This window comes from Callospermophilus lateralis, unplaced genomic scaffold (genome assembly GCF_048772815.1).
Source record: "Callospermophilus lateralis isolate mCalLat2 unplaced genomic scaffold, mCalLat2.hap1 Scaffold_127, whole genome shotgun sequence".
Classification (NCBI taxonomy): Eukaryota; Metazoa; Chordata; class Mammalia; order Rodentia; family Sciuridae; genus Callospermophilus; species Callospermophilus lateralis.
Window position 1 is genome coordinate 1,706,341 of NW_027512450.1, and position 144,179 is coordinate 1,850,519.

Here is a 144,179-nt window from a genome sequence, read left to right on the forward strand (position 1 = left end):
CATTTTTATTTTCTCAAACATTAATCATTTCTATATTTTGGAAACCATACTTTCTATAGTTATTTTTAAATATATCACAGATTTTTGTAGACTATTGTTACTAAGTTATCCAACACCAGAACCAATTCCTCCTAACTATATTCTGAAGCCTCTTTATCTTGTTTTCATTCACTTTCCCCACTACTCTTCTCTCTAGTGAACATTATGCTGCTCTTATTCCATGACATCATTTTTTTTAGATTCCATAAATGAATGAAAACAGGCAGCATTTTTCCCATGGCTGATTTTCTTTATGTAAATACATCCTTCAGTTTTATCCATACTGATGCCAATGAAAGAATGTTATTATTTTTTATAATATTATAAAAATAATATTTTGTTGTGAATACATACTATAATTTCTTTATCCTTTCATTCATTTACGGATTCATTCATTGATATTAGATTTATCAGTCTTGAGTAGTGCTGTAATAAACATAGGTGTGGAGGTATCTCTTTGATATAATAATTGCATTACCTTTGTGTAAATACCCAGTATTGAGCTTACTGTATCGTGTGATTTTCTTTTTAAAGATAGAGAGAGGCAGAGAGAGAGAAAGAGAGCGAGGCAGAGAGAGAGAGAGAATTTTTTTATATTTATTTTTTAGGTATCAGTGGGCATAACATCTTTTTTTTTTTTTTTGTATGTGGTGCTGAGGATCGAACCCGGGCCGCATGCATGCCAGGCGAGCGCTCTATGGCTTGAGCCACATCCCCAGCCCCTAGATCGTGTGATTGCTGTTGGATATTTGAGGAAGTTACTTACTGTTTTCAATAATGGCTATAGTATTTTACATTTCCACCAATTGTGGAAATGATGTGTAGGAGCATTTGAATAATATAGATTCTTCCACTCTAAGAACATGGAATATTGTTCCAAATTTTGGTGTCCTCTTTATTTTTTTTCCTCAATATGTTATCATTTTTATTATAGAGGTCTTTTACTATGTGTTCACTGTGTTTTTGTGTGTGTATGTGTGTGTGCTGGGATTGCACTTTGATTTGCTTTACTGAAACATTTTTTATTTGGTGTATAAAAATATGTTGATTTCTAGAGCTTGTACCTTTACTGAATTGTTTTGTCAATTCTCACAGATTTAGGGTCAGACTTTAGGCTCCTCTACATATAGAACTATATCATCTGCAAACAAGGATAATGTGATTTTTTATCCTTTTCAATATAAATGCTGTTTATTTTACTTTCCTACCTAATTTTTCTTGTTTTTACTCTTAAACCACGTAAAAGTGGGCATAATTCTCTTGTTCCAGATCTTAGAGAAAACAATTGTATTAACCCATTTAAGAATAATGTCCACTGTTGGCTTTATGTATAAATCTGATATGGTTTTGTTATAGTTGATCATCACCCAATGAGCTATTTTGATTGTGCACTCAGACCTCATGGTGGTGTTATTGGAATTTCATTCAAAGTTCAACATGAAAACCCCACACTATGTCAAGTCAAGGGAGCCAATGTACCTTTTATTTATTCTCCAATTCAAGATTGACAAGTGAAGGTGTTCAGACTGGTTCATAGTTATCCTGCCACTCAGTTTATAACAAAAAAACAGATTTTATTGAGGTGATCTCTGAGTGGTGCTGCCATGCTCTATTGGCTCCTGGATATGGGTGATCTTTTTATCTGTACCCTCATGCACAATTATTTACAGGAAACATGTCTACCAATATGAGGACTGGTCATACCTAACCACTTTGGCTGGACCTGAATCTCTCTAGGGTGGTGGAATCAGGCTCCAGTTTCTTATCAGCTGCAGTTTTTTTTTTAAGTGAATAATTGAATAGAGAAAAAAATCTTGAATTCTTAGTCTATGGTATAAAGAATTGAAAAAAAAATCATTCTCTAACTGTAATAAACAACAGAGAGAAAATTTTTACTCGTCGATAACTATGTGTTTAAGGATGAAATTCAGTTGGTACACTCCTCTTAGGAATTCTTTACTTTAAACTCCCTGGGGGATTCAAAACCAATGGTAAAGAAAGGTCATATAAATAATTCTAAATATCACACTTTCTTCTATGTTTTTATGCCAGTAGATAAGAAAACATACAGCATCACTTTAAGATAATCTTAGGGTCATGGTGACACTCAACTCTAAGTTTTATAGAAAATGTCCAGATGACAAGAATATTTGGAATTCCTATTTCTAAGAAGTTGAATAGCTCAAAAATGCTAACTTTACATTATTTTACTGAGAATTCAAGACTGTGAGGTTCAGTTTGTATCACTAAATGTAACCAGCACTATTTATCAAAAGAGAAGATACACAAATAATATGTCTCTAGGTATGTGTTTCTTCATAAGGGGATGTGGCTGGATTTGCTTCATTCTTCTCTTATATAATCATTTTTAAATTCATTATGCAATTCCTGACCTGCTTATGTTCTTTCTTCTCATTCCCTTCAATTTTCCATTTATTGTGGACACTTTTTGCTGAGTTCCTATTAATGTAATTCCCGAATCCTATCTTCAACCCTCAACTATAGCTTAGACTAAATAGTTCTTGCAATTACCCATTAAAATGATCCATCCATGCTTGAAATTTCACAGTTAACTTGAAAGGCAATGATCAAACCTGTTCTGAGTCATTTGTAGTGCAGTGCAAATGAGGTATCTGCTAACAGATGTTAATGTCTAAAAGATAGGGACAAGGACAAGATGCAGGGAATGTTGTTACTGTAGGTGGCACAGCAGAGAGGAAGGAACAGGGATTGAAAAAATTTATCTACATAACCCTTTTATCAAGATCAAGACCTGTGCAGTATCGCAGGTTTTTTTTGTTACTCTATTATACCACATTTGTAGATCAAGGGTGCCCAAAATATCTTAATTATCATTATAGAAAACTGATTAAGTTAATAAATAAAGCAGATTTTGTGCGGGTGCAACCAAAGATGGATAACATGATTTTGCTTTTTTCTAAATCCAAATCAGGCGACATTAGTTTCAAGGATCAAAGGCATCATAGATCAAATCCTTGCCAACCACTTTCCATTATTTTCCAAAAGTTTTACCATTATAGATCAATTTATTCTGACACAAACATTGTATATACATTAATATTTAATTGCATGCATTTGAGCAAAAATAAACATTTTTAACATATATTATGATGTTTGGTAACAGGAAGAAATTATGTCTTTTGATGCTTGAGTGAATAAAATCAGACTGGAAGAGCAAAGTGGATTTTTTATAATCCAAATTAATCTTTATTCTAAATAAGTAACTCCATGTGATTGAGAAAATTGAGTAAAGTGACAAAATTAAAAGCTTCTACTTATTTCCATTACTATCCTAGAAATCACTATCCACTCCAAAGCTTAAGGATTCCTCAAGGGGCACTTTGTTTCATTCCAGGAAGAATCATACACACCGAGACAGCTCAGTACTGTGATTGACAGCCACATCACTCTGAGCCTTGCCAATATCTTTACTATACCCAGCTGTTTATTAGCCATTGATTTTCTATTATTAAACACATCTGTGGCATTGCTAACATTATCAATGTTGTCATTTAAAAGTGGTATGCACACGGGGTTGGGGTTATAGCTCAGCAGTACAGCACTTGCCTCACACACATGAGGCACTAGGTTTGATCCTCAACACCACATATAAATAAATAAAATAAATCAAGTAAAGACATTGTGTCCATATTTTAAAAAAATCTTTTAAAAAAAGTGGTATTCATTTTTTTATTCCTTAACTGAATTAATCTTTGGGATCATTCTTATTTATTGAAATAAATTATGAGAAATTAACTATGATTTTAATTTTCTAAAGTCAAAGAAATTGTACTCTGTATGTGTTATATCAATTTGACATAACTTTCATGGACTTTTAAATTTGTCATTTCAGATTTAGAAAAATTTCAATAGAACTCATATTAGTAACCATCGATTTAAAAAGGAATAGAAATCTTTCCTAGTTTCCACAACCCCTCTCTGTCTTCCAATTCTTCCTTCCTACCTTTCTTCCTTCCTCCCTTTCTTAAAAGTTCTTATTTGACCCAGCCACACATCCATCCCCTTGTTTCCAAATAATTAATAAGGTACATTTAGTAAGGAGAATTAAGTAAAAATAGAAACTGTAACCATGGAATATTGATTTGCTTCTACTAACTCACAGAGATAAATTCAGCTGCTTTGGCCACATCCACACAGAGATGACTTAATCCAGAGATTGACTTTTGATCCTTCTTTAGTCTGCTGATGAGTTTTGTAAAGTAGTATTCCCTATGAAAATGAAACCATAGAAAATGAGATAAAATTTGTTAATTGTGATTGTGCTTGCATCATTTTCCAAGTCACTCAAGAGCCCCTGTGTTTTCTGGTATAAGAAGGATGAGGAAATCAAGATTTTCTTTAAATTTGGGCAGAGAAAAGAATTGGGCTGAGGCTCAAAGGGGCTCAATTTCTTATACCTGGTGGTACAGTATAGGCTGTGCAATATGTAATCAATTAACAGTCTATGGCTGTTTTCCTCACATATAAAATGAAGATTAAAAAGCAATTCATTTTTTTTGTGGAGGGGGTATCCAGGATTGGATTAAAGGGCACTCCACTACTGAGCCATATCCCCAGTCCTATTTTTTGTATATTATTTAGAAACAGGGTCTCATTGAGTTGTTTAGTGCTTTGCTTTTGTTGAGGCTGGCTTTGAACTCATGATCCTCTTGCCTCAGCATCCTGAGAGGCTGGAAATACAGGCATGAGCCACCACACTGGGCTAGCAATTGAATTTTAAGTAATGTGTTACTCAAACATTGTGAGCTTAAGAAGAAATCAAAGTTAATATTCCTTTGCTGAATTTTCCCAAAATCAGTCTAGGTCTAAATGTTTCACATTAGTAAATTTTCTTTGTTCTGTATGAAGAAAATGATTGGAATGTACTATCAAATATCTAAGGACATAGTTTCCTGAACTCTAAACTTCTCAAACCTCCTTATGCTGCTGAAAAAGTGATGAAAATCTTTTGTTTAATAGAGAAATATAAATGCAATTTTGATACAAAAAAACAGGATATGACTGATTGTTGTTTCTTTTGAGAAGGAAATCTATAAATACTGACCCATCATAATTGGGGTACTTAACATCATCATTTATTGGAATTCTGACAATACTTATATATTCTGTCAAATTATAATGGTGTTTGGATAATTTGGATAACATTGAAAACAGTGTTCAAATGGAAAAAAGTAACAATTTTGTCTCTAAACTTGTTTTCTTACTTTGATATTTCTTTAGATTTTCATTTTTCACTTTTTGTTTTTACTATAGGTAAAACCATCTACATTTACTATTATAAGATATACTTGACACTGTTCTGGTGTTTTAGTGAAGTCTTATAAAATCAGCTTTATTGAAGAACTCTGCTTTCAAATACATGCAGAATCACAAACATTCTTGTATTTTATGTACATTTTTTGCTAAAAAACCTACAGATGGAAAACCACTCTGTGTCTAAAAGTATGTTTTAAGGAGAGTGAGGTGTATCTATGTTTAGTAATATGCAAATGCAATTAAATATGACACACATAATAATTTTTATTCTCCTCCATTGAGTTTGAGGCCTTGTAGAAGAAAAAATATTAAAATCACATGAGAAATACACTAAGTGAAATCATTTCTTAGCCAAATAACTAGCTGAAAGTAAGGCCGCAGTTCTATTTCTTCTTGATTTCTATTAACTATTATAACAAACAACTGATTTAATGCTTCTTGGGTGAAAAAAAAAAGGAGAGAGAGAGAGAGATTCAAAACTTAATTCACAAATTCTTGTGAATTATTCAGTCTTTAAGCAGCCATTCATCAAAAGTTTGTGATGCTGTGCTTGGTAGTGGGGAAGAGGAGATGAGTGGGGGAAATGAATGCCAGTAAAGTAAAGTAGATATTTAAGTCCTGAAAACAAATTAATTACATGCTCATGCTTGCAGCACATATCCCCCACACATATACACACATGTGTATGCGTGTTTACTATATTTTACAAGGGGAAAAATCAAGATCTTTTTTTGGATTTGATTCATTTAATTGTCAGTTATTTAAACTTCCTGCCCCTATTTCATGATACAAATAATGAAGCTTTGAGATTTTTATTTTCTTGGTCATATAGCTGTAAGAGAAAGTTTCTGACACTATAACTGATGTTTTGACAGAGTATGTAGGCAAATCAGACAATGCCAGTGTGTGGTAATTTACAGACTAAGGAAAGAGCTGAGTTTGGCCTCTGGTGCTAACACTGGAAGAGATTTAGGCAAAGGCAGCCATTCTTTATCATCTGTACTAAGAAATTTCCAAAGGCAACAGAGAACAAAGCAGGAGAAAAAAATTAACCAGTCTTCAAGACAACTAGAACAGAATATGCCTTTCAGATTTCTTAGCATTGAAGATACTGAAGCCATAGAAATTCTGTGTTATCAAGGTCTCACACATGTGAGTACATAGACTGGAAAGAGGCTTCTTTCAGTGAAATATTTTGTTTCACACTCTTTCTGTATAAGCAACTTCCAGAGTCTGGCTTCAAAATGTTTAATTGGCTAATTTTTTTTAATAGAAGACAAAGGCTAAAAAGGCAATGTCAGCTTCTCACTTTATAGGTACAAGCAAGTAGAGCTTTGCAAAAGCTGTGAGGTGGTGACTGGCAGGGAACTTGTTCACAGACCAGGGGGCCTCCTAACCTGAGTTGCAGTGTACCCCTGCAGTGAGCCAGAAACCAAGTCTTCCTTCTTCCCATGTTGTTTTGCTAAATTGTGATAATAATTAAAGAAAAATAGCCCTTACACATTGTGTAGTTCAGAAATTAAGCCAGTAAATAGTTTTAATGAGCCAATTTTATTTTTTTAAAAAATGTTTGCGACATTTTTCTCTATCTTTTATTGAAAATCTGTTTCTGAGATAAAAATACAAAAATATCATGTACACGAGGCATGTCGATTTTATATTTTCTTAAGTATGTAAAGTAGTATCTAAGATACAATAATTTTTCTCTCATAAATATATAATAAGATATACTTTTCTATTTTAAATTCTTAGTTCCTGCTTAAAAGTAAATTGATTCTCTAATATGCATTCATTTGTATGTGTAAGAATGTACACTATGCCCTTATAATGGTTAAACCATGTAATAATCCAGTCAACCATTAAAAGATTGGTTTTAAAAATAGTCTAGTAATTTATTTCATGAAACACCTTGTATTTTAACAGAAATAAATCAACAACAATATTTTAAGAAACTTAATGGTTATCATTATATATTTTCAAATTTGTTAAAAAGCAGATTATAATATATTATGAATAATATGATAAAAATTTATTTTCTCTATGCAGAAAGCACAATAAAAACCTAAAATATATTAAAACAAATATTTACTAGATATCAGGATTATGAAAGAACTGAACTTTGAATGAACGTATGTTACTTCTATATTTAGAGAAAAACATTTTAAATAGATTATTAAAATCACAAGTTAGGCCTTCTGTTCCCCAGTAATGTTAATGACATATATTATCTATAAGTTATTATGTGAGGTTTTTGGAATTAATTAATAATTACCTTTATTTCTTAAAACCAAGAAGCCTCTAAGTTTCTTATGAAGAAATTAAACTTTTAATAATTCAGTTGTGTATTAAACAAAACTATAGGAAAGAAATGAAAGTCTGGCAAGTATTTCTCCACTCTTTCTTACACTTGGCAATCTGTGTGGTCCACATCACTATATGAGTTAACATTTTTGGGGAGGGGTACCAGGAATTGAACTCTGGGGCACTTAACCATTAAGCCACATCCCCAGTTCTATTTTGTGTTTTATTTAGAAACATGGTCTCACAGAGTTGCTTAACACCTTGCTTTTGCTGATACTGACTTTGAACTCAAGATCCTCCTGCCTTAGCCTTCCAAGATGCTGGGATTACAGGCATTGTACCACCATGCCCAGTTGAGTTAACTTTTCGTTGCAAAATATTGCAAACAAATATATTGCCTGCAAGATATTTCCCGAGACTTATCTATAGTGGTCTTCTCAGGCCCTCATTAATGTACATATTTGTATCTTATACTTTCATGTGATTTGTTTTATCACGTTCTCAAAGAATTGTCTCATTACTACAAAAAAAAAGATGGAAGAAAATATGGGGCTAAGAGGAAAAATAACTTGTATCATTCCTGCTTAGGGCATCTACTCTCACCACTGCTCATTAGTGATTTTATTCTTAAAAATTATGTCCCCCAAATAGCAAATTATGTAAAATAGTTCATAACAGCTCTATATTAACATAAAAGTGTAATCCTATTACAACGTAGTACTGATTTGTCTGCTACCCATGATTGAGTTTCTAGACGCAAGAAATGACTTTTATCAGTTTCCATAGGACCACGGAGGGCTGGCCAATAAAGCTCAGAGTGAGAAATCATGTTATACAAGGCAGAGTTGAAGAAGGTGAATATATTCATTCAGAACAAGGAGAGATAAAGAGTAACATGATAGCCAAATTCCAATTTCAGAAGTTTATCATTGTAAGTTATAGAAGCACAGTGTCTCCATGGGGCAAGTGAGCAAAAAGTCATTGGAGCACATATTTTAACTGTGTAAGAAGGATTTTACATTTCACATTTCATATCTCATGCAGCTGTTAGTGTTCAAAAAGGAGTAAAATAAACTTAGTATTTACCTACTTTCTCAAAATATTGTATTTGTTACAGTTTTTGTATATAGTTATTATTATATATTTATATGTTTGTCCATCTGTAACAACCAAATCACATCAACCTTAAAAAGTAGCTGTCTAAATCCAAAATTCCACAAAAAGTAAAAGAATGGGCAAATTAAGAATGTTCTAAGAGTTATCACCAGAGAAATATTTTTAAATGAGGGTATAAAGATGAAGACAATGAGAACATAAGTGGAACATCTTCTCAAATATTGTGTAGATGAGAAATAATAAACAGGAACTTTAACAAGTTGTAGTTATTTATAAGTAGGAAATCCTAAATTTTCCTATCACATTTTATCACATAAATGTATTCAACAGTGACAACCCATGTTGATAATAAGACAATTTGTGTAGCACACTGGAGGATATTGATCTGAGGCCTCTGACTCCTGCTTCTGGGAGAGAGGTAATCAATCTCTTACCAAACATGAACCACCTTCACTTCACACCATGTTTCACAGCACACCTGTTAGAAGCCCTTGCCCTAAGTAAACAAGCTCTGACCACACAAGCCTATCTTACAAAAAGATGCTACTGTTCATCTTAAAAGTTGAGCCAAAGAGCAAAGCTCATCACACATTTGAGGAAAACTATAACGTAAAAACAGATAAAAATTAATTTTAAACCAAAAAACATTAGGAACAGCATACTCAAAAGAACAGTGAAACCACTTCTACCAATATTTAAGAAATTCAAGTGACAATGGAAAATAAAATGAACTAAAAAATGTGAAAAAATGAAATAATCATACAATAAGTTCTTATACCTAATATTTGAAGTTATCTTTAAGCAAAGAGGAGGCATTTTTTAAAAATAGAACAAAGTGTGTAAGAGATTCTTCTTTTTTAATGTTGGGGGTGGGGGAGCAAGAGAAATTATAAGCAAGAGAATATGAGAATAAGAATTCCAGGAAAAAGAAGTCAGAAAGAACAAAGTTGATAATAATTTTTGTGAATCTGATTATATGAGGTAGAGACTTAAAATTTCACTAAAAAGTATGCAGTATAAAGAATTTTTTAAAAAAACTATTCTTCATTTTAGTTATCAGAATGCAAAGTAGGACAAACCTTTCCAAAATTTCAGAGAGAAAAAATAAATGTTAAAGAAATACAAATCAGCCTAGTGGGTGGTACACACCTGTAATCCCAGCAACTTGGTAGGCTGAGGCAGGGGAATTGCAAGTATGAAGCCAGCCTGGACCCTGTCTCGAACTTTACTATAAACAAAGAAGCAAAGTGACATTAGAGTTTACAGGAACATGACAACAAGGATGCTAGGAATTCATGGAGCAATGCATTTTATGTTGCAAGAAACATGATTTTGAACCAAGAATGCTAAATGTGGCCAGATGGTAAATAAAAACACATATACCTTCCAAGTAATTTTGTGAACATGTTAGTGTCTCTTTCAAAATTAAGGAACCAAGTCAAGAAAGAATGAAACATGACATACTGAGAACAGAGAAAGTTATCCAGTAAAACTGTAAGGAAAAAAGATGGATGTACTATCCAGGACTATTTAGGAAAATAGATTTAATAACATACTAATATAAAGGAGTATTTGAAAAACACTGATGACATTATAAATATAAGTATGAAATAAAATAAATATAATTGAAACTATGAAAAATACTAAATATATAAAAAGAAAATAAATGGGGAAAGGATAATTGCTTTAAGCCATTGGAAGATATGTTTTGGTAAAGACATATTAAATTAAAAAAGACTTGCATGGAAATGCAACTCAAATCAAAGAGAGTTAAATTTAAAATTACATTACATATTTAAATATTTATAAAATTATTTCATCATGGGTTCAAGTTTGCTACCCACAAATTGTGTTTGACCACATATTACAAATTTGCATGAATTTTTTATATAACAGGTGGATTTATTTATTTTTTTATTTTTTTTTAAAGAGAGAGTGAGAGAGGGGGAGAGAGAGAGAATTTTAATATTTATTTTTCAGTTATCGGCAGACACAACATCTTTGTTTTGTATGTGGTGCTGAGGTTCGAACCCGGGCCGCACGCATGCCAGGCAAGCGCGCTACTGCTTGAGCCACATTCCCAGCCCCTAACAGGTGGATTTATATGGAGCTAAAGGTGATGCTGCCAAATATCTACTTCAATTGGCAAATACCCATTTTATGTAAAGGAAGAAGTTGTGTCACACTATAACCTATAACAGTGGCTCAGCTGTCCAATCATAAATGACTTTTATAATTTTAGGATTTTGGTAAAGTTGAGAAAATCTTAGTTTTCTCACCAGTAAAATATGCATGAAATGGTAATTTTTATAGTATCCTTCTGAGAACTTAACTTGTTTAAACAAGGGAAGTTGTTATAATAGAGTCTAATGTAATAAGTTATTACCTCATAAAGGAGTTGCAAAAATTAACTGGTTGTATTTTTAAATGACAATTTTTAAAAACTGCCTAATATAGTACTTTAAATTAGTCAACTATTAAATGTGGTAGTTGTACTATAAATAGAATACATAGACACCTGCACAATAATGAGAATAATACAACCAATCTATGTTGGTTCAAACATTTTTTTTCTGATTAAAAATTCCTCTTGAAATACTAGCAAAATAATAAGGATTCATCTCTTTCATAAATTTTACAATTGCTTCATATCACTTTCTGTGTTTGCCTGTGTGAGAGTGTGTCAATAAAGCAAATTACATATAAGTCACAAACAACTCAAACAACTTGACATAAAAATAAAATTTGACAAAATTTTTTCAATTAATGGGAGAATCAGCACAATGAAGCAGTGCTTAATTTGTCATAGTATGAACAAAAAAATCTATAGATAATATCTGTCTCATGCTAAAAACGAAGCAAAGAATCCTGGACATTGTTTTATTAATTAACTATTGGAAATATTGTTTGATCTAATTTTACAAATATTGCTTTGGAATTTATTTTGATTTGGTAAGACATCTATTATTTATCTTGAAATCCCAAATCAATAAATCATGAAGTACACAAATGCATTAGAAATTAGCACTTTGATAAATTATCAATTCCTCTGCTATGTTGCTCAATGTCAAATATGGGTTATAGTGGAGCTAGTTTTTTAAATGATAAGACTATAAAATAAAGATCTAAGTCTTAATATATATTACTTATATTTAGTGTTAAGCATACAAAACTGATTTCAAAGTTGTGTACTAAATATTCAGTTAATGTGCAATCCTATAATATATATGTATTTTTTTAAAAATATCATTTAATATCAAAAAAGCAAATCCATAAATATAAAACTAAATTTGACTGAAATAGACTATTTGGGTACTTATAAAACAAAAAACAATGAATAATGCATTTCTATAGAGCTGAATTCCTGATTTAAAACAAAAATGCAAATAAAATCAATCAAATTTTTGTAGCAAGCTGTACAAATAAAAGCAAATTTGATACTTAACCCAGAGTTCCTTTCACCCTATAGTTGATCATTATGGTGGCTATGAGCAAAGGCTTTGGTTTCAGCTGAATGAGTTTCCCCCCATTGCATTTGTTAAAAGTCCTGAATTTAGATGACCTGCATTATCATGTGGTATGGTATAGAGATACAGGGTGTCCACCAAAAACTCATGTGTTGTACAATTCAAGAAGGTTTAGAGATGAAATGATTGGGTTATGAGAGCCTAAATTTAATCAGTGAATTAATCTACTGATACGGATTAAATGGGTGTAACTATGTTGGTAGGGTGTGGCTGGAGGAGGTGAGTCACTGGAGGCATGCCTTTGGGGTATATATTTTGTCTTTGTTGAACAGAGCTCTCTCTCTGCTTCTTGGTATGATATCTTAAACCACTTTCCTCCACCATAATCTTAGTCCATGATATTCTGCCTCACCTTGAGCACCAAGGAATGGAGGAGGCTGTCTATGGATTGAGATCTTTGTAACTATAAGCCCCCAAATAAACTTTTTCTCCTCTAAATTGTTCTTGTCAGATCATTTGGTCACAGCAATAAAAAATCTGAGTAAAACTTCATGTAAATGTTTATATTTATAAAAAAAGTGTGAGTCATAGAGGTAGGATAGTTTTAACTTTCAATGCAATAATACACATCAAATATTTTATACTGTGTTTCACATATTGTAGTACCTCCTAATATATTAATTGCTGTGTTTCTATCATTTTAGGGAAGAAGAGGGGCTACAGATGAGAATTACTTTCTGAATTCCCCAAAACTCATATAAAATGGTCTTAAGTTCTTCAAACATTGTTTTTAACAGCAGAGTTTTTTGGTTGCTCTTATGGTGGTGCTTCTTGTTCTTGCTTTTGCTTGTTTTGGGGTCTTATTTTCAGTTAGCTGCTTGAAACTCTGGTCACTTAATGCATGCCTTAAAATTTAAAAAAAACAACTAAAAACTGAGAAAAAAATTTTAAAAATAAAGAAAAAACACACCAGAGAACATCTAAAAAATGTCCCCTGGTATTAAATATGTATCTTCAGTGTCAGTTACTGGAAGAGTAAATGAAAGTTCTGTGGTTTCAGAACTTTGAAATTTGGGAAGTCTTGTGATTGCATTTAAATGCAAAAATTCCACCTTTTACCATTAGAAAAAGAAAAAGAAAAAAAAAAGAAGTCCTGAGCCTATATAGTTGCCTTTCTGAAGAAGAAAATGCTAATGGCTGGGGACCACAAGGACTTAGCTATCTATTACTTCTAGTTCATAGGGTATTCACTTCTGGTTATTAAATATGTCAGATTAAAGAAGAAAAACTAAAGGAGCACTACATGTAAAGTACTCCATGCTAACATAATCCTCTAATAAACAAGTGCCAGCCTAGTGCAGTGATATTGAAGAGGAAAAGGAAGCCACACTCCTGGTACAACTCCGCTGTAAGGAAAAGAGCATCTCTACAAAAGAGGTCATGAAGGAAATCATGATAGCAGTGGGGGTGGATGGTTTGAAGGAAATATAAATTTGTTTGAGTAAGAGGTCCTCCTTGGGGTAAGATTTATGGAATAGACCAAACTGCTTTCTGGAACTTCAAAGCCATATATACTGGTAGCCAAAATATCAGAGTCATGGCAGCCTTTGCCTGAATGTGGCCCCAGGTCAATGCTCAGGAAAGGAGAGGACAACTGAGCCCAATCTCAGGCCTAGCACACATTCAGGACTCTGAATTGCCTGATGGACTTCTAGCCAGCTGCTAAATTTAATGAAATTTATCTTCTCACAGTTTTCTTTTTTATTTGTATTATTATTTTAAATAGCACTCATTAACAATTTTCAATTCTACTAGGCAAACTTGCCCCTCACCAAATTTTTAATCTACCTTTTAAATCAAATATGAATCAAATTCACTGTTTTAATATTCATCCCAGAGCATCAGCTACTGCTGCCCTGGATTTTTATTAGGTTTTTTTTTTTTTTTTTCTGTCTCCACAGCTGGGTCATAAAATACATTTCTAAGTAAACTCAGCTAACTAGGACTCATTCTCCCTTGGACTTTTAATCCCTTTTTTGTCTTTTAATCTCTTCTATATTTTATCATTGGTTTACAACCTGAAAGCTTTTCTAAAAATACTATATGTGAAAATTTCCATGTAATGACATAATCACTGAGATATTAAAAAAAAAAAAAAACTTCAGTATAGAGGCAGAAGCTTCAAGATAAATACTGAAGTCCTAAATTAGTGAAGACCCATCACATTTATTTGGAAATAAATGGCATACTTAGTTCTACTTTTGTCATAAAAAGTGTCATAAAAAAGTGTACAGCACACAAAAAAAAAAAAACAACATTTTTTTCTTTTATAAGTAACAGGAATGCCTCCAGCTATCTGAATTAATCATGCAAGTTCTTGGTTAAATTCAATGTTCCATATAGTATGCATGGAAATTATAGTTTAATGATATAATATTTCTTCCTTTTCATGTGTGTGCTACTCTGAAATTTTCAAAGTGGTCAATAAAACATTATTCTATAAATGATAAATTAGTAATAAACAAATAGTTATAAAAACAAATATTTATTTATTTTTAGTGAGCTTTGAAAGTGATACCTAACTTTTAAAGTTGTTTTCTAATATTAAAATAAAAATCATCCTGAGAATGATTGCTATATTGCAGCTGTAAAGCAAATCACACGTTCCAATCTTCATACAGAAACCTTTGATGTGAAATGATAACTTGATCATATGTGAAGATTGGGCCATTCAACAGTGTTTGATTTCAGGAACTATAAAAACAATCTATCTCTGTCAGTAGTCATAATATTTATCTGCATAGAAGAATCTATTCCAACATTTCCTGTTTTATAGAAGAAGAAACTGATGTCACGTTAATGAATTGGAAGAATTTGGATCAGAAGGCACTTGAACCAAGCCAGACATTTTTGTTTTTTATTTTGAGACAGGATCTCACTAAGTTGCAGAAGGTCTTGTAAAGTTGCCCAGGCTGCCCTCAAACCTGCTATTCTCCTATCTCAGACTCCAGGGTTACTGGTATCACACATTTACAACATGGGGCCTAGCACTCAAGGGAATGCGAAACAATTTTGCAAGTGTGGTAAAGTCATATGTATCATCATGCCTTTGATTCTGTGTGATAATCAGTATTAATGTCACCTAGTTGCAGGTCATGTGAACTACAATAACAATCTCTAAATGTTATTCAAACAAATTTTCTGCATATGATGTCAGATTAATTTTTGCTCTTAGGAAAGTATATTCTCTTTGTGGGAAATAAAAGTAGAATTGTGCACTCTTCTGTAAACTTAGCAGGCTTAAAGTGTCAGGATTACCAATATGCTAGTAATCACTTTTGTTGTACTATTTTGCCATTGCCCTTAAGAGTTCTCAAGACACTTTTGATTTGAAGCTTCTCCTTTGATTTCTGCAACAGACAGCAAAAGAGTGCTGCTGTCACAATTATTGACAGGGTGGAACATTGAGCCTTTAGGCCAAGTCAAGGAATCTAAGGCTTCATTGAAAAACTTCTAACATCAATTGATTGAAACTACTTTTTTAGCCAGACATATTTGTTCCTTTATAAACTTACACAAGAGACACGAATTAAGTACGTACTATAAACCAAGATCTATAGTATTTCTGAGATTCCAAAAGAAAGTAAAGCTGAATCAGTCTGTAGGTCACTGGTGGAAGACACAGTAGGGGAAAGATAGACAGGAACCAAGACATTCTGAACATATAGGAAGTGAGTTTCTGTAAGAGGAGCTACTGATCCAGTCTTTGAAGTAGGCAAAGAAGATATTTCTAACATCAACAACAGCATGAATCCATAGCAGAATATGGACCAGCACTATCTCTTAGAAAACTGCTATCTTACAGAGGCAGCATAAACACGAGTCCTTAGTGAGAGATGAACCTGGAGGTGTTGGGAGAGGCAGTTTACAAGAACATCTGAGATACTGCTGAGGACAAAGTCAAATTTACATTTTTACATAAAAGACAAGTGTGATTGAATTACACAGAATTGATGCTAGGTACTAAACAAGCAGCTTTGGGGTTATTAAAAATTGCAATACTATGATCTAGATGAGAAACTAATATTTTAATTAAAAATTATATCAGATAGGAGGGACATATTTTATCAATGATTCACTAATAATAGACTGGAATTAATTTGAAAAATAAGTTCTAAAAAAAATTATTCTAGAATACAATCAAGACTTATCTTGTTCTAGTTACTGGCAATTTTGCTTCTGAAACAACTGAAAACTATGGATGTTGACCAAGGTCTAGCACCTAGCAGCTAATAGGAATGAGATTAAGGAGTAGAACATACAGCTTTAGAGTAAAAGTCTACAGCACAGAAACCTTTCCACGTAGGGAGCTAAATGTGATTTTATATAAAAGGTTAACTGATGATCAGAGAAGCAAGTAGAAAGTAAAGAGGAAATGGTGTTAAGGAAACCATAAAGTGAAATAACTTGAAGAAAGATTGGGACCTCCAAATTAAATGCCTTCAAAGAGACCAGGAAACATGAGGAGCACCTTTCTCTCTTGAGAGCAAACTGAGTTGATTGGAAGCAGTACCTGAAAGCTGAAGCAGTGCTGTTGTGAGTTCTAAATGCTGAACAGATATTTGGAGTCTCAGGGGAACCAGGATTTTAATTAAGGTGAACTGTCAGTGACATCACACTGTCAAGGTGCAACACAAAATTTTTAATTCTTAGCAATTCAGACTTGTTAGTCTCCAAAATTAAACAGCCAAGTTCTAACTTTTGTTGGACAGCAGAAAAAAAACAAATGTCCTATAGATCGAGTTTGGAGGTGCTGACTAGGTAAATTTTAGAATGGAAAACAGAAATCAGACTGTCTTGATGTTCACACTACAGCTATGCCTGGGCCTGGTTTTGGAAAGAGCAGTGATATGTTTAAAATCCTGTATCCAAAAGATAATGCTGCAGTAATAGAAAAGTTTTTGTGAGAGGAGTTCTGATAGAATTCCATCTCAAATTATACAATAAATTACTGGAAATAGAGGAAGACTCTATGCTTTCATTGCAATGCTAAAGGACTGTGACAACTGTCGTGATAAGCTTTCTCTATGTGCCAGTTATTACACTTAGGAGTTTTTCATATTTTTACATGAATTAATGCATTAATGAGTTCAATGAAGACTGAACAGTTTATGCTTCCATTCTGAGGTAAAAGCGGCCAATAGGGTTTAAATAACTTGCAAAATATTGTTTGTGTAGAAGTAACAGAAAATCTAAGTCAAAGTCTAAAGTAGCATTTAAAAAATGGTTTCTGGTCTCAAATTATAGAAAGTGTTGATGGTTGAGCTTCAGGCATCATTTGTAAAAACAACAACAACAAAAAAAACAAAACAAAACAAAAAAAATCAAACTTTATTTCCATTCTTGTAATTCTAGGGTTATGTTCTTTTCTGATTGACTTTTTCCATTCAAGTTCTTCCCAAGGTGTTCTAAAAGACTATCAATTTCAGACATCCACACACCTATTTCTAGAGAAAAAAAATAAAGAGAACATTTTCTAGAAAGTCCCAGCACCTAGCTCTTTGAGTTTTGTTGGCTTGAAATGAGTCACATATACAATCCTGAAATAATCATTGTTAAAAAAATTTTTAAAAAATTATGTAGTTTAAACGTGAGCCTATTGATTCCACAGAATTCTACTTTTGCATGCATGGAAGAGTGGGTGATAGAAATAGTGCTAGTGTATGGACAGTTTAGGGACTGCTTTCTGCTTTCTCTCTCTCTCTCTCTCTCTCTCTCTCTCTCTCTCTCTCTCGTATTTTATTGTATTTTCACTGGATATGATGGCAAATGCCTGTAATCACAGCGATCCAGGAAACAGGTTGGAGGACTGCAAGTTGGAATTCAGCTGTACTTTACTGAGACACTGTCCCAAAATTTAAAATAAATAAATAAAAATAAAGGTATGTAGCTCAGTGGTAGAGCACTTGCTTAGCATGTGTGAGGTCTTAGATTTAATCTCTAGTACTACACATGCACTGAAATTACTTTATCTTTATAATAACTTTCATAAGATCACATTTCCATTTAATTAGAGTACTTCTGAATTCAAGTATATATAGTGGGCCAATTTTATTATAGTCTACTTTTTTTTTGTATTTTATTATATTTTAAAAATACGTCCCAAAGTCACTTTGTCTAATACACAGAAAATAAAATTCAGATGAGAATTTAATATTAAGGGAAGAGCTCATCACTCATGTTAGTGTTAAACTTTGTTAGCCTATAGGTGATGAAAAAAGAAAAAAACATAAATTTCTGTGTATTTAATTTATTTTACATGTATTTAAATAGCATATACTACATACACTTTTCTAGATAATATAATTCATGGTTTTTCAATTTTATGTATTTTTCTTTTCAAATGTTAGCTGAATAAGTGTCAGAATGTATATCATTCCATACATCCTATTATATGTCTAGAACATTTACAATGTTCTAATACAATGTACATAAGGCAAAAGTAAAAAAAACCAAAAAACAAAAAAATGATGCACCTCTTGATAAATCTAATCTTTCCCCAAGCATTTGAGATGCTTTTTAATTCATAGTGGTGAGGATGCAAATGGATTTAGGCAGTCTCAGAATGATAAACAGCAAAGGACGTATTTGATGAATAGAATATTCCTATACATTGGGAATATTTTAAAGAAAAATTTAATAGAAACTGTATGTTAGATTTAATACACTTAAATTGTCTATGCATTTCCAGCAAGTTTATGTACTTATTTACTAAGTACCCAAAATGCAAGTAATATAATATGCAGAATATAAAATTTTCATGCTAAAAGTGGCATTGGCAGAATATATGTTTATGCAATATGCTTTCTTGTATGTTGAAAGTGATATCTGTAGATACAATAGAATGTATGTTGACTGAAAGGATAAATTCATGCACCAACAAATTAATGACTACTTCAGTTGAAGTTGTGAATTAATATGACTGCAATCTACCATTGTCTTGCTACAGTCATCTGTGGAAGTATCAAAGACAGTGATAATAGCATTGACCTTCAATTCCTGTGTTATGAAATGCAGACCGTAGAGATACTATAATGACTTTCAGACACTGATGATATCACTCTTAACTTAATCAAATAAATAAAGCATAATTATCACAAGACATATGCAAGCAGAAGCAAGGCCTATGTGGTTCCATTGTGAAAGAAAGTGACTAGTCTTTTCTGTGTTCCAGAACCCATATACACTGTGATAGAAATTATGAAGAAGAGACAATAAAGACAACTTAATCTCACCAGGGACAAAGCATAATATTTTAAAGTATGTATGCAATGTACATGCACACACAATATGTTAACATATATGCATAAAAATTTCTAATTAGTACAACCTAATTTCATGAACCCTGTTGTGGCGGCTCACACCTAATTCTAGCAACCTGAGAGACTGGGGCAGGAGGATCACAAGTTTGAGGCCAATCTTGGGAACTTATCAAGACTCTGCATCAAAATTTTAAAAGGGAGGGGTGTTGGGGTGTATTTCAGTGATAAAGTATCCCTTGATTAAACCCCTAGAAATGCTAAAGGGAAAAACAAACAAACCAAAAAAGGGTGTTCCACAAAAATCACGAACCAAGATAAAATAAAAAAACTAAAGGTAAAAAAATAAATAAAAATAAGCTAGAAAATGACCAATTTGCCGATTAATATATAACATAATGTGTAAAGGACAGATGATTAAGAATATGATACCAATTTATATTTGTGTGTGTGTGTGTGTGTATGTGTGTGTGTGTGTGTGTGTGTGTGTGTGTGTATCTAATGCATACACAAGATGGAAATGACAATAAACATAAGGTGATGGACTACCAAAGTGCAGTCAAAACACAACTGCATATGAGAACTGATGAGAATGCTAGAAATCATACATTGGCCAAAATGTAAATTAGTATAGTCCTTTGTAGAACAACTTGACAATGGATATTGATATGTTTGAATTCAAATGCCTTTAGACTGAGCTGTGCCAATGGAATTATTTGTGTTAGAATTATTTGTGTTCAGAATTATTTGTGTTAGAGACAATAAACAGAAACTTCTAAAACGAGTACTCACTAAGTAAATATTAGTTAAAAATCAGAAGAATTTTTTTGTGCTTTTGTAGGATGTCTACTCAAGATTTGAGTGATCAAAGTAAGGTTTGAGAATGTGTGCATGTTTCTATATTTTATATAAAAGAAAGCTGAAACAGGGATAATTGGGTAATTAGACGGTACAATGAGTTATAATGAGACAAAGACAATGACGTGTTGGAGAAGTAGGATAGGCCTAACAATGGCTTTGGAAAGCCATACACATTCATTTTCTCTATTATCCCTTCTGTGTCATTTGTTATCCCCAGTGAGTGTGGCTCAGTTATTCCTGGATCCCTCAGCACATTTAATGTGACTTATCCCTAGAGTTTGTCTCTCCGTGGAATAAACTTTCTTCAAAAATCCTCATAGAAGCCAGGAGTAGAATGATGGTTCCCAAGAGCTGGGAAGAGGGGGATTGTGGAGTTCTTGGTCAAAATCTCAGGGTAAATATATTCAGGAGATGTACTGTACAACACAGTGACTGTAATTAATAACAATGTACAGGTGGATTTACATACAATGAAAACATTGTGATTTGAAAATAATTTAAGTATTGAATAATACACTCAACATAGGAAAATCACAGTTGAGCCTAAACCTGCTTTCAACATGTTAAGAACCGTTATGTTAGGTTAGAGTTGGGTGAAATCAACATGAACTTATTTTATAAGAAAGTGCTGAATATTTTATTTAATTCGTTATACCTATCTCCAAAAAAGAGCATTGGTGGTTTACCCTCATGGTCAAACGGTTGACTGTGGGAGCTGTTGCCTTCTGTTGATGCTTCTGAGATTACTAAGGGGGTGTCCTATCTACTGTGTATCACTAGCTCAGGCAAAGAGCATATTTCACAATTTGAAGTATGGTTTTTACTGACTGTAAAATGAATGTATGCACAAATTTCATATTATTTTGAAACTAAAACAAAAAGTCTTAAGTTGAATTGTCACTAAGTCAGAAACTATCTGTATTATATACCTGAAAATCACTAATGAAATTAGTACAAATTTTAAGGTTTTTTTAACCCAAAGATTGATAAGTATGTCAAGTAATGCATATAAAAAGTAACTCAATTTAGCTACTCCATAGTGTATGCAAATATTTTAAACATCACGCTGTATACAATAAGGATATAGAATTTTATTTGTTAAAGAAATGAACTAGGGCTGGGACTGTGGCTCAGCAGTACAGCTCTCACCTAGCACAGGCGGGACCCGGGTTCCATTCTCAGCACCATGTAAAAATAAAAGCATTTTGTTGTGTCCGTCTACAAAAAAGATTCTCTCTCTCTCTCTCTCTCTCTCTCTCTCTCTCTCTCTCTCTCTCTTTTCTTAAAAAAAGAAATGAACTAGAAAAAAGTACAAAAATTTTACCTCATTTTATTCATTTGTCCATATAAATTATTTTTCTCAAATATTTTTTCCTGATCACTATAGAAAACATTCCTCAATTTTATTCTGAATTGTAATCCACCCCTAAATTTATATGTCCAATACCAAACTATTCATGTGTATTTCATGACACAGCATTTCAAGAGTTTTTAAGCATAAATGAAGTCATAAGGGTGGGGCCCTAAACTGATAGATCTGGTCACCTTATATGAAGATGAAGAGATGGCAGAGCTCTCCCAGTTCACATGAGCACAAAGGAAAGACCATGTGGACAGAGTGAGAAAGTGGCCATCTGGAAGGGAAGAAGAAAAGTCTTACCAGAAAAAAAAAATTCACAGTTTGGTCTTAGACTTCTTCCCTCCAGAAATGTGAGATCATTGCTTTCTGTTGTTTAAGCCAACCCAGCCTTTAGTATTTTGTTGCTGCTATTGTTTATCATAGTCTTACTAATACCACATCCAAATTGGATCTCAAATGAATTCTAAATATGATCATTTAGATGTTAGGGAACACTTACTTAGTTCAGTTTCTCTCAATTGGGTTCCCTGATGCATTTTCTTTCTTCATTATTGTATAATACAACTCCATGTTCAATTTTTCTGTTGCTCTTAGTTTTATATGTATATGTTAAGGTTGGCTTAACTATTACTAAAAATACACTATTAAATTTGTAATGATTAGGGCAGTGTAAAGTGAACTTGAAGTGATTTGATACTCTGCCTCAAACATTTTGCACACTATCTGCAACCATTTATAAAGTAATGTTTTGTCTGTGAACTACATTCTCTCTGCACTGCAGTTAGAATGTTGTATTATTGTATTTGAATTTGAGGCATAGGAAATAAATTCCAGGCTGTTGTCAACATAGAAGACCCCTCCATTTTCAGTGCAAATCATTGATTAGTATATTATTTTCCTATTGCACACTAAATGCCTTCGCCTCAAATCCACAATCTTTTTCTACTTCCTGGGCATTTAGTAATTAATAATGTTAAGAACAACTGGTGTGCGAGTTTAGCACTGAAGAAGGTAGTCTTGCTTAGAAGCATAAATATTCCTTAAATTTAACTGAGAATTATTTTTTTTAATTTTTTATAGTTTTAGATGAACAGAATGCCTTTATTTTATTTTATTTTTTGTGGCTGATAATGATCGAACTCAGTGCTTCACACACTCTAGGCAAGCACTCTGCACTGAGCTACAGCCCCAGCCCTCTAACTGAGAATTCTTAACAACATGAAACATGTAACAACATGAAAGTTTTGTTTTTTGTGTTAGTATAGAGAAAAGCATGGGAAAGTTGACATAGCAAGCCAGGCCTCACCTATTCTTAAATTGAACAGACAGCTCTTTTTAATAATGTGCTTCAAGTAGAGAAACATGTATTCTTGCTATCATGTGACTAATAGAACTGAATGAAAAATCTCTGCTACTTATATGTATTAATGAAGTACTCTCACTCTTTTAAGTGACAAACTTTATAAATGATTTACACAAGATTTTAATATTAGATTTCAAGAAAAAAATTTCTTCAACATGTTTATTGGAAGTTCATAATAACATTAAAAACAGACACGTAAAAAGGAAGACAAGATTATATTTGTATTCCTCTTTGATATTGCATGTGGTATAGGTTTGGCAAACTTTTATTAAATTTATTACTACATATATCTATTTTGTTAAATATTTTTATTTGCTACTTATTAAAAATGTTTTAAGTTCAAATGTACCTATACAGTAGAACAATTCACACCTCTCAAACTGCAATTTCATATTTAGGATTAGGGTAATATTTAAAATTGATAGGCTTTTCTATAAAACACATGTATGGTAAAGAAATACAGGTAATGAATCTGAGGGTAAAGATCACTGTTGAGGAGAGGAAAATTTATTCTTGATAAAATGTTCATATCTACAACATTGAGCAAAGATCAGTTTTGATGACTCCTTAAGACAGGAACATAGTGATTCACAGAAGCAAACACTAATCAATAATCAAATTTCTTGTGTGTGTGTGTGTGTGTGTGTGTGTGTGTGTGTGTATGTGTGTGATTATGGTTTTGTTATGATTAGTGGTATGATTAATGCAACTATTGATGGCATGGAAATGTTGGTGCTGGTGATGGAAAATACTACTCATCACTCTTATCTACTTAGCAATATATTCCTCCTTTCCTTCTAGAAGTTTCTTGCCCTGGGAAAGGCTGCTATAACATGTTTTTCATTTGTTGATAGAATATACCAAAGCATATTAAGCAAAAGCATTTGATATTGAATATCTACAAAAAGTTGTCATTTATTTCATAATTTTTATTTATTTGTTTATTATTGATTTATTGTTTTGTGGTACAATACCCTCAGCTCTTCTATTTTGTATTTTGAGACAAAGTCTTGCTAAGAGGCAGAGATTGGTTTTGAACTTGGAATCCACCTGCCTCAGGTTCTTACTGAGCTGGGATTTGAAGTACACTCCACTGTGCCCAGGTTAGCACTCTAATCTCTAATACTTTACTTTTTTTAAAAAAGTAATGGTGAAGAGTGGATTCATTCCTTTAGACTTTATAAGACTTAGTTTATTCAAAGTTCAACTTGAGAGAAAAGGCTAAATAAATAACTGAATGGAAAGGGCCAACTGTGCTTTCCCCAAAAACAGCAACTACTCTGAATGCCTCCAAGGGATAGAGTGCACAGTAAAACTTAGGATGCACACATGCACACACACACACACAATATATATATATCCCTGCTCAGCATATACATATGTGTGTGTGTTTATGCTTAGCAGAGATTTCTAATTAAAAGCAAAATATAATTTTTTACAAGTTATGTATGATATCTTTGATTTATTTTACTCATTTAAGAATAACAATGTCGAAGAAGACATTGGGAAACTGTACTTAAAAGGTTCTTGAAGACTGATTTATGAACGTGCTTAAGTAGATAAGATAAAAATACAGAAAAATTCTCTCCAACTTCCCTTTAGTACTTAAATAATATTCTCAATTTCAAAAAAAAAGGAGTAAAGCTGCAGATAATTTGGACTGTCTTCAGTGTTTTTCAATGCCAATGAACCCTCAGTTTAATTTAGTCTTGAGACCAAGAGGTGTTCTGTAGCTATTTGACACTGCAATTAAATATGTTTTTTCACTTTTTTAAGTATTCTTTTCTAATTAAAGGCTTCCTAATGCGTGTATGCAGTTGCTGATTTGTAACCTGAAATTGCAAATCACTTAACCTCTAAAGTTCAGTAAGCCTCTAAACATTTTAGCTTAGCTATTGATATTCTAATCATGAAATTAAAGCATCCACAGTAAGCAGATGAGCTAATGTAAGTGGTGTCCATGTTTTCTTTAGTGTAGAAATCAATAATACTATCTTGACAACTTTCAGTTCAATGATCTATCTACTGGAAATGGACTTAACTTTTAAAATAGATGTCTAAAATATGTGCTATTTGAAGAACAGCTCTATGATTCCACATTTTTAAATTTATTTTAACTCATATGTGAAAATATAGCAATTATATATATTAATGATATGTTGTGTTATCCTTTGACACATGTAAAAATTGTGAAATGTTTAAATAAAATTAATGAATCTCCTCAAATATTCATTATTTATTTATGATGAAAACCTTAAAAATACTATTTTCTTGCTTTTAGATGATAAATTATTGTTATCTATAGTCCCCTAGATGCAGTACCACACCAGAGCATCTTGCTCTTCCTCTTGTTACTCAGAATATTCATCAACATTTCCCCTATTCTCCACAACTCTGACTTCCCCAGCCTTCGTGAACCACCATATCACTCTCCACCTTTATAATATCAGATGTTTAGATTCCATACAAAGGTGAGATCATGCAATACTTGTCTTTCTGTGCCTGGCTTATTTCATTTAACATAATGATCTATAGTTCCATCCATGCTGCCACAAGGGACAGGGTTTAATTTCTGGGGCAGATTATTATCCTCTTTGTAACTTTTTTTTTAATCTCCTCATCAGTTGAGCAACACTTTGGTTGTTTCCATTTCTTGGCTATTGTGAATAGTGCCACAATGAGCAGAGGAATGCAGATGGACTTCCACATTCTGATTTCATTTTCTTTAGATATATTTCTCTTAGAACCACTGGTTCAAGAAGTTGTTTTGTTATAAGATTTTTGAGGATCTTTCACACTAATTTCCCAAATGGATGTACTAATGTGCATTCTATCAAGCATTGAGCAAGAGTTCTGTTATTTCCCTATCTTCACCAGCTCTTGTTAGCCTCTAAGTCTTTTTGATACTAACCATTTGTAATACGGTGATGTGATATCTCACTGTGGTTCTGATGTATTGTTATATGATGTTTTGATGGTAACAGTTAAATTTTCTTCATTGGCATAAAATCTCATGACATCCATGAGAAATGCCAAATTCCAAAGGAAAACAGAGTGCAGCAAATTATAGAAATGGCTTTCAACTCTGTACAGGAAGAAAGCTAGAATCACACTCTCTTATTTTCCAGGTGCATATGTGCTCCAGGTCAAGGCCACGGATGCAGATGACCCGACCTATGGAAACAGTGCCAGAGTTGTTTACAGCATTCTTCAGGGACAACCTTATTTCTCTATTGATCCCAAGACAGGTAATTTTTTTATTAGAGAAAACCTAATCACCACTCCTTCAAATATTTAAACTTTAATTAATTCTTGGCATGTAAATCACCTATTCTAATACAGCAAAAAAGATTCTGTGAGCTTCATACTGAGTAAAGAAACTAGCATCTCACCTATCTGCTATAGATAGTGACATGTGTAAATCTAAACATTTTCACATATACTTACAACTTCTCTGGTTGTCTTATTTTAAATTTTCAAAAGTCTACTTTTTTAATATCTGGCTAAATAACTTTTCATTCCAGGTTTCTTAACTGAATTAAATTACATTCCATTTTTAGGCTTATCAGTGCATGGAGAAATCCTAGATTATTTTTGCTGTCTGTATAAGTGTCATAAGTGGCTGGCTAAAGCCAAGAGACACGTTTGTAATAAAGCAAAGGAGAGCATGACAGACATGAAGACCATTGATTCTGTAGTCTGTGTCTTCAAAGCCATCACACTTTAAAAAAAAAAAAAAAACAACAACAACAACAAAAAAACAACAACAACAACCTAACCTAAATTGCAGATTTAAAAGTCAAATATAATATGGATGATGTAGAAAGGGCAGGAAAATATGCACATAAAAGATCTTATATCCCTCCCACTTTTTTTGTGGTGCAGGGGATTAAACCCAAGATCTCATGCATGTTAAGCAAGTGATCTACCACTGAGGAAACCCTCACCCCTATTTTCCCTGATATATCACATGAGATCTCTGTTCTTCTAAGCAGTCTGTTTTTGAACACTAAATACATTGTTATGGAGAGTCATCCACTCTAACCAGTGAATGAAGAAGGTATTCCATGTCACATCAGAGTTAAAGCAGGAACTCCAGGTGATAGCCATTCTATCCCCTCTTATATAGTGCAATTAAATAAGTTGCAAAATAAATTGGGCACTATTATTTATGTTAGCTTAAGATAATGGGAATTGTCAACATATACTAAAATAAACTATCTTTAAAATTTGCAGATCAATTACTCTTGATGAAAAATATTAAATTTATAAATTTTAAGACACATTATATCTATCTATCTATCTATATATATATCTATATATCTATATCTATATCTATATATATATATATATATATATATATATATATATATATATATTTGTATACAATTTATTGATATAATCCAAATATATTTCCTAAAAGAGGTATGTGCTGAAATCTGGTATGCCAATGAGATATGTTATTAATAGTTAGCCATCTACTAATGTTGCCTAGAAACAAAGCATATTGTTTTTCTACTAAATTGGAAACAAATGCAGGGCATACAGAACTTACTGTCAATGCTCACTTCTTTCCCTTGTGATGAAGTCAATGGGGAAAACAGAAATTTTGAAGCTGAGAGTAAGATAGTGAATTTCTTCTTTGTCTAGACCCAAAAAAAGAGTTGAGAGTAAAGAGAACACATCTTTCCTTTAAGAATTCTGTTGAGAAATGTTATAGTTTGGATATGAGGTATTGCTACAAAACTCCTCTGTTAATGAAGCAATGTCCAGAGGTACAGTAATTGGATTGGGAGATCTGAAACCTAAAGTTCATCTTTGTTTGAAAGGACTAGATGGTAACTGTAAGCTGGTTGGGCATGGCTGGAGGAGACATATGACTGGGAATGTGCCCTGCAAGGGTACATCTTCCTTTCCCCACCTTCTGCCTCCTTAGTGCAAGAAGAGCAGGATTCTTTTACCATACCCTTCCCCCCATGATATGCTGCCTCACCTTGGGCCCAGAGCAAGGAATTGGCCATCAATGGACTGAGACCTCTGAAACTGTGAACCTCAAATAAATTTTCCTTTTTTAAGGTGTTCTTGTTGAGTATTTGTGGGACAGAGATAAAAGGCTAACTAAAACAAGAAGCAATTATAAGGGGAAGAGAATCCAGAAGGTGAAAATTTCCTCTGGTTTAGACAGAGTATTGTAGATTAAAACTCAGACCATGAAATGCTACCAGTGAGTGTGTAATGGGGAAGTAACCTTTAGAAGGTATTTTACAGTAAATATGGCAGTGAATGTAGGAAGATATATGTCAATAACATTATTAAACAAGATTTTTGATTATTGTTAACTATGGGAAAATTATTTATTTTAGAAGAACGGGGGAAATTGAAGAAGAAAAAAGTTAAGGATGTTGTTCAATGAAGTTTATGTTGACACAAAGTTTCCAAGAAATTACAGAGTTTTGAAAAATGGGCAGAATATATAAAGGATTAATGAAGGGACATCATCTAAAATGTATCCTTTCATTAGATTGGGTCATTAGTTTTTCTTCATATATAAATATAAATGTGATTTTCTTAGTTGTAGGTGGAAAAAATACCTATATTTAATTATTTTTTTAATGTGGTGATAAGGCTCAAATCCAGTGCCTCATATGTACAATGTGAGTACTCTACCACTGAGCTACAAACCCAGCCCCTGGGCTATTTTTTTCTTAAAGAGTTTTAAATCATATCCAAATTTACTTTTATTGAAAATCTGATAAAAAATGAAAATATGAATTACTTCAGTCTCTGAGGAGCACTCCTGAGAGAAAAAAGAAAGAAAAAAAAAGTATATAGCAACTTGTGAAGAAAGAGGGTCAGTTTTAGAATACTTTCATGGGTTTGCAATTATGTACTCTATAGACTGCATGTGTTTATATCCTAAGCAGGGTGGCCAATGAAAGATGAATGACTTCATGCTGTTAAGAAAAACTGTAGGTGATGTGGATATAATTAAAACCTAACTGAAAATAAGAAAAAAATATACAGAGATAAACTAAATACTTGTGTTAAGAATATACTAGCTATAGTCAAATTAATGCCATACAGATATCAAGTATGTGAGTCAAGACAAATGCTCTCCTTTTGAGTCTACTTGGGCAGTGTTAACTTTAAATAAATTCTAATTCATTTCAAAAGTATTACACTACACCATAATATATGAATACACATTATGACTTCATAATTTCATGTTTATATTTTTGTATAATGCTTATTATATAGAACTAAATGTGAAACAATTCTGGCACAAAGTACATAATAGATTTTTGAAGCATTGATTTTCACTGGAGACAGAAGTCTTCATAGTAGCCATGCCTCAGACCACTAGACAGAAAAAGAGTGAATGGGGCACTTCATTAAAAGAATGAAAACTAGTTCTTCATGCACAAAAACAATTAAGTAGACTTTTTGTCAAATTTATCACCTTGTGATAGATAAGAATAAATCAAAAATCAAGGATAATTGCAATTTCTCAGAAATACTTTCCATTTGTTCCAGCCATATACCTTCTTTTTATGATTCCTCTTTCTGTTATTAAATAAAATGCATGAAAAGCCAATATTATCTAAAATTTTCCACATTTGAGTGTAGAGAAGAGTTTAAAACAATTCTTAAAGGAAGAGTCTCATCAAAACTTCTGGTGCATAAATACTTAGGAAGAGATAAATATTTCTATATTTTATTTACTAGACATGAGAAAATAAAATTGATGCTTGTACTGATATTTCACTTTGATAAGCCTTCCTAACATTTCTGAGTAGATATGGCAAGATTTTTTTTCTAAATATAAACACATGACCTTAGTATAAATTAATTTATTGAATGAAATAAATCAAGAAATGGTACTTTTTAAAATTTATTTATTAGATAATTTTTTGTCTTAACCAAGAAATACTTTGCTATAGCATGTTCATATATATGCCTTAAGTTATAAATCAATAATATTCATAAAAATCCAAATGTAAGTGCATCTATAAAACATGCATTATTTTATTATATTTAATGTTTATAAGACATTGAATTATTTATTATATCATATAATGATATATTATTATATCATAAGCTTTTATCAGCTAATTATATAAATCATAATGCTTAATTACACTTAATGTTTAAAGAGCAATGAAAAGCCTTTATAAGTTATAAAATATTTTTTAAAACGCAAAATAATGTAGTATTTTATCTAATGCATGGCATCAGAATACTGCTGAACATAGTAACCTTAATAATAGAGATATTCAAGTTAGAACAAAAAATATTACTCTTAATAACTGAATCTAATGCATTAATTAATGTTTAACATTTTTTAATGCATTTAGTTTTTTTCCAAATGATTCCAAGTAACTAGTCTGCATTAATTAACTAGTGATTTCCACATTGTATATCTACATTGTGTATCATATGGTGATGATATTTTGTACTTTTCTAAAATATCTGAGCCCTACTTGAGGAAGCTTATTAATATCAATTTCAATATATTTGTTATTCCATAAACTTTAATTTTGTCTGTATACAAGATATAAAAAAATCAACATTTTAACTTTTTAAATGCAAATTTTAGCAGTATTATGTATATTTACATTGTTATGCAACCAATAATGGACAGATATATTGTATAAATAACAAGGTATAGATATGAAACTAGTATTCTATATCCAGAAATTTTTGGCCAATTTATTTACATTAAATTTGAAACATGTGTCCTTTCTAAATTCTTTTAGAATTTGTGTATGTATACATCATTTATATAATTTATACCAAAACAGTTAAGGGAAAATGCAGTTGCATGAGCTACTTTGTTTTTTGTTGTTGTTGTTGTTGTTGTTGTTCTGATATTCCAGGCTGTGTGACCCTCCTTAGTTCAGTGACCTTACCAAGATTTTTGTTCTTGAGTCTATCATCGTTCATTCAGATATAATAATCTTCAAATCTATATTCTATGTGTTCTTATGTTTTGACTTTTTTTTTAGGTTTTAAAGTGTTTTGGTATTCTAAACTTCATACTAATATTGCAGCATGGACCATACCATATGTTTTGAACCAATACTTTATAAGACCATGCAAATGCCTGTGATATCTTGTGTCTTGAAAATTATTTTCATATTAATTCATAATATAATTTTGTCAAACTTAAATTTCTAATATCTCCATCCTTCAAGGATAAGAGTGCTCACACAAAGTAGCCATTCTTTCAATATGTGTTGGCCAGAGTGAATGAATTGCCAGGAAACATTAAAACAAGGACTCGTTATGGACACACCAAGGGCAAGAAAATCAATAGATGCAGTGCATATTAAGAAGAAAAATGTGTCAAGGAAACACACCATTATTAAGATAAAAAAGCACACATGTTTAGCTATTCTGCAATGTTTTGCATATGTGTAGCAATATTAGCTGGCCATGAATTCATCATAGAAAAAGATCCCCTTGTATTGGGCATTGTCCCTCTTTAAGAGAAGTGTAATTGAGTTCCACTAGCCTTGATTTAGAATAAGCAGAAAGATATAAGAATGTTTGACCTTGAAAAGACAATACTTCAGAGGGATGTAAAATATGCCGGTAGGAATTAGTTTCATTCTGTGTTGCTTTCGAGGAGAAGCTCTCTCAATGGCTCTCTAATCTAAATACACTGTTTGTGTGTAAAAAGGGGATGTGTCATAATCTTATGAGCTTGACATCACTGGATTTGGTATCATAGATCAATACCATAATCGGTAATGTGTTTAATTAATAATTTTTTTAATGTACATTTATTTATAACCTATGGTCTGGCAGGTTCTTGGCCACAGTGATACTGAGATGAATCAAGTAGATTCCCATCTACTGGGTGGAGCCCATCAAGTCCTCAGAAGGTTATATTTGAATTTTGTAATACACAATTTTCTATGATGAATAATGCTACTAATGGACACTACAGATATAGACTGATTAGAGGGGTGAAACTTCTTGAGGAACATCTCCTGGGGAAAATGACTCCTAAGTCCTATGGAACTGTTAAGGCCTATTATAGTGGGAGTTCCCTGTTAAAAATAACTTGTTAATTCTTCTTATTATCTAAATACATTGTTGACAACATTTACATCTGCATCCATCACTGCATACATGAAGTTCATATAAACTTCATCTATGCAGTGATGGATGCAGAATTTTTACTAATATGTATAATGGCATGGGTATGAGGTGTTTTCTGAAAATTACTGTTTATGCAGTAATATTTAGAGGTAAACTTATTTGGCCATGAGACCTATAAACTTATCTGTCCATCTTATTTTAAATCACTGGGTAATAACTACAGGCAGGTGGGATGTGGCTGGAGGAGATAGATCACTAAAGGATGTGGCCTGAAAGTGTATCTTCCCTGTGGCCCTTCCTCACCACATCCTTTCTCTTTCTCTACTTCCTCACCCAGCCACAGGGGAGAAGCTTTCCTTCACCGAACATGTTCCCCCATAATGTGTTGCATCATCTTAAGCCCAGGGCAATGGAGTCAGTCTGTGATGGACTAGACCTCTGAAATTGTGAACCGCTAATAAACAGTTCTTCTTCTTATTTGTTCTTGTTGATAATTTCTGTCAGAGAGATAAAATCAAAACAATATGGTTTCAAAATGCATCATTTTTGGCCAATTAAGTCTAAAAGGAAATGAAACTCAGTAACTTTTCAAATCAACTGATAACAAAAAACAGATCTCTTATATAGTGTTTTTAATTACTTAGCTGTGAAATTGAAAATGGAAATATATATTATGCTGCTAAAGTTCTTAGTTCTTACACTATTATTATTGTTCCTATCCTGCCATCTATCTTTAACAGGCTTATATATAAAATATATTTTATACTGCTTTCTCCACATTATTACTTGTGTAAAGGTTGATTATTACTTGGTCAATCCTGGAGCCTATGATTTACTTAAAGAGATCACTCTCTGGTCAAAAATAATGCTTATTCAAGATGTTTCTCATGATAGAGCAATTATAATACATCTAAGTCCAAACTAAATCCTTCATCCCATTCAAAATTATATCAGAAATTCTTTTCTGCAAATAGTGACCAGAATTTTTAAAAACACATTAAATAATAATCTCTCTTAAAAAAAATGTATGTATGCTTTTTTTCCATATGGTAAATTAACTGTTACTTTATTAAAATCTACTTTTTAAAATATTATTTATTAAGTGGCTACTGTATCCTTGAAATTATTCTAAGTAAGTATTCTCCAAAAATACAGAGAAAAAAGCTTGCTTTCAGCAACTGATATTTTGTTGGCGACCACAAACCAAAGAGAATAATTAAGAAAAATAAACAGGGTTTTGAATAGCAATAAGAACTAAAGAGAAAATGACAAAGGTCATGAAATGCTGAGGAGTAGTATCTCTCATAGAATAATGACCCAACCCGAGTATTAAAAGTTGTTAATTGCTTGAACTTGCAGATGTGTTATATTATATGCAAAGAAGAGCTAAGTAGCAGGTATAATTTATCCATCAGATAATCTGCTATGGAGATGGGGATCATCCTGTTTCCTTTCAGTGGACCCAAGTAATCCCAAGGGTCTTTCTTAATGAATCAGAGGAGTCAAAAAAGAATTAAAGAAGCTGCTTCTGTTGCTGCCTCAGAAGATGGTGAATAGTGATGAGGATACAGGCAGTTAGGCATCCTCCAGAAGATGAAAATATTTAGAAAGGAACACAGCACTGCTGACAGCTGGACTTGAGGCTAACAAGACCCTCTAGAGTTGATATGGTATCAAGCTATTATATTTATGGTAATTGGTGACAGAAGCAATAGGAAACAAATTTAGCATGAGAGTTTGGATCAAATGACCAAGAATGTTTTAAAAGATAACTTTGAGGAATAAAAATCTGAAGGAAGTTGAGAAAATTTTCATGAACCTACGATGGGATAACATTTGCAGGAGGCAAGAAGAGAAGGTAGATTCCTCCAGTGAGTCAGGAAGGGTGTTAAGGGGAGACAATCAGAGAGCTCAGTGGGAAGGTGGGGATTTTGTGAAAACTTTGAGAGTCCTGCAGTTTCTGAAGACTTCAGAGAGAAGATCATTGGAAACTCACCATTATAGCTGCTCTAATGAGAACACATTGGTGGCCTTTGGGACTTCTTGGGGCTAGATTACTCAGTGAATGGAGAATGATGGGATTCATTTGTTGTTCATCTCCCAAACCCAAACTATAATGCTATTCTAAATCTCTAGGACTTGGAGGGAAGAAAATAACCTGATTCCCTTCTGTCTTTGAAAATATTTTCTTCTTCCATGACACAATAAAGATTGATTAAAATATAGCATAGACATTTCTGTCTCAGAATTAAGCTTTAAAGTGACATGAAGATGAATTGGGAAGAATGTAAAAGGCTTTTGCAATGAACCTTATTCTATGTATTTATTTGATATTTATTGCAAAATAAATAGATACACAGGGAAAAGACCATAGTGAATTGCTAAATCAGGGCATTGATATTGGGGATATTGTGTATCTTCCCTGAATAAAAGGAAAGAAAAAAAACATGCTTGTATTTTCTGATTTGCAGGCAACAAAACATAAAGAAAAGTGGTTTCAAAATAATGAGTATCAAGTACACTAAAAGTATTGCATATTATTTTACCTCTATTACGTGAAGGTAAATAATTTTACCTTTATTACATATAGGAAAAATATAGAGAGTTGTATTAATAAAGGTGAAACAGGAAAATAGATATACATTCATAAAAATTATTAAGAATCTTTTCAGTCTTCTTGCAGCCTTCTGTCTATTGAGGGAAGATAAGAAAAAAAGAGCAAGTGTGTACCATGAATAACGGGCATCTGAGCCTGAATCCTGTTGGATATAGTCACATATGAGTCAGAGATGGAGCTGGTCATTGAGGCAGAAATGACTTCTTAGGAAAAACACACTAACATAGGAACGAGAAAGATGAGCAGCCTGCCATCTGTGGAACAGAGATAATAAGAGTGAGATGTCTGGAAAAGTACAGGGGCACAGGTAGCCTGGCAAGGCTGGGATAGCAGAGGTAGAGTGCTCCAAGGTGTGAACCTCAAATGCCACCCTCTCGGAATCTATGACTGGTGGTGGTGTGTGACTGCAGTGAAGCCATTTCTCCTGAGAGTTTCTCTATCCCAACTATGTTTATAGGGAATATAACAATTCTGGAATTTGCATTGCTCAAATGAATCCCAACCACCTTGTCCTTTCGTTAAATCACCATCATTTTGAATATATGGCTAATATCATGATTGGTCCAAGACTAAAAGTTAGGTTATCAATGCTACTAATCCATGGTCACCCACAAATTAGAAATGTCAGTCTCCCGCTGATTGACACAGTCACTACACTGCTGAAAAAGAAAGACAGCAGGATGAATCTGTCAATCTGCCTCAGATAATAATAATAACAACTGTAATGATAACAACAACAACAATAATAATAAATCTATATTAAATCCAGTAGGATCTGTAATAACTTGGGGATTGTGCATAATAGTCCCCCAAATTGTGTTTTTATTCTGGACTGTCACCAAGTAGATGTCAGAAGACTTTTTGTGAAACTGAAAAGTGATCACATAATTTTCAAGATGCTTTCTCAAAAGGCTTATTTGTCTTTGAATAACACACTTGTCTGCCTGTTTTGCCCCTCTGGAGTCTTGTTTCATGTCATGTTCTCTCATCTGCTGGGCCTGAGGGCTCTTCCAGTGGGCTTTGAAGTAGGGACGCTCTGCTGTCTCCTCTCCTTAGAATGCCCCACCCTGTTTTTTTCCAGATCTGCCTCCTCTTCTCTGAGATTTCATCTCCACAGTCTTTCCTCAGAGGAGATTATTCTGACACCCCCACGTCCAAGGCACTTGCTCTTATAGTCTTCACAACACTCATCACCATATGAAATTGCCTAAATCACTGTGTACTTCCTTATGATCTGCTTTTTACTCCCACAAACACAAAACCATTAAATATAAATTTTGAAAGGAACTGTACAGAGAGTGTATGAATTATCATCCCATATGTCTCATATGCCACTATGGGACAGTTTGAGATTAGTTTAATTAAACTACAATTGGCTAAAGCACATGCACACTTTAGAGAATCACTAAGGCATACATAGTACCTGGAGAAGGAATAACAAGAGGGTGCTGTTAGCTTACTAAGACTGAAGGAGAGAGAGGGTCTAGGGACACAGGCATTATCTAGTGAGGGCCCCTGGGATAGAAGAAATGGGATGTGGGCTACTATGGGAATAAAAGCCCAGGCCAATTTCTGTTTTACTTGACAATACACTGCCAATAGACCTAAGGCTTCCTGGAGCCAAGGAGCAAAGTCTAGAAAAGTATTAAAGTAGATCTGTGGGGCGGGGGGGGGGGGAAGGAGAGGGGAGGCAGCAATTGATTGTGTCTATTATATCCTCAATTCTTTTTTAATTATTTTTATTTTTTTATTAGTTACACATGACAGTAAAATGATCTTGACAATTCATACATTTGAATCAAATGGGGCGTAATTTCTCATTTTTCTGATTGTACAGGTTGCAGAATCATATTGGTCATACAGTCACGTATATACATATAGCAATAATAATGTAATAATAACAATATATTGTCTATTTTATTCTGCTGCCCTTCCTACCTCCCTTCCTCTCCCCACTCCCCTCCCATCACATCTCTCTACCCAATCTAATGTGACACACTTCTTCTTTTTTTTCTCCTCACAACATTATATGTGTATTCTGTATAATGATGAGGGTCTCCTTTCATCTTCCATGCAATTCCCCTTTTCCCTCTTTTTCCCACCCATCTCTCTTCCCTATTTAAAGACCTAAAAAGAGCATAGTACAGGTGCACAGCCACATCAATGTTTATAGCAGCACAACTCACAATAGCTACACTGTGGAACCAACCTAGATGCCCTTCAATAGATGAATTGTTAAAAAAAATGTGGCATTTATACACAATGGAGTATTACTCAGCACTAAAAAATAACAAGATCATGGCATTTGCAGGGAAATGGATGGCATTAGAGCAGATTATGCTAAGTGAAGTTAGCCAATCCCTAAAAAACAAATGCCAAATGTCTTCTCTGATATAAGGGGGGTGACTCAAAATGGGATAGGGAGGAAGAGCAGGAGAAGAAGATTATATCCTCAATTCTAATAACAAAAGGTGAATGAAATGTTTACTTTAGTACAAGGCTTGCCTGATCTGTGGTCCCATGTCTTAGTACTGAACTTTACCTCTTCATTCAAAAATTAGCTTTTGTAAAATTATATACTAGATGATCACAGATGCTGTTTATGATATTTTTTCCTATATAATATTGTATTATTTTTCATCTCAAAATGGCATTCTTGGAACATTTACTGTATTTTATAAAATAATCAGACATTCATCAAGATTGAGGGACTATTGCCAAAGAAAATAAACTCTCTGAAGACTATTTTTCTTTGTTATATTATTTTAAATGTGTAAAACTATCTCAATCATATTTGTCCATTTATATTGGCAGAAACTATGTAACAATATTCTTCCCATTCTAGTTGTCTTGATTAATACATTAGAAATATCCTCAGTTAGAAGATATTAAAATAATCCCAGGATTAATTATCTCTGTCTCCTTTTATCCAACAAAAATGATTTATTTTAGAATTCTATGGGATGAATTAAAGTAAGTGGCATCATTTTTGTGAAATATTTATACTGTTCTATAAAATTCATTGGTTTGTTTTCAACTGCTCTCCTATAAGTCAGCCACTGTATCTATATACAAATACCAAAAGGAAGGTAGATAGGATGGACACTAATACTAACATGAAAACTTAGTTGGCTTGAAGCATTTTCTTCTGCTTCCTGCTGTCTGGTATGGAAGTACTGCAGCTCAGTTCTTTGCAAAGTCCTCCTACATCAAAACTATGTAATCTATTCTTGCTTGTTTGATTGGTTTTTATATTTTAATTGATTGATACACAAGTGGCCATAAGAGGAATAATTTCCTGAAAGAGAAATTTTCAGCATTTTAAAAAGTGATGTAATGAAAAATTCTCTTTTCATGTTCAATATTATAGTCTTCCCGATTCCCCAGATTTGTACAAGTTACAAAAATGTGCAAATGTTGCATTTTATTTTTGTGGAACCGTGGTTTCTTGAATGTAAGTGATGGCGGAAAGAGCATTATTCTCATCATCACATATATTCTTGCTCTTCCGAAATTTTAATGTACTACCTTATAGTTAGTTAGGCAGCATGGTACCAAAAGAGGGCAAGGAACAGAAGGCAGATCACCTATCATACCCAGGGCAGATGAAGAGGGCAGGGTGGCAGATGCCATGGGGACAACTTGACAAAATTAAAAATCACAGGGGGAAACAAGATCACAGGAAAAAACAGATATTCTGAAAGTGAGTTATATGTATCTACCCCCTTTGCAATTCTATCTTAATGTTTTGATCTAACTTCATTTCAGTACATAGCTTTCTTTATACACTTCACTAAGCAGAAAGAAACAAGTCCAAAATTCTCTCTCCTTTTCTCTCTTTCCTGCCTTCTCTCTCTTTTCTTTCTCTCTAATTTGATATTGAGGATTTTCAAACACAAACGAATTAAACAAATAAAAATATTTTATATATATTTGTAATTATTATATTTAAAATAAATTGTGCAAAGCTAGGCCTTAGTGAATAGAAGAACAAGTCAGTAAGCATATGAACATATGAATCAAACTCAGGGATTTATCTAAAATTTGCAGATAGCATAACTCAGAAAGAAGTCACACAGATTAAGGTAGGCAGGACAGAGACATTAAAAACTAGAGATGAAAAATCTTAGTTGTAAGATTTAGTTGGAAATAAGGCATCAGGAGCTTAAGGTGGAGACAAACAGATTGAATCAAAATGGTGTCAGTACCAATTCTTGAATAAAACATCATTAGCAAAATGAAGGCTGTCATTTTATAATTATTTCTTCTAAGTGTCAAAAAAAATTTCAGATTGCAGTTAAATCTGAATTGGCTTCAAAATGGCATTTGGTAGTTGGATAGTAAGTAGAAAGTAAAGATAAAATGAGGATGTATATTTGGTTTGTGATTTCAATGCTATGTGCTCCTGTTGACACTCTTTGTCATACATACTTGTTCCATTACGAAACACCACTATTAGTGCCACACAGGTTGAAGGCAAAGGCTGTCCCATCTTACCCTAAAACCATTGACTGAAAATAGGAATTAGGTTAATGCATTCAGTTTTTTTTTTTAAAGAATGCTGGAAGCTTTTACTTACTTCCTTTTGAATAAGTGTAAATATAAATTAGTTCTAAATTTGGACACAAAAGTAGAAACTGAACATCATGTATAAATATGCATATGAACCATTAAATTTATGACTAAAAATGTAATTATGGATAAATTCACTCGAACAATCATTTATTTGGTCAACCAGCTGTTGAGTCCCTTCCAAATATCAGGCACTGTCCTAGGTGCTGGAGGACCTGGTGACAAAGGAGACAGAAGTCCCAGCAATTATAAAGCTTAATGATACCTAAGTGAAAAATCTATTGCTAAAGTAACTGAGGGAGATGGTGAAAGACAAAATATAATGTGCAAAGGAGATTATTCACGAATTATAAAAAACTAAGTGGCATATTTATCCTAGAAAATGAAAGTGAAGAAGAAAATGGTAATCATTAGAAAGTGAACACTCAACAAAAATTGACCATGTACATTTTTTCACATGATTATGTTTACCAATTTTTTAAAACATTCTTATTTGAAATAGACACATTTGTATAAATAAAATTTAACCTAATGTTCTTAGTTACATTTTAGAACTAATATGGTAGTTTTTAATAATTCCTCACTGCTGCTCTATATCTCATTGTAGGGTTGTTTCCGAAATTAAATTATATCTTAAGTATTGAGCATTTAAGGTGTTTTTAAATAACACATGATTTCTCACCGGCATAACTTTGTTAGTGAATCTACATAGAATCATTTTATTGTGGTTGCAATCTATTTTATTATGGAAAGTACAGGATTTGTGATGTTTGTCTTCTGTTACTATTTCCCCCTCAAGGTATTATTAGAACAGCTTTGGCAAACATGGATACAGAAGTCAAAGAACAATACCAAGTTCTCATTCAAGCCAAAGATATGGGAGGACAACTAGGAGGACTGGCTGGAACAACAGTAGTCAACATCACCCTCAGTGATGTCAACGACAATCCAATTCGCTTCCCCAAAAGTATGTAATTTACCCTAACTCAAAATTTGCAGAGCCATTTGAAATTATTAAATTACAATGTTATATAATGCATTAGCAATTAAAATCATTTCCAGACATTTTTTTTTTGGTTTCAGGGAACATAAGTCAACAGATAAAAATTGCATGACTTCAGAATTTATAATTTCAATGTATTTCACATCCCATATTATTTTAATAGAAAATAGAGTTAATAATTGAACAATCAGACTTATTAAATAAATGTTTACTAAAACAAAATATTTATAGTTATTTGGGTGGGATCTTACCGTGATACATTATTAATTTAAGACGTAACACAAATATACATAATCTGATATAAGGCATCCTATTTATAACACATGTACCATCATATTTTTTATTATATATTTAAGATAATAATTCTGTGACTCCATTTTTGTAAATATACACATGGAACTATTTTCATATACTTTTGTGAATAGGATGATATTGATGATATTTTATTATTTTAGTTCTGACTAGTTATTTCATTTTAGTTTTGCAATAGGTGAAAATTGCTACAGTTTCTTTTGATAATAGAATGGTTCACACCTGTATCCTCTCTATAACTCTGTGTTTCCCTTTGAAAATGAGTATTTCTCACTTGTATTTCATCTAGTTTTCTGTTACAGTATTACATTTAACACCAATCCGTACCTATTCACTTCCCAGTGCATTTTGGGGAATTATTTCTCTGTTCCTCAGAGTTAGAATATTGATGCTGAATGGTTTTAGTCATAGTTTTATAAGAAATTTGATTAAGTCATCAGGTAGTTTTTTTGTCTAGAGAGTTTAAAAACCAAAATGATTTTTCTTTTTCCACTTCAGAAGGACAATTTGGGAGTTCATCTACTAAAATCTGTAGCACTAAGAATATTTAAATAATTGTATGTTTTATTGCTTTGGCTACATGTTTTCATATTTGAATGCTTTGTCACTTTTTTCTTTATAGTTTCAACCTATATTTTCTTCATTGGTATATATTTTTATTTAGTAATCAGAAAGTCTAATTGCCAAATGTTTGGAATGGCATTTAGAAATCATTATACTTTAATGCATATGTTGATTAGTCAATTGAACCATTCTACCAGGACACATATTAAAAAATGCCATGTGATTCATGCTAAACATACATAGTTTCTGTCAATTTAAAAAAAAATGTATGAATTTGTTTCAAAGATAACACCAAACTTTAGAACATGGAAAGTATATAACAAAGTTTACTAGATAACGTTATGAGCAATAACACAAAATTCCTTAAAGCAATATTTTTTCTTACTTTTTTATTGAGGGAAACAGAAAAAACATTAAAAGGAGAAACAAATAATTACTTTGATTACCTATTATATGATCTCATTAAAGAATATGGTTCAAATTCTAAAAGCTATCCATGTTTTTTCTTTTCTTTTTTCCTGTAGTTCTTTCTTATTTCTTTCTTTCTGTTTTATTTATTTTTTTTTTATGTCTGCTTTAAATTCGGCAAGCTGTGATAGATTATTGAGCAGTATGGATTGAGAGATTTTTCTGTTTGCATGTAAAATGTGCAATATTAAACATGGGTTCAGATTCAGGTTTTGTGTATATAAAGCCTGTGGAATCTATAGTGTAGCAAATACGTTCTGGGAAATGTGATATTCTTATTTATATGGGTGATAGTGGTGTTTCCAGGTCAGAAATTCAAAACCACTACCAGTGGAAAGATGTCCTATTAGTGGGTATGTGTCAGGGTTTTAGCCCCTGGTTTCCTCCTGACCTGCGGGAGACATGGGGAAAGCATGCCCTGACCAGGATGAGCCAAGAAAGGCAAAGGTTGATTGGCCTTCGCCACCCAGGCACCCACACCCTGCCCTCCCTCGCCGAAAGACAATCAGACACGCTAGGGAGACCTTCAAAGCAGGATCTTGTTTATTGAGGAAGTACACACAGCTAATATAATGCTCAGGAGCCAATCAGGATAAAGGTCAGAGGGGTGGGGTGAGTTCACTTATACACCCTTCCCATGTTCTGTAAGGGAAGGCATAAGCTATTCACGAGGGTGGAAGAGTACTGGACCTATCCTGGAGGTGGTCTGTTTTTTCTGTCACCACCACACTACCTACTGGCTGATTGCCAGGCGCCATCCCAGCCACATGTGCGGCCCCAAGACTGGGAAGCAGGCAGCAAGTCATGTCCTACAGGTATGGGTGAAGAGTATTTTGTAGAAGTTTGGGCAGGGATAATAGACCTGGAAAATACACAGTGAAAGTCTTGATTCAAGAGAAGCTACATATAGTTAGGAGACACAAATTCCTGCTTAGATCCCACTGAAACAGAAAGATAACTTTAGATCGTATGTAGGGCGTAAAAGAATATGGATAGGTCCATAGGCTTGTTGGGTATTTATTCAAGTTTCAATTTGTGTTTTTAAGAGTGATTAAACAAGAAAGTATGTGAAAGAACAGAGCATTGAAACTGTTAGAGCATTTATAAGCTATTCCATGAACTTTATGATTACTGTCTTATCTTCTTTTTTACAATAACATTATTAGATTAATATTTATCACTTTGCCTATAAAGAAGATGGACCCTTAGAGAGATAAATACTCAGTTATCAACAATGAATTGAAGTTACAAGTTTTTTAACTCTGAAGTTCACAATTCTTCTAATTTAACATGATATTAAAAATAAAAACTATGGTTTTCTTTATATGCCACTCTAAAACAATATTATTTTAAATGCACTTCTAAAACAATCATAACATATATTAAACTGCCTATACTCATAAAGAGAAAAATAAGAGGGCAATAGAAAATTACCTAGCAGATCACTGTGATCAAATTATTTTATGATTGTATTACATGCACATTTGAACCACTGTCTAGCATTATAATAAGTGGGAGATATTGTTGAATTATTTGAAGGAAGAATGTTTTCATGTTTTGCATGAATAAAAAATTAGTCCAACTGCCTGAAGTTTTACATGTCTTTGTGTCAAAACCTTTTTAGTGTAACATCATTTTGAATTACATTCGTCAGAGAAAAAGACAGAATACATTTATACACAGTAAAACCATTCTTTTGAGGCCAGTGCTCATTTAGCAGAAACATTTCTCATATGGAGCAATTAAACAGCAAATGTGACATAAAATTATGAACTGAAATGATATCTATTTGAATGTTAATGTCAAGGAAACATGTATTTCCTACATAAATAACTTAAAGGAGAATTCCCCAGACTAGCTATATTTGCTCATGACTCTTAAGCAGTTATGATAAAAAATCTTGCTTCAGATGAATTTGACATACTTTTTCCATTGCTTAAACATGCACAACATAATTTCTTAGAATTTACTTATCACAGTGCATTATGGCAATGTGTATTCATATGCATGTATGACTTATTAAGCCCCCATTTGCATCCATTTTCTTCTATAAAAGAAGATGGGAAACCATAAATGGCAAATGTATTTGTATAAAACTTATGAAAATAGTTTGTCATTTTACTGTTGATTTAAAATTGATTGCCCCATGATTTTATAACTTTTCTCAGTCTGATAATGATGATGATGACTATGGTATTGACTAATAAATTACTATGTTTCACACAACATAGAAATTGTTGTGTGACAATGATTTGGATGTTCCTTCTCACTTAATTCTTATAATGACTCAGTTTCAGAAATAAAATTGCAATGCTATATTGTTTAAAAAGTAAAAGAGATTCATCCAGGAACTTTATTTTTAAATTAACTCTCTCTCTAGAGTGGAAATTTATTTTTGATGCCTATGTTTACCCAAAAAGTTCCTCCAAGTAACCCAGAAAAGTGTCCACAAATGAAACCAACAATACAGGATCAGAAGTGGAAATAACCTGATACCTACAAAAAGAACTCTGAAATCATATGAAGAGAAAGCATTTTCTTTTAAAAATGTTTTGCATGAGAGTTATATGGCTCCTATCTATTACAATCAGGGATATCTCTAGAGGATCTTTATTTGTAAGTAAGCTACAAAAATATTAATGATTTCTATTACATGAATTTTAAGTGGCTAAACCATCTAACAAGCTGATCTAAAGTATATATTATGAAATCAAATTACTTAAGTAATGGGGTCAATTCAAGAGTATAAACATATACGCACATAGATATTTATGTGGTTATATATACACAAGCATACACACAGTCTCAGAATATGTGTTATATGTGTTAAAATAGAATATCTCCTGGCCTTTGAGTTCAGAGAAGGCCTTATACTACTCATCTGGATATGGTGAGGATCACTCAGTTCCTTTCACAAGCTTCCTTGTTACTCTCAAGTGCATTTTTTACACCTCACTTCCTATCTTGCCTGGAAATTCTGGCTAAGGGCAGGCGACCTGTTTATTCTCCAAACACAAAAAAATAAACAAACAAAACCTAATAACACTCCCATAATATGGCTAATCAAAGCCTTTGAGCCTGGAGTAAGTTGAATACAAATGTTACAAAGTTGTAATATGTATACACTATGTATTTATGTTACATTATTGCAGAAGGGCAATAATGTAACATAAATTACATTAAGGGCAATAATGTAACATAAAACAAAATGCAATGTATTGCTTTTTAGATAAAATAGCTTTTATATGTGATAAGGACTGAAGTATACAGTAGTGTAGAGAAAGCCCACAGAAACAGTAAGTGAAGCAGAGCCTGGAGATATCTCAATAACAGAGTGGAAAGGACACGGGGATCTTCTGGACTCAAAAAGGAAGTTAAGTAAGAGGAAGACCAATGAAGAAATGACTTCAGCAAGAAGATGGCTTTTGTGTTAATATGATGAGCTTGATGGAGGGGAGAAAGCAAAAGGCCATTGAAAAAGGCTTTAAAATTCTTAAAAAGTGTTTTCAAAATCAAAGCCACAAAGAAATATTTCTAAGATATATAAGCAAAGAAGTGATACATGAACTCTCACACAAAGATAAAAAATAACTGAATTAAAGAAATCATGCTCTGTTTATCATTAGAGTATGAAAAATCTTGAAAAGAAAATGAAGTTATGAGAAGATGAAAAAAAGCAGATCAAGTCTTTATTACTTAAATTTCTGACATTAGTGACAGTCTTTAACCATAGTTGTGAAAGAATCCTAAAGCTACCTTTAACTCCATATGGTTCACATTTCTCTACTTCATTTTTGCTTTATTATTGGTCTTAGGAGCTATATAGACAAAGAAACTGGATTTTGAAACTGTTTTGTTAATAAGAGCAACACAGAACCAAGTTTAATAGTAAAAACCTTGGAAACAAAATTCTGATATGTAAGAAATATATCTTATTAACAAATATTAGATGTAATAAAATATATCATTCAATAGAAAAATAATTAAAACTGCAGTTTTATTGAAGTAATGAATTGAAGTAATTGAATAATGTAAAAATAATATAATTTTTTATTTGAACCTGCATAAAGAGAATAAATTTTTAAATTTCTTCCCTCAAGCACCAAGTATAGATTTTTTAAGTAACTGACAATCACACAACTTGGAATAAAAACAGTGATAAACTTATGAACACAATATATATAAATGTACTGGATGGGAATCCATATCATTACAGAACAATGGAAATGTTGGAAGAAGTGATATCGACATTGATTCCTGAAATAATATTATTATAATAGTGTTAGTGGGAAACCAAAGCTATACTGAAATACTTACAGCACTGCAAAACATGACATCCTATTTAAAGGTTTGTATATATAGAACTATAAAAAATTAGAAGTGAAAAGACAGAAAGGGAAGGAAGGAAAGAAGGAAGAAGAAAGAGAAGGGGGAGAGAGAAAAAAATCAAAGAGTGCATTGAAACCATTCCTGAAAAAATAAATGATAGTCAGATATTTATACATGAAGAGATTTGTAGTGATAGCTAGTGAAACATTAAGGCACGGGCAACTAAACAGGGAAAGTCCAACAGTCAAATACAGGCAATAGAAAAAAAGAAAAGCCAGTGCATTTGCACATGATTCATGATGGTATGATGGCCATTAAGAAATCAAATTAAGAGACAGCTAGTTGGACTGTCAGTTAACGAATTGGTTTTGGCTAAAAGAAACTAAACTCTGCCATGAGAGAGAATATTACAAAACTTCATCTCTTCCAGATTATCTTATTAAAGTCTCAAAAGGAAATTCATGAGTAACCAATCCTTTGAATAAATAGATGAGGTCAGCTGAATTTGAAAGTCTAAATATTTATTTGTTTTAAGTATTTCTATATCTATCTATATCTATATTGATCTTTATTTTTATTTGTTTTTATGTGGTGCTGAGGATCAAACCCAGTGCCTCACAGGTTCAAGGCAAGTGCTCTACTACTGAGCCACAATCCCAGTCTTGAAAGTCTAAATATTTATTAAAATTTTGTTAGTTTACTTATTTTTGGTACCAGGAATTGAACCCAATGGCAAATAACCACTGAGCTACGTCCTTGGCCATTTTTATTTATTTATTTTTATATTGAGACAGAGTCTTGCTAAATTTCTTAGGACCTCCTAAATTTGCTGAGCGTGACTTTGAACTTGTGATGCTCCTACCTCAGCTTCCTCAACTGCTGGGATTACAGGCATCTGCCACCATGCCCAGATAGGATCTTAGTTTAAAGGTGCTCAATTTTTTTTCTAAATCATAAGAAAATTTGTATTATTTTTGTGGAATATTTTGATAAGGTTATTTGACAATATATGTTAGAATTCTTAATGTGCTATATCTTATTTGATTAATCAGAAATTATAGGGATAAAGTCAACTGAAAGAACTATTTACATATTTAAAGGAGGATTTAAGGGAATATTAAATGCACTCTGTTAAGATGAATAAACAATGGAAAGTTATTGATGCACTTGAAAGGATGTGAACTCTTGCCAAGATCCACATCATGTTTATTACCATGTAACAGGAATAGTGAGTATATAATTCATATGTATTGAATATATATATGTATTATATATGTATTATGTATATATATATATATTATGTATATATGTATATATATATATGTATATATATATATATGTATATATATATATATATATATATATATATATATATATATAATAGAATGTGAAAGAGATTTTTATTCTGATAATAATTAAGTAATATAAATGGGCTGTTGAAATTCCAATGCAAATTTTTGAAAAAAATATAAAGGACAATTAGATTTGTAGGGAAATATAGATATGTTTATTGAAACTGTAGTTACTATAACTGCAGTATTAGATGTAAAACTTATACTTGCATAGAGGTACTTTGTAAAAAGGAAAGGAGAATCAGAAGTCCAGAAAAAAATGTAGTCAGTTTTCCTTCTTTTTTTGCACTACTGGCATAGAAAGAGTGTAGAAATAAATAAATTTTATCTTTAAAGCCCCATCCCCTTTTGAATATTTTTAAATCTCCTGATGATCTTTTTCTCCATATTTTCACTGACTGTGCTCTTTAAACTTTGAAAATAGAAACCCTCCTGTTTATGCCTAACCCACTAAGTCACACATTATTGAAATGTACATGCTTCAATATGGCTGAAAGTATTAATTTTGAGTTATTTGTATTTTAAAAGCTTGCTTACTAACAAAATATTGCCTCAGTTTAATTGATTTCAGGTAGTAAAATGAGACCAAGTGGACAAACCAAATAAAGTAATCATTCTGTGGGTCAGAGATGCCACTTGACTTGTCCTTCTCATAACCTAGAACACCTGAAAGAGGTGTTGAACAGATTATCTGAGCTTATAGGGCACATCTCCCAGGACTGTGTTCAATGATGACACATAGTTGACTTGAAATTATCTGTGGTGGGAGTTCTTATGCCATAGAAGTTGACAAACACTAAAACCCAGGGCTTATACCTGCATTCCCTCCCTACTCAATATGTATGTTCATAGTCATACCCTACCAGGGTATGAATGGGAATTATGATAACAGTATAGACATCATAGTTCTAATGTGATGATAAAAATATTTATTGATGGGAAAGATTTTAGATACATGCTACAAAATGTAAAGAAGTTTAGAAATGATTCCTAAAAATATTTATTCTTCTTAAAGGGTAATATGTATTTTAAAATGTCTTTCTTTCCTTCATATTTATGTCCATTGACATTCTAAAAGCTTTATACATTTATTCCATGTTATTTCTGTGTCAGAAAATAATGTACTCACTCCCTGTGAGTGATAGACATGACCCTGTCTCTTCTTGCAGAAGAGCATGAGGAAGACATTGCAGGTACCTCAGAGAAAAGTACTACGGGAGACTCAGTTAGCACACAATAACAGTAATACAGAGAAGAAATATGTGTGAGATCTCTGTTAGCAAAGACTATGATAGTTGTGAAAATGATAATATGTGTATAGATTTGAACAATTTTATTGGATAAAAAATGGTAGTATTTATTTTCTATCAATGGAGGATTTTAATTTATGGAACAGGAGAAATACTACTTGCTGAGACATTGCATATTAGATATCTTTTGGGGGACATGGCAATCCTATAAGCTCTATGTGGAATGCAACAAGATCGATGCCTTGAAGTTTTGGAACATCATAATGTTTTGCCAAGTATGAAACTCAGAAGGTGTATATAGAGAAATTTAAAATATAAAAAAAAATTAGTGTGAATAGAGTAAATGAAGTCAAGAGGATAGATGAAATTAACTAGAAGAGAAAAATCAAAGGGGCGGCTGGAGACAATGGCTCTTGACCATGATTGTCAATAGAACCAGAAGGAATGTAAAAAATCCTGTTATTCAGGTCTAAACACAGAACCACTAATGTAACTCCTCTTTGGGTTATTCTTGGGCTGCAGCATTGTATCCAAATCTTTCCATATGATGCTAACATGCAGCAGGAATTTTATCTGATCTTGAGGACATAACAAAGGGCATTGGGGAGGGGACAGCTGTGAAGTGGAAGAAACCAGAACTCTATATAGAGAATGTAAGAGATGTTAGAAGTGTGCTTCAAAAAAGAGGGAATGATGAAGAGGGTTGAATGATGCCCAAAAATTGTTAAGAATTTAATGACAAAGAAATAAAACTGGCAATATCAGAGGAAATCTTTAACAGAATAGTGGCTTCAAAAACCAGCCTAAGTCTACATGTGGCTTGCTTGTTAGGTAGAAATAGGTCACAGTGACAATAAAGGAGAAATTATGTTAAAAAGGGGACAATAATTAAAAGGGTGCCTGGAGTCAGTTTGGAGCAAAAGAAAACCTTTGTGAAATAATCAAATATGAACACTGTCTATTCTTGGGAATATCTCAGTTAAGAAGAATATTGATTGTGAAAACAGACTGTGTGATAAATTGTACCAGTATTTGCATATTGCTGGAGTTCAATAGTAAGAAGGGAAGATGAAGGATATCTCAATTGAAATTGACTAAATAGCGGGAGGGGGATGCTTACAGATGTGATAAAAGTTTATTATTTAAATTTTTACCATGATGCTAAAATGCAGTGAATATCATCTAGCCAAGTATTGTCCAAAGTCAAATGTAGAATTTAAAATGAAAATGTCAGAATGCATTTAAGGCTGTTGAGTCATTAGTCAGAACAAGATATTTTGTGTGTGTGTGTGTGTTTTTTTAAACACTTTTTATAGAGTATGGGGAATAATAGAAAAAGTTTATGCTGAGGTATTCTTTGAGAGAGTGATGAAGAGTTCCCATATAATCAAAGTAAGTAGTGTGGTTGCTCTTTTCCTAGCCTCAGGTATGTAGAGAAGAGCCTCCTCAACAACCAGGGCAGATCACAATGGCTGCTGTTATTTTCCCAGACAGGGAGCAAATCCTTGGGATAGTGTTTTCCATATGTTTAAGAATGTTGAAGTACCCAAGGAAAGCTGTTTGTAAAAATAATTACATGATAACAAAAGGAAGGGTAAAGATGTCGCTGCAGAAGGGAAAAATACCCAAGAGTCATTTTAAGTCCTACAAAGGAGATTTTCCTCATATTGAGAATCTGTGCGTGGAGTGCATCACTGAGGGATCTGGAGGGTGAGGCAGTGTTCTATCAAAGTAGAGGCAATTCCTTGCTCTTGGGGGTTGCAGGATGAGATGCTTCCAAGAGTTCTTCACTCACTGCCACTCAGATAAATCAGACCTGGAGAAGCAAAACTATACCTTAAAACAAGGACACACCAAACCCCTAGCTTTGCTGTATCCTACAGTTGGGGAGTAATATCTTGGAGAATTAATAGGGAACAAAAAACTGACCACTATATTGTAGTTACTGCTGCAGATGATGTTCTGGCTCAACATTGTTTTCATCCAAGGAAAGACATTCACTGAGGAAATGGAGAGGGGAAGAAGGAGAAAAATGAACATGCTGTACTTATTCCAATAACAGGAATATTAATGAGGGATTGTTTGCAGGTTTGGGAAAGTGAAAAATCTACATAACACCATTCTAATTTCATTCTGTGAAATACAGTTCACAGTCGTTATCTGGGAAAAGAATTAGTGAAGTTAGTAAAGCTGAGTTTGTGGAGAGTGGATTGGTTTAAAATAGAAATGAAAAGAGAATGGTAGTTACTTTAGCATCTGCATACTTTGCAAGCAATGAGGAAGGTGAATTCTAGGTTAATGATCATAATTTAAACCAATATCTAGCTGTCTTTCTTGTTTTTTCTTAGTCATACATCTCTCCTCTTTAGAAGATTAATATGACTATTAAGGGTTGTCTTTTGTCAGATATAGTAATAAAAGAATGTCAGAAACCAGGCATGGTGGCTTATCCTGTAATGCCAGCAGCTTGGGAAGCTGAGGCAGGGGAATCACAAGTTCAAATCCAGCTTCAGCAATTTAGCAAGACCCTGAGCAACTCAGCAAGACCCTGTCTCTAAATGAAATATTAAAAAGGGCTGGGGATGTGGCTTAATGTTTAAGCATCCCTGAATTCAATCCCTTGTACAAAAAAGGTGGGGGGCATTGAGAATATATATAGGCCACACATTAGTATTTTATTGAAATGATAAATCAAACTTTTCAAGTGGATATGGAAAGAACAGGAACAAGATGAGAATTTATACAGATTAATATACCAGTGGTCTTTCTGATATTGGAGTTGATAGATCACAGTGGGAGTAGCTGAACAAAGAAAATTATAAGTCAGGAAATTCTTAGCCTATTAGCTTTTTCATGTGGTTGTTTCTGTGGTTTGATTCTATGGATTGATGGTTCTGTGGATTGTTTCCTATTAGATGACCTCACAGACCCAATATCAAGTTGGCTCAGTTCACACACTCAGTCTAAATATCATACATGGAATAGAATTATAAACATTGCTTCAGACCTTCGAAGTTGCCATGCTAGATTAATATTTCTGATTTTTCAATTAAATTCTTCAATGACATTAAATTGTTAACACTCCTAGATATGTTTAAACTCATTTGAACATTACACAATATATACATATTTTTAAAAGATGGGGAACCTCATAAATATGTATAAATTTATGCTCTTATGTAATCATTCAAAAGAAAATTATTGAATTCTGAGAAAGACAAAACTATAAAAAATCTGTTTATCCATTTTTATATTGTCTTCAACATCCTGTGGACAAAGCTACTAGAAGCTGCAGTTGGACCTAATCTTTTACCTGAATTACAGGCATGCTAAGTAATTAACTTACTATATAAATATGATTTACATCTGGCCCTATATTTTTGCATTGTCTTATTTGCATAGAACCAGAAGTTTTAGATGGATGAGTTCTTATCACTCTTAGAAAAGATTTATTGCTATCATTACATAGAATTTATAAAACTTAATCCATTAATTTTAGATATATACTTAACAATTCATGTACATGCTTGTACAATTTAGAAGGGACATTTATAACCTTTGTAAACTTTCTTTTCTCTTTTAGTTGTTGAGAACTGAGATTGTATTAGATATAAACATTTCTAAATTGCACTAGATTTTACAAACATTTTGTTTTCCTTTCCTCTTCTGAGTTCTTTGAATTTCCTTTTTTTCTACTATTGTATTTAAAAAGGGAAATAATTTAACTAAAATAGTAAAGTTATTGGTGCCCAATCCTTGACATTTTAAAACGTGTTCAACCTGCACTTTTACTAAGTCAATCATTGCTAGAAAATGCTTCTCTTTTAATTGATACAAGTTTTTCAATGGCTTTAGGTAATGATAAGTTTGTGAACAATTTAAGATGAAAAATTTCAAAACTTTTTTAGAAAACTTATATCAGTAGAGTAGAATGAACACTAGTTCTCTTCAAATTTATTGTCACTGGTCTCATAGCCATTCTGAGACTGAGTAGGGATAGATTTGTCATTCCTGAGGTTCTATTTACAGATGTTTAATGTGTTTGGTTTAAGCCCAGATTGAATTCAATTTTGTCATCAGAAAGGTCTTTTCTTGCGGACTTTTTTTTTTTTTAATTAAAAAAGTGCTTTAGAATTTTGAAGACAGAGGACCTAAAATATTACTAAACTATCAAAATATTTTGTTATTCCTGAATTCTAAAATTTTCAGAACAAGAAAATAAATATTTTAGTAAAATATAAAATAATTTTTCAGCATTCTCTTTTTTTCATTCTCACACATTTGTATGCAGCTTTCTCTTTCTTACTGTTATTCATATAGAAAAAAATATTATAATGCATATTCATGGGGACATTATCAATAAAAATATTATTTAAAATTTAATTAGTAGTAATGGATAATACAAAGTATGTTATTATATATATATATATATATATATATATATATATATATATATATATATATATATATAAAATACTAAATTTTATTTACTATTGTACCAGTGAATTTTTGAAAATAAATCTACAAGATGAATCAAAATTATTATTACACCAATCTTACAAATAAAAGAATCACTAAATATTTTGCCCAAGGTCACAGAGATATAGGTAAAGTTTCTATAAAGTTATTATTATTTTTTTAATTTACAACAATGTTGGTTGCTTTCTCTTGGTATGTTCTTGACATACTACATTATTTGTCTATTATTACATTTGCTTAAGAAATCAAATCATATGCAATTAGGTGCAATTAGATGGCATTTCAAGGAAAAAACATACAGGATCAGTATTTAAACAATTCTATGTCTAAATCTAATTATGTAATCTACAGTTAGGTGATTGTGTATGTATATGCATATACACATTCTGAATATTAAATGTAAACTTTTTTAAAAAATAGTATAATTATTTAGGTGGGCTCAAGGATACAATTTTGAGTTCTTAAAATGTTTAATAATTCATATCAATTTATTCTTAAACATTTCATATTTCTAGCATTCTAGTGCCGCAGTCCGGCTGCACCAAACTAATGGGGGGGGGGGTGACGAGCAACTTGTGTACATTGATACAGCAGGAGTGGGAGCCGTTTATTGTAAGACAGGAGGGGTATATATACATTCCACACAGCTTATCTTAATTAACGTAAACTAGATACAAGAGTCAACCAATAAGGAATCTCCACACTTAATGGCTCTCTGGCATTACTTCACAAACCACTCCCTCTGGCAAAATGCCAGGCGCCAACTTGACTTGTTTACAGACCCTAACATTCTAGTATTTAAATTTTTTAATTTGTTCTTTCTAGGTATACATGACAGTAAAATATATTTTGACATATTATACATACATGGAGTATAACTTCCCATTTTTTTGGTTTACAATGTGGAGTTATAGTGGTTGTATATTCATATAAGAACATAGGAAATTTATGTCCAAATTATTCTGTGGTCTTTCCTATTCCCATCTCTCCCTTCCCTTCATTCTCATTTATCTAATCCAATGAAGTTCTAGTATTTTTAAGCTCCAATTATTACCTGTCATATACAAATGATCTTTATAAATAGTTGAATGTTGAGCTCTTACACAATTTTTTTGTTATCTGAAGACTTATTGCTTTAAATATAAAATGTATTTTAAAAGTAAATTTGTAAAAATTTATTTCATCTTTTTAAAAAAATTTTCACATTGCTGAAAGTTTTTATGATATTTATAAATTGTTCATTCATTTAATATATTTGGTTATATCATATTTTCTCAGTAAATTAAAACATTATTTATATTTTTTAAGTACATGCACTAAAACCTCGATGCACAGAAGAAATGTAAGTGATAAATAATTTCTTTATTATGTCTTAATTTTAAGGGATACAGATTAGTCAAATGCTGTTACATCAACCATATATGGACAATGCCACTCTGAATTTACCACAAGTTTTCCAAAGCCATTAAATATTAATGAAATTTGTGAGAATGCTCTGAGATGACAATTCTCAAAAAGAACTGCTTAGATAACTTATAACTTATATTGACAGAGTACTACAAAGTATAGCTATCTTCACATTTATTGTTAATGGCCTCATAAAGTGTTCTTTTTTAAAGCATAAAATTCACATCTCAGCATAGTGTCTTCAAGGGGGGTTATTTCATCTCTAGTCTGCATTATTTGGTACCCTTCAAAGTTTAAAGTGCTTTTTCTCACAATAGAGGGTCTCAGTTCTGGCTAGACTTTCCATATTTACTAACCATTATCCAGTGGACATGACTCTAGTCTTTATTATTTTTCTCAATATACAATTTATTTATTTTTGCTTCTATACTTTTCAAATGAAAAGCTACCTTATAAAATTTAATACGCAACTTGAAGCTGCTCTCACTGAATATATTGGAAAGTGTCTGCAGAAATACCCTATGCTCTTTATATCCTCCTATTTCCCTAAAGATATCATCCAACACCTGCCCTGCACTCCTCAGGGAGGTATCCTCACCAACCCAACAGAAATCCCCTGTATAGAGCATCATGCTATTGCTCTCAAATCAATTTTTATTGTAATGTTTAACAATAAATTTCCTAACTAAATATCCTATTAGAGGGAGATTTATAGTACTCATTCAACTTAAACCTCCATTTCCCTATTTTTTCAGCAAAAAATTTAAGACTCTAACACTGATGGACCATGAGATTGAACTGTGACTAATCATACTATCAATTTAAGGGTTTTATTTTTTCTACTGATTTTTATCCCAATCACACAGTGAGAATCAAATGTTGTAGACTCACTTCCTAATAAATCATATTTACATTTAATTGACATTAAAAATTTTAAAAGGGGGATTCCACTTCTTGGGTCCCCTTCTTCCTCCGGGAGAAGTCTTTTGTGCTGTCCCTTAATAAACTTCTAATTTCTACTCTGAAAAAAAATTCAAAAGGAATTGAAAAATATCTCATATATTCTGTGCTCTGTTCCTTTTCTCTGAATTTTCTCTTTGAGATGTTGAGTAAAACTTGAGTGACTATGCCCCATGCCTTACTGCCACACTAAAAATAAATTCAAGTATCTTCATGCTTGCTCAAAACTCAGGAGTCTCTCAAATCTGTACTTATTGAGAAATATTTGTGATCTGAAGAATGTAGGTGACAATGGTCACATTAATTTCTACTAGGTACTTGTCACTTTTTGATAAAAGACAGATTGCCCTTGAATGTCCCACTTCCCACTTTATCCTTCTTGGAGACAATTGGGCAACATTTAATCCTTTCATTTTTGATTTTTCTAGTTGATCTGGTGGCCTAGGTTTCAAACCCTGCTTAGAATTTAGTGAACATTGAACATCTGGCAGCAACTGTGTTGTTTGGCAAATAAAACCTAATGAAAATAATACTAGTTTATGAGAAATGGCTACTTTGATCAATTACTATGACTTTCATTAAATATGATTCCTTAATAAAGTCTATATTAATGCTCCAACATTGTCATTAGAAAGTTTTATTATCATTTGTTTGTATTGTATATTTACTTATTTAAACTGTATATGGTGTATTCTTTTAGAAAGTCATCTTACATGTATAATACTAAACAATTAATTACTTACTCACAATTATTTTAGGTCAGTATAAACTATACCTTCTAGTGGGACACAGTGGCTCATGCCTGTAATCCCAGCAGCTCAGGTGACTGAGACAGGATCATTGCAAATTCAAAGTCAGCCTCAGCAAAAGCAAGGCGCTGATCAACTTGGTGAGACCTTGTCTCTAAATAAAATACAAAATAGGGCTGAGGATGTGGCTAAGTGGTTGAGTGCCCCTGAATTCAATATCTGGTACCAACCGCAAATATATATATACCTTCTTTCTTGTGCATCAAATAAACAAGATATAGGTGGATATTTAGCCCTCTTAAGACAGAATGTGTGTTCTATTGAGGTGATGTTCTTTCGATGTCAGTTAAAATAAGGCAGATTTCAAAATAATTTACAAGAAAAAATGGGAAATATTTGGGAGGTAGAGGGTAGCTGGCAAAATTTAACTGTTACCAGGGCTGATGAGATTACCAAGTTTTGCCAACTGATTGTGAAATAACTATATATTCTATAAAAATAATTGGTAATGAAAAATGAAGTGACTTAATTTAATAATTTTTCATGCCATCTTGAAGCAAATAATTATAAGTTTAAAAAGTAATTTGTTGAGTGAACTTCACCATGCAAGAAAAGTCTTGAGTGCCGTCATAACTCAATATTCACATATGTACTAGAATTCTAAAAGAACTTAATCACTGCACTTTGTTTGTCCATGGGAAAGTGACATTCAAAATTTATTTATAGAATTTGAAACTGGAATTCCAGTATCAAAATTAAACATGGAACTTCTTCATTCATTTTAGCATCTGCTAAAATTTTTAACTTTGATTTGAATATTATTGTTTACCCCATTAATATTCACTTTGATGAGATGTTCAAAAAATAGTATGTCTTATTTATTTTCTTTATCTTAAACCTTAAATTTTTGACAAAGGTTTTAAATTATGTCTACTATTTTCATAGTTCTGGAATATTTTCCACAGATAAGTATTCCTTTTTTTACATTTTTTTCTGATCCAGTACATATTTCATGTAATGTAAGTATTCTATTTGGTGGTAAAAATGATCAGTTTAATTTTTTCTCCTTTAATGAGAAAAAGAAAAAAATTGGGGAGTTCAAACTTTATGTACTCAGTTTAAATATTAGAAAGTATGCCAAGTTAATATGTATTAAAAATGAGCTGACGCCTGGCATGCGTGCAGCTCTGGGTTTGATGCACCTCATACAAATAAAGATGTTGTGTCTGCCAAAAACTAAAAAATAAATATTAAAAAAATCTCTCTCTCTCTCTCTCTCTCTCTCTCTCTCTCTCTCTCTCTCTCTCTACCTATTAAAAAAATGAGCTGAATCTTTGTCTCCAATATGCCTTATTTAAATTCATCGAGGTAGAATTTTGTATTAGTGTACAGCTTATCATTTCAGTTCATTGTAAGATGAATTCATAGTCATTGTAATGGTTACTTTCTGTATACATAACCTTCAAATTCATAAATAACTATCCATCTATCTATTATCTATTTATTATCAATTTATTAATTATATATATATATATATATAGATATATAAATATATATATCTATATATATATATATATATATATATATATATCTTTTTATTGTGTTTTAGATTCTATTTTATTGGTATTGATTACTTTGGTGACAATTATGAAGACTTTTACCCTCACATAGAAGGTATAATTTGATATCCATCATATTAAAATATTTCCACACAGTAATTTTAATATAGCACACTCTATTATTTATAATACCCATTTAAAAATCAAAAGCAGGTCTACTGAAGTGAAAATGAAGTTATTACATATAATCATAATCCTTGACAGCAAATTGCCTTTGCATTTTGCTCTATAATGTTCCAAATTTGATTTACTTTGTGCAGTCTACATTTTTCAAACCTGATAATCTTCCTTTACTAGTTCACTGTCAATGCAAATTACATATATTTTATCAGGCATCTTCCATCTGAAAGTTCCTGAATCTTCTCCTGTTGGCTCAGCTATTGGAAAAATAAGAGCTCTGGATCCTGATTTTGGACAAAATGCAGAAATTGAGTACACTATTGTTCCCGGAGATGGAGGGAATTTGTTTGACATCGTCACAGATGAGGATACACAAGAAGGAGTTATCAAACTAAAAAAGGTACATAAACAAAGGTTTTGACAGTTTACTATCTAAAAATAATTAAAGAAAATGAAAGAGTATAAGCAATTTTAATTTTACTTTAATTAGTAATATTTTAAATAAAAAAGTAATTATTATGAAATATTCACTCCCACAGATAGTGTTATTCTATGATTTAACAAATATGGATTTATATTGAAAATTGAAGCATAATAATTTGATTCTGTACTTTTTTAACACTCTTATCAGAGTTTAATTTCTAATTAATTTTATAGCAATATATGTACAAAAATGATCAATTTAAAAATAAAAAAAACAATCAATAACTTTTATCTTACCAAATTTGATCTTGACATTTCATGACTTTTTGGAGAACACAGAGTATAAATATCTAAGTTAGCACATTATTGGTGAGAGTTGATATCACAGTGGAGAAACACTATTGTTGGTAAGTTTTATTCAGTGCAGAAGTGGAAGAAATAAGAAAGGATAATAATGGACTTGAGAATTCTGTAAGAAAAAAGCCTACAGAGACTTTTACTTTTATCAGTTAGGAAGTAAGACTAGAAATATCCCCAGTGACGAGATCATTGAAATAATACAAGAAAGAGATTTAGATGCTAATAGTAGTGAAGATTGAGAGAATTGTGATTCTGGCCAAACTTTAGAGCAAGAGAAAGAAAGGGAGAGTGGAAAGAGCAGTGGAGGAGGACAGCAAAGTTGTTCAGACCCTTGAAAGAAATTGTTACTTGCCCAATATGTAGTTTTGTCTTTTATTGGGTAGTGGCACATGAAGGAGTGTGTAAATGTGAGAAAGAAACCTGATTCCATTGGAGGCATGTAGATTGCTTCCATTATAATGAAGAAAACAATGAATTTTGAGTAGTGAAGTATAGCAAAAAAGTGAATCTTATTAAATTTAGGTCTTCTTTCCCCCTCTCCTTGTACAATGTATACTCTCTTAACCCCAAACTGCAGTACATGTCATTTCTGTTACTATTTATGAACATTTCAACCCAGAAGAAATATTTTTGAAATCAGTGCTATTAATCAGTCTTTTCTTCTCATATTTGTTAGGAGCTCTGAATTTTAATAAGAAACACTATGAATTATAATGAAAATCATCATAAAAGTAAATGTAAGCTTCATATAGATAGTCATTTTGTTTTTATTCCCACAAATGTACATAAATTGTACTTAGTCCAGAAGTTAGTTAACACACATGATACCATCTAAAATTATGCATTAATGCTGAATTTGAGAATTACACAAAGAAAAAAGGTGTATGATTCTTGTGTATTTCTCTATTGTTATTTAGTATTTCTCTTTTCTACTCAGTAACATATCAGTGAATATTCCTATTAATTTTATGTAAAAGTATAATATTTAAATATTTTTCAAAATCAATCCAAATGAAACAACTGTAACAAATATTAATAAGCTAATAATACTAAAAATGGTAGAAAATATTTTACTATTTATGATAATAAATAGTATCTTAAAATTTAAAATTTAACCATTAAATTAATTAGATTTACAAAGTTAATCTGAGTGAAAGAATTAATACTAAATTATGCATATCTACATTTAAATATTCTTTCATCTTGCTATTATAAAAGTATTTTATATTCATCAATGTAGTTTTATATATTTTATATTTACTTTTATAGACACCTATTTTTCATCCATGCCTGTAAGTAACTGATGATTAGATGTCAATCAGAAAAATCTTTATTTTTAAATATATTTGGAAAGAAATAGTGTTATATTTCTTTATTATTTTATGAAGTCAAAAATATAATATTTAAAGGAAGTGTTGCAGTTATAAATTATAAAAAACTTAACTATTATTAATCAGTAAAAATGCATTTTCAGTCCAAGGAAAGATTAATAGTGAGTAGGTGCTACATCATTTTTTGTTTGAATTTTTGAGAATTTAAAAAAAAATTATTGGATTGACTTTGAGATTTATAAAACTATGGAAATGCCTTATTAAAATTGAATTACATAATGCAGATAATCAATCTGAAAAATGTATCTCTAAAAAAGACAAAACAGTGTTTCCTCCTGAGGTAAATTAATCATTCATCTTACTGGCATAAAACTCCTTGTCCAAATAAATCTGTGATTATACCTTTCCCTTCATCATTCAAGGGATATTTATGGTGTAGCCACCATGTCCCAGATCCATTTTGGACTCAAAGATAGACATTCCCTGTTCTCCAGCTCCATCCATTCAATTGGGAAAATCGGAAAATTGACACATGAAATATCTCTATCAGCAATGATAGATTCAAGCTGATAGGCATAATTCAAGGTAAAAAGATTACAGGAATGTGAAAGGCAGTCTTATAGTAAAGGTCAAGAAGACTTTGGGGCTATGGTGAAATATAAGCATATTTCTGAAGAAAGACAGATGAACAACAACTGTGTACATTACATGTGTTCAGAAAAACTAAGCAACAATTGCAAAATCTCTCTCTGAGGAGGGACTGATGGACAAAGAGACTGGAAAGGTCAGTGAATAAAAGGAATGTTGATTGGAGAAAAGGTATTCAATGTCCCATGATGGAGGTCTTGTAGGTCAGGTCAAGGACTCTGAGCTTGGTAATAATGAGGGGAGTTATATGTAAATCACCTCTGTTCTAATAGAGTCAGTTTACTCTGTATGCTTTGAGGAAAATCAGACTTAAGCAAGTAAGACTTACTTAAGTAAGGCTGAGAAAAGCCCAGTGAAAAGATCACTGAAATTAATCCAAGAAACAGATTGAGATGCTCATAGAAGTAAAGACTGCGAGAATTGGTGATTCTGGCTAAATTTAAAGAAACAGTCAAAACATATTGTTATAACTATTTTTATCATGTAGAACATTACACCAAACAATTCAGTACTTACAGAGCCTGACAGAATACTTGGAGTCACTTTCAATGTTTTAACTTGCTGTGATCTCTAAATAAGGATCCACCAGGGGCAATCTCTACCTAGTAACCTATTCTGTTGAAAAAAATGCAATCTATAGACTACATCTATTAAATCTAAGAAGTAAGTTTTGCAACACAATTTTTGAAATATCTAACATCTATCTACGTGTTGGATTGCATGAAATGTGCTTATGTACATACATACACACACACACACACACATATATATATATATATATATATATATATATATATATATATATATCAAACATGGTGGTATGATTTTATGAAAAAGGAATAATGGAAAAAATATTCAGCTGAATAAAGTGCATGGAAAACTCAAAATAAATTAAAATGGCAGCTGTATTTAAAATACAGAATCCTTTTGGTTAAAGCTCATGTAATAAGACTATTCAAGCATTACATGCAGTAGGTTCTCAGAAAACTTTATCTTGCACTTATTATTGGTCTTTGAAGAATGAAATGAGCAAAAATAAATATGAATGTAAACATCAACAGTAGTATTTTAATTTTCCATATGATCTTAAAATTATTTTTTGACAGTTCCTACATAAATCATATTTTTATGTATACTAAATACTTTTAGGAAATCCATAAATATATATCCTACATATGAATACATAGCTGTATTTTAAAGATGAGTTATTTTAAATTTTTGGCTGACAAACTTTTAAGCAGCAGTAGAGGAATGAAATAATATATTCTTCAATTTAACAGAGCTTCTCTTTTTTTAACCCACTTAAAATACATTCAAATGCTCAATGTTCTGAAGCACATATTTTCAATGTTGTTTTATCTTCAAAATCTTTTATTTAGTTTTATTTTACTGTATACTTCTCTCCTTTTCCTCTGTAGGGTGAGGATATATAAAAATGAAACTCAGGTTTATATTAGCTGAGGAGAATGAAGAAAGCTGTCATTTCACTGTATTACGTTGAATTCAGAGTAAAATTAGGAAAATTTGTAAATCTCTCCAAAGCACACAATACTGGTAAAAACCCAAACCAACTCTTACTCTACTCTTGCATGTTACACTGAACAAAGTATACACAAATTAAAATTCTCTTATGTGTTTTTGAATAATATAGCAATACCAACACTAGAAAAACTAGAATAATGCTTCTGAAAGTTTCAATCACATCTTAAAATCTAGGAGCTGGGATATATTTGCAATTAGAAAATCAGCTGTTTTAAATTCAAAAAAATTCTTATATTTAAAAGACAAATAAACTATATCTTAGTAATTACTCCCTATGAGAAAAATAAAAATAAAATATATACTTATTGAATATAAAAATGAAGAGGAATTCACATTAGTTAAAAAACTCTAAATGGATAAATATATTGAGAAACACTTTGGTTTGCTTGTTGCTGAATGAAAACTTAGGTAATTAAAACAGTAGAGTGAATACTTCAGTAATACAAAGAACAGTTTAATATCCTGCAGAATTTCAGAAAGAGTCCTGTACCATCTCTATAAAAATGTCTGTTAAGAACTACAAAGTAGTGGTGGCATCTGTTTAAAATGAAGAATGATGAAGTAGTGGCTTATTTACTATAAAATAAGTAAAACATTTTTTGAAATTAAAAAGTTTAACCAGTTTGATGTTATCTTAGCATATTTTTATTTTGAATTTACATAACTAAAGATCACATTAAATGTAAAGTAGAAGGATTTTTAAATAGGAGATGAAATATTTGACTTTTCAACAGAACGATTTTATAAATAGGCTGTGGCCTCAATTGGTTCCATTGGGCATCTATATTTTATATTTACTCATGAATCAGTAAAACTCATTAATTTTATCATTTTATATGACTGAGAATTATTTCCACACTATATGACTTGGTAACAGCACCATCATGTGGTAAATTTTAGAATATCTCTTAGGAATAAAATGAAAATAAATTGTAGACTAATTTATATGCTCAAAAAAATTAATAAAATTTAAAATTCTATTTTTAGTAACTCTGACATTCCTAGTTTCAGAGAAAGGGGTACTCCTTATGTTGTTTCTACAAATATTATGTTCCTGTTTTTTTTCCAAATATTTGTCTTTCTCTTGTTTTTTTTTTTTTTAATTTCTAAACCTTGTTTATATTCTTTAAATACCTTGCCCAACTTTTCTTAATAGATTCAACTCTAAATTAACCCCGAATTAACAAAACCAAGGCCAATTTTTCTACTGCTTTGCAGATTTTTCTATTTGAATATTTCTTAATGCTTTTTTCAACCTCAAAATGTATAAAGCCATATTCCTTCTTTTTCTCCAATAAACATGTGACCTGTCTTATTTTTGTCCTTTCTAGTTTTTTTTAACAAAAAGTCCAGAATGCTTCTTAGGTTTCTACCATTCCCTTAGACCTTTGTTTTAAAAAAACAGGGCAAGAGCTTAGCCAGTGATTTCTTCTGAGCAGAAATTAATGTTGTGGCTTATATCCTTCTTTAATACTCCCATCCAACACTGCTAAGTATTTGCCAGCTTCACCCCTTATCTTCCTTCAGGAACTCTTTCATCCTGTGAATGAAGGGTGGGAACTACATCTGATTATCTTACTTAGACTTTTATCTGGTCCCCATTGCTGGAAAAGTCAAAAGCAGGCTGCATATTTTCTTTTACCAGCCTCTGTACACACTGTCACACACATGTACAAGCTCCTTTTCACCCACACCAAATTCACTGCAGGTGTCTACCTGAGTTGTTGAGCTGTTCCACATTCTCATGGAAGTCTCTTGCTCACAGGAATTTCAATACTTTCCTGTTACTTAGTATTATCTCCCTTGCTTATCATCAACGGTTTTTTTGAGCCCTCCTTCCCAAACTGGTTGTCTCTTACTTTATTTTACAAAATTTCAGCATTTCTGCAACAGCACTTGTTGTACTTATGACACTCATTTATGACATATCTGATTTTTCTTATTTGAAGTTCTTTATCGTGTTTATGTTTTGTCCTGTTTGTTAAAGAAAATCTCTAAAATATATAGGGTATTAATGTTTTGTTGGATAAGACAAAAAACATTTCATGTTCACTTACGTACTATATAAAGTTCAAAATATTTTGCAAAGTATATAAGAAAAGCAGTGTTTTATTGATTTCATTAATGGGAAATTTGAAGTGCATGGAAGAAGGATACATTTTTCAAAATCACATGGCTTATTTTCAACTATGGTGTATTTTGAAAAGCATATACTTTCATTGCAATGAATAATGATATGTGACAAAAAAAAAATAACTGGCCTCTCCAGATAGGAATGATTTATACTGTACATGTATGTGACTCATATATTTCACTTAAGCATTTATAATACTTGATGAAACCTTTTGTCATTTTATGAAAATTATTATTGACAATGTGTAGCAAGAAGCCCTGACATTATTGCCTTTGTTTTGATTTATTTTGTCTTTGTTACTAGATTTGTTCCAGAAATTATTGTCACTAAAAAACAGACATTGAACTAATGTCCATGGTCTTTCAGGTACTTGCTAAATGACCGTCAAAATATTTTCAGTATTACAAAAGACTGGAATGCAATAACTTTGCAAAGAAAAACTAAATCCATTTTAAATAAGTAGTTCTGTTGTAATATTTTTAGAGATAAGTTGGATGTAGTGTTTATTTTATTCTTTAAATAAAATGGCAATTTTTTATTTATAGTTATATAATTTTTAACTGTATAAGAAATACTGTGAACACTGTCAAAAGTAAAGCCTATATTTAAAATATCCACATTTTATTTTGTTGCATGCTTCTTCACTATAGGGACTTTCTCATGTGGTACAAGAACATCAATTATTCATCAAATCTTTGATTATTTTTAGTGAAATATTGAATTTAATTCCTTCTTCAATGGAGATTTTATATATATATAAGCTTTCCCATCTCTTCTCTCAGAGAGGAATTGACTTTATTGATCATAAAATTAACTCATGGAAAACTTGACTTTCTTTCAAAATAATATGTGTTCTGAACATCTTATCTTTATTGTTCAGCTGGTATATAAACTTGCTTTGGAAGAGTGTTTTTCTAATGTATTTTCATCATGGTTCAGTCTGATTTAAATCTGTTTTCTAACTCCTTATCTTGAAAGGGACTAGTACATTTTGTAAAACATTACACTCCTCGCTCATTTGTGTCCCTTCACAGTTTTCTATTCTCTTGACTGTGAAGACCTACAAAGTGATTGAGTACAGCCTTAATGCCAAGGATACATTGTTTTTTGTTCATTTTTGGAGTGTTCCCTTCACTTTGTTGGTAAAACTGATAGATGCTCATCATGAAAACTGCTGCAATAACATTATAGATGGGAAGACGGCTAAGCCACATCCCTGGTCCTTCACTGTCGGCTTTTCAGGCTGAATTGAAGGTGTGGGTTGAGGTTGAAATCTGATACAAGGTTGGAACTCTTTACCAAGCTAACTGGTTGCCTGCAGAATTAACTTTGCTGAGGTTTTATGATTGTTTTGTTAATTCCTGGCTGAGATCAAGTCTCAATCCTCATAGGTATCCTTTAGGCACTTGCCACACTGGCTCCTGTGCTCACATGTTCACTTGCTCAAGACCAGCCAGAGCTGCTGGGGATATAGCTCAGTTGGTAGAGTGCTTGCCTTGCATGTACATGGCCGTGGGTTCAATCCCCAGCACCACCGAGAAAAAAAAAAGTCCAGCCAGAATCATTTGCACCATTTGCTAGGTCAGACATCACCAGAATGTGTCTTCAGTCAATGTCAAATGATTAAGGGCCTTAGTTCTATATTCATATTATTTTTTCCACAGAACTGAACAAGTTGACAAGAGTAATATGCCATTTAATTCACAAGTCCCTCACACTAAGGAGCAGAATTATTACATAAAATGGTTGGGGGCAATGGGGACAAAAATAGGGAGCATCTCAGAATTCTGTCTGCCACAGCTGTTTTTTCCCAGTTCTCATGTATCTGTAATTATAGGTACCTGTTTCCACTCAACATTATCTGGAAACAACAGGAGGCCTAAAAGAGCCCAGGGGGTTATTCTGATATTTAATATTAAAAATAGCTTATCCTCCTTTTAAGTGAAACAAAAATTATTTGTCATTGAACATTTTATGTATATTTAATTATCTGGACTTCAGCAAAGAGTAAATAAAGCAATGTAACAAAAAGAAGTAAAAGGTGAAAATTTGACCCTTCTCTCACTTTGTATTCCAGAGAGAAACTAAATATGCCATTCTCCAATTCACCATAGTCACGGTCTTATGTAGCACAATTTCCTATATTGTGAATTGTTTTCCAAAAGTTCTGATCTTACTAATCTTTTGTTACAGAAAAATCCAAAGAAGTTGCTCAGTTAAACTCTCTTTAGTCAGTCTTTTTCTTATTCTTCTAGAAAGGCTCACTGAATTAAATATGCCCAGAGCAATGTCATAAAATTCTCAAAGTACTGTGTAAAAAATAAATATTTCAAATTTATTTAATCCCATCAAAAATAGAACCAATTTTCTAGCAATTACCAAAAAAAATCTTTTCTGTTCTATAATTATATCAAATGTTAGAATTTTTGTCGATTACAAAATCTCCCTCCAAATATGGCTTTTGTCTGTCAGATGGGTGAGTACAGGCAAGTAGAGATGATTGGTGATTCTTTGCTCTTTCAGAGTTACACCATTTTGTGAATTTGCCTAAGGGTCAGAGTCGTGAAGAAGTCCACATAGAATATAATTGTGGCATTTCTCTTACAATTTTCTCCTGTTCTTTGATCTTCGTAGGAAATAACGTTTTGGTTGCAAAAAAAAAAAATCTAAATGTACAAAAAGCTTCTTTCATCTCACTCTCTATTTCCCTCACTGCCAAATTCTTACCTGTTGTGATAGGCCAGGACTTCTTTAAAAACATACATCATGTCTTATCTCCTAAAAATAAAAGTAAAATTAAAAAAGCGAAAAATGTTTCAGAAGTCTCTTTCTGTCTCTGGCTTGAAATCGGTTTACCAGTAAAGAGTCAAGTTCATCCAGACAGATGTAATGTATTATTAAGAGGGAAAATAAAACTATATATACAATATATAAGCTATATATACAAATATACACATTAGTACAGATAGTCAGAGGCATTTCAACATCTAGAGGAAAATTAGAGATGGGAAACAGTTGGTAAGAATGCCTACATTTTAGGATAGCCGTGGATTTGGTGCCCAAAAGAGAATAAGTCTGAGCTGGGGCAACTCAGTTTGCTTTGAAATCAAGGACTCCAAAGTTGTTAAAATTAGATTGCTCTAAGATAGATGTTAGGGTTCACTGTCAGGAAAATACATTGTTTAACATTTATGGAGCACTTATTTTTTTACATGCAAGAAGAACTTTGTATTTTCTTTAATTTGAATTAGCCAGTGAACTCTTTCAATTTACTTTTTTTTTCTCTTTTTTTCAGACAACTACTATGGTGTTTTAAATGAAATTTATTGCTTCTTCAAACTTCTCCATTAGACAACATGCCTTTATTCTATAATTTATTGAATGCTGAGAGAAAAAAAAAATCTTATTTACCTTTGTACCTTTCTGTTTTTCCAAGGGGATACCTCTTGCCTTGCCAGAATCTTTTATATTTTAACTAATTCAGTGGTGAAAGTTTTAATTTGTTATTTGTTTCTTCCTTTTTCCAAACAAAAGTTATTGTTGTAAAGAATTTAAATTATTACTAATTCACTACTCAGAAACTTACATAATAATCCTAACTTATATTCACCATTATAGTCCTTAATATTTAAAATATGTGTCCTGTCTTGTTTTGGTCTTATTTATTCGAAACTGTTCATTCTCACTATTTGTACTGATTTCTTCTTTTTGTTTTAAATAACATTTTGACATATTTTTCTGTAAATTAGCTGTATTTTCTTGAGTCTGATTCCTTTCTCAAAGCATGAGAGTCAAGCTTTAGATGGGTCAAAATATCATCATGGGATTATCCTCTATCTATGCTTTCTTAGATATTTCATTCCTAATCATGGGACCAGTGGCCATATTATCAATTTTATTTCTATTTGTTTTAAGAGAAATAAACATTTCTAACAGGAAAGTAATAAAAACTGAAAGAAATCAATGTTATATGTTAACAGGTATGACTAAATTATCAGAAAGTCAAATCAATTATTTGCATAGAACAAAGATAAAAATAGGAATAAGAATATAATGAACTTGATAAAATGAAGGGAATAATTAAAGGGGAATAAATGAATGGTCTCATGCATTAAAAATATTGTGTGGAGACTTACTTGATGCATATACAAGACTTATAACTGATTTTACCATAGCAGATTTCATTGAATTGTGAGAGTTTTTAAATACATAAGTGATTTTTTTCTCTTTTTCTCAGAAGAAATACATAAAATAATACTCATGTCTTTAAAAGTGAAAATAAACCTCCTTTAGTTTCCTCTGGTGTGCTAGATAAAGGAACAGATGCTGACAAGGCAATTAGCAAATCATTGTGGTCACACTATAGGGAACTGCTTTAGCAAACAGAAACTTAAGGGTCCCCGTATTCACTGTTAATGTTAAATTTGTGTTGTCTTAGTTTTTCCTTGGAGATTAGAAGTCTGAGTCATTACACTTAAGCTTATCACTTAACAAAGCAACATAGTAGCACCATATTTCTGGAATATAGCATTTTCAGTTACTTTCATAATAAAACTAACATTTACAGTGAGGGTGAATGTAAATAGTAGCAAGTTAAAATTGAGCATTACTGAAAATCTGGAAAATGACTTGTATGTTTGTTCCAATGCCTTCTTTAATTTGTTCATATATGTTGGAAGCCTGAATTCTTGGTGATACTTACTGACAATGCATGGGAGAACCAGTATTTATATGGAGTTCTGAGAACACAAAAGACCAACACTCTTCATAATTACCATTGTGTGTGATTTTGAATCTTGATACAAATGTTTTCTAATAAAACGACTTATTAATTCATAATTATTTAAAAGAAAATGATACTAATGTCACAATAGGAAAAATGAACTTAAAAATGTGCTGTTATGCCAAATTTACAAATGGAATCTAGAAATTTTCAATTATACAATTCCATTTTTGTTCCATTTTTTTATCACTGCTTGCTTCCACTAGATGTCAGTATTGGATAAGATGTGAGAAGTGCTTTCCTTAAACTATTAACTGATTTCAAACTGCTTTTATAAAATGTGTAACCCCTATCTAGTATGTATGCTCATAAGTACATTATGTAAATTTAATATGTGCAAAAGATTATGTTTATGAGTTACCCAGAAAGTTTGACCTTGTGCTTTACTTACACACTAATTATAAAAGTGAGACATTTCAAAACCAGTATAATTAATACCAACTTGCATTGCTCTGAAATGATGCTCATGGTTTATGCCACATTCTATAAAAAATGTAACACTTCAATTTGGATTTGTCCTCACTACAGCCTTTATATTTTGAAACGAAGAAGGCATATACTTTTAAAGTAGAGGCCTCCAACCTTCACCTTGACCACCGGTTTCACTCTGCTGGCCCTTTCAAAGACACTGCTACAGTGAAGATCAGTGTTCTGGATGTAGATGAGCCTCCTGTATTTAGCAAGCCACTTTACACCATGGAAGTTTATGAAGACACCCCTGTCAGGACCATAATTGGCGCTGTAACTGCACAAGACCTGGATGTGGGCAGTAGTGCTGTTAGGTAAGAATAAGAAATATTTTCTTTTTATGTGTCTTGAAAACAAAACAAAAACTAACAAATAACAATTTTCTGACCAAAAGTGCATCATGATTTACATATAGAATACGATGCTATAAATTATATATAAGAATAGAGGAAGTGCTGTAGGATTTGGACCAAACATCTGTATCAGTCCTCCTTGCAACATTTACCACAGATAAGCTATTGGATATGTCACACAAACTAACAAATCTCAATTTTTAATCTATGAAAGATTTAATAAATGAAGTTCAAAGAATGATTTTCCAAATTAGTTAATTTAAGACACTTTCACAGTGCCTAGAATGTAGCAGCCATGTTATAATTATTTTAAAATTTCTGTCCCCAAAGTTAGTGTTTAAAAATGGATGGTTTTGTCATTTGCTATTTGAAAGCAATTTTTTTTCTTATTGTAATGACTTTTCATTCTGAATGTGAGATTGAGACAATGAAAACACATTTAGTCAGTCCAAGAGTAAGATGAATTAAGGAATTGCCCAGAACTCAGACTTTGCATGGAGCTCTTTTCTATGGATACCTCCTCACTAATCTCTCTCTCTCTCTCCCTCCCTTCCTCTTTCCCTCCCTCCCATAAAGCTATAACTTACAATAGCACTGTGGAGGGATAATAAAATCCCCTTTTCCTTACATTGATCCTGCAATAGGATTGAGACTTCCTTCCATATTCTGTTGTTTGCTAACTGACCCGAACCCAGACTTTGCACAGAGCTCTTTCCTATCAATACCTCCTCACTAATCAATCAATCTCTCTCTCTCTCTCTCTCTCTCTCTCTCTCTCTCTCTCTCTCCTTCTCTTCCTCTCTTCCTCTTTCCCTCCCTCCCATAAAGCTATAACTTACAATAGCACTGTGGATGGATGATAAAATTTCCTTTCCTTACATTGATCCTGCAATAGGATTGAGACTTTCTCCCATATTCTATTGTTTGCTAACCGACCTTACACATCTTCAACTCTTGAGAACCAATAAAGAACAGCAATAAAAGCTATTCTGGACCAAATTAAGAAAACATTATGTAGTCTTTTAAAACAAAAATACTCTATTGATATAGAGAGGAATAAACATATCTCTTAAGATTTTATGACATGTTGTAAGTAAATACCAAAAATTTGTGTCATGTATTCAGTGGTAGAAAGCACATCACTGTAGATAGCACAATCTGAAGAAGTGGTTTGAAAGCATGTATTTTTTTATTGTATTCATCTGAATCTATCCCATGGGGTGCTCAGTCAGTCTAGGCTGTAGTCTTAGATTACCACAGACTGGGTGAATTAAACAATAAACATTTATTTCCCAGATTTCTGGAGGCCGTAACTTTCAAAATCCAGGTGCCAGCAAGTCTGGTATCTGGTGAATATTTAGAAGATGGTGGTCATCTTCTTCAGTGGTCATGAGGCAGAAAGAGACAGAAAGTTCTCTGTGGTCCACTGTTTAGGAGCATGTGGGCCCCACTCACACAGCTTAATCACCACCATCTCTTAATACCATCATATTGGAGATTCAGATTTTGTATCATGACTTAAGAGGGTGAGATGTTCACAAGCACTATGTCCTTAACATTCCATTCTGACCTATCAAGATTCTTGTCCTCACCTTCAAAATGTGTTCATTCCTTCCCCAGAGCTCCCAAAGTCTCAAATTATTCCAACATAATCATTTGAGTCTAAAGTACAAAGTCTAGCTAAATAATATCTAAACCAAATATGGTTGAGATTCAAGGTAAGATTCATGCTGAGGCAAAAATTCCCTCCAGCTATGAACCAATGAAACCAAACAAGTTATGTATTCCCAAAATACAATTCTGTGACCTAGGTCAGACATCACCATTCAAAAAGGGAAAAGCAGGCAATGCAAAAGTGATGACAAGTCCTATGTGAATGTGTACTGCAGCAGGCCAGACTCCCTTCAGCCCTAAGATTTAAGAATAAACCTTCTCTCGGTCAGTCCTCTGCCCTCCTGGACCACTGGGGCAGAGCTCCAGGCTTTTGCACTCATCAGGGTGCTAACATCACCCCTACTCCTGAGCAGGACTCTACACATGCTGTTGCTCTCTATGTTGGCCCTACCCATGTAGGAAGGTGGCCTCCCAGCCCTCTATTTGGCATCCTCACCCTTTGGCTCTACAGGCATTGATCTTGCACTGTGAAATCACTGGGAAGGCAGCCATGACCCTAGCCCTAGGGAGGTTAGATTATGTTGGAGTCCTTCTTTTGAACTAAGGAAAGCACATGTTCTCAGTTGAAGGTACTGTAGGGCTTTGGAAGTCTGCGAGCCTTCTTTTGTTTTTCTCACTGGTTTCTTCAGTTTTTTTTGGCAGAGCTGCTGCTGCTGTGATGACATCTTTACTCCTGGCTTTTGTTGTTATGGTGGTTAGAGTCTGTTGCTCACACCCACAGGAATCCCTTTATCAAATTAGTAGTCTGCCAACCCCTACTGTGCTCTTCTAAACACACTTTCTCATGTTTTACAGTATGGATGAGCTATTTCCACATTTTAAGATTATGATTTCCACTGGCTTAACCATTCCATCTTTAGTTAATCTCCCTCCACGTTTTGCTGTAAGTAATTAGAATGAACCAAGTTTCTTCTCCAACATTTTGTGTAGAAAACTCAGCTAAATAGTAAGTTTCACACCTTGAAAGTTATATGTTCCACAAAATGCTAGACTGTGAACACACTTCCCCAAGTTCTTTGATCTTTGATAATAAATATTGCCTTTCCTCCAGTTCCTAGTAGGTTCTTTATTTCTCTCTGAACTTCAACAGAATGGTTTTACCATCTACCTTCTACAACACTTGTTGGTGATTTCATACCTGTTCTCTAAGTAGACAGAAACTTTCTTTATACTTCTTTTCTTCTTTCTGTGCCTTATGCAGGTTGACTCTGAATGCCCATAATTTATAGAAATGCAAAGGTCCCTAATACCATCTATAAGGGTTTCACCTCTGAACCTAAATACTCCACAAAATGCTGACCTGTAATACCATTACATTGCAGGTTACAACATCAATATATATACAAGGGGAGCATGGCCACTCAGATCACAACAGATTCTTTATTTTCTATAGCACATCTGTGATAAGGACAGAACTCTAAAAGAAGCACATCTGTCTCACAAAAAGGGAGAAAAATTATAGTAATGAGCATACCTTACTTTTCAGGTCAAGTACTGGCCAGTTTACTCATGGGGCTCAGGCTGTTTTTCTGCATGTCAACATTGCAACATGTTTCAGTTCCAGTTAATCTAAAGAGAATGAGTAGAAAATGCCTTGCAAACAAAATTATAGTTTTTTTAATAAATGTGTAAAGCTATTAAAGAAATACTGAAGATTGTAACAAAAAATAATGAAAACATTGAAAAAAACACTGATTAAAACTCTATACAATTTAATAAAAGAGAATTGGGGTAACAGTCCAATTGCATATGTCGAAATCACATTCAATTTTTTAATTGTTGAATTACATGATGATACAAAAAACATTAACAAAAGTTGTCCTTCTAATGCAGCACTTCAAAACCCTTTCACACAGAAAAATTTAAAGATTACATAAGTAGAACACATCCTTAGGTAAAGGGACAGTTTCAAACCCAGGAAAATTGTCAAATTAATGATCCTGGTATGAGAAGGAAAAGAAAGATACATTTCAGAGAAATTATCCTGCACAAGTGGGCTTTCAAGTTTCATTGTTTATGTCATAGGAGTCAGGGCAATGCCACTTTATTTTAAAGTCACACCCTAGTCTTTCTTCTAATGAGTAGTGCCTGCTTCCAAGATGAAGATGGATCTAATTGATTCTGTGAGAGTTGTCGAAAGACAGAATTGTTTTGAAAACATGAAACTGGTCCATGTTCATGGAGTAAACAACAAACTTGAATCATGCCAGTTGTGGAAATATCCTGTTGAGTCATCTTCGTTTGGTGTAAAAACATGTTTGCTCACTTAACAATGATAGTGAAAATATGTTCTGAAAACTAAATATCAAATATATAATTATTTGACACATTAGGGTACAATCTATTTGTTTTTTTTTCTTTGTTTAATATCTTTTAACAGTGTTACTATGCAAGGTAAAATTTAGTAGTGTTAATCTTTTATTCTGGATATTTTATTACTGCTATTATTCTTATCATTACACTGAGCACAGTAAAGCCAGAAGTAATATCATCACCAAGAACTAAACCAGCTTCAAAGAAAGATTGGCTTTGATTTTCTGCCTGGCAAACTTACCACACAGTTCCCTAGTAGTCTTAGTTTAATTTGTAAATATTTTCCCCTTTGTTCTTCCAGCCTTTGCCTTTTAATGCTCTCTTCTTCTGCCCCTAGTATTGTCTACCCTTTGTGGTAGAACATGTTACAATAAAGGTCATAAAAATAATTTCTAGTGAGGCAAGTCTGACTGCAACATGTGTACCTATTACTAGTTACTTTTTCAATACACCAGAAATTTAATCAGATGGGCAAAAATACACATTTATCCACAAAGCACATGTGGGAAGAGACACAAAAGTGAAGCCAAGCTTCCCATATGGCATGCTAAGGCAACAGATAAAATTTATTTTAATTATTGATAAAATTGGATGGGGAGATACTACATGTTCAAAAAATGTCCATTCTATTTTTTTATCTTCCTTAGCAGGAATTTTGTGATGATTAAAATAAGTGGTGGTATAAAATATTTCTAGATTAATCTGCCACATTCTATGAGCTGCATATGTGATTTGTTACTTTTCCTTCAGCATATAAAGTTCAGAAGGCCAGATACTGCTCTTCACTGGATTTTTATCTATCTATCTATCTATCTATCTATCTATTTATTTATATTTGGAGTCAGGGTTCTATTATGTTGCCCAAGCTTGACCTAAATTCACAATTCTTCTGTATCAGTCTTAATAGTAGCTGAGATATGATCACAATCCACCAATCCCCTCTCTTCTGCATTGGTCTTGATGAATCCCACATACCTCAAACATTAATGTTATAATTTGTTCTAGAAACTTCACTCCATGAAGCAGTGGTTCAGAGGTAGGGATTTTTGACAGTGATTAGGGCTAGAAGATAATTGGTGGATTAATATATTTAATGGAATAATTACTTGAGTGGATTATTGGGTGGTAACTGTAGGCAGACGGGGCATAGCTAAAGGAAGTCTGGTTTCTGTATTGTATTATATATAATATGATACATATATTATATTATATATGTAATTATAATATATATATTTATTTAAAGAATATGTGCACTATAAGAATTTGTTTTATATAAAGATATATGGTGATGATCCATAAAAAATTGTATTGTATTATATTATATATATTGTATTGTATATAATATTATATACAATACAATACAGAATGCCACTGGAAGCCTGGTTCTTGAATTGTATTATATTATATATAACATCATATTACATATATATAATTATAATAATATATTTGTCTCTATGCTCTTCCTCCCTCCCTTTCTCTTCCTGCCCCTCATTTCTGACTGCCATAGGTTTTGTGACTTTCTTCTGCTACATCATAAGTTTAGAGCAATGGAGTTGGCCAACTATAAACTGAAGTTTTGAAACTGTGATCCCAAAATAATTTTTTCTACTCTAAATTATTCTTGAGAGTTATTTTGCTCAAAGCAATACACAGCTGACTAATACAATTACCTAGAACATAGGGGTAGATAAATAAATTTTGGTTAAATTAATGACTTGATTTCTATATTATAAACTACAACCAAATAGCAAACTATTCATTTATAAATATTTTCTGTATGATGCAAAAATCAAAATGATTAAATATTTTGTTTACAAATATAGAACAATACATGGGAAACTCAGTAATTAATTAATAGGACTTGCTTCTAAGAAACACTGCATATATATTTTTTATGGATCATGACCATATATCATTATATATAACAAATTCTTGTAGTGCATACACTCTTTAAATGATTCTAAGAATATATATATATATATATATATATATATATATATATATATATATATAATTAAAATTCACATTGCAAATACAAAGTAAAGAGATAAGGCTGCAGTTCTAAAAAGTATTAAATATTTTATCTTAATAAATATTTTATAAAGTTTTATAGGTACTACTTTTCCTTAAGATCACAGTATCTGAATACTGTGATCTGAATCACAGTATTTTAAAATAAAAAGTGGTCATGAAAACAGAAATAATTCTCTTCTACTAACTGATAAAATATAATACAGGAAAAACTTACTAGAGTCATAAAACCAACTGGACTCTAGAAAAGGAAATATGTTTCAAGTTTACAATAAGAAACAAATAGTGTGTTGGTTTCTATGCCATAAACTATTCTTCATGGATTATTTTATTAAGTTAGGAAGAGCTAACTATTTACAATAGTTGAAACTAATTTCCAGTAAAAGATATATTATGAATTCTTACATCACTTGAAAACCTGCAGAATCAAATGAGAAGAAACAACTCCAAAAATGTTAAATGAAAAACATAAAGATATTGTGTATAAATATTGGTGGACCAAAGAGAAAAAGCAGACAGGACTTGATTTGAAATACTTCAAAGAAACTCAAGGCAAACATGCATTAAAGGGGACACTAATTTAGAAACTGCAGTAACAGCTGAATGTGTTAATCTCTGGGGAGTTTGCCTTATTTGAATTTGTCACAACTATGCTATCCTTAAGATTTAGGACCCTCAAGAGAATTATTTTTCTGAAATTGGTTTTTGTATGAAGTCTACTTGCAAATATGCTGATGGCATATAGCTTTCATTAACTGCATTTATAGAAGCTAAGAACAGATAATCATTTTACACAAAGGGAAAAAAAGAGTGGGGGAGGAAATTAATTTTTCTGAGAAGAGATTGATCAAACTTCCTTTTGCTATGACATTAGAGCATAAGTTCTATAAATATAATATCAAAATCCTCATGTATGTAAGCCCTTAAGAAAAAAAGGCCAACACACACACACACACACACACACACACACACACACACACACACACCTCTGCTTAGGATAGATTTGGAAAAATGCCCTTTCATATATTCATAAGCATATGCATACTACATTTTATTAATAACATTGCATTGCATATTAGGATACATGTTTTACTTCAAAAATATTAACTTTGTATATTGCATTTAAAGCTTGTTCAATAAAAGTATTGAATCAAGTAGGTTTTCACTTGCACATTTTGGGGGTTATTGTTAAATAGTACCATGTTAGTCAGCTCTTCATCAAAGTCACAGAATACATGAGAAAAATAAACTTAAATGAAAGATGACTTATTTGGGCTTACAATTTCAGTTCACAGATTCTTGGCCAAGATGCTTTTGACTTGTGGCATCTCAGTATCTTATGCAGTGGAAAATTGGGGCATAGAATGTCTGTCCACCTCGGGGTGACCAGAAAACCAAAGAAAAAAAGTCCTGTTCTCACTATCCCTGTCATAGCCTTGCTCCCAATGATGGAGGTAACTTCCTTCCACTACGCTATGTCTCTTAAATGTTCTTTCAGTAATTTGGAATTGGCAATGAAATATGCATATTCTTTTGGTACCTGTGAAAGCAGAAGTCTAGGATGAAGGAAAAGAAGTGGAGTATAAGAAATTATTTTAGTGATAGGGAATGTGATTTTTTTGAACAATAAAAAAGTGGTGCTAAATCATGTCTTCATAATTGTTCAAATGCATTTTAAAACTTATCAGTGATTTGATTTTCATAACTGTGTTCTCACCTAATCACCTTGGGTAACCATTGCTTGTAAACTCAGCAGGAACCCGCCCCTGGGAGACAATAAGGTATACTTGTTGTAGACATGCTCTTATCATGTTATTGGTCCTTCTGAATCTTGCTCATATACCATATTTCTAGTTGACAATACAAAATGACAACAACACTCTTACAAGCATGCATTGCTTATTTTGTTTTCACTAGGAAAAAAAAATTCTGTTCCCTCAAACCTTATATCCAAATAAGGATTTATTTATATTGGTAGCAAGCGACTATCAACATATAATGATATCATCATATTTAATTTGTACTAGTTCTGGAATGTGCACATGTCTCACATCACACACAATAGAATAGCTCATATTATTTTACAGAGAGAGAAATCAAGATACCAGAAGATCAAATCATGTCTTCAGAAAGGATGGCAAAAGATTTGAAGAAATACAGCTAGATCCCCAAGTTCTCATTATTATAAGCCTTGGAACAAATAGCCAAAGAATTAGCTTTAATTTACAAAGAAATTTTATATTAGTTTAGTAATACATTCAATTATGCAGTGTCACTGTAATGGAAAAGATGGTGATTTATTTCAGAGGCCAACCTGTTTTGCCTTAGGTAACTCCTCAGGAGTTCTGACCACCCAGGTGAACATGGGATGTATCATGGACCTGAATTGCTATGCTTTCCTTTTGTAGTAGTTCAGGTTACTTGCTTTATCTCCAAGTGCTGAGGGAGCAAACATTTAAAAAACCCTTTCCATTCTCTTTCTTTTCTTTTCTACCTTGTGTGTGTGTGTGTGTGTGTGTGTGTGTGTGTGTGTGTGTGTGTGTTTGTGTGTGTGTGTGTGCAGGGTGATGGTAACAGGGATTGAACTCAGAGGTACTCAACCACTGAGACACATCCCCTGCCCTATTTTGTATTTTATTTAGAGACAGGAGTTGCTTAGTGCCTCACCTTTGCTAAGACTGGCTTTAACTTTGTGCTCCTCTTGCCTCAGCCTCCTGAGCTGCTGGGACTATGGGCGTGTACCACAACACTTGGCTCCATTCATTCTCTCTATAATTTCTTCAGTTGCTTTTGGAGAATAATTATTTTGTCACACTAATTTGAAATTGTGTATGTATGTGTTTGACCTATAATAATTAGTTATTTTAAATGCATAGTAAATAATCATCATATATTTTCCTGAAAAAATACGGTAAAAGTCAATAATCATTAGAAAATTAAAGAAATTAGTCCATGAAATAATCTGTCATAAACCATTCAATGAATTATTAGAATGTGAATAATTTTAGTGTAAATTAACTAAAGAGTACACATGTCTAGTTTTGTAGGAAATCAAGCTTACTTAGAAGAAATAAAAGAAATAAAAAATTCTTTAAAACATAATATAAGCTTTTAAGACACAAATGGTAAATTGCTTTAGATAAAATAGCAAACAGATCCAGACCATTTTGCTGTGGCTCCTAGAGACAGTAAATAAAATTAATGATGACATGAACAAACATACTACTTCAAGGCACTAATATGAAGTAGTTATGATGAAGCTATCTGGAAAGTACTTCAGGATAAGTATGTTTAACACTCATTGATATAAATTAAGAAATTCCATGTCTACCCTCTAGCCTGGATATTGTTAATAAGAGCAGTCAGATGTTCTTATAAAATAATACAGTGCACCCATGTAAGTACAAGGCCCTATGACTGAACAGGGAACTCACTGATAAACTCTAATGAAAGGAACTTCTTATGTACTCAACAAAACAAAATACAAAACTCTTGTTTTGCTATTTTCATTTTTGAGAAACCAACATTAACATCAATTTAAACATGTAGGTTAGACAAAAGAAATAACACAGGAGGATTTTGTAGGAAAGAAGTGATGGATGTCACTCATAAGGACTTGAGGACCCTTCATAGGAACACCACGAGCAAAGGCAAAACATGCATTTAGTGCTGCAGGGAATTCAGAAAATAGCTGGATTGAATTGAGAACCACAGCCCAATGAAGGACGCATAAGATCCAGAGTCAGAAATATTTCTAGGGATGAAATGCCTACATTTATTAAGCACATTCTTTATTTGTATTATCAAACCCTGCTATCTGTATGTTTCAATACATAACAAAGCTGAGAACCTGTGTTTTATATTCAAGACATCAAGTTCAGAACCCAAGCTTAGTATTGGTGTAAACCACATTTTCCACCATTACAGCAAGCTGCTTCAAGGTCTCAACAAATTGAACAAATGGTCACATATAATGCTCTGGGAACAGATGATGTTTTTTTAAAGAAAAAAAAATCTTTTTCTGAGAGTATCTAAAGACAAAATACATGGTCCACATAGAACAAGAGAATGGCAGAGTACAGGGGAGTCTGAACACTGACATGCACATGTATCAAAAGATTCATAGTTAGAATACAATGTGTGACTGTTTAAGAAAAAAACAAACAACAAACAACCACAACAACAACAACAAAAACAGGCCTGTCACTTTGGTGCACAACTGTAATCCCAGGTACTCAGGAGGCAGAGGCAGAAGGGTGGCAATTTTAAAGCTATTCTGGACAACTTAGTGAGACTCTGTCTTAACTTAAAAGGAATGAAAATATAGTTCATATAGTTCAATGGTAAAGCATCTCTGGGTTCAATCCTCAATACCAAACAAAAAAAAAGGAAAGTATGAGAAAATTAAAGGAAAATGAATACATAACAAATATAATTTTAGGGGCTGGGGATGTGGCTCAAGCGGTTGCGTGCTCGCCTGGCATGTGTGCCGCCCGGGTTCGATCCTCAGCACCACATACAAAGATATTGTGTCCACCAAAAACTAAAAAATAAATATTAAAATTTTCTCTCTCTCTCTAATATATATACATACATACACACATATATATATATATATATATATATATATATATATATATATATATATAATTTTATTAACACATTTTATATTTATACCTCTTTAGACACCTATTCTAAGCATATTACTTATATCCAAATGAGATATTTAAACAAAGAAGTGAAACATTTCTGTGTGTGTGTGTGTGTGTGTGTGTGTGTGTGTTACTCTCTAATACTCTCTTGAACCCAGGGTGTTTTTGCAACTAAGCTATGTCCCTAGTTCTTTTTATTTTATTTTGATACAAGGTTTCAATGAACTTCCTGGGCTGGCCTGAAACTTACAGTCCTTCTTCCTTAGCCTCCCCTTTCACTGTGTCCCATGTCCCAGCAAGAGTGCCAACTATTTAACCATTCTAACTTTATAATGTGTTTAGTTTGTCATTAAACATCTAAAACAAACAATCAACTATCCAAACTGAGATACAACTTTGAATTTATTAAGAAAAATTTAAAAATAAGGAGAAATATAAGATAAAGAAATAAATAAATGAAAGAAATAAAGATCTCAGTGTTTATATGAACCTTTTTAAACTTATATTTGCCTAAAAAGGTTCATATAAACACTGAGATCTCTAAGAAAAAAGTTTAAAGCTTAATTGTTATTGTTAAGGAAGCAATTACACTCTGAGTGTTGATGTATATGGCTGAAGTTTTCATTAAAATGTTTCTGCAAATAGATTCAATTGACTTTCATTTCATTAGCTGTCCAAACACAAAAGCAACAACAACAACAACAACAACAACAACAACAACAAAATATTAGCAACTTAGAGATAAGAATGAAGAGATTTTGATATATAATAATTACCTAAACAAAAGACTGTTTTCTACATTGACCTGAATTATTATTTTTACATTTTATTACCTAAGTATAAGATGTAATAGTTTTAGTATAGTTCAATACCATCAAGTACTTTTTACAAAATGTTTTGAGAATTAGGACAGGGTCAAAGTTAGCATTTCCATTAACTCAGAGGAAGTTATTTAGGTAAATTAAAAGAAAGAATTTTAAGGGGAATGCTTACCTAATGAAGAGAATAAAAGTTTTTGAGGCATTTCTAAAAACTCATTTACAAAGAAGTAATAAAAACTGTACTCTATCAGGTAGCCTTCACAGGTCAGGTTACTGTTTTTTTTTTTTAATTTATTTCTATTCAATTGTTAAACCAGTTTTCTTTGCAATAGTCATTGAAAAATTGTATGAATTGTTTTATATATCATAAGTATTTAGTTTTTCATTTAAATCTCAACTATTACTGAGTAAGTAGAAGATGGTACAAACATACTTTATTGTTATGTCTCTTGTTTATTGAAAAGGGTACTGCTGGGATTAGTTGCAAGTAAATATCAATCTATCCTTAGATTTTAATGAAGACTCTTGGAAACTCAAAGTGTGTGATTGTTGTCTCTAGGAACGTATATCTCCTGAAAAGCCCTTCTATATTTAGAAACTATGCCGTGTCTTCTTGAAATGTTCAAAAATTATAGTTGTGGTTTCATTGTCAGATCATGGCAATTATTTTTTCTGCTACTGGTCTCCCAATTGTTATATTGGGTAAAATATCACAATAAAAAAATGATAGCTCTTGTTCAACATTTACTCTTTCATTGGGCACTGGATTCAGTCAGTCATGTGAAGGCAGGACATCAGAAAAATACTAGTCTGTATAAGTTTCAGCCATATTCCAGAAGTCAGGGGGCTTCCTCATAGAAGAACATCCAGAGAAAAGGGTACCAAATGTCACCAGGGGACAATCTAAAAACTGGGTGACATAAAATGGTGAATGAGAGCCAAACACAGAAACCATTTATAATACAGAGCCTGAGAATCTGTGCTCATGGTTTGTGTTTGAGAGATTTGCGCGGAGCTTCGTAGTTCAGGTATTTTAAAGTTGAAGATAATGTATAGCATAACTTGATGCTAGAACTAAGCATAAGTTTGTGGGTATGGAAGTATATTTTATCTGGAAATTAAATGAAATAATGTTGACAGACAGAGGAAAGGGAAAACACACACACAAAAACACACAGTGCAAGTTGACACGTGTGATTCTGGGTCAAAGCAACACATTTTATCTTTTTAACAAGACAGTTACACAGTCGGGTACATATTATTTTCCAAATTTTGTAGAAATGAAGAATAGTGTGCATTAGAAAGAAAGATTTCACACCTAACTGTAAAAAGAATGAGTGATATTTTACATCACTCACTCTGTCCAGAAAACAAGTGTTCTTCAAACTATTTCATTGCATTTCAGTAATAGTCAATTTATGTAGTGCACTTATATGTCAGTGTCAGACTGAGCAAAGTAAATGAAATTTGCTTACTATGGTAACAAAATACAGGATGCTGTAGACACATTATTATTTATTTAGAGGTTTTATTTGTTTTGTAGACTGAATTTAAGGCCTTGTGCATTCTAGGGAAGTACTATATTACTGAGTTAAGTCCTCAGCCTGACATATTATTTTATGCATACATTATGCAAATCATTGAATATTTAATATGTTGTCAAAAAACTTAAAATGTATGTAATTAACTACACAAAGTTGTATTTCTGTTTGAATCAAATTTGTAAATTATGACATGTCTCCAAGTATTAAGTATAAGTAAAATGGTAAATTTTTATTTTGTCTGGGAATGTGAAGTTTTTTCTGGGATTTAGGAATTTGAGTATTAAAGCTAATGAATTCTTCTGCAAATCAGAAAAATAAATTGGTTTTCCTGAATAAAACATGTTAAAATTTCTTATTGCCTTCTAGTGGAAATATTTGGCTGTCATATAAACTGGAATAATTGTTTCTGTGCATCAAATTAAGTGCAAAATGTAAGTTGCAAGTTGTCTGTGGAGATTACTATCCCAGGCAGTTGGTAACAGAAAGATGAACAAAACTAGTCTCTACTTTTAAATAATTTAAAAGGCAGTGGGAAAGAAAAGAGATTGAATCACCTACAGGAAATATATACAAGCTATGTTATCTTATTTGGAATCTACCGTATTAATTGAATATTATTGCCGGGGTTCGGCTGCAGCAAAATAACCTGAGGGTGACAAGGAACTTGTGTAGACTGATACAGCAGGAGTGGGAGCCATTGTTTATTGTAGGATAGGAGCGGTATATGCACATTCCCCACAGCTTATCTTAATTAACATAAATTAGATACAGCAGTCAACCAATAAGGAATCTCCACACTTAATGGCTCGCTGGAGTTACTTCACAAACCACTCCCTCTGGCAAAATGCCAGGCACCATCTTGACTTGTTTACAGACCCTAAAATTTCCCCCTTTTGTTTAATTTAAATAACAACCATAGTGATTTTTACACAAACACCATAAATAATCTGCTACAAGTAGAAGGGGAGGATACAAAATGCCACAATTCCAAGCCAATTGATGGCTCCATGCAAGGAGCCCTTGGAAAAATAATACCAGCAATGACACTGTTAGCAAAGATATCGAGTTACAATTTGTTGTAGATTACAGTTTGTTGTCTCAGTCCAGGTAAAGCAGTGTCTCAATAGATTAACTCACAGTTCAGGTAAATCACAGTCCAGGTTAGTTGTGCAGGCAGCTAGCTTAAATCACAGTCCAGGTAAGTTCTGCAGGCAGCTAGCTTGATCCGAAGTCTTGTTTGGTTCTCAGCAACACTGGAAATTCTTCCACCCTCGTCCTCACCGGCACTGGGACAAAGGCAGGAACTCCAGCAATGATGCTAAAGAAAATCCTGTAGTATTCCAGCAGGTGCTAAGAAAACAACCTTCTGAACAATTTAGTACATTATCTCAAGGTTTTTTTTTAACATTTGAAATAAGCCTTAATATTGCTCATTACTCATTAGCTTCCAGGTGTGGGGGAACCATTGTAGTTACCGGCCTTGGAAATGATCAAACTTCAGGGATGCGGGCCATCTTTCGCCTGCAGCATCCCGGGCAGCCCCAGATGGACCCAGGGAGAGTCCGGGGAGTGTTCCGGACTCAAACTGCCACTGGGCACAGGGAGCAAGAGCCTGTGAGACTGTGCCTCTGGGTCAGGTTTGGATTTGGGCTCTCTCGCAGTGGTGTCCTGCTCCCCGGGCGGGGGGGGGGGCGGGGAAGAGCCTGCTGCCACCGGTTGGAAAGTCCTTGCTGTGCCATGACTGGCTCACGCACATGGCAGCCGCCGTGCCACGCCAATTCATGCACCCTCCAGTAACGAAAAGATTCAGTAATAGCCTTTTGCTGCAACATTTTTCCTGATAATCCTTGCTCCTCTGAACTTTCTTCTTTCTGACTGGAGTTCCTGGACTTCCATCAACACATGCCCTAACTCCTCTTGGTTCCACTGGGGTGCCTTCTTCTCTTAGTAATTTACTTCTCACCCCTTCCATATTTTCGTCACAAAGACAATACAACATTTCAAGACAAAACAAGACACAAACATACTGTATCAATCTTCTCCATTTTCTCGAAATGGCCATTTGTCCTCTCGCCCTATCTGTCTAGGGACGAGCAGATTTGCTCCCTTCCTATCTATGGACGGGCAGCTTTTTTTTTTTCGTCACTTACCCCCGAGTGTCCTGGGGATCCCCATTTGGGCCACCATCTGCTGGGGTCCGGCTGCAGCAAAATAACCGGGGGGTGACAAGGGACTTGTGTAGATTGATACAGCAGGAGTGGGAGACGTTTATTGTAGAATAGGAGGGGTATATATACATTCCACACAGCGTATCTTAATTAACATAAACTAGATACAGCAGTCAACCAATAAGGAATCTCCACACTTAATGGCTCTCTGGCGTTACTTCACAAACCACTCCCTCTGGCAAAATGCCAGGCGCCATCTTGACTTGTTTACAGACCCTAACATATTACATTGCATGGAAGAAAGATGTTCACATTTCCAAGATGGGTAGAGTCTCAAATAATGAAATATTTTAAAAATAAAATGCAGGTTAAGTGCAATATAAAGGAAGAAAAGAATTGTAAAAATTGATGAAGATTCCACTTAATGAATGGCCAATGTGGAACTCTGCAGAGGCCTTCCTTGGTAAAACAAATAAACAAATAAAAATTTAAAAAAAATGATCAAACTAAAAAACAATTATTTACTGTCTCTCAAAACTTTTCTAAAGGCTAACAGCACAAGAAGAACTATTTACTCAAGTAAGTAAACAAAAATTTGTGAAAAGCAACAGACTTTGGCAGTGGACCCAAAGCCACTACCTCCCTCCTTATTATGTCCCAGCTACCTTGGTAGAAATGCCTGCCCTGGGTATTTGTGGTTAAAGAGACATGTCTTCCCTCTCTTCAGTAGCCAATCAAGAGATAATGGTTTGCTAGGAGGGTCAGGCTGCCAATATTTCTCATCCCCTCCACCTCCAGGTTTCAGAAGCTAAATTTCTAGTGAGTGTGACTAAGGGACCAGTAGCATCTCTCCTCCAGTCAGTATCACACACAGCTGGAGGTTCTATCCCAGTGAGACTAATAATGTGGGGCCCAAACACCCTGAACAATGAGAGGCAGAACAGGAAGTCCACAGGCTGCTGTCTACACCCAATGCCTAGAGCACTGGCTCAGAGAATTTGCCCAGGCTGAAACAGAGTCCTTGAGAACCCAGAGATCTGAAGCTCTTCTCCAATTACTTGCTTTTATTAAGCCTTAATAGACATATTTCATAATTATTACCATGTTTTATTAGACTTGTGACATAGATACATAAAGGTTGGTGTAAATATGTTTATACCATATTTAATAAAAGCACATAGATATATAGGAGCAATATTTCTAGATAGTACTGGAATTCAGTTAGGGAATTTGAATCTGATAAGGTGTATATGGTCAAACCTCAGAATAGGTATAAGAAAAAATAAATCAATGAAAAAAAGTATAAGGATTTATATTACAATGCAAAATATTCACTTAATGAAAAAGGAAACAGTAGAGAAGGAATAGAGGAAAAAAGAAACAGTAGAGAAAGGAAACAGTAGAGAAGGAATAGAGGAAAAAAGAAACAAAACTTATGGAAAAAAAACTGGCAAATGCAGATTCAATATTAATTCAAAGACCTTATATGTAAAAGGAATAAACAATCTAATCAAAAGGCAGAAAATATAAAACTACATAAAATCTGATGAAACATGATTTGTATGATTATAAATTTCTGGTAGCAAAGTTATCCAATTTGAGTCCTTGGTTCTGTGCAAATGGCCACGCATTTTTTTTCAACATTTTGTAGCAAGTAACTACACTAGGCAACCTTACTTCTTTGGGCCTCACAAATGTCTCAACCCTTTTTTGTATAGATAACACACTTATATCATTTTGCAGTATATCCCATCTTTCCCTCAGTGAATCTGATACTGTGGGACTTCAAAGATCATAGATAGGGGAAGGGCTCAGGGATATTGATCTTGGAGAGCTGAGAAAGTTTCTGCCTATCAGACTGGGCCTGCCACAGAGTGTGGGGCAATATGAAAGTGGGTGAAGTGAAGTCAGTCTGTAAACACAGATTAATTGACCCTGAGAAAACATTTAGTCAGTGACCTTTCGTGGTAAGAGGGTCTCCTTCTGCCGCTTAGCATAGGATTTCAATAAAGTTTAGCTTTTTCATTTCTGTGACTTAAATATCTGATAAAAAACAATTTTATTGGAGGAAAAGATTATTTGAGTACTCACAGTTGCAGGGGTCCTGTTCATAGACAGCCTGTTCTATTCCTTAGGCCTCGAGGTCAGGTAGAACATTATATGAAAGAGTGTGACAGTGGGAAGCAGCTCACATGATGATGAAAAAGAAAAGAGAGAGACTCCGTTTACCAAATACAAAATACATACCCCAAAGACATCCTGTGTCCTCTGTACACACCCTACCTGCCTTTAGTTACCACTTAGCCAATTCCACCAGGGGACTAACTCACTGATTAGGTTCAGACTCTCATAACCTCATCATTTCTTCTCTAAACCTTCTTGCATTGCTTCACACATAATATTTTGGGCGATACCTAATATCTAAACCATAAAAACGTTAAAGCCACTAATTTTGACTTGTAGTTTCCCATAGGCTGGGCATCAGAATTGCCTGAAATTACAGGGAACTCACCTCTGTTTATTTTTACTTTATTCTGAGATTAAGTGTATGAGTAAGTATTTATTTCTGCACTAACCAAATTGTTAACATTAACCCTCAACAATATTGGGACAAATTAGTTGTCTTTGATTTTGGAGAAACATGTTAATATTTAGGATTCAGGGGATATAAAACCTCTAAGGTACTCTCAAATATGTCTGTTAAAACATTAATACATGTGTGTACATGAAGTTAAAAATGAATGTGGAAAGTATTATCAAGTAATATATTGGAGAGGTATTCTAAAATGTTCTTAGAAATGTATGATGAATTTAAATTTAAAAATAACATAAAGTAGCAGTTCTTGTCTGTCACGTTGGAGAGTACCTAATATAAATCATGCACCAAGGTCTACCTACACAAGAACAAATGACTTTTAAACAGGAGGCAAGAGAATGTCTTTTATCATTAAAAACTCCTCAGGGACAGAATTATTTTATTCCTTGACCCCATCACAATTTTTATCCATAAAAATAAAATTTCCAGAAAATTAAACACATAACAATATATACATATAGAGTTAATAAATTTAAAATATTTTCTAAAAACTACCACATTCTTGCACAACATTCATGATACCTAAAATGAATGAATTTTACGGATGAAGTGGGTGAAATTTTTAGCATATAAATTATATCTCAATAAAGTTTATGGAAGGTGAAGTACATTTTAGCAAAGTGGGAACTTACTGGAGCAGTTCCAAAATCGCCCACAGTGTGTACTATTTCCTGAGGAAACCCCTTATAAATGTTTACAGTTCTAATATAAACATATTTGCTTTAAGTATCTGAAATCTGTGTTTATATATGTTCTCTTCTTCAGTCCTACCTATTCCCTCAAAACATAACAAGTAATTCTGTCACCCCTGCACGTGTCCATTTCTACCAATTTAAAGTCAGCTAATGTATCTTGTGTCTTCTTTGGGCTGCAAGTGTCCCTTTCCTCATCACTCCTCAAAGCCTGTTGAATCAAGTCTCTTTACAACCCTGCTTACTCTCCGTCTTTTGTCAAGATTTTGAAGATCCAGAAATGCTCACAGTCTCATCCTCTTCAAATACATCCAACAAGTTACTTTTCTAGGGGTTAAATGTAAGCCCCTGTGACCCTGCTCAGCAGTGTTGATCTCCCTTAGCATGTGGTCTACCTACTTAATTGTATGTCTAAGGTCTTCTTTGACCTAAATCACTCATCTTCTCATTATTGTTCCTCTCAAGTATTTTCTATAGCAATTACTAACAATGTATAATTCTCTATACTACTTTCACAGGTCTGATAGTGTGGTTGCATTGCTCTCTAAAATACCATCTTTTCCCTTTCACTTTGGGTTTTTTAGTCTCTTTTTCAAGATCATTTCTCCATATCCTTCTAGTGCCACCAAACATCAGGCACAGGATGTCTTGCCTGAACCATTTGATTTTACACTTAATGCCTTTTCTTGGCTCTCCTATGGTCTTCCCTATCCCTCTATCAGTCATTAAGATCATGTGTTGATATGTGTAACCCCAATTCTTGTTTATTTTACTGAATTTTCATGTTTCAGCTCTAGCAAGGTGTCTACTGCATGATGTACACCCAGCAAATATAATGAGTTGCATGATTGAACATAGTATGCATTGAAAATTCTTTTTAAAATGCTAGCTGATAAACACATTCAGTAGCAATTTTCTTCTTCAATTAGGCATATATTTAGTTGAATAGAAGTGCTTAAAAGGACTATTGTGAGACAATTCTTTCTTGTTCAAAAAAGAACATGCTACAGAGAGAATTAGACTTATTATATCCTCATGCTTCCTGACTTTTAAATGTAACTTAACTTCATTTATATTTTTGAGAGCATTCCTAAAAGATAAGCTATTATATTGAAATCACATGGCTTCAATGCATTCTCACACCTCAAATCAACAGCCATGATATAAAAAGATTAATTGCACGGTTTATACCCTGTTCCATTACATTCAGTAACTTCAGGTGGGAAAATCAATTACTAACAAATATTGACAAGTTTAGTTCATAAATCTCATTTGTACAGGCAAACAAGTTTTGATCTCTGACTGCAGTGACATGAGAACTACAAACTTATCAGAATAATAACAAGCTTGCCAGAATAATAACCTGCTCTTTGGAGATACACTTCCCTTAACTGAATTTTCATGATGAACACAGGATCACTTTTTGTGGCATGGGTATTTTAATGGGCCAGCTGCAATAATGTCACCTGCTCTCAGCCACTGTTATGAACCTATCTTTTGTTCCCCTGCCAGAAACATAATGTTTGTAAATGTTCTGTGCATCACACCATATGATTAGCAGAGCTCTTCCTTATAATATCCCTTGTCAATTTGGTAATAATACAGAGTGATGATCATATGGGGATCATTACTGACTTGTTCAAATATCAGCATAAAACATTGAATCTATGGAAACTTGGACAAATTCTTTCTTGTTTCTATGGTTTCATTTCTATAATTTCATAAGTAAAGTGGGGAGATTGATAATATATTTTTAGAGCTACTGTATGAATTAATGATAATATTTATCAACATCGAGAGAAATATGGCAAGCTTTAAAAATGCTAACTCTTTTTATTATAATTGATAACATACCAGTTCATGTGTTCACCATTTCCTAACGACTTAAGTGAATGAAATTTCTGTTTTGTTATTCATTTTCTTGGATGTTCTACTCCTATTGCTTCACATAAGTCAGCAACATTTATTACCAAATATGTCAGACAATAAAAACGATAAAAAAGACATCATTAGCAAAGGTCACCACTTCTTTTTGAAAGTTGTCCTGACATATAGTATAATAAAACAGCAATGGCTCTTTTATGTTTGTATAAAGATAAATATTTTTGTACAATCACCAAATTGTCAAAGTTTTTCCTTCATTTTCCATTATGTGATTTTTTCCCCTGTCTGTGTTAAAATCAAGATTCTACCTCAGTTCTGGCATAGATTTTTGTTATTGTTTGCAGAAGTCTCCCTCATCCAAAGCCCTTTCACAGCCACTGTTAAGGATTTTTTTTTTTACTGCTCAAAAAAGTTTAGTATTCAGCAGGTTAAGGAAACCCATGGTCAGCTTTAGAATTTCAGTCTCTGCTGAGCTTTCAAGGTGTCAAGACCCTAAAATAATATGAACAGCAGGAGTACTAAATCTTTCATTATTTCCAGTTTCCCCTTGAGCATACTGACTTTGCAATAAAGAAGCTGTCATTTACACTCTTCTTTATTGCAAGGTGGGTAATAGCTACAGGGAGAAAAATAAGGAACTGTGTCAAGTTAGCCTAACTGCCATTATGATTAATGTGTAACCATTGCACATTTGCATTTACTCTTTTCACATGCAGGTACTTCATAAATTGGAAGAGTGATGGGGACAGCTACTTTACAATAGATGGAACAGAAGGAACCATCGCCACTAATGAATTACTAGACAGAGTATAATTTCTCCATAATTGCGAGTAAAGTTAGTAAGTATGGCATGGACAGAATCAATGTTATACCACAGTTCTTTGGATTTAACACTTTTAAATGAGTCCCTGCTGAGATGTTTTTTATTTTTGCAATAACAGCTGAGTGGTCTCCCGGGGAAACTCAGAAACCTGTTCCTTTTCCTCCTAGCATAAGTCCAGAGATATTGTGACAGCTGCCAATGAGCCCTGTTTGCAGTATCGCATGAATACCTAGAAAAGCATTTCATTGTGAGGTCTCATCGTTTTCACTCTGTACTCTCAAAAAGTCACCAGAGTGACAGCTTTTCTGCCATGCATGATCCTAAGAGTTTCATAGGCTGGTCAAGAAGAAATAATAATCAAATAAAATTACTCACTCTAAAATATTTTTTGAAATCAAGAAGAGCATTTAAAAAATCTTCTCCCTGTCTCTTTCCTGTAACTAGAATATATTTTTAATAAATGTAACTGTGGAATACACTTTTAAGTGCGATTCTGCAAAGAGCTGCAGAGAATCCCTAGAATTGTTTTTAATTGTTCCTTGTGTTCATTTCTGCTTGGTCCAAAATAGAATCCTGTCAACTGAGCTTAATTGTAGTTCTTATGGTTTAACAGTATAATAGAGAATGTGATAAAAATTTCTTTAAGTAATCAATTAGAGTGGAAATGTGACATTTGACTCTTTTTACTTGGTTGTTTTCAACAGAAATGCATTCCCCTAGTTCTTCTGCTTATGATTTCCTAAAAGTTTTGGAAAATCCCTAAGTATCTTTCATTTCGTTTTCTCATTTGTTTTGTGCATCTGGTGCAAATTTATAACACTTTTGCTGCTAATTTCACCTTTCAGATCAGAGAGAAGCTATGAATAGTTCTGTGGAAAGGTTTTGATCAGTCTCAACTCGGTGGGGGCATAAATGTGGAACAATTTTTTTATCTGTAACAACTGCGGCTCAACATGAACAGTCAGATACCTTACCCCCATGCTTTTAGAATATCGTTAGCCAATTTTACGACTTTCAGGTAACTCTTGATTGCTAAATAACTACTGCATTGTTTGTTTCAATACTTAACTCTTAAAATTTTAACCTGTCATGTGGAAAGTCTAGCTATTCTGAGGCTGCCATAAAAGAGAGATCGCCTGTTGATGCTCAGATTACAACTGGGGCTCAGTTCAGCCTTCCAACACTACATGTCAGTTGATGGTTATGTCAGTCTTGAAACCCCTCATCCAATCTACTTTCTAGATGAATTCCACTTGCTAGATGAATACCACAGTGTACTCCCCATTGCCTTATGAAACTAATATTAACTCATGGAATTGTGAGAAACATGAAAATGTTATTTTTTACTTTCCATGTCAAGGTTGTTTTTTGGTAAAATGGAAATAAATCACTGAAGATTCCAAAGAAACCATAATTTGTATATTTGAGAATGTGGGGATAAGGATATAGACATTCAGGTCTCTTGGGTTGGGAGTGAAGGAAATAAAAATGCATGAATTCCTCTTATCTGTCCCACCACTTTTAGTGTTGAGTTGCACTGATAGTAAAGGTAAATGTTTGAAGGCCAATTATTTTCTTGTGTGATTTGATCCTTTAATGTTGGGGGCTTTTGGAGACATTTGCATAGGAATCAGATACCACCACACAATGGTAAACCTTAAACATTCTTAACTTCCTCTTGATTGTCAAGCAGCCTTCTTGATAACAGTATAATTCTTGATAACAGTATAATTTCTCCATGCCAGTTCCTATCTGCTATGTCCACTGTACCCTACGAAAACTCAAAAACTCTTGCCAAGGTAAATTATAGGCTGTGCTACCACAATGTCTTTTTCTTGTCATTTTTGTTCAGATTGGACCTTCTTGCTCAGCTAGACTCAGACACAGAGTATGAAGTGAACTACTTGAGCGAATGTGCTATTGTAGAGTTGAATACCAGTCAGCTAGTCTTGGTGGACCCTCCACCTGCATTCTCTGTACACTGTTTGCTGTAGTCTCACTTGTGGTGAACATCTTTCTTCCTTTCTGTTCTGTATCTGCTGTACTTGCATAGGTTAATTCTTTCCTCTTGATAACTTTCAATGATTAATTTCTATAGAATTTTGAGGACAATTAATTTATGAAAATTATTTTCCTAAACTATTTAATACAAAACCATTGTGAGTAATGCTAAAATCACTTTGAAGTAGGAGTAATAGACCCCTGCCTTACTTCAAGCTAAATGTTTGTGGATAATCCATTGGTAATCTTTACCATACTATAAAAGTTTTCTTTCTCCCAGTAGCTACAAAACCATGGTAATGGTGTGAGAATAGACATAAAAATAATGTCCAGGGCCTCCTTTTAGAGCCTTTAGCTTCAACTGCTTGAAGCAGGGAAGAAAGTATAAACCCTTGTGTGAAAATAAAAGTCTTCAGTCACTGAAAAATTAGATTTCCTAAATTTATAGAACCATATTTGGTTACTTATCTCTATAATTAGTGCACATGCTCTCCCAAATTGTAAGCTGTAGATTTTAGCAAAATGCGAGTAAGGAAATCCTAGTTTATGGATAACAAGTTGTTTCTTAGCCCTAATAGTCAGCACTGGAACTTAGGTATATAAGATACATCTGTACATATGTATCTCATGTGTCTAAGAAATCAATTTCCTCAATAAACTTGCAAGGTATTACTATCTACAGTATAGGAGTAAAGGAATTCAAATTGTTTATAGCACTGTGTCACACAGCTAATGATGACAAACCTAAGATTAGAGCCCTGGACTCTTTACCAAAGTAGATTTTGTGGATTGGGTACCAACAGTTGTATAGCCATGCTTATTCATGAGAGTTACGTGGGTTATATATACTCCTCTCTCTCTCTCTCTCTCTCTCTCTCTCTCTCTCTCTCTCTCTCTCACACACACACACACACACACACACACACACACACACACACACAATATGAGAGTGATGCCAAATTAATATTCCTAAAACAGACTGACCATCAATTCCATTTTGAGGAATTCAGTATCTGTTCAAAGACGATTGAATGTATATTAGACCCATCAAAGAAGTCTTCTAGGACAAAATAAAGATGCCAAAATATCATCACATGATAATTAGAGATTCCATAATAAAAGCTAATTTTGAGTCTTTATTTTTTGCAAATGAACTTTTAAAGTAAACATGATTCATATTCCAATTCCTTAAGCTGACTTCGTTGATCAAGCTATCCCACTGATCAGATATTATTATCATAGTGAATGGATGAGAAATAAATACCCAATACTTGCTCTTGCATGAAGAATGAAATTGTTTAAGTAGACCAAACTGCAGGTTGAACTAGTATATGTTTTGACCTGACTCTTCTATTAAAACCTCTCAGGTTAAGTGAAATGGTACAATGACAGAACAACTTTAAATTAATTAAAAATCAATCATTTATCAGTGTTGCTATAGTCAGAGGTCCAAATAATTCTCAAGAATTTTAAAAGAGAGGGAAGCTTCAAAATTTCACCTCATTCAAATTATCAGAAAATTTCAAAAGGCCAATGTATCTAAATATTTTGGTGTTAATGTAACAAATGCCCTTAGTTAAAGAGGGTAAGTGACCATGACACTGAAGTCCTATAATTTATTTCATATTTATAATATATACAAATTACATAAGAGACAATTTTCTTCTTATTGATATTCAAATAATAACATGGATTGGTTTTATTTATTATGAAATAAGTAAAAAAAAAGTCAATGAACTCTTTTCCTAAATGCTATTTTTGTGAAATTTCATATATTTGTGTAAGTTCATGAGTTGAAATTTAATTGTTTGGTAATCAATTTTTAAGGTGTCTGCATGAAGATATTTTTATGTTAGAACTTATTTTACTTAATATAGAACATGTGATATGATTTTCATATGTACAGAAAAATCAAGTTATAAGATTTTTTACTATAATTCAAGCTCAACATGAATTATGCATTTATTTTATTTACTATATTAAGAACCATTTGTGCAAACATCATTATAAATAATGTCAATTCTTAAGGACATTGCAGTGAAAGTATAGATAGAAATTAACCAAATTAATGAATTAAAATAAGTTATAATTGTTAAAATTGTGTTTAATTCCATAAAATTCATATTTAAGTAAACACTAGAAAGAAGTTGCAAAGGGTTGACTGACCACTATGTGGTTTTAAAGTGATGAAAGATTTAAGTAAAAATAAATGACCTTTAGACAGAATATTCTTTTTTAAAACATTTTTTAGATGTAGATGGACACAATACCTTTATTTTATTTATTTATTTTTATGTGGTGCTGAAGATTGAACCCAGTGCCTCATATGTCCTCTACCATTGAGCCCCAGCCCCTGGCAGAATATTCTGAAATGATTCTCTGTATGCCAAAAAACTAGCTATGAAATTATATTCTCAGACAAGGTGAAGTAATAATAAAATAGTTAAACTATTCTAATACTTGTGTACCCATTAACTCATATGGTCCCCTTTGATAATACTTCAAGGTTAGTATTACTATCCATGGTGTAGGAGTGAAGAAATCAATGCTTTGAGACATTTCTTCGTAGCCCAGCACCACACAGCTAAAGAGAACAAACCTGGGTTTGGACCCTTTGACTCTCCAAAATACATTTTGGGATGTGTATCCACTAACTTCTGCTTCCTTCCTTTATTTTAAATGAGTAATAACAATAGTCATGGTAATTTTCAAATGCATTTTGAATAAAAAATATGGTACAGATGTTCTGTAAATGGGCTGGCTATGCTACAAAAACAAACCAGTAACACTTTTTCCAAAAATAGATGGACATGAGACTGGGAATTATATTTACACATTAAGAGAGGAAGATTTGAAATGTGTTCTCAAGCACATCACTGCTGTTTGTCAGCAGGTTCCCAGTCTTTGCAGAGGAAGCCTATGAGAAAGTAGAAAAAAGACCTCTCCTTAAAGGTGTGGTGTTATTTAACTTTGGGATATTAGATAATTATGCTATGTTACGAATTGCATCAGAATTCGGTCACATAGAACACCAACATTTATTATCTCATTTATTCATTCATGGGTGAAATGAGTCCTCTAAATGTTCTCTCATTAGACCTTAATTAAGTTCACTCCATAGGTGATATTAAGATTCAGTTTCTTGTAGGATGATGGACTTGAGACTTAGAATCTCAGAGGCTGTTGTTCCCAGGATGTTCTCAGTTTCCTGTAAATGAGAGCTTCTAGGGCAGTTTACAACTCTCAGTCAGTGCGATCAAAATAAACACAGGAGACAGAGAATGTGTGAAAGATCAAAATTAATCCTTTTTATAATTTTTTTTAGACATTGATGGGCCTTTATTTTGTTTTTTATTTATATGCGGTGCTGAGAATCGAACTCAGTGCCTCACATATACTGGGTAAGCGCTCTACCACTGAGCCTCAACCTGAACTCCATGAAATTGAACTTTCTGTAACCTACTCTGAGAAATTGCATCACATCGCTTTTGCCACATTTTGGTTCAGTAGAGGCAAACTACTAAATCTAAACAACATGTAAAAACAGAGAGTAAAGCAAGTGTGTAAAAAGAAGGCAGTGATAATTATAGACCATTTTAAAAAGGTTGACTATTTTATGTGACTCTTGGCAACTAAATAAGTTATTTTAAAAAGAAGAAAAATTAGGAACCATATTATCTGGCCTCTAAGTCCTGAAAATTTTGTGAGAGAAGCAAATATCTGGTGAAATGATTTAAATGCCAATTCAAAATAAAAAGTGTTCTCACTATATCCCATATAACTTTTAATTTAAACTGAGTGTTTAAAACATTAAAACACACACACATACATTGTGTGCATGTAAGAACAAGGAACAATAAGTCCTACCACCACATAAAACTTTAAAGCTTAAAGAAACATACGGAAAAATGTACCTTGTCATAGGGAGAAGAGGGGATTACAGGTGGGGAAACTGCTTAAGCAAAGTCGTAGAGGTATCAAAGTTCATGTTGAGATCAGATCCTGCAAGCTTTGTTGGACAGTTGGATGTACAGAGGGAATAGAGGGGAAAGATTGTCTGTAGTCTCATTCAGCCAGCTAAAACTTCACTGAGAATTTAGTTTTTCCAATATGTTTGAGTCTACCCTTATTTTGTTGTTTCTACCTGTATGTCCTTTGCTTAACACCTTTCTAAAAGGCATGTATTTCTCCAACTTTTTTTGTTGGTGGATTTGGAATGCATTTCTTTAGTCCAGCACTGACTGCCTCACAGTGTATTATCTGGTTCACTGTGATTGACCAGGGAGCTGGTGACAAGGGTGAGTTGGAATTCTTTGTGGTGTCTGACCAGCAGTACTCTCCTACTCTACTTCCCCCATTGATTGGATCACTTTTCAAAATAGTTATAATATTTCTATGCATGCTGTTGAAAACTAATATCCTTGGGTTGCCTTTTTTTTCCTACTATTATTCCTCTACTCCCCAACTATGATCACAAATATCACAGTCATCTGGGATAATTTTTTTTATAAGACAGATGTTTGGGTACATTCAAGTCACATTGGATCAGAATTTCTGGGATTATTGTCAAGAAACCTGTACTGGAAACAAGCACCCTATGTCATTAAACAAACATCAGGTGGGGAAACTGCTTAAGCAAAGTCATAGAGGCATCAAAGTTCATGTTGAGATCAGATACTGCAACCATTGTGGGACAGTTGGATGTACAGAGGGAATGTTGCCAAACTCTCCAGTGTCCTAAAGATGAGCACAAATTGAGGGAAATAAAAATGTGAAACCTGTCACTACTCAGCGTAGATGAGGTTTGATGATGGCATGGAGCAATTGCTTATGATTCTAAGCCCATGTCATTTTTTCTTCCTTCAGGTGCCCAGATAATTAACCTTCTCTTACTTTTCATAGAAGCCTTTCCATAGATTCCTGGTAGAATCTAGGTAGTTTGTCTACCATTTTATAATTTTCTTTTTTTCTTCCCCCAAGTAACTATTTGAAACTAATTTGTATTCTCAAATGAAAATAAATTTTATTTATACTAGATTTGGCAACATTTCAATAGTAGTTCTAAGAGTGATACTGTGAAGAATGAATCACTTGTAAAGTTTTCAAACTATTTCATAAAGCTCTGCAGTGTATCATATAACATGGAAAAATAATCATTAATGTTATCTCGATCATCAACTTAATTTAGAAATGTTTCCATTTTGCTCACTATTATATGCTATGCAAATATAATGAAATCCAAATTTACGTTGTGAGAGCTTATATTTTATTTTAAACCTTCAACTGCTTATGATTATACTAACATAATCAAACTGCTTAAGAGTACTTTAAATCAATATAATTGCTTCAACAAAATCACATGTACAACATTAATGTCAGCCTTATTTTTTACTTAATTAGTATCAGTTTTCTCAAGAAGTAAAAACTACATGATGAACTTTTCACCTAATTGCTGAAAACCATATACAAATATATATTTATACAAATATGATAAAGTTCCATTAACACAGAAATATTCCTTTAACCTGACAGAGTTCAAGAATAGAAAAAAAATATCAAAACTATTACATTGACATGATATATCATATCTAATATATTTGTAGAGTGATATTATCAATTTAGCATGAACTTTTTGAAGAAATGTCTTTATCTTATACATCTTTGATTCCAAGGTATATTACTCATTATGAACTACATGGATATGTTTGTAATTAATATATTGTGTATGTTCAACCTTTCTTGAAATATATTACATATTAACAATTTAAGTCACCAACACTACATTATACCTTCTATTCATTAGAATCTCAAAACTATTCATCATGAGTATAAATAAGACAGCAATATTTTAATATTTTTTCATTTATCTATTCCTTTGTGTATCTTAACATGCCATTTTTAATGTTTATAAAACAAAAAAAAAAACTTCATTAGATGGGCTTATGGAATAATGACCATAAAGCACAGTATACTGTAAAAAAAATAGCATGTAAAAATGTCAATCAAAAGAAAGCAAAGAAGGAGGGTGCTGTGGGAGCAGAGAGAAAGGTATCAGGGAGTACCTCCACAATACTGCTGCATGTTAACTATAATGTCAGGGAAAAGATATTAAAATTTTAGTATATTGGATACTAGAAATATCATCTATTTCATTCTTGATTGTAAAAAGCACTGATACTAAGAATAAAGTAATTGAATATAAAAGAAATAAGTATATGGAAAATATTTAGGGTGAGTAAAAGGTGACACTCTTTTGTATTTGTCTTTGTCTCTTTCCCTATACTTTTCTCATCCCTATAATAAAGATAATCAAGGTGAGAAAAAATTAAGGTTTGTGTTCTGTTCCAGCCTATGTGATATTTCAATATTATTATGAAGAGGTAAAAGCTGAAAAAAATGAAATAGAAGTATGAATTGTATTTTTGAAAATGTATGCTGATTGAAGAATAATTAAAAGGATTTAAGAAAAGCAGGTTTGGAGAACAGTAGAAAAAGCTAATAAATAATTTTGTTATAATTTAAGACAAAAACTTGAGTGTTCTATGAAGCGTTGACAGTGGATGAAAATGGAAAGATTAAAATGATGAAAATTGAAACTCATTTAATGTTAAAATACAGGGTGGGGAGTGAGACATCAGTATTAGGGGTCAGGTTTCAGGTAGGAGATAAGAGTAAGGGGTGCAGTAAACTGATGTAGAACAGAGAAACAGAAATAACGGTGTTTTTGCAAACTCTGAGCTTAGTTTTGAACATAAAGGGTAGAATATGCTTGCTCCTCATACAAATCATTGCCATCATTTGTGTATACTTGTCATAATTCAGTAACAATTTAGCTTTGAAAAATATATTTGGTGGGGCTGGGGTTGAGGCTCAGTGGTGAACCCTCACCTAGCATGTATGAGGGGCTGTGTTCGATTTCAGTAGATATATGTGTTTATCAGCAAAATAGATTATAAGTGAGTATGAAAAAGAAAAGTTAAGTAAACTGAAAATGTGCCCATAGAAGAAAAAAATGATGAGGATGTAGAAAGACAAACAAGACATGAATGCCTAGAAATGAACAAATATTTTTAGGAGCTATAAACCACATTTTGAATAATCAAGAAATTATAGAAGAGGCTAAAACACAACTGATTATTTTGTGCATTATATTCTTATTGCTTTTGCATCTTAGTTGATTATAATGAAAGAAAACTACATAGAAATATAAACTATTAATGATTTATTAAATCTCTGTAACTGGGTGTTTCAGAAATTTAATTACTTACCAAAGGACATTTGTTCATTAATTTTGATATAAAATCATCTTTATTATAAAATTAATATTAGTGAATTCTATGTGTTTTCAAAATTCAAATATTTCAAATTATTTATTGTTCATTTATTAATTTTATTTACATTTATCTTTAACTAATACATTAAGGTCTAAAAAGTATACATATTTGTGGAATAACAAGTAATATCTCAAAATCTTTGAACTTGTGTAATATTTATATCAGGATCACTATATCTATTGCCTGGACATTAATCATTTCTTTATGGTGAAAACAGAATCCTTTCTCTAGCTTTCTGAAGTATACAGTATAATTATCTCTATTTCTATTTTTATTGTCATAAGTAATAGAATTTCATTTTGTTTTCATGGCTGAATAATATTCCATTGTAAATATCTACCAAATTTTCTTTATTTATTTATCAAGTGTTGCATTTCTGTTGTTTCCTTTTCTTGGCTACAGTAAACGTGGCAGTGTATTTTTTCTTTTTGACATACTTATTCCATTTCCTTTGTGTATATACCCAGGAGTGGAAATATTATATCATACGGTAGCCCAATTTTGAAGTTTCTGAGGGATTATTATTCTGTTTTCCTAAATGGCTGTACTAGTTTACATTCCCACCAACAATGTGCATGGGGTCCTTTTTTTCTATTTTCTCCCAGCACTTTTTATCTTTAGTCTTTTGATGACAGCATTCTTGCTGGGATGATGAAATGCCTCATTGTGGTTTTCATTTTTTTCCCTGATGATTAGTGATGTTTAGCATTTTTTCTTATTCTTTGTTGACCATAAAATATTAATCTAATGTTGTTGCAATTATTATAGAAGAAGTAATTTGAGAATAACCTTTTATATTACAAATGGTTTTACATAAAGTAAAATAGAATTGATAGGTGTATAGATTTCATTAAGCATGGATTAATTCAGGGAACATACACTGAGAACCAAGGAATCAGTGGGGCGTGATCCATACAGTTTTCTTGTCTTGTCAACTCCATAGAAACTGTTTTAGATTTTCAGCCTAGTCTGTTTTTAATACTATATTTATTTGTTTGTATATTTTATTGAGTATCATGTAGTAGCACTGTGTTATATTCTAAATGTCAAGATAAATATGGCACAGTTCTTGTCCTCAAGGAATTCAAAGTATCTAATACTTCATATTATTTTAAATTTATATATATAATTTACTCTTCATACAGTTTTCATTATGAAAAATAAAAAGATTAGTGGTATTGTTAGGGATTTTTTTTTCCTTTGGAGATCACATTTTGTAACCAGAAGCACAAAAGGTAATATTTGATTTCACCATAGGCATCTATGAATAATTTAAATCCTTTTTATGGATTGCTCAGTCTAGTTGCAGATCACACCACAAAACAGAGCTATTATTAAACATAGTTTAACTTGACTTGCAATTTAGAAGTGAACTGGTTTAAAGAGGAAAGCCAAAGAAAGCCTTTATTATTCACTCATTTACATGTGTCATACTCAGTTTGTACAATTATAATTCAGTTTTTGGTATAAAAGGCTACAATTCCAATTTTGAAGTGATTGTAGTTATAATTTAGTACACAATCACAAAATGGAATTTTCACTGATATAGCTATTCCAAAGCTCTTGTCATTTTTAAATAAGGAAGCAAAGTAGCTCCCATGTTTATTAATATAACCAAAACCTGGTATTTGTTAGAACTTTACAATTTTCAAAACATTTTGTATTAGACTTCTCACTTGGTTCTAAGAAATGTTGCATTATTTGACTATATTTATTGAGTATCTACAGAGCTGAATACTGCAAAACTCTCTCTTGGCTCTGAAAGGGGTTTCCCCATAGCATGGTGGCTGGAGTGCATTATGAGGTGACTTGTGGAAGAGAGGTGATAATTGCCTGGGCAATCTCAGGCAGCATGCCTTCTTGCTCTTCAGTTCCTTCATAGACATCTCAGATCTCAGGATTTGATAAAAACACTGAGGAGACTCAGAATTCTGCTTTGGCTTCTGCAGAAATCTTAGGGAAGATTCTGCCCATTTTCTCACCTATTCATAGATATAAAATTTTAAAATTTTGTAGATCACTAGGACACTATGGCAAATTTAAATCTGGTACAGAGTCTCAAGGTACTATGTAAAAGAGAGCTCTCCATAAATGTATTGCCTTCGGTTTGCTCTCTATGAAACCACTTGGCACTGAGAAGACCTGGGAGAGAATAGTACAGTTACATGAATTTTACATTCTCTTTAGGTAATAGTCTTATTTATCTAGGATTATCAATGTTATATATAAAGAATAGTCACTAGTTACCTGTTTCTAAAAAAGATTTCTGATTTAATTTCCAATTGATAACAGGCAGACTAGAGTTATGGGAACATGAAGGGAATAATTTTATTAAATGTACTAATTGTGTTAATTCCCACATGCTTTCTTTTTTAATAACCAATTTACCTGCAGTCCTGCCTGGCTTAAGTTGACAGAATATGTTAACAGTCCTCAGCACACTATCTATTATATGAAGGAAAAATGCAGACCCAAATGCCAATTAGAATGCAAATTATTCTCTCTGAAAAGGGGGGCTTTTTACACGTACCAGATCCTGTAACTCAGGATGAAAAGTATGATCCACCCAAATCATAGAATCTATAAGAACAGCTTCCTGTGAGTACAGGCAGCTTGGTCCAAAGTGACCTACAGTTGTGATGACAGTGAGGACTTGAAAGTCCAATGTCATCCTGCTATCAGTCAAGACAAGAGGTGGACCTGGGTAGGATTCTCTGGAAACTTCCCTGGGATCCCCAATAAAATTAAAGACAGGAAAGGAAATATTCTCATTCTCTGAGAGGACCAACCGAGCTTTTGCCTTGAGAATGTTCTCCTTTCCTATCACCACCTAGCTGGACTGGCGATGAGCAGGGATCAAAGGACCTGACTGTATCAATAACTAAGAAAATGGTTAATTAACCACACAGTACAGAAACATAAGACACGATGGCTCAGCTCGGTGAACCCAAGGGTCAGCTCCAGCCCTGGAAAGACAAAAGAGTGAGCACACGGAGAAACTTTCTGTTTATTGGGGAAAAGATATTCAAGAATATTCTACTCAAATAAGGCAAGGATTGGGTTTTAGGGGTTTGCTCATTCCCTTTAAGTAACGCCCAGGTAGGGCTTGAAGTGGGCTCTGTTGCTGAGCTAGGGGGTAAAGGCCTTTGTTTATAAAATATACTGGTCTGTACTTTTGCTTTCTTGTGAAGTTTCTGTTTGGCTTTGTTATCAAGTGATAAATGTTTCCTCTATTTTGAAGAATTTACACTATTTGGTTTTTAAACGTTTGATAGAATTTCTAGTAAAGACATCTGGAAAAAGGCTTTTAATCGTGAAGAGATTTTTCATTATACCTAAATTTTCATACCTGTTTTAGGAACACAAATGTTTCCTATTTCTTCTGTCAGTTTTGATCATTTGAATCTTTATAAGAATTTGACCATAATTTTTTTTACTATTTTTTGCAATAAAATAACTTATCATATTTCTTTACAATATTTTGTTTTGTTTATGATTAAAATATATTTCTTATTTTATTCTGATTTTGGTAATTTTTTTTCTTTTTCCTTATTTTAAAGTTGTACTTTAAATATGAATAAACAATTCTAATTCTCATTCACTGAGTGAGCATGAGAACGGACTGCAATATCGTTTAGGATTTGGACAAACATCTGACAAAATATTTTGAAGGCATGAGAGACAAATACAGAATACTTTCTTTTATTTCTCTTCTTTCTTTCTTTTTTCTTTTTTTCTTTTTCTTTTTTTTTTTTTTGGTACCAGGGATTAAACTCAGGGGCACTCAACCACTGAGCCACATCCCCAGCCCTATTTTGTATTTTATTTAGAGAGAGGGTCTCATTGAGTTGCTTAGTGCCTTGCTATTGCTGAGGCTTGTTTGACCCTCCTGTCTCAGCCTTCAAAGCAGCCATATGTGCACCCTGCACCTGACCAGAATTATATCTTGGTTATCATAAATGGACCACAAATTATTAATTAGCAGATAATTAAAATATAAACAAAGTAGACTAATGATAATGGAAATTTAAACGGTCTATTAGGAACATCACAATTATGTGTGACATCAGTTGTTTAATGTTTACTAAGCCAACAATTGAATTTGTTTTTTAAGTATTAAATAATAACTAAACCCTGTATAATTTTGTTGTCAAATATTTGGTCATTATACTCTTGCTGAATCAAAGTTAAATAAAATTTCATTATTGCTCTGTGAAATATAGATTAGATGGGTCAGAAAGAAAATATGTCATTACTTTGTCAACATACTTTAGTAAATTGTATACCTAAATGAAAGAATGCTGCATTACTTTTATAAATTATATACTATGGCAAAAAGTTCAAGGCTTATTAGACTTCAGTAGTTCTCAAACAGAGATGTTCTTCCTACCTAGCTTGGCACTATGGAATTCAGTATATTGTTTTTAAGCCCTTAATTTTGAAAAATTAAAAATGTATTTAATAGAGAAAAAATAACAGAATTAAATCCATAAACCCATTACTCATTTTCAGCAATATGAACATGCTGTTTTTATTGTTTTTCCTCTATCCTTGATTGAACATTTATTTTATGGCTTTTGTAATGCTGGCTTCTGACATTTAATTTCAGGAAATCTAGATGTCTTGCAGTGCACAGAATTGTTTCACACAACAAAGATTTGTCTTAGTTAAAACGCTTAAAGCATCCCCTGGAGAAACACTATTAATAATAAGTTATTACAGTATTGATGTTTTTTTGTGAAAATTTACTCATAGAAAACATCAACTAAAATGACATTTTAGGGCAATAATTCAATAATTCAAAGAATACCCAGAATTTTTGATGAATGAATGTAGGCCTGAATTCATTTTGATAATCTTTTTACATATTATAAAAGTAGATTGTTAAGATAAATACAATTGAGGGATAAGACTTGTCTCCTCTTGAAGAAATTCCCTCTCATTCTAACCTAATGAAATAAAACTCCTACCCTAGAAAAAAGTGGAAAAGAAATTCTCCTCTTCATGTGGGCTCTGGACTTGAACCCACTTTACCATGTAAAATAGGAAGTAGACTGTTTCCCATTGTCCAGATGTTGAACAGGTTGTCATTCTTCTTAACAGCAAAATCTAAGACATAATATAAATTATTTATCTATTTTAAGTGGCTGTATAATTATCAGTGTGCTTTTTAAAAATAATAATAAATAATAGAATTGAGAAGCACTAAGGAGCCAGAACATCTGATTCCAAGTCAGCATTTTTACCTTCAATTGTGGTTTTTGGAAAAGTCACAACTCGCCATTTTTTTTAAGAGTTCCATATGCATAATAGGGTTGATGATAGTGTCTATATAATAGTTACCATGAACCATAAATGAGTTAATCTGTATAATGTGTTTTAGAATGTTGTTGATTCATTGTTTACTTTTTAAAGTATTAAGCATTTGTTTTATTTTTATTGTTGATATACAGTTTTTTTTAGAAATTTAAACCAAGTTTAGCAAATTTACTGACTTTTATCCCTATTCTGCACTACATAAATGTAAGTACTAATAAAATAACTGTCTCTAGCTAATCTCCACAGAATATAACTGGTCATAAGAATAATAAGAATTTCACCAAAACATTGAAAGTTATGTAAAACATCATCTTATTTAATACAACAAATCTATGAGGTAGGACTTATTGATATCCTGTGTTTTATATGGGGAAACTCAGTGAAATAACTGAATAAGAAAGGTTCAATAACTTTTGAAAACTAAGCCAAAGTTTTTCTTATCAAATAATTTAGTATGCTTTCACCAATATCAATGTCTACATCATATGTATTTTCACAATCATTCTTCAAGATTAACAACATAGTTTTCATAATTACACCAAGTATCCTCATTTCATATATTCTCTGTCCATACTGGTATACATGAGTAGATTTCACAGTGACATATGGCAACGTGTAGATATTTTTTGTGTTAACGTTCAACATTTTAAAATTTCTTTCTACTGAATTTTATAGACTTATGACAATCAGTCATTCAAAATATTTGTGTACTCATTTCTTTAAAGCTTTCCAGATAGAGGTGTATAAGAATATTTTGAATTTTCAATAACACTATAGAAGAATTTAACTTCTTCTACAGAAGAATCAAGACAGAATGTATGGTAGAATATATACGTCTTTCAATTTTCATACTCCTGGACTTACATTTTTAACTCCCCTTTCTTCTAGCTGTGTGATCTGGGTAGGCCTTTAAAAATTTGAGACAACTGATTCATCTGTAAAATCTTAAAGGTAAATTTTGTATGTTGTAAGCTAAAACTTACAAAATATTAAAGTATTATGTTATAATTTATTAAACTAATTATTTAAAACATAATACTTTTATGTTTTGTAAGTAATACTTTTATGTTTTGTAAGAAATTATTTAGAGCATACTTCAGCAAATGACAGGTAGCAAAGGGTAAGTTATTAAGTTGATCCCAAACCCTGTGATGGGATTTTAACTGATACCTTTTCAGTTGAGATTTATTTTGATACTGTAGAAAGAACCTATTCTCTAACAAAAGTTTGCTTATTCTTTTCTTTCATATAATCAACAAGTAATTTCAGGATATCCTAGCTTTCTATGATATTCCTTGATTTTACTCCCTTAAAGCTATTTTTTCTAATTATAACTTATGTAAATCAATTTCTCTTTCTTCTTCATACTCATCATTCTTTTATTCAGGAAGAAACTTCTGAGACGATTAATTTCAAAAGGGTAATTTAAGATGTAAAACATGGCAGAGAGTAAAATTTTTACTACATTTGTAAAACTTAGAAAACTATATTTTTTTAATCTAATAAAAAATATTGCTAATGGCAAAGATTAGTCTTGTGAACTAATCCTGGTAAGATAGGTAAGTCATTCCACCAGAAATGCCCTGAACTTATAAAATGCCAGCTAAGTGGTTGGTCTTACCTAATGGTGAGTTTCAGGGATGAACCCTGGTAATATGCCTTGTTTGTGTTCTGACACCTAAGCATCAGTGTTGCACTGATGTTCTTTATTGAATAAAGAATAACTAAAACAATTTTAATCATAATTTATGTTTTTATGTTTCAACAGGTAATCCATTATTTACCAGCAAAGTCAACATACTAATTAATGTCTTAGATGTCAATGAATTTCCTCCAGAAATATCTGTGCCATAGGAGACAGCCGTCTGTGAAAATGCAAAACCAGGACAGGTATCTTACAAATAGTGTGAATCGAGAGTATCTTACAAATAGTGTGAATCGAGAGTACACCAATTACACTTGTAATTTCATTGACTTGTGAGGCTGAGAAATGAAGATAACAAGTTTGAGGTCAGCCTCAGAAATTTAGTGAAACCCTATTTCAAAAAGAGAAAAGTGAAATGTAACTCATTGGTAAAGAAACCCCGGGTTCAATCCCAGAACCCACTGCCCCATGCCAAAAAAAATGTTTAAAGACACATCATATGTGTATATTTTCAACTCTAAGTCCAGACATATATACATGTGCATATGCTCATATTTCAGAACAAGTCCTCATAAAATACATCATAAGAGATATTAAACTTGAGTGGATTATGGTGAATATGGATGTGAAAATAATCCCATGGGAAATAAAGTTTTGATTTCCTAGCAAGTTCTTTGGATTATGCATTCTGCCATTTTTGTACTCTCTTACTGTGGCTTTTCTAAAGAACTTAACTGTGAGCAAACACTCTATGCTGATATATTGATGTGAACTTCAATCACTTTTAAATAACATAACCACTTACTTAGGTAAATTGAATGAGTTTTAATTCTTGAAATAAATTTTACATTTGAAACAATATTTTTAAAGGGCACGCTTTAAAATTTACTGTCTTTCAATTTGTGCATGTAATACTACTTAGTAGATTATTTGTCCAAAAGCTGTGCACCAGTGATATGTACTATCAATATAACTATTATATGAAGTTTAAATAAAATTTAGAGCCCATGTTCACTCTAGTAACATTTCAAGTGCTCAGTAATTGTATGTGTCAAGCAGACACCATTTTCTTGAGTAAAGTTACATTTTCATAAGCATGGAGACTTCTAGATTGACTGTGTTGTCCCAATCATTCATAGATGATGTGAGGAAATCACTAAATGAATTACATTACTACATATTTTCATCATGTTACCTCAAATAAGAAATCTGCATCATTAATTTATAATAGTCACAGAATGGATTAAACCTTATCACCTTGAAAGCATCCACAATATGGATGTCTGTTTCGCTTGTTCTGCTCCAATGTTTTTAATAGTAGATGCTACATAAGTATTTGAGGATAAATTAATTTTTTTGATAATTGGAAAATTAAAAGAAGTTTACAAAACTTCTACAAATTAACTATTTTTTCACTTTTGAGGAGCTCCACTGTGCCAAAGTATATAAAAAAGCCATTTTTTGTCTTCTGGATACTTAGGAATATCAATAATATCAGACTAATCAAAATCTTATAATGCTCCAAATGAAATTAGCCTCTGGGAACAGAGCTCTATTTAGCTCTATTTGTCTAATAAAGTAAAAGATTTGAAATACTGATACAAGTGCATGTTACTAGAGATCAACCAGATTTTCTTATTTGTGGACAAAGTAGTGAAAAATCTGTTGTGTTCTTGCGAACTCTATATCAAAAAATATCTTTTGGGTTTTTGTGTCCTACTCCTCAATACTTATGTTCAAAGCACAGTGCTGAAATGTCCCTTGAGTTTGCAGGGTGTGTGATATATTGCCTTTTCTGCTTTGGGTACCCGACTATAGTGCCCCTGGCCTACAAACCATGCATAGCAAATAGCTCTCTCTTCTGGATTATTCTTGAATATATATAAAATACATATATGGGTATATATATATATATATATATATATATATATATATATATATGTGTGTGTGTGTGTGTGTGTGTGTGTGTGTGTGTGTGTGTACTTTTCTAAAAAGGAGAGAAATAGTAGGGAATAAGTTGGTCTTATGTAAACCTGTGAAAATTTATGTGAGAGTTATTTTCTTCAGGGCAGTGCTATCCAAATAACGTTTCCAGATAAATGAATGTCTTTAATAGTTTCTATATGCTGTCCTAAGATGATTTTCTTTCTTCAAAAATATGTTCTTGATATTTTGTTGTTAAATATTTTTTAATTTAATAGTGGCACTAGCTAACAACATTAAGAAAACAAAATAAAAATTGACAATCAAATATTGGTCCCTAAGTAATGTACAGAACTTTTAGGGGTGAAATTCTATGATTGGAGTACATTGGTCTGAGTCAAAAAAGTTAATTTTTCAGGATATGTATCAAGATTCTTTCTAAATTATCATATTCCATTGTCTAATGATGAATTATAAAAGTCTCATTTATGACAATTATACAAGGAAAATAAATTCTGTGCAAAGAGTTTGCACTATGGTAAGAAATTAAAATTTCAAATCCAGAATCCAAAATCCCTAATTTTGTTACTAATGCTGCACTGATACATAAATGCCAATAACAACTGTGATTCATCTATCCATTATTTAGGTATCTCTCTGTGTGCCCAAACATATGGGAAGGTAAATTGTATTCCGGAGACTGGATTTAACCAGGAATAAAAACCAGAAATAAAACAAAAATCAAAAGCATCAGTTTAATAGCATCAGCCATATGATGAATATTTTTCACAATTATGGCAGGTTACCATAATTGAATATAACGTCTTCATCTGCCAGATTGAAATTTAGTTCAAAAGCATGATCCTCTGATCAGCACACATCTTTTGTCTTTTCCCACACATGCTTCCTGAAATTAGTCTTTCTGGAACACAGCTATTGGATATGTTGATTCAAAAGTGCCTGGAAGCCATTCTGATTTTGTTTTGTTTTGTTTTGTTTTTGGTGGAATGGAATCCATATTCTTGTGCATGCTAAGTAAGCACTCTACCACTGAGCTGACTGTCTAATCACTTAAAGCCATTGTAACTTGCTTATCTATGTAGTGAATTATGAATGTAATAGTTTGGCTCTGAGAAATTACTTTTTGATTATTTTCAAATTTAAGAGCATCTCACTGAAATATCAGGAATTTAACTAGACTATGTGCTACTTTTGGTGACAAAGAACATTTTTTGAAATAGGAATTGTAATGCTTATTATGGAAATCTATAAAAACATATTTTTGTTCCTAACCAATGAAGGAAAATTAACGTAACAACAGAAACAATATACACATTCTTTCTTTGTTTCCCATTGTGTTATACATGAAAGTAAAACTCATTCTAACAAACAACAGTTCTAAAATTTTGCTATTTCTAGCACTTTTAGATAATCAAATATTTTGTTTCCAGTAAGCAGCTTTATGTTTAGGCTGGAAAGAATTTAATTCATCTAATTTAAAATGCAAACAAGTACATTTTAATTTCATTTTGCTTATTAGTGAGAATTTTCAATGCTGTTAAGCTTTTCAGTTTCACATATATTGATTTAGAATTAACCTGTGTCCTATAATTGAGCCTGCTATTAAAACCTGTAAACATTTAGAAAATTGTTTAAAAAATTATGTGTGAGTAATTGGCCTGTTAAAATGAATTCAAAAAGTATAATTTCTGTAGCATACTTTATTAAATGGATTTATAAACCTGTTATGTAAAGTTCCTTTCAAAACTGATTGACTTCAAGTTTAATCTTAACTTTGTTTCAGATAATTCAGATAGTCAGTGCTGCAGATCGAGATCTTTCACCTGCTGGGCAGCAGTTCTCCTTTAGATTATCCCCTGAGGCTGCCATCAAACCAAATTTTACAGTCCGTGACTTCAGAAGTAAGTATAAACACTTAAAGATTTACCTTTTTCAAGTAGCTTTTTCAAAGGGCACACATAGAGGAATCAATACTTTTCCTAAAAGCATTCAATTTTGTAAAATAAAGAAATCCACATATGAGAAATCCAACATTGCCTAAATAGTAATAAGTTAAATATTTAATCTATATGGATCTATCTAGAAGGCCAATGTATTTCCACCATACAAAGGAATGTCTCTTAATGAGCCATGCATGTAAAAAGCTACCAGACAAATTGAAAGTTGTCCCTATCAAATATATCCTTTGGCTCCCATGCATATTTCTTGTACATACAAATAGGTAACTCTATAGTATCTGTTTTATTTTAATAACACTCAGTATAGCACTGGTTACTAATGTAGATATTGTAATCAGAATGATTCCCAGGCCATACCAAAATGGTTGACGCTCAGAAAATTGTACTAAACGATGAGAACTTCACCCTACTTGTATTAAATTCATGTATACAAAGTATAAAACATAGTGGTTATAATATATTACTGCCACTATAATTTTAGTTATCCCCTCATATACCATGTTTACACTTACTTTCTACAACTATTCTGGCCAAGATTGCTACTACTTCTGCTATTACTATTGCATGTGACACTATTATATCCACTACAAAAAACATAAAGAATACTGGATTTCAGATGCTTCTCAAAGTATGATAGGATTATGTCTCCATAAACTCATCGTAAAGTTGAAAATATACTAAATTGACATTGCATATCATATACCTACCCTACTAAACATCAGGGATTAGCATATCCTATCTTAAATGTGTTTAGAACAGTTTGTTAATCTGCAGTTGGTCAAAATCATCTAACAGATTGTCTATATTAGAATAAAGTTTGGAATATATTATGCAATTTTTAAATATCATACTAAAAATGAAAAGGGTAACAATTTCATACTATGGGTATGCTTTCATACAACATATGGACTAAAAATATTTAACCATGAAGTTGGGAACTGTCTATATTAAGGTTTATGTGTTCTCTATTAAGTAATTGCAAATTATAGTTTTGCTTTTTGCCTTTTTGTTTGTTTTTGTTTTTTGCTTTGACATTTTTATCTCTTAATTTTTTTTTTTTGATTTTATAAATAAAGTGACCACTGGAGTTTAAATTTCAGGGGCACTCGACCACTAAGCCACATCCCCAACCTTATTTAATATTTTATTTAGATACAGGTTCTTACTGTGTTGTTTTGAGCCTTGCCTTTGCTGCGGCTGGCTTTGAACTTGTAATCCCCCTGTCTCAGCCTCCTGAGCCACTGGGATTACAGGCATGTGCCACACTGCTCCTGGCTTCAAAATTTCTATATGCTAAAAAATAAGAATTAAAATGCCAATTTTTATAATATTGGGTAGTGAGAAGCTAAAGTTTTAATAAATTCTGTTTCTAGAACTAAGTACTTAAATTATAATGGGACGATAATGATGGTGATTATTGGTAGACGCCCAAGGATGTTTTGAGAAAACTGGGTTTGCTTTAAATAATTAGAGAAAGAAATTGGAGTACCCATGTATTGTCACCAAAGAAAGTTGAGTGAGAATGACTGAAGAACAGCTGTACATGAAACAGCACCCTAAAGTTGAAGGATTTTATGAATAAAACAACCACATGTTTTATCATGAAAATGGTAACACTTCTGAGAACAGAAGTAGACAATATTTATAGTTTTCAGTTAGAGCAACCCATCTAAAATAGAGCTGTCCAAAACAAATCAGGTCATTATGTTCACACTATTTATAAATAAGCTAAAGGTATAGTAATTCAAATAGAGTAATTTTATAAGTCATTGAAAAGTTTATGCAACAGTATAACATGTTCAGATTTTCATTTTGGGAAGATCAGTCTTATGTAATATGGAAAAGACATGAGAGGGAGAAAAGATTAGTCCTGGCACCTTTGCATTATCGTGTGAGACTGGCTGTGAAGATGAAGACAAGAGGATGGAGAAAGAATTCATAGAGCCCAATGCAGGATGCCCTTGGTTTAATTCATGAATATAATGCAGACAAATAAGATTTCCAGATCATAAGATTGACGCTCATATCACTTACTCACTCTGAGTATCTGCTATGCCCCCCTAATCCATCTTTGTTGGAAGACCAAGATAATCATGATAATATGGACCAGACCCTCTGGTCTCAGGAGCAGTGTTGGCTTATAGACTGCACATATACCTGCTACAGAATTTAATGTCAATTATTGCTCTTCTTTACTGCAAGCTATATTTGTTCACTTTTTAGGGTACAGAAAATGTTTTAAGTGGGGAAATGAGGTTTACTGTATCTTTTTTTTTCTCACTATTGACAATGTACAATTTTCATGCAATCTATTTTCAAAAAATAATAAACTGAAAATAAATATTTTAAATATCCCAAAAGATTCTAGACACTGTGGTGCATTTCTGTAATTCCAATTGTTCAAGAGGATGAGACAGAAAGATCACAAGTTTGAGGTTCTGCAAACTAACGAGACCCGTGTCAAAATAAAAACATAAAAGGCTGGGGAAGTAGCTGGGAGGTAGAACATTCCTGAGTTCAATCCTCAGTACTGCTACACAAATAAACCTATTAATTATTTTCACTCAGGTTACAACACTTAATCTTTGTTCCTTTTCCTCAGATTCATGTAGAAAAACATCAAGTGCTGAAGATTTTAGAATTGCTTCGACTAGTCTCCACTTTTCTATCCTTATTGTCCCCACAATCATTTGACACGTAAATTTGATTGGGAGTATCCTAGTAGACACCTGGCATTTTAAAGTTTTGTTTCTTAATTTTAAAGTGTTATGTCTGTAATAATAACAAAGTAATCTTACCAAAACAAACCCTGATCTTATCACATGTATACTTTGTTCATCAAGGTACTCCATTTTTCAGTAACTTCTGTTGGCTCCATTGAGTATCTACAAACAGTACAATGTAACATAATGGAAGTGATAACATTTTTAACAGACTTATATTTTATTGAGTAATATATTTTTCTAATTTTTTAAATCTATTTTCAAGTGGGAATTATGAATGTTAATATATTGATAAATAATAAACTACATGTCAATTTATTTCTAAAAATAAAACATTTGGGGGGAGTTTATTGGAAATAATAATGAAGAGTTTTCAAATAAACTAAAATTTATGCTTTCATGAATAGAAACATATAAGAAAAGAGCAAATGAATGCAAAATAATATTTTCAATTGAAACATTAATTAAATTTATATGAAATGGAATTTTGGTGTCTTTTGTTTCTTCAAATATCACTACTATTAATTTTCTTCAAGTTAAAATGATTTTCCTTTGTAATTACATTAAAGTGGTAATAGTTCATGATTTTCACAAATTGTTATGTATTTTTACATTTATAATTGGAATGTATTTTTCCATCTCTCTTTTTTTATCTAATGTGCAAGAGTGAAAGCATTTAAATACCTACACATGCATACACACACACACACACACACACACACACACACACACTCATACCTGCAGGTGTCTGTTGGTATAAGGATTAATTCCAGGACCCTAACACCCATAGAGTCCAAAGTTTTCAGAAATACAAATTTCTTATAAAGCATTTCATAGTATTTACACATAATCTGTGCACAGCCTTCTGAAAAATTCAAATCATCTCTATGTTACTTATTATACCTAACACAATGTAAATGATACAAAAATAAACAGTCAATTTTACTCTTTATGTATAGCAATGGAAATTTTTTTCCATTGCTTGTTTTCTCAAATTTTCAATCCATGGCTATGGAATGTGTGAATATGGGGGGTCCGTATATAAACATGTTTATTTGTTTATGTATAAATGATCCATGTAAAACACAGGAAAAATCACAAGTTTAATCTGAAAGAGTCAATAGATTTTTTAAAAAATATTCTTTTTAGCTGCAGATGGACACAATACCTTTAATTAATTAATTATTTTTTTTTAATGTGGTTCTGAAATAGAACCCAATGCCTCACATGCTAGGCAAGCAAGAACTCCACCACTGAGCTACAACCATAGCCTCCGTCAATACATTTTTAATGAATTTTAAAGAATAGATTCTTATATAAGATATTCAACAGATTAATGCTTTAATTTTTTTGTTATGCTAATATGTGTGGAAATATTCTTTTCCTCAATGACATTTTCATATAAGAAAAGAAAAAAGAGTAACCCAACGACTTCTTTTCTCATAAAACATTCTGTATTTTTTTTCAAATACGAAAGCTAATTCTTGCAGCAGACAAGATTAGTGTTTCCTCCTTCTTTAAGGATTATTTTTCTGGCAGCTTTCATGATGATATATGACATAACTAATATAAGGTTGCATTTTACCAATTCAAAAAGGTCTTCTTATACTTAGTGGATACCAACTTAAAGAATTGAAGTGAAACTCACAGTAACCATGTTATCTGAATGTCCTGTTTTGTAGACAACACAGCTGGAATTGAAACCAGAAGAAATGGATACAGCAGCAGACAGTAAGAGTTGTATTTCCTCCCTGTTGTAATAGAAGACAGCAGCTACCCTGTCCAGAGCAGTACAAACACAATGACTATTCGTGTTTGTAGGTGTGACTCTGACGGTACCATCCTGTCTTGTAATGTGGAAGCAATTTTTCTGCCTGTTGGATTGAGCACTGGCACTTTAATTGCAATCCTACTATGTATCGTTATACTTTTAGGTTAGTTTTAACATTGATAAAGTTCTCTCTCACACACTCCTATGTCTCTATCTCTGTCTGTCTCTCTCTCTCTTTCTTGAGCGGGCATGCTCTCCCTCTCAGTTTACCATGTAAATAGATTTTTGTTCAGTGAGCTGTCACTTCTTGTTATAATTTATCTATATTACAATATTTTATGAGATATATTTTTATTTAATCCCTCATAAGTCACATAATTTAAAATATAAAACTGGATTTTCAAGTTTGTAGCCTTTGCAAAATGAGATTCTCTCTAAAAATATCTATTTTTTGGCAACAATTTCTGAATTCATTTTATATTCTAGTAATTACTACAATTGAATAAAAGATCCTATAGTCTTCTAAGAAATGTACTAGGTGAACAAAAGCTCTCAAATTCTGAAAAGAGAAGAAAGAAAAGGGCAGTAAAAAAATAGAATATAAAGGAATCCCCAAATTTTATTTTCTTCAGTTAAAACTGCCTTTCAGAAGCAATTCTTCTTCCAATTTTCCCACATCCCCTCACATCAAAATTTTAACTATTCCTACTCTGAAGAAAACTGACTAAAATATCTAGGCACACAACAAAGGAAAAGGACTGAAGTAAAATGTGTTCACCATCTCTGTGATAGTGACTGTCAACCAATTTCAGGGCTTTGCCTCTCCCATCAACTGTTCAACTTTTCTATTTCACTTTCTAATTTATTGCCATATTCACACTAGTACAGAAAGATTTCAATTTTGCATCACTTCTTTAAAATCAAATTACAACAGAAACACTGCTGGGCACTGTGGGATAAGTTTGTATATGCATATTTTCCATTCAGGAAAAAATATTCTGAAAAAGATGAACACTTTCTAGTAACTATAGGATAGAAAGCAAAACTGTTAAACCACTTGTAGAAGGTAGAACATGGAGTAAGAAATTCGATGATACCTTGTGAGAACATGCCTTGAGTCAAATGTTCATGCTGTCTTGAATGATAAAGTTGTAGTCCAATTTACATGTGTATTATTAATTACATCTAAATAACTTTCATAAGCATAATGAAATATTATGTCCTTATAATTTATAATAAATAATTATTAGTATCTATTTGTGCTGTTGATATAAAACTTAAAAGAGCACATTCAAAAAAATTCTAACATCTGGAATTGAACATAATCAATTAGTTTTAAGTTCAAATCAAGTGTTCCTTTCTCATTCTGCTCATTTGTCTTGTGACTACTGGAATGCCAGAGTAATTCCATAGCAATTTAGCAGCTCTGCACTTTCCCTATGACTTAGGGAATCCCAAAACCTAGGAGACTTGTTTGATTGCCTGGGGAGAAAAAACCGAGTTTCATCATGATGAAAGAACTCTATAGTTCTATGACAAGAGTCTTCCAAACTCTTCCAACATAAGTAAAAAGGATTTTGCTCCCCTAATTATTTTTAATTGATTAAAATGAGAAGGCACATTGGGAGTGTATTGGTCTATTTGTATTGCTACCTTGAAACAGGGTAGCAAGTAACATGTCTGCTCATCATTACAAAGCCCTGAAATCTACCATGCACTCCTTCATTCTATGCTTCCTAATGCCTGCAAAATACCTGTGCTATTCTAGAGGCTGTGAATTCACTCGAACAGAGTAGTGAATATTGGCACTCTTCATCTTTCCATGGTGTCTGCTTAAATATCCACTATTCTTTGACTTCTGTAACCAATCACAGACTTCACTAGGTCTGCCATTTTCATTTCCTTTGTGAGTTGATGGGAAGCCCAAGAATTCAGTGTTACTTGATTTTCTTTTAGGTGGACTTCAGGGAAGTCTATAATAGTCTGCTTTACTGCCATGATGACTCCTAAACCAGTTTGCATTCAGGAATTCTCTATGAGGCTTTCAGTCTCTCACATACTCCCCAGGCAATCAAACAACAGTCTCTTAGGTTTGGGGATTCTCTAAGTCATAGGGAAAGTGCAGAGCTGCTAAACTTCTCTCAAAGTCTCAGTGTACAGAAGTCCTCCCTAGGTTCCCTCCCTTCTTCCAATGCCCTGACTCTAATTTTGGAGAAAGTGAAATAACCTACTTTCATCATGATGTATTCTTCTCTACTCTCTAGTTTTATGACAAGAGTCTTCCAGACTCTTCCATTGTAAATCAAAAGGATTTTGCTCCCCTAATTATTTTTAATTGATTACCTCAAAAAATTATTAATTTTATTAAAAACACAAATTTCCAATTTCCAAATGAGAATACTACAATTTGGAAATTAACCATGATAATTACATCTTGCAGATGATGATGATATTTAAGTTTTTTTTTTTTTTTTTGGTATCAATTCCTAAAACTCTGTATGGTTAGAACATCCCCAGCCTCACCCACCCCGGCATTTTTGTCAAACTGAAATCTAAAATATGGAAATATAAGGGCAAAAATGATATTTTGAATAACTGTTCTGTGGTTTCTTGTTATCATTTCCAAATAAAGTTGTTGACTTCAGACAATGAGAAAAACATAAACACATACGTGCTCCTATTGATTGTAGTGTTTTTAATCTAAGATTGGAAACAGCATGCCTTGATCAATTTTAACTTTCTTGGAATGATAAATGACTCATCTGCCTTCTTTTCCCCAATTGCAATTTGTCTCCTCTCAGCCATAGTTGTGCTGTACATCGCATTGCGCAGGCAGAGGAAGAAGGATACCTTGATGACCTCCAAGGAAGACATAAGAGACAACGTTATTCACTATGACAACGAAGGAGGTGGAGAGGAGGACCCGCAGGCCTTCGACATGGGGCGCTGAGAAACCCGACAGCAGTCGAAGAAAACAAAATCCGCAGGGATATCAAGCCAGACTCACTTTGCCTGCCCCGCCAGAGGCCCCCGGTGGAAGACAGCACGGACATCAGGGACTTCATCCATCAGAGGCTGCAGGAGCACGACCTGGACCCTGCTGCCCCGCCCTATGACTCGCTGGCCACCTTCGCCTACGAGGGCGCAGGGTCGCTAGCCAGGTCGCTCAGCTCCATTGACTCGCTGGCCACTGATGCTGACCAGGACTACGACTACCCGGCAGACTGGGGAGCGGGCTTCAAGGTCCTTGCTGACATGTTCCGTGAACAAGAGAGCTACAACCCCGACAAAGTCACTTAGGGAGAGGCAGAGGCTAGGTGCAGAGGAGGAGAGATTTTTTAACAGGAGCAACACAAGTAGACATCAATGCGCGCACACACACAGGCTTTATAATGCAGGATTCTTTTGATGATCTGGTTTCTAGCAAGTGGCTGTATTTATCACACTGTCAGTTTTGGTTTATTCTGTTGTCACAAGATAAATCCTATAATATGTACTTGCTTTGTTTTGTTTTGTTATTTCAGAAACACGCTGAGACAAGCTCAGGCCTATTAAATACAATTTACTGACATGACAACCTACAACGAAGATAGCTATGTGTCATCACGGTGGAAGAGTGTTAGATTTTTCTTAATTCCACTAAAGTGTCTATTGAAACTCTTATCATTTAAAGTGGTGTACCCTACACTCTGCTGTGATGTGGTTGCAGGATTCAGTGATAAAGAGGAATAAACAAAGACATCTTCAAGGAGCAATAGCACCCTGCTGACTCTTCTCATTCCTTTTGAGACAAAAAGGAAACTCTGATCTCCATCTTCTTATAATTCAAAGGTGTTTCTTTTTAAAACTGTATGCCAAGACATATTTGCTTTTCCTACCCTTTCAGAAAATTGAAATAAATATAATAATATCAAATTAAATATGTAACCCATGAATTTGAAAAGCAATGTTTGATCGTAACATCAGTTCATATTAAAGAATGTTAATTAATATATTAGTTTTTTCCAAAAAAATAAAATTTTAAAAAAGAAATGGAAAAAAATTCCTCTTTATAAAGGGAGGCCTCAGGGCTAAAATTCCACATTAAAATAAATATTGGTTTTGTTTTATACTGTAGTGGTGTGTGGAAATTGGTTTTAAAAAGTCACCAAATCATTTAAACTCTCAGTTGTAGATAAAATACCAGCTTCTATTTCTATGAATATTTTCAAAGGGAACAACAACTATTAAATTAAATAGAGAAAGAGCAATTCATTACAGTTTCTTAGATTTTTATTACATTCTAGTGATTCTTTCTTGGCCAATGAAAAAAATACATATCAAATAACATAGGCTAGATGTACAATACATCTCTAAATATTTTTTATGTTATTGAACAAATAAGTCAGGGACTTCAGAATGTTGAATCCAATGACTAAATCTTAAAAAGGACACAAATGCAAAATCAGTCAGCTGATGCTCTTACTAACATGTACTTTGTGAATGCCATTCTATACTACAGCTCAGAGTTAACTCTTTGCTATCTCACAAACAACAATCCTCAGATTCATCATCCTTTACAACTTCCCTGTAAATAGATTTTTAATTTGATACAAGTTCCTAAGAAATATTCAATTTAATGAGCATATTAGTAAACTTCACTCATGTTAATTTCAACTGGATTGTATACTATTTAGAAATACACATAACAGATATTAACTAATTAAAGTTGTATATTTCTCAATATTAAACCTATAAATGTGTCTTCTGAAAGATAAACACTATGTATAATTAGAAAATTAAAGTTGTTGTAGTTCCATCTGAAATCTAAGATCAATATCTAACTATAGTTTTAAAATATCTATGAATATATTTAACATTTACAAGATCATAAAACCAAGAATTCACATATGGGAAAATCACGTGGAAATATGAATAACTGGTAAATTATACTCAGCCATATGCACACACAAATGCTTACTTTAAAATTATCTATTATTGATGCTATGGCAATGGGATCCTTCAAATCTGCATTTCCCATCTTTTTCCTCTTTCTACCAGTTGCATAGTTTCCTTTTCTCCTTCTGAGGAATGACTGACGAACTTGCTTTCCTCTACTGATCACCCAGTTTTTACTTCAGTCTCATTCCTGAGAACTACAATATTCATGTAGTATAATACTTTCTAATATAGTACACTTTGGGAAATATTTACATACTTTTTTAGGAAGCTTATAATATCATCATATTTCCCAAGAGAAAAATTAAGATAATTTCTAGATTTGCCCACACAACATGATTCACTATGTAATGAAGAAAAACCTCCTGAAGAAGGTTAATGTGCAATATCATTCCCTTTTGAAATGATTATTATTGGCAGAAATTATTGCATTTGACATTTTGTAAAGGAATATCATTGGATCTACATTCAACAGAAGCCATGTGACGTGAAGAAAATTAGGAGGGGCAGATTATGTGAAACCATGTGACTAAAATACTAAGCAAAAGTATGAAACTTGTGAATCTTATTTTAATCATATTAATAAATTTTATTTTTAGGACATCTATCTCTTTTACATTTTCAACACTATTTGTGTGGTAGGGCTACTTTAACAAAATATCAAAGATTGAAATGCTTAACAAGAGGTGCTTTTCCTTACAGTTCTGGAGGGTTGGTTTCTTCTGAGGCATTTCTCTTTGCTTTAGGATAAATTCTTTGTTCTGTATTTTTACATTGTCTTCACTCTGTGTTTATGTTTTTATTTACTTTTTTAAAAGAACCTTCTGAATATTAGATTTGGTCTTAGTCATGTAACCTTTTTTTTACCTTACTTATCTCTTCTAGGTCCCTAGCATTGAATGCAGTCGCAAAGACAAATTAGGAGATAGATTTCAGCATAGGGATTTGGCATATAACAATAATACAGATAATCACAGCAAACTTTTTTTCAACCAAAAAAGCATTTGATTTCTAATAGCCAACCACCCAATTATGTCAAAAGAAAGTGATGGAAATAATCTTCATTACAATGGGAAACTAGAAAAATCGATATGGGGAAAGAGATCTGTTAGTATTAACTAATTAGAAGTGTTACAGAATACTTTTTATGCAATGACAAAAAATAGATTTAATATATCAATATTTTTATTTTTAAATATTTTTTAGTTGTAGATGGACACAATACCTTTATTTTTAAATTATTTTTATGTGCTGCTGAATATAGAACCCAGTACCTCAGTGTAGCAGGCAAGCACTCTCTCACTGAACCAGAAACCCAGTCAAATTTTTAAAAAAATTTATATTAACAATCACAAAACTTCATTCAAGCTTTAAGCAATATAAAACTATTAATAATTTTTATTTATATGGGTAAATATTGACTATTAACTATAATTAAACTATAATTTTATTGTCTTGCATATGTATCTTTATAGAAATATATATGTACATATTATATATAAGTAAGTATGTTACTTATAAATTTTTAAATATACTACCTTTGATTTTATTCAAAGAATATTTATCAACATCCAGCAGTGAAACTTTGTGATTGATACACTAGAAATAATATAAAATTGCTTTTGTACCAAATTCTGTCTCGGGCTAGTAATGTCCAAGGAGGCAAGTTCCTTCTTCATCTCTCAATGTTCTAGTGGTCACTGTGGTAAACTTAATTTGTTGCACCCTAATGTTTTGTAAGCTTCCTCTGAAATTAATTGGCTATTAAATTCTAGCTATAATCACAAGTCCATTAAATCATTTGTGGATTACAAAAAAATCTTGAGACTCATAGAGATCTTTAAGTCATAAATCACAGAAATCTTTGAAGTATGTAGTTGATTGATCATACATTAAAATTTTCCACTTCTATCACAGAAAGGAGCCATTTTTAAAATACAGATGCAGAAGTTCTTTAGGTGTGCATAGGAAGAGAGAGAAAATAGTATGAAAATAGCTACAGCCCAGATCTTGAGGCAAAGAGGAAAAATAAATCATCAAAAGGAAAGATTAAAAGATATTCACTATTCCCTATAGAAATCTTTGCAAAATTTTCAATAGCTATTGTATAAAACTGAGAATTACTAATAACAGATGTAACTGCGTATGTATTATATGTGAGGTGGTCAAATTGTGACTAGAAATAAAAACGAGGTGATAAAAAAAAATCAGTAAACAGTCTCAGTATCCTTCCAAAGAGTATGCCTGTACAATGGATCATTGTATAAATCACCCCCTGCTTGAAAATATCTATATTTGCCTCCTCAACTACAGCAGCTTGTCCGGATATTCAGTTCTTGTTGTAATCGTTCCTTCCTCATTATTTTAAGTATTCTATCATATTCTGGCATACAACTCAGCTGAAGAGACAAATATGATTGCACTACTCTTTCATGTGTATGTGAAATGGTTTGTGTTGGATGATATTAAAATTTTTTTCTTACCCTCTGAGTTACAAAATTTCATACTAATGAGCCAAGGATGAGAATTTCCTAATTCTTAGGACTAGATATTTGAGGGCTTCTGTAAATATGCAGCCTCAGAACCTTCACTTCTGGCAGATTTTCTGGTATTCATTATTTTGTTGCTGTTTTGTTTGTTTGTTTGTTTGGTGGTCTGGATGTAATGGCTCATTGTATTATATTTAATTTTGTGTCTTTTAATATTTTATCCTATTTTCGTGATAATAATTTTCTTGGTAGTTCTCTTTTTTCCTGCTTGCTCTGCTCTTATATTTAGATGAGTCATATTTAAATGAGTCTTCATTTTCTGTGATGATGTTAATTGTAGCTTCTTTTTAAAAACAGTTACACTTTTTTATTCTTTCATACATTATGAGCTTCAAATGAGTACAGGAAAAAGAACTATAGATTTAATTGTAATGTATTCCATTTCAAATTCAGATCTCATTTCAGTTTTCTGCCAAACATGATATGAACAAATTCTGAAACTTTTAAGTGTTCTGTTGAGAAGATAGAATCTCAAACAGCAGCAATATGAGTTCTGGAGTTTATAATTTCACACATCCCTGTTCCACCAAACTTCCAGTCATTTACCCAAAACTTTTGACTGCTATTAGACAATATGCCACATTCTTTATTGTGTAAAAATACAAATACACTGATGTGCATATACGAATAATATAAAAATAGCATATCTAGATGATTCATAAATATTTGTTTCCTTAACATTATGTTATTTATCTTCATCACTCTGTCTAATTATGGCAGAGACATATAAACAGTCACAATTATATAAAGACTTGGAAAACCTTAATAATTTGTCTCTGACATTTGTTATAAAACAGTGAGACTAAATCCTTATGGTTGGTTAATATATGTTACACTATATAAATAATACACTTATATATTAGCCATTGCATGTTAATAAGTCTAAATTTTATTATGAACCACCACGTTGTTCAAGTTTCTTGAAATTCTTAGTGCACATATTTTTATAACAGTCAGTCTGAATCTCTATTTTTTCCAAAGTTCTTAAATTCCTTAGGTATTTGTGTTTAATCACATTTTTTATTGTCTCACTTTAAAATTAATGTTATGGGATGTACTGATACCCAAACAACTTGTGCAAAGTTGAGAAATAAAAAATAAGTAGGAAGTAAAGTTCTTTATTCATGGAGAGTTAAATAAATCTAATGTTAACTTCCATTCTTGGTATTTTCTCACTGGTTTTCCAACCACAACACTGTTATTTACTACTCTACAATGAAAAATAAAAACAACAGGAACTTCTTGGAATTATGGTTCATAATACAACATATTATTATACTTAATCAAGAAAATAACATTATTATTTCTGATATCCAATATCTTACCCAAGAGTCAAGACTGAATGACACAATATTTTTCCCCAGTACAAATAGAACTCTATTACAAAATTGAAGATATCCATGTGTGTATTACCAGTAATCCAAATATATGAAACCACCTTGCATTATACCTTTTTCTGCATTCACATAAGTCATCTAAATACAACCTTGGCCTTTATTTTTCAATGCAGTTATGTTCAACGTCATTTCTTTTTAGCTGCCTTGAGTGCACTTCTACCTTAACCTTTAGCAACACTAAAGATACAAATTCCAAAAGTAATTTACTTACCTTATATTTCTCCCAATACATCATTCACTGAATATGATGCTTGACCTGATTGAAAATTACTATATATATATGGTCACTGAATGATTTAAGATGGTCAGTAACAATTATCAAATTTTTCTTTCCAAATTTCTGCTCTGTAACCATTTTTAAAGAATCAACAACTAAAATAGAGTTTCTACTGAGCACACACTATGCTAACAATTATACTATAAACATTTAATTCTTAGAATACATTGATGAGACACTAATTATCATTATTATTTTGTAAATTAGTATATCAGGTTTAAAAATGTAACGAAAGGCCTCTATTTAGACAAAAGCAAGTGGCAGAGCCAGGACCCTAACAGAATTCTGAAATGCACACTTCAGTCAGTAATGAGGTACAGTGTACTGTACTCTCCTACCTCACTCATTCATGACTAACAGCCTAAAGTCTGTCTCTTTTGAAGCTCACTAGTAACTTCAAAATTGAAACCCTCCAACGACCTTTCCTTTCATCTTCCTGTGATTTCCATGGTTTTAAGCACATTGTCATCTCTCATCTTCAAATTCTGCTTCCACCCCTCGGTTCATTCTTTTTTTTAAGTATTTTATACCCTCACATGTTCTACAGAGGTAATTCCACTGAGTGCTCACTCTGTTTTTATTTCTTTCTTTGTTTTGGTATCATCAACATTTGGAGTTCTTTCATGAAGCAATTTTTATCTCTATAGAAAATAGCATTCAAAGAATTCTTAAATTTATGTGTGTATATCTATATACACAATATACATACATATAATTCCTATAGCATATATATATATATATATATATATATATATATATATATATATATATATATGTATTTATATATAAAACATATTCATAAGTAAGTAGTATTTGCTACTTTCTAAATATATACTCCTGGCAATTCATTGGCTTTGAATTCATTAGATCCAAATCTATATATTCCACTTTCTGAATGTAATATTTCTGTTGTTAAATGAACTCTAATGTACTCTAAACTCTTTGTTTTCTCTCTCTCTCTCTCTCTCTCTCTCTCTCTCTCTCTCTCTTTCACACACACACACACACACACACACACACACACACAAAACCTTCCTATCACTCGCCCTATTATGTCAGTATACTTCCACCGAGATATGAATAATCTTTATTTCCAATACTATTGCCACTCTCTCATTGTATTGCTGTTATAGTAATAAAACAACTGTTAAAAATAAACTTTTAAAATTACTAAGTGCAGAAAACTTATATATGTATAAATATGAACATATATGTATATATACATATAAATACCCTATATTTAGTTTCCCCTACTCTTACATAATTTTTTGTTAGGGTACCAGAGATTGAACTCAGGGGCACTCGACCACTGAGCCACTTCTACAGCCCTATTTTGTATTTTATTTAGAGACAGGGTCTCATTGAGTTGCTTAAGTCCTCACTATGTTGAGGCTGGATTTGAACTCAAAATCCTCCTGTCTCAGCTCCCTGTGCTGCTGGGATTACAGACATGAACCAGTACTGATAATTTTCAGTCAATTAAAATCTGTATTTTTCCTTAATTTTACCTAATGTGCTTTCACCGTTCAGGATCCCATGCAGGGTTGTCATTGCATATGGTCACTCTAAGATTCTCATGGCTGTGACAGTTTCTCAGATTTCTACTTCACAGGTTCTTGGAAGTCTGAAGGATTACTGATCAGGTGCTTTGTGGACTGTCCCTCACTGGGTATTGGTCAGATATTTTCACTTCATGATTTGACTGAGGATGTGTTCTGGGGAAGAACAGAGACATAAAGTGCCACTCTCTTCACATAGATCAGAATGATATGCTATTCAAATGACATCACTGTTGATATTAACTTTTATCCTCTGGCTGAGTTAGTTTTTCAGGTTTTCTTATTGTACATTCCTAATTTTCCCCAAATCCTTATGCAGTTCTTGCAAGAGAGTTTATTCATGTTGCCCACATGTAAGAGGCATGGAGCTATGTTCTGTGACTTAAGAGCAGAGTTTCATCATAAAACATTTTAATTTTGCATGAGATATGTGTCTATTTTCAATTTATATATTTAGTCATCTATTTATATGACAATGGACTCATAGATATTTGATATTTTGGCCTATAATTTAATGTTACTTTATTCATAAACCTATTTCCATTCATTTATATAGCCCTTTGCATGTCTTCAATAGTTCTTTTTTTTTTGTGTGTGTGTGTGTGTGTGTGTGTGTGTATTTGGTTGTTAGTATATTCTGAACACTGTCTTACAGTCTGCCACTGCAATCTCCAGTCTTGTCTTATAAACTATTTTGACCGAGTTCTAGAATTAGCCATTTCTTCAAAAAGGCTTATTTCTTTTTGTTGGAAATTATCTTACAAATTTGTGGGAAGGTAAAAGTGCTTCTCATTACCAGGTGTGTGTTTCATGTCTTCAGATAATAGAACAAGAAAATACATGTGTGAGGATCAGAATCTGTCTGTAAGTGTTGCAGTGTGTAACCATCTGTGGTGGCTTCATTAGGCTCAGAATGAGTCAGGGTAACATCACATCTATAATTCTTTACCACCTACATCATTGTTTGTAGTCTTTCTTGTTTATGAAAAACGTTCACTCCATTACTGAGAAAACTACCTCTTAGCATCGGTCCTCCATTTAGGAATTCTTCAATTCCAGTATAGTGTTTAAGAACTATTAAGCCATAAGACGACTTTATCAGAATTCTTTAGCCTTCAGTCTTAGATTTTTCAATGTCACTCATCATAACTTTACCAGTGATGCAGTTTTGACCATTTGTCAAAAAGTGAGATTATTTTGTCACTTTCTCTTTCAATTTTTAGATCATTTTATCTCCTAAATAAAAATTCTAGTTTGCATATTAAAAGTTACTGTTTGTAATATAATGGTCTATAGATTTTGACACATTTATAGTGTTGTTAGTTTACCATTTTAGTCTCAACAAAATAGTTTTACTGCTCTAAAAAAGAAAATCTGCTGCACTTCTCGTAATCTCCAGAGACTTCTCTAGACTATTGTGAAACATAAATTATGAACTATCTTTGTGTTTTTGACTTCCATGCTGTTATATAAATAGAATAATACATTGTGTAGCCCTTGTACACTGGATGCTTTTCTTGGCAATATGAATTTAAGAGTCATCTTTGACTTTGTGTGATGTGATAATGCATTTGTTTTTATGGAATTCATTCCACTGTATGGATGTACCAGTTTATCAATTTGGCTACTGAAGGACACCTTGGTTGCTTCTAGCTTTCAGAGATGGTAAATAAAGATTTATACAGATTCACATACAGGTCTTTGTGTAAACACACATTTTCAAATTACTTGGGAAAATATTTAGAAGTCCAGTGGCTTTTAGGAGTATATTTCTGGACTTTCTGTTCAGTGCTATTGATCTTTGTGTCTACTCCTTCACAAAACCACAGTCTTTTGATCACCATCACTTTCTTTAAGTCTTGAGATAGAGAATGTGAGTACTCCTGTTTTTCTTTTCAATGTTGTGTTGGTCATTGAACGTTTTTGCTTTTTAATACTCATTTTGAACAAATTTGTTGATAGTCAGGAGGTAATTTTCTTAGAATTTCATTGTAATGACTCAAATCTTTAAATTGATTTGGAAGGGATTCACTTCTCAACAAAAATGAATATCCTAATCCTTAAACATTGACTACTTCTCAATTTATTTATATGTCTCTTACTTTATTTAATAGTTTTTGTAGTCTGTGTAAAGACCTTGTATATAATTATTAGATTTATACACAAATGGTTCTTTTTTGGTGTGTATTGTAAATGGCATATAAAACTTTTAAAATTTTAATTGTTCACTGGTATATAGGAAAGCAATTGACTCATTCTAAATAAACTTGCATCCTGTAATATTGCTATATTTGCTAATCATTTGAGATTTTTGTACATTGCAAATTTTATACACAGACATTTATGTCATACTCAAATAAACAAATATTTATTTCTTCCTTTAAAATCAATATATCCTTTTATTTATTTCATTGTTCTAGGTAAGAATTTCACTGCAATGTTGAAGAAATAGTTATGGCAGATATTCTTGTCATGTTCCTGTATTGTGACTGATGTTAGATAATTTTTTTTTTAGGTAAAATCAAGTTAGGAATATTCCTTTCTATTCTTAATTTATTGAGACTTTTTAAAAAATAGAGAATCATTGTTGGACTTTGTCAATATTTTTTCTATTCATTGTATGATTATAATGATTTTTCTTGGTAAATCAATTGGCATTGTAGATAACATTTACAAATATTGAATATCGAAGCAGACTTGAAATGAATCACCTGTGTTTGTTATATACATATAACCTGGATTTCCTTTCTTTGAATATCACTTGTAGTTTTGATATTAGGGTAATGTTAGCTTCATAAAATACATTAGCTAGTATTATATATCCTTGTATATTTTGGAAACATATTATTTAGAATTGGTATTATTCTTACTTGAAGTTTGGAAGAAATCCTAAGTGATATAATCAGGACCTGTTACATTTTTAGTATAAACTTATTGTGTGTTTAATTGATTTAATAGGTTCAGGGATATCTATTTCTCCTTGTGTGAGGTGGGGTTTTGTTTGTTTTTGTTTTTAGTTTGTGTCTTACAATAGGACTCTGGTATCAAGGATATATAATTTGTGACCCTAGGCTTGGTCACAGTATTCACTAGTTATAATTTCTATGCCTCTCAAATTCACAACAATGGTGATCAATTTTAATTTGTTTCTGGTGTTGCTAATCTTTGTCTTATTACTTTTATTCATGGTTAGTTTGATTGCTAAATAAAAATAAATTGGTCATTTATATTTTTAAATGAAACAGATTTTTTATTATACTGTTTCCTATTTTCATTTATTTCTGCTCTATTTTATTTTATTTTATTTATAGTTGTTGTTTTTGTTTTGCAGGGCTGGGAATGACTTCAGCAGCACTTGATCACTGAGATATCCCTGGGCACCTTCTTTCAAAATTTTAAGACAGGGTCTCACTGTGTTGCCCAGGCTGACTTTGAATTCCTGCACCTCCTGCCTCATCATGCCTAGTAGCTACATTACAGTTTTGAGCAACCACTCCCACCTTCTGTTCTAATTGTTACTATTTCTTTTACCTTATGTGGTTTATATTAATCTTTTTTCTATGATGTTTTAGGTAGAACATAAGTATAACTAGTTTTGAAATATATGCATTTTTGAGGTGGGGTTTTTATATGTTTTCCAGGCTTTTCTTGCATTCCTGATGCTCCTTCTCTGTTTATGTGGAGATGGGATTGCAGGTACACTCCACAGTGGTCCAACTTCATACATGCTTTTCTCTGAAGAGAGAATTTACACCGTGTCCCTGAAATTTTAACAGAATACATTTTAATTTCCATTGGATCCTACATATTTTTAACTTCTCTGAAAACTTCCTTAGTTTATGTATTATTTAGAGAAGAATCTTTAATGTAGAAACAGTTAAGTTTTTTTCCAAGTTTCTGTTATTGATTTATACTTTTATTTATTTTTATTTTTATTAATTTTTATTGTTGGTTGTTCAAAACATTACATATTTCTTGATATATCATATTTCACACTTTGATTCAAGTGATTTATACTTTTAATTCCACTGAAAATCTAGAAAATATTTTGTTTGACTTCTGCATTTTATTTTGTATTATTTTTAATTTTATAAGTTTGCTCGGGCAAGTTTTTAGCCAAGAATATGGTTTATTTTGGTTAATGTTCCATACCTGTTTGAAAAGAATGTGCATGGTACTGTCTTTGGATGGAATATTCAATGTCAATTACATAAAATGGACAGGTAGGTACATCTCATTCATATCTTCACTGACTTTTTTACCAATTTGATTTGTAAATATCTATCCAACAAATAGATGTGGAAGTTCCTATTAAAATTTTGGATTTTTCTATCTCTCCCATGTCTGTTTCTTTTGCCTCATTCACTTATCTATAATTGTGGTTCTTCTTGGAGGGTTGATACCTTCCTAACACCTGATAAATGTCCTTCTTTATGCCTGAAAATTTGTGTTTTGAATTTAGCTTTTTCTAAATTTTGTATAGCGAATACAGCTTTCTTTTGATTAATGCTAGCATTGCATACATTTACCTCTTTATTTTTACCTCTTAATAATTTTAAACCTATTTTCAAGTGCAGGTTATCTGAAAAGCCAAATTCAATATGCTTCAAAATCTAAAATCTTATGATTACCATCATGACACCACAAGTTGAAATGTCATAATAGGCTTCATGGAAGAAGTCACAGTCAAATTATATGCACTCTAAAAATATGGTACAAAAATACCAAGAGATTATGAATATAAATTGCAAATGAAACATTTTATGATTAGGTTTGGGTTCTATCCCCAAGATATCTCATTATGCACGTGCAAATATTCAAATATACAAAAAATAAACCAAAATCTGAAACACATCTTGTTGCATCCATTTCTTATTTTTGTATACTCAGTATTTATATAGAAAATATCAATACTTCTTTTTTCTTTACTCTGATCATCTATGACTTTTAATTGGCATATATGAAATATTATACTACAGTTTATTTGCATTTGGGGAGTGTGAGGGACTAGGAGATTTCTCTACTCTTCTGATTAAATATCAATGTTTCACTAAAAATATATCTCAAGTCTATGACTTTTCAAAGTACTTTTCTGTGACAAATAATTTTATTTTATTATCTGGTGTTTACTCTCTTTAGTGTTTCCAAACTATTTTTCTTTCTATTTGTAGTTCAGAAATGTTTTTTTTCATTCATTGTCAACATATGCTCTTATAAGTTGTTGCTTAAATTTTCTCTATACAAAAATGCAAAGTTAAAATAAAAAGTGAAAATTAGACCTTCCTAAATATATACTAGAATAAAAGTGAGTTGCTGATGATACATGAGAAAAAAACAAGTAAAATTTGCTGAACATTCAATTATAATAGCCTGTTCAGATGATTTTTGAAATATCATTGTTTATGTGTGTGTGTATACATATACACATTCCTCTAAATATTAAACATGTTGGATGTACTGTTCTTAAACCCCGCAACATTATGAAATGGAAGTAGGGTTTGGTATATTATGGCTGTCTATTTTATACACACTTGTTCAATTATGGCAATATCACATACCAAGTTGTTATTTAGGAATAAAACATGGAAGATGCCATTTCTCAACAAATTATTAAACTATGGACACAAAGAATGAGCAGAGAAAAACCTTAGGCTTTGCTCATTAGTGGTTAATAATGAGCATTTATTATAAACTCCTTTAAATTCTTGAAAAATGAAAAGGTCATATGCAAACTAAAATGATAAAAATACATCATGCACACAGCATATGAATGTTCCAGCTGTAGATAGAAAATGAGGAAAATCTGAAATTATTACCCTTAAAAATCCAGCCTCATTATGGCATCTCTGAATGGCTAAAAAAGATTAAGTCAAATTCACAAAGCAAATTAGAGATATGCTTAAAGCTTTGTTCTCATAAGTATGCCCTATTTTGTTTCAGAGAATTTATCTCTCAAGGAACGCTACCTTGTAGATATTCAAATAATATGATTAATTTATAGAGTTCTAAGAGAACTTCATAAAGAAACAATAGCACAATTCATAATTTAAAAATATTTAGGACGTAGTGAAATGCATTTTAAAATATAGACATGTAATTTTCGACTGGAATAATTATTTGAATGAATATTAAGCAATAACATTCATGTTTCAGTTACTGCCATCTTTTCATTTAATCTACACAAAAACCTTATGGAAATTATCAGCTTGAGTTTAAAATGCACCTACAGTTACATAACTCTTACGTGACAAGTTTTCTGAGGAGAAAAGTATTTCCAATAAAAATGATAACAGTGGGCTGGGGATGTGGCTCAAGTGGTAGTGTGCTCACCTGGCATGCATGCGGGTGCGACCCGGGTTCAATCCTCAGCACCACATACAAACAAAATGTTGTGTCCGCCAAAAAACTAAAAAAATAAATATTAAAAAATTCTTTCTCTCTCTCTCTCTCTCTCTCTCTCTCTCTCTCTCTCTCTCTCAATAAAGGTAAAATAAAAATAGTAACAGTAAAAACAAAGGTCAGAAAAAAGCCCAGTTTTACAAAAACAGAAATGATAAAAATGAGATCAGAAAAAAAAATGCTCAGTTTTAAACTCCACAAAGAATTGTTTCTGCATAAAGATGTCTGTTCCTTTCCTTCTCAGGCACTTCACTTCTGAAGTGGACCCTTCTATCAAAAGAAGCCACTCTCATTTACAATCAGTACAATTAGACAGGCAAACATCTTCCCTAACAAAAGTCTTGTTTTAAGATTCAGTTTTCACTCTGAAGGAAAAGCAAAATATGCTGTTTTGTCAATTTGTTTGTGGTCAGATTTGAACATCTAATTTTTTTTTCAGGTGTGAAAACTGAGACACTAGAAGTTATACAATTTTCCACGGCCTCAAAGTTAATAATTTTGAAAACTCTAATTGGAGCTTTTGTAGAATTTCCTTCAGGAGTTAAGCTCTTCCAGTTTCATTTCTCTGTCTCTTCTTGACATACCGAAGCTTGATAATCACTTACTTATCCCTGGCCGGTTTCTCTTGTCATTTGTTATAGAAGTTGTTTAAAAATTATCTGGTGGTTTCATTTACATTCACTGGCACACACCCACCCTTCTAGCTAATCTCTGCAGAAAATCATACTTGCAGCTTTATAGAGTAACTAGTAATTCTCTTTGTTCCACAGTTTCCCACTTCATCCTTCTTCCCTTGTCTCTTATAGATAGCATTTGCACAATTTTCAGTAGTGTCAATTTGATAGTATCTGAGCCAAAGCATACTATACTGCTTGTACTCTTGAAAATTATTTTAACGGATAAAGCTCCAAGGAAGATATTTTTCAAGTCACTATACATTTTTTTTTATATTTTTTCTTCTAAGAATTTATTTATCTTTTATTTTGCTGATTATCAAGTTGTCAGGGTTTTCAGATCACTATCAGAATTATGTTAATATTCTCTTGAGTGCTGTCATTGTCATTTATTCATTCTTTCAAGAAATACCATTCCTTGTGTATCTATTTTGTGCCAGTCAGTAAAGAAGCTACATTGGAAAAATCAAAACGATGGCATTTTTATATGTCTTTACATGAATTAGGCCAGATAAACAATAAATAATTTGGACACAAAACTGTTCATGTCTTAATACATCCATATAACATAAGTAACAAATATTCAATTGTTTTTTCTTTAGATAATACACACAAAAAAATACATGGTATAAAGCTTCTTTAATAGAGCCATCTTTTTTTGTGAGTTTTCAGGCTCAGGTTACTAAGATCATCACTAAAAGTTACTGAAGTATTTAAGAATGATTTTTTTCTTGGGCTTATATGAAATGTTTTGCTTCAGATAAACAAATAACTTTTTTCATAGTAGCTGTACCAAAACTCATTTATCCAATCAGATAACAGGTTCATTTTAAAAATAGCCTACAACAATATAAAACTATTTCAAGTCATAATTTTTATAAATTTTAGCATTTTATTAAATAGGCAGGTAGCTTTATATTCAATAATTCAACATTTTGTTTATTTTTGCAACAAATATTTATTGATAATTCAGTAGGCTGAGATGTTATATTATACAAGGAAATGTAAAAATTATAAAGTCATTCTTCTTCTTTTTTTTTTTTTTTGATACTGATGATTGAACTCAGGACCACTCTACCACTTAACCACATCTCCAGTCCTATTTTACATTTTACTTAGAGACAAGGTTTCACTGAGTTACTTAGTACCTCACATTCTTGCTGGCTGGCTTTGAACTCAGGATCCTCCTGTCTCAGCCTTCCAAGCCACTGGCATTCCAGCCACCGCATGTGGCTCATTCTTATTTTTTCCATTCTATTAAAATAAAAGAATTCCATCAGATTGTATGTATATATACTAGATATCTGAAGGAATTGTGTTTCTATTCTTTAATCTGATGGTGGATTAATCAATTGCACATTTTCCCAGTGCTTAGTGTACCTTCTTGAAATCCATGCAAAGTAGTCAATAAATGTCATGAAACATAATTAGTATTCATGAATTTTATCTTTGTAAAATTAATGAGGTGACACTTTCACTTTATTATGTAGCCTAATTCTCTTTAACTAATCACATGTGGATTTGTTTTACTTTTCCGTTCAGAGTATGGCATGTATAGACTTATCTTAGTATTCTGTCCATAAAGCAGGAAACAAATTCTTACAAGAATAAATGAAGTAATAAACTATTCAATTGTTTTCTTTATGCTTAACACAAAATTTAGCATGTTAGAGAATAATGAACAGGTAGTTAATTTTAACAAGAACATTCAGATATGAGAGAAATTTGAGGAGGATTTAATAAGAAACTATTTGGTTAGATATTATGAAAGTACATTATTTGAAAGCATCTCATTCTACAGTCTCATCCAAGTATGTTTTCTATCCACATTTTCTGGTTTCTTTTGGCTTACATGTCTAAGAAACTTAGTAACTCTTGTACAGTGGTAATATCATTGTTCCAAAATATTTTGTTCAGTGATATTTTGAATTTCCAAAGGGTAAACAGAAGACCCTTTTTATTTTAAAACAGTGTAATAATATTTCATGTATGAAGCTGTAGACACTAATAAATTGAGCATTTTCAAGGGCATAAAATTTTTCCCGTAAATAATTAAAGATTCCCTTAGGTCCCGGGTATGGAATAATCAAGCATTTTTAATGACACTGCATAAATTGCTTAAAAAAAAAAAACAAGAAATGTGGGAGAATATTATAACACCAATAATCAATGATACATGCTTCTTTATATCCATGTTCTGAACATTGCCTGAGGACCTCATCATGTGACATGATTTGGGTAAATAGGGAGCCAAAACTTGCAGTTTAAAAAGTTAAAAGTGACTGCACCTGGGGCATGCTCTGTTCCATTTTTGCTTTGGATTTATTCACCTTATGAGAATGCCTATGTTGATCCTACGGAAACACATGGCCAGAAGAAAAATCATGAGTATCCTAAACGTGGCCCTCATGATCATACAGCTCAAGCCAAGTTTATTGATCAAAGCCTTTTGAGTAATCATAGAAGACCAGCAAACAACCACAAAAGTTGGCCCAAGGCACACTGTTGACTGACAGAAGAAATGCTTTTTTAAACCCCTACATTTTAGAGAACTTTCTTCTATAACAGCATGATACAAAGATATATGTTGAGATTGTTCTAGCTATAGGGACTATGTGATTAGTGTGGGGTTTATTAAATAATATATAATATCTGCATAGCAATTTAGAGGCAATATGCCTTCACAATTACTCTTTTGCTTGTTCCTACAGACTTCTAAGTTTTTATGGCTTTAAAATTTCTTTCTTATTGTTTTTATTCATTTGTTTTCTGCTATACCACATACCTATGGAACTAAGGGTAGCATATGGCAAAGGTCCAGAAAGTGTTTAATGAGCAGTGGACCATCAGCAGAATCAAAGACAAAATATAATCTTGAAAAAAAACAAATATTACAATTATATGCAATTAAATTATATATTTTATTTCATATAGTTGATTAGGTAATTATATATTCAAATAACTCAAAATCATAGTGCTTGAGTGTATTTAGTAGAAAAAAGAAAATTTGAATGTTTAAATCTACAGACAATAATAGTATATTTACAAAGGTTTACATTCAGATCTTTGATAAATCAGATTTTATTGTTCTATGCTAGAAAATGTCTCCCTGCAAAATGATGTGATAAGGAAAAGAACTTTGAGAGAAATTATCTCAGCTTGTGCTTGGTTTCTAAATACAATTACATGTGACCTTATAAAAGAGGGAAAAAGGGTGTCTGATAAACAGAGGAGAGAAGGTGATGTCAATACAAAGTAAGGTAAAATCTGAAGATGTTCTCCTTGAACGCTGCACGGAGCCAACAGACCAAAACCGTTGCCAATCATCAGAAGGCAAACAGGAATGGAGCAACTTTTCCTCTGGGGGGCATGTGGCCCTGCCAATACTTCAGTTTTGATCTACTGGAACTAATATCAAACTTCTTCCTCCAGACCTGTGCAAACATAAATTACTGTTGTTCAAATCCAACAAATGTAATTTTTCATAGCATGTATGGAAAATTATTAAAACAACATTTTGCCAAGAAATAAAATTTAAAATATCTTTTAAATTAACATTTTAAATGACCTCCAAAATAAAGAAAAATCTAAGTCACCATGAGAAGCAGCAGCAGGTAGGGACATATTTACAGTGGTAAGCCCACCACCCACTGATAACAGCTGTAGCATGACTATAGACTTTCAATGACATTTTGAACATGCTTGAAGGTGAAAAGAAGATGATGAATTTTCATTGGAGGACTGACATATTTTACTTGTATTTGGATTTAAATTATTCAGAAACTTAAATAATTCACTGATTTTTATTTATTCAGTTTCCATTTCCCTATCAAATTATTCAAATATTCAATTCATAAGATATTTTCAATATAGAAGGGTTTATCACCCAGTCAGCATTCATTCTTCCTAAGAAATTGTGAATTACATACAGTTCACATTGTTGGCCCTTTGATTCTGGTGTCACTGAACACACCCACTAGACCAGTGACAACCTTGATTTGTTTGTTTGGTGAGTCAGATCCCCACAGAGAGCACTTAAAATATGAAAACAAGACTAAATACATGAAAAAAAAACTGAGATTCTTGGTAGATGAAAAAAAAATCCCTTTACTTTGATGAACTTGGAAGCAACAAATAGCTACTTGATCACAATAGAGTCTAAGAATTCATTCACAGAACTAAGGGAGAGGAAAGTCAGAAGTAAAACGGGCAAAGCTAAATCTCAGTGCCATGCTTTTGAATTTTTTAATTTGTTAAAGTCTAATCCCTTATTTTCTTAAAAAAGTTGAAATTGAGTTTTTAGGAATTTACAGTGGTTGAAAAATATTTATTTGTTCTTCTTAGTTATACATGACAGTAGAATGTTATTTTGACATCTCATACATACATGGAGTATAACTTCCCATTCTTGTGGTTGCACATGATGTGGAGTTACAATGGTGGTATATACATATAAGAACATAGAAAAGTTATGTATGATTTATTCTATTGTTTTTCCTATTCCTATCCATCTTCCATTCCTCCTATCCCCCCTCCCCCATGTAATCTGATGAACTTCACTCCTCTCTCCCTGCCCACCCCCAAATCTATTGTAAGTCAGTATCCACCTACCAGAGAGAACACTCATTTGTTTTCCAGGGATTGGCTTATTTCACTTTGCATGATAGTCTCCAGTTCCATCCATTTACTGACATATGTCATAATTTCATCTGTCTTTCTGGCTGAGTAATATTAAATTATATATATGTACCACATTATCCATTCATCTGTTGAATGGCACCTCGGTTGGTTCCACAGCATAGCTATTATGAATTGAGCTGCTATGAACATTGATGTGGCTGAGTCACTATAGTATGCTGATTTTAATTCCTTTGGGTATATGCTGAGGAGTGGGATAACTGAGTCAAATGTGGTTTCATTCCAAGTTTTCTGAAGAATCTCCATACTGCTTTCTGGAGTGTTTGCACAAATTTGTAGTCCCACTAGTAATGTATGCATGTATCTTTTTTTCCCACATCCTTGCCAACATTTATTGTTACTTATATTCTTGATAATTGCCTTTCTGACTGGATTATGATAAAAATCTCAGTGTAGTTTTTTTTTTGTTGTTGTTTGTTTTTTAATACTTTTAGTTGTAGATGGATATAATACATTTTATTATCTTATTTATTTTATGAATGATGCTGAGGATCAAACCAGTGCCTCATACTTGCAAGGCAAGCATTCCATTGCGAAGCTACAATACCAGTCCTCAATGTAGTTTAAATTTGCATTTCAATAAGAAATTCATTAGATTAACCACATTAAATTATTTGTGCTTTAACAGTGAAGGATAGAGATTTTAGTCAAATTTTCTGTTTCTCTTTAGGTCTTTCTAAGTTCATAATTATAAATATCAATGTTAGTTGCATGAATATATAAATGTATTATATATGAATGGTGAAAGGAATTCTATCAATTTTATTACAAATACTGATTTGATTAAAAGATGTTTATAAAATTTATTATTGCTTTATTTTGTCTTACTCTTTTCCTAAAATATTGATTCATTTAAAAATTTATGTGACTTAAAATGAAATAAAATAAACTGTTTTAATACTTTAATTTTATTTATTTATTTGTATGTGCTTCTGAGGATCAAACCCAGTGCCTTGCATGTGTAGGTGCAGGCAAGCAAACACTCTACCACAGAGCCACAACCCCAGACTCAATTTTATTTTTAATGCATTACATTCACCAATTTTCATTAAAACCAAGAAAGTTTTTCATTGTTTTAATTCGTTCACATTTTAATGAAATCAGAGAGAGAGTTAGAGAGAAAGAAAGAGAGAGACATTTCCCTTGCTGGTGTGCAAAATTTGATATACTCTTTTGACTTCAAGGCAAATAACCTACAAGATTAGATCCATACTATATGTAAAATAAGAGAAACTCACAAGGTTACTTCTAATATTATTTAAAGTTTTTTTTTAAATTTTGTTATTTAAAATATATTTTTAAATTTTTCTATTTTTTTATTTTTTATTGGTTGTTCAAAACATTACAAAGCTCTTGAAATATCATATTTCATACATTAAATTCAAGTGGGTTATGAACTCCCATTTTTACCCCAAATACAGATTTCAGAATCACATCGGTTACACATCCATGTTTTTACATATTGCCATTCTATTGACTGTGGTATTCTGCTACCTTTCCTATCCTCTACTATCCCCCCTCCTCTCCCCTCCCATCTTCTCTCTCTACCCCATCTACTATAATTCATTTCTCTCCTTGTTTTTTTCCCATTCCCCTCACAACCTCTTATGTGTAATTTTGTATAACACTGAGGGTCTCCTTCCATTTCCATGCAATTTCCCTTTATGCATGGCAGTAGAATGTATTTTGACACATTATACATACATGGAGTATAAAATTAGGATCCCATTCTTATGGTTGTACATGATGTGGAGTTTCACTGGTGTGTATTCATATATGAACATAGGAAAGTTATGTCTGATTCATTTATTGTCTTTCCTATTCCCATCCCTCTTCTCTTCCCTTTATCCTTCTTTATATAATCCAATGAGTTTCCATTCATCTCACCACACCTTGCCTTATTGTGGGTTAGCATTCATGTATCAGAGAGAACATTTGCCCTATGAATTTTTTATGAGTGGCTTATTCACTTAGCATGATAGTATCTGTTTCCATCCATTTATTGGGAGATGCTATAATTTCACTCTTCTTTATGACAGAGTAATATTCCATTATATATATATATATATATATATATATATATATATATATATATATATTCCACATTTCTTAACCATTCATCTGTTGAAGGGCACCTAGTTTGGCTCCATAATTTAGCTATTGTGAATTGAGCTGTTCTAAACATCAATGTGGCTGCATCACTGTAGTATGCTGATTTTAAGTTATTTGGCTATATACTAAGGAGTGGGAGAACTGGGCCAGTGGTGGTTCCATTCCAAGTTTCTTGGGAAATCTCCATCCCACTTTCCATACTGGTTGTACCACCAGTGTTCAATTAAGGACATGTGTTGTATTAAATAATAAACTATTATTCTACTTGAGAGCTCACAAGAGTAGTTATATAGTGTTTTGTCTTTTGTGAGAACTGTCAGTATTTTTGCTAACATTTAACTATTGGAGAAGTCAGAAAAGAATTTAAATTTTCTGACTCCTAAAAATACATAGAGATGAAAAAATGATGCTGCTGTAGGTTACCAGCACCATATGTGAAAAATTAACTAGAGCTAAATAGCATAAGTTCCTTTTCATTAGGACTCACATTTTGAGTAACACCTCCAAGAAACTCATATTATTTTTAACATTATTAGTAAAGATAGCCTTTTTTCCCAGTCTTAATTACTATACTTCCCATCTGAGAATATTTGGAATTCTGACCCCTCAGATAGACATTGATAAATAAGGATAGTGTTTCTTTATCAGTGCAAGTCAGGCACTTAGTTCCAAAATTATATCCTGAGTCAAAGTACTGAAATTTGATCAACATCAGCCCTATGTGCTTTATAGTGCTGCTTCACAGGCTAATTGTTGACAGCATGGATAACACTGATACAAAGCTGTTTACACTTTAGAAAATTAGATGCATTTGGTAATAAAATGCTCTCCGTGGGGATGAGTGTGGCTTTTTATTGATGTAAACGGCTGGAAAATACCAGAAACAAGAGTGACTTGATGTGGAATAGAAAATAGAGTATATAGGTAAAGCAAATTTATGCATCCAATTTGATTACAAGCGTGATGAAAGTACTTCAGTGAGGGTTAGAGAAACACACAAAGGTTGAAGTCTCTGTTTTATATAATCATGTCTTGTTTTTAAAATTGTTTTTAATATTTATGTTTCATTGTAATTGTCAATGCATTTCCAGAGAGAATATCTTATTAGTTGAAAATAGTTTATACATGTTCGTAATCTCTGAATAGGAGCAATGAGGAGAAACAGTGGGATTTACTGCAATGCATGAGAACCAGCGGCTGACTTTATTTGTATGTGTTCCAGTACAACCTGTGCTAAATAAACCATTTCTCAATGTGTTTTTGTTGCCTTTTAAAGCTCTGAATAAAGATTATTTGGTATTTAAGTAATAGCCCAGGGACAGAAGTTTATTTGAAAGAAAATTATTAATGAACTGTGCTATTTTGATAGTAAAAGTATTCTGCATTTGATTTCAGCAGTGGTAAATAGGTTTTCAGGTGATAGGATCTAAGAATAACAGCACCTGGGCCTTTAAATTTCAGCAAAGCAATGAGAATATTAAGTCTAATTCCAGTTAGAACTTTTCTATTTATGGTTTATAACTGAACATTATGCTGAAAAATGGAGCTTTAGTAAGTTGTATTGCAAAATACATTCAGGAAATTATTCTTCAACACAATTTTAGTTCTGAAATTTAGAGAAAATAAGAAGTTTGCCAAGACATCCAAGATAATACACAGCCTTAGAAAATTTCAGTTTAAAAAAGTAATCAAATTAAAGATTCTCCAAAGAGACCATTTTTTACCTCCTTTTCCCTGGAGGTTCAACAAGAAGTTTAAATAAATACAAGTAAATAAATAAATTGAATAAAGAAAAAAGAAGAAAGAAAAAAGAAATATTCTCAGTTCCCAGTGTTTGTACCAGATACTATTTTGAGAACATAGACTAACTTCTGAAGTATGATGTATTTAACTCTTTGACATATTCAGCCTGTTTATAAGTATCATGGTGCTATCTAGAAGTTCTGAGCCCACTTAATGCTCATGTGGATTCCAGCCAGAGTAGAAGTGAGGAGGAATGCCTCACGGGTGTTTTTGTCAGAAATAACAGTAAGAATCTTTCTACCAAAATAAGGATATCAAAGGGTACTTCATATTTAATATTCTAAAAATAAAATCATTTAAGATTGTGCAATTTTTGAAAAAAGCACCATAATTAAAAAAATAAATTCACATGTAAGAATATTGACTTCTTATTTCACTTGTGACAGCAATATCTGAGTTAATTTTTAGTATTTGGAATTTTGAAAATATATTTCAATAAATGTTTGTGTTAGAATCTGGATTCCATCAGAAAAAATATGTAAACTATTTTTTTTTAACTTTATGAAGTGTGTAATAAAATATATTGGGGGATTCTCTCATCATTGATTGTCTTAAATTGTTTCAACGTCTGAACTTCCTTAGGCCTTATCACATAATTCAATCTCACTTTACAAAATATTATCAAATTATTTATTAAGCACCGTTGAGGGACAAAGCATGGTTTTACCAATGGTACATATAGGAAAATAAATATTACAGATCTTTCCCCAATCAAATTAGCAGAACATTTAATAAACCATATTTTTGTAGGAAAAGAGACATATTGCAAAATTAATGTGATTTGTGAGAGAGAAAATTCTGGTTGTCCATGCCATTTTCCACCTGTTGACCCAGCATGGTAGAGTATACTAAAAGGATGCATGTTCAGAATATGCAATTCTCTGAGCTCTTTTTAGGTTTCAAAACTGAAACAATTTTACTTACCTAAGTTTTAGAGATTTTGCTTTTGTTATGATAGATATTTTGGCAAAGAGAGACTCAGATGTGCAAAAAAATTATTGATATTCCTAAAGTTTCTTACAACTTATATTTGGTTAAATGAAAATACAGATAGCACAATTTAGAACCTTTCATTGCCTATAACTTACACAATTATAAAACATTTTAAATGAATGTACTTAACTTGCAAAGACATCCAAGATACCACACAGCCTTAGAAAAGTTCAGTTTACTTAACATTAGGAGAAACAGAATCCTATAATAAAATATTTTCATAGAAAAGCCTTTGTAGTATCTTCATATTAAAGGAAAGAAAAGCAATATGACATATCACAGCACACGCCCACATTTTGCAGAAGTCTGATTATATGGTTAGCCATAATCTGTGTTCAGTTCAAATGTGTTTACATTGAGTTTTACCATCATGTAGGAGGAATTTACAAAATAAGACCACAGTAAACAAAATTTAAATAAGCATAGTATTGTTTTATCTTTTATTTCATATTAACATATACTATAATCTTTATATTGTAAGTCAATTAATGCATGAAAAATATTTTGTAATATACTAATGTTAATATCAGTTAATACTAATAAAATAAGTCCTAATCAAGAGCTTTGCCTTAATCAGAGCTTCCTTCAAAGGGATATTTACACTTCTGATTTAAATGTTCCTTCTCAATGAGGAAATTTGTGTGTTTGATGCTAACTGACTCAGACTTTATTGGTGAAAAACGTAATACAACAGAGTGCAAGCAGCTGATCTGGAAGCCAGTAATGTTTTCAGGGTAGATGCAGCACCATTTAGTCATTTGGAGAAAGACTGTGATGCCAAGGATTATTGCAAGAAGGAGGAATGCATGAGA

General features: G+C 32.4%; 1 pseudogene; it reads left to right on the forward strand.

Moving 5' to 3' along the window:
* Positions 1-40,231: 40,231 nt before the first annotated feature.
* LOC143387311 (cadherin-12-like) lies at positions 40,232-119,349 on the forward strand (annotated as a pseudogene).
* The last annotated feature ends 24,830 nt before the right edge of the window (positions 119,350-144,179 follow it).